Source organism: Loxodonta africana, chromosome 24, assembly GCF_030014295.1.
Source record: "Loxodonta africana isolate mLoxAfr1 chromosome 24, mLoxAfr1.hap2, whole genome shotgun sequence".
In the NCBI taxonomy this organism is placed as follows: Eukaryota; Metazoa; Chordata; class Mammalia; order Proboscidea; family Elephantidae; genus Loxodonta; species Loxodonta africana.
In genome coordinates this window covers 62,383,457-62,525,409 of record NC_087365.1, presented here as the reverse complement: position 1 = coordinate 62,525,409, position 141,953 = coordinate 62,383,457, and the positions used below count along the sequence as shown (strand labels likewise).

Here is a 141,953-nt window from a genome sequence, read left to right as displayed (position 1 = left end):
AACGGTGACTATACACATGGACCTCACCAGATGGAACATGCAGAAATCAAATTGACTACACCTGTGGAAAGAGATGATGGAAAAGCTCAATATCATCAGTCAGAACAAGGCCAGGGGTCGACTGTGGAACAGACCATCAATTGCTCATATGCAAGTTCAGGCTGAAACTGAAGAAAATCAGAGCAAGTCCATGAGAGCCAAAATATGACCTTGAGTATATCCCACCTGAATTTAGAGACCACCTGACGAATAGATTTGATGCACTGAACACTGGTGACCGAAGACCAGAGGAGTTGTGGAATGACATCAAGGACATCATCCATGAAGAACGCAAGAGGTCACTGAAAAGACAGGAAAGAAAGACCAAGATGGATGTCGGAGGCGACGGTGAAACTTGCTCTCGAACGTCGAGCAGCTAAAGCAAAAGGAAGAAATGATGAAGTAAAAGAACTGCACAGAAGACTTCAAAGGGCAGCTCAAGAAGACAAAGTATTACAATGACATGTGCAAAGAGCTGGAGATGGAAAACCAAAAGGGAAGAACATGCTCGGTGTTTCTCAGACTGAAAGAACTGAAGAAAAAATTCAAGCCTCAAGTTGCAATAGTGAAGGATTCAATGGGGAAAATATTAAACGACACAGGAAGCATCAAAAGAAGGTGGAAGGAATACACAGAGTCATTATACCAAAAAGAATTAGTCAATGTTCAACCATTTCAAGAGGTGGCATATGATCAGGAACCAATGGTACTGAAGGAAAAGTCCAATCTGCTCTGAAGGCACTGGTGAAAAACAAGGCTCCAGGAATTGACAGAATATCAATTGACATGTTTCAACAAATGGATGCAGCACTGGAGGTGCTCACTTGTCTATGCCAAGAAATACGGAAGACAGATTTCCTGGCCAACTGACCGGAAGAGATCCATATTTATGCCTATTCCCAAGAAAAGTGATCCAACTGAATGTGGAAATTATAGAACAATATCATTAATATCACAAGCAAGTAAAATTTTACTGAAGATCATTCAAAAACGGCTGCAGCAGCATATTGACATGGAACTGCCAGAAATTCAGGCCGGTTTCAGAAGAGGATGTGGAACCAGGGATATCACTGCTAATGTCAGATGGAATCCTGGCTAAAAGCAGAGCATACCAGAAGGATGTATACCTGTGTTTTACTGATTATGCAAAGGCATTTGACTATGTGGATCATAACAAATTATGGGTAACATTGAGAAAAATGGGAATTCCAGAACACTTAATTGTGCTCATGAGGAAACTTTACATAGATCAAGAGGCAGTTGTTCTGACAGAACAAGGGGATACTGATTGGTTTAAAGTCAGGAAAGGGTGTGCATCAGGGTTGTATTCTTTCACCATACCTACTCAATCTGTATGCTGAGCAAATGATCAGAGAAGCTAGACTATATAAAGAAGAACGGGGCATCAGGATTGGAGGAAGACTCATCAACAACCTGCGTCATGCAGATGACACAACCTTGCTTGCTGAAAGTGAAGAAGACTTGAAGCACTTACTAATGAAGATCAAAGACCACAGCCTTCAGTATGGATTGCACCTCAACATAAAGAAAACAAAAATCCTCACAACTGGGCCAATGAGCAACATCATGATAAACAGAGAAAAGGCTGAAGTTGTCAAGGATTTCATTATACTGGGATCCAAATCAACAGCCATGGAAGCAGCAGTCAAGAAATCAAAAGATGCATTGCATTGGGTAAATCTGCTGCAAAGGACCCCTCTAAAGTGTTGAAGAGCAAAGTTGTCACCTCGAAGACTGAGGTGGGCCTGACCCAAGCCATGGTATTTTCGATCACATCATATGCATGTGAAAGCTTGACAATAAATAAGGAAGACAGAAGAAGAGTTGATGCCTTTGAATTGTGGTGTTGGCGAAGAATATCGAATATACCATGAACTGCCAGAAGAACAGATAAATCTGTCCTGTAAGCAGTACAACCAGAATGCTCCTTAGAAGGACGGCGAGACTGCATCTTACGTACTTTGGACATGTTGTCAGGAGGGATCAGTCTCTGGAGAAGGACATCATGCTTGGCAAAGTACAGGGTCAGTGGAAAAGAGGAAGATCCTCAACAAGGTGGACTGACACAGTGGTTGCAATAATGGGGTCAAGCATAACAACGATTGTAAGGATGGCGCAGGACCGGGGAGTGTTTCGTTCTGTTGTGCATAGGGTCCCTGAGTCAGAAGAACTCAAGGGCACCTAACAACAATAATTATGGTTGTGGTTATAATCCCATTTGGGAATGGGTTGTCTTTGTTATGCTAATGAGGCAAGGCTGAGGTTTATCTTGAGTCAATCTGTTTTGAGATATAAGAGAGATTAAACAAGCCAGCAGAGCAGCGATGATGCCAAGCCACATGGAGATCGCCCAGGAACCAGATGCCGAAGAGACAAGGACCTTCCCCAGAGCCAAGAGAGAGAGAATGCCTTCCCCTAGAGCTGATACCCTGAATTTGGACTTCTAGCCTCCTTAAACTGAGAGAGAATAAATTTCTGTTCATTAAAGCCATCCACTTGAGGCATTTCTGTTATAGCAGCACCAGATGATTAAGACGAACAGTGAGTAACCAAGAGGTAACAACACCGAGTAACGGGGGGTAACGATGTCAAGTAACTAACTCTTCTGGGAGTAACAACGCAAAGTAAGCAGGGATAACAATGTGAAGTAACATGGAGTAATGACATCACATAACGGGGGTTACAAGGAATAACGGGGGGTAGCAATAGTGGGTAAAGGGGGGGGCGGGTAACAACACCAAATAACCAGGGGTAACAGTGCTGAGTAACTGAACTGAGGGTTAACAACTCAGAGTAACCGGGGTAACACCGTCAAGTAACCAGAGATAACAACATCCAGTAATGCAGGAAAGTTCTGATGCTCCGGAGACGAAAACAGAAGTAAAAGTGGAAGTGTGGGCCACCGCTGGCCACCCTTGGTGCTCACACAAGTCACACTGACGGGGCCCCAAAGTCCACCTTCCTAGATGGCAGTGAACTTGGCAGTGTTAGCACTCAGAAAAAACAGTGGGGGTGGGGGCAGACTGGGGGGCCTAAGGGCCTGAGGGGGTGCAGGGGTGCCAGGCTCCCAGGGTTGAGAACAGGGTGCAGGGTGGAAGCAGGGATCAGGGAGAGGCCGATGCGGGAAGTTCAGGGATAGAGGGAGGTGGTGGAGGTGGCTACCGTGGAGGCCTGGGACCCCTTGGGGGGACAGAGAGCCCACAGATCTCCAGCTGGGCTGTGACAGGAGAGTTTTCCCGAAGAGCGCCTCTCACACCGGACACAGCACTGGATCCGGGCCTGAGGTGGCCCTGGATTTCCGGCGGGGCAGTGCGGACCGCCTGGGGCTGAAGGACCAACGGATAGGGGAGCCCAGGGTGGGCGCTGGGAGAACCCAGGACCCAAACATTGGCAGCGCCCCGGCCTATGGGTTCAGGGCTCCCCAGAGCCAAGTACCCGACGCCTGACCTGGGGCAGGGCTCTGTCCATCCCACCCCGCCACACCCAATTCCCAGGCGGCCGGGTGAAGTCCCCCCGCAGGGCGCAGAGAACTCGCAGGTGCCGAGGCCAGGCGGCCCAGGGCTGGAGAAGACAGGTCCGGCGGGGAGTGGGACGCGAGGAAAAGCGGTGGGTGGGAGCGGGGAGCGCCCGGGAGGACTCGGGGGGCCGTGGGGATGGGGGCGCGGGGGAAGGTGCGCGGGGGGATGGGGGCGCGCCGGGGGTCGGGGCGCGCCGGGGGTCGGGGCGCGCCGGGGGTGGGTGCCCCAGGACCGGGCCGCACCTGGAGGGCGCCGGGCCGCGCCGCCCTCGGCTCGTCGTCGTCGTCGTCCCCGTCCGCGTCCCCGTCCGCCTCGGCCCCCGCCCTCTGGCGCCCCGCGTCCCCCTCCGCGTCCTCCGCGTCCTCCTCCCAGGTGGAGTCGCAGTCCGGGTCGTCCATGCTGGCGGCGGCCGACTCTGCGCGCCCTCAGAGGGCGGAAGCGAAAGTGAAAGCGGAGGAAGCGCGGGGGCGGGGCTTCTGGCGGGCGGGGCTTCTGGCGGGCGGGGCGCCGGCCGAGGCAGCACCTCCGTGACAGCCCGTAGCCGGCTGCGGATTCCGTCTGCCGGAGGGCGCCCCCCCAGGATATCACCCGCGCCAGGATGCTCCCCCTGGAGGATGCCTCCTTCGGAGATCCCCCATGATGCATCCCTGCTAGGTGCCCCCCCCAGAATGCTTCCCCTCACAAGTGCCTGACCACCTGGAGGATGCCCCTCGCCCCCCATTCTCCCCCGAAGGATGCCCCTGTCCACACGGGGGTTACTCTCCCTGCAGAGTCTCCCCCCCGAAGATACCCCCTTCCTCAGGGGACGCCCCCATGCCTTCTCCCCACCCCAAGGTAGCAACAAGCAAAGGCCAGGTAAAGTCTCCTTAGGGGCCCCTACAGGGACCGAGAGCTGGCTGCCTGCCCTTTTTACGCAGACTTGAGTCCCTGGGCGCTGGTCTCTGATTCTTGCGGACTGTCAACCCTTATTAACGCTACAGGGGCAGCCCCACCTTTCTGAAAGGACCGTGGTGACTCCCCGAAAGTTGTGGAGCTCTGGGGCTTTCTGCAAACCATTTACAAACAACAGCCAGGGTACGTGTCCCCAGGACCGGGCGTGGCCACTGCGGGCACTGTCATGGGCCTGACCAGCTCCAGTTCAGTCATTTGCAGCTGGCCTGGGAGATCCGGCTGTTGGCACCACGCATGAAGGGCCTCTGATGGAGGCTTTGATGAGCTATGTGAGCACGTGGATGGGGGCTCCATCTCTCCCCCACCCCCGGGAAACAGAAAGACAGCAGAGGGCTCAGCGCTCTGAGCTGGGCCTTCCACAGGCCACCCACACCCAAGCTGCAGGCCACCTTCCCCAAAAGAGTGGTTTTCAAGACCGTCCTTCGAAGGATGGTCTCAGCAAATAGCCCTTTTAGTTCATCTCAGGAGGGGTGGTAATCGGGGAGCCCCAATTCTGATTCATCTCTGCCCTGTGCACGTACCACTGCAGTCGGGGGGGTGCAGTGCCAGGCCGCGTCCCGACGGCTTTGCGGGGTTTTTTTTTTAAGAGGGTGTGGGGGGAGCACGTGCAGTGCCGGCCCTTCCTGAGGGCATTGTGGGGGTGACCATGCAGTGCTGTCCTGGGTCCCTACAGCCCAACGGCTTTGTAGGGGGTAAGGGGTGTGGGGGGTAGCAAGTGCAGTACCATTCTGCCTCCCGACGACTCTGGGGGGTGGCGCTGGCAGTGTTGGCCATTCCTGACCACTGGGGGGGGGCGGTAAGGGGCCAGGCATGCGGGGTCAGCCCGCGTCCCTCCAGCTTTGCTACCCAGACAGGGGAAGAAGGCTGAGTGCCAGCACGGGCACTGGGCTTCCAGCAGGAAGTCCCTGTGCATGGTCCCCAAGCAGGAAGTGGTGTGTGGGGGGGATGGGGGGCGTTGCTGCTCAGCGGCAAGGGGTCTGAGGAAGGTTAGTTTGGCCAAGGAAGGCTCAGGTTCGATTTGAATATTTCTTCTGCCTAAACTGGATGCCCTGGTGTGGTCCAGTCAATTCCAACTCATAGTGACCCCATCGGACAGAGTAGAACTGCCCACCAGAGTAGAACTGCTGGTGGATTTGAACTGGTGACCTTTTGGTTACCACCCAAGCTGTTAACCAGTATGCTACCAGGGCTCCAAAATAGATGCAGCCATGTTATTTGGCTAAGGCTCAGGGCATTGGAGTGAGCCAGACCAGGGACACTGAGACACACCCAGGATTGCTATATCAACTCCCACCCTCAGCTGCAGGCCCCAGAAAACTGGTGGCTGGTCCACTACAGGGACTTTGTTCATCTGGTACCCAAGTGTCCCTGGCCCAGAGAGCCTCTGCTTTCTTCCTAGTCTTCACACCAACAGTGGCTTTTGAACAGTTATATTGACATTGTACCGACAGCAGGCATGGCGTAGATGCTACTTCTCTGTGCTTCAGCCTCACCCCAGCTCCATTTTCCCTTTTAGATCCGGCTTTGGTTCACACAGGCCAGTCTCCCATGCTTTCTCAGCATCACAGCACACCACGGGCACAGGGTGGACACATGCAGGTGCTCAGAGCCACAGCTGGCCTTAGCTGCATGGGGTGCTATCCATGCCTGGGAGCGCTGTTCGGGCCTGCAGCCCAGGAGAGCAGCTGCTCCCCAGGTGAGGTCCAGGTCACAGGCACAGGAGTCTCATTCTGCACTGCGTCTGCCCTGCCGGGAAAGCTGAGGCAGGAATCAGACAAGGCCTGGAACACACCATAGGTGGGTTGGGTGCAGGTTAGCTCCTGACCCAGGTGGCAAGGACTCTGGGCTTTGCCTGTCAGCTGCAATGAATTCTGGCCACGTGGCTGGGCCTGTGTTGGTCATTACCACCAGGTGGACTCCCTGACCCTGAGAAGTGCCAGTGGTGGACGAAGGTGCCCTTGGGTTCCATGGTGGTTTGTCAAGGTAAGGGCCGGGGGCTCGAGGAGGCTGGAGGCAGGGTACATCCCTCTCATCTTATTGGAATGGCTGGACTTTCACCTTTGTGTCTTCTTTTTGCATGGCTGAAGAAGTACTTCTGGAATGTTCAGCCTGAATGGTGTGAGCTAAGCCAGGATACTTGTGCCCAAGCCTGGCATTGTTCACGTGACATCCTCTCCTGACGTTTTCTATTGAAGTGCTTGTCAGTCAACAAAGTAACCACTCTCAGCCTGTTAGTTTTGCACACACATTGTATCAAACGATGTTAAGTCACTTAAGTGTACCTTTGGTTATAGATATTTGAAAAATAAAAAGTTCCTGTGGCAGAAAAAAGTGAACCTACTCTGGTATCAAAGTCACAGGACTACAGGTTGGTTTTTTCGCACTTTAATATCAGAGTCAAACAAAAGTACATCTCAACGGCCCTGGGCCCCCTCAGCTCCAGGCTGCGCCTGCTCCACTCATGCATTTGGTCTGTTTGCAAGTTACTCAGTAATACAAAAATAATTGCTACAAATTCTCCATATCTGGCATATAAAAACTGAGCAAAAAGTATCTCAGTATCTCATTGCCTTAAAAGAAAACATCTCAGGAAAAATACAACACAGGTTTAACGTCTGTGGCTATTTTTTTCATATAAAACACTAGTAAAAATAGTCTTCTTAAAAATTAAATAGTGAAATGCCAACCAAATTATATACATTGTTACAGTACAAGTGAAGGAGGCAAAGTTCTTAGGTGCAAAGGCGGCACCATCAAGGGCGCCGAGGCCATGTCCGAGGCCGCTTCTCCTGATGCTGTTCCCTGTGGAACGAGAGGCTCCGGACGACGGAAAAACAAAGGAGGAGGAGTCAGTCCCCGGGGAAGACTAATGGCTACTTCTGAGGACAGAGAGAAAACGGCATTTTTATTGCTTGCCAGCTCGAACACGTTCTCCTTGTCCGGACCCTGCTCCACAGGGGTCCCTCAGGGGCCCTCTGCAGCAGCCGAGGCAGGAGCTAAGCAGGAGTCCCAGAAAGCAACGTGCGCGCAGGAGAAGACAGCTGAGACCCCTGTGCAGCCCTCAAGATCTGAGGTGAGCTGTCCCTCGTCCTTTGGAGTCCCTCAGGGTCCTACAGAGTCCCCAGAGTCTCAGTGGGCACCATGAAGCCTCTGTCCGCTTCCCTGGCCAGATGGCACGTCCCCCGGTGCTGATGCAGGCAGCACCAGACGGTCGGTGCTGGGGCCCAATGACCCCCGCTGACTGCACTCCCTCCGCCCCCCCAACCTGTAGCCACCTCTCTGCTGCTGCCCAGCGTGGGATGTCTATGTCCGGCGCCGCTTGGCAGCACTGGGGCTGGAAGGGTTGCTGTTTGCCGTCAGGACCTTGTCGGTGACCCGGCTGCGCTTGCGCTTGTCTGCCCCTTCTTTGGATCCTAAATCTGAGGAGTTCTTTTCTTTCTCTTTGCTGGACTTTTCTGCTGCTTTCCCCAAGCTTCCCGAAGATGAAAATACTGATTGAAAAAAAAAAAAAAAAATTCGGCTGTAAGTGCCAGTCACGCTGGAAACAGAAGGTCCAGACTCTCGCTTCGCCTGCCTGCTCAGCTCAAGTGCTCCGCATGCGTGCGCACACATGTGCACACACACACACACACACACACATACACACGCAGCTCTCCAGAGTCTCTACCAAGCTGCGGTCTCTGCCCGAAAGGGGCCTGAGCAAGCCTTCCCACCGTCAGGGCCTCAGGCCTCAAGGACTCTGCCACAGACATGACAGCAGCCTCACCCCTTGCCCCCTCTAACCGCGCTCACACAGCTGCACAGGAAACACCCGTGGGGCTGTCTTGTCTGTGTTCTATGTTGAACAGACCACGTCGCCCCGACCAGTAACTGAGGCTGTGCTGCTGCCCTATTGGCCCCAGATGGCTGTGACAGTGTCACCGCACCTCAGCGTTCCCACCCTGCAGGTCGGAGCCAACGTTTATACTAAGCCAGAGCATTAAAAAGGGATCAGCCAGCAAGCTGACGCTCCTGCTGAGGAAAGCGGTGATGCATATCCACGCTGTGGATGCCTCACAGGGGTGCTGTGCCTGTCCTCTGGGGTGGGGGATGCACACCGCTCACACTCACCATCGTCAGCCCCATTGTGAGGGTCCACGTCTTCCTTCATTTCCTCTTTCATCTCCTCCTCAATGATCACTTTTCCTGTGGAGGGAGACCGACGGCCCTGCTTGGGGGAGGCTCACCTGGTGAGCAGCAGAGCCAGGGCAAGGCCAGCCAACGCTGCAGACGGCACACGGATTCTACCGCACCGCTTTTCAAGGAAAGAACCCTCTCCTATTGTGGAAGTCCCCTGGCCCCCAAGTCCAGGCTGAGCGGGGCCCCAAGTACCCATTCACTCCCCTCCCAGACCCTGGTCCCCCCTGGCACGTGGCCTCACCCAGTGCTGCCGCCCTCAGCCAGCTCCCGCCTTTTACTAGTCTCCAAACCCCACTTCAGTGGCCTGCGTCTTACCTTCTCGGACCTCCTGGATGATTTCCTCTGGAAGGACGAAGTTCCTCTCTGGATTTGGAAAGGGGAGGATCTCGGACTCATGCTGACGTCAGAGAGGGTGTAATGTTTTTTTAAGAAATGAAGAAAATGTGATTTCAGCCATTAAAAGTGTATGCAGGAGCAACGAATGAATGTAGACACCCAGTGTCCTGGGGGTGGGGACAAGTAGCACCCGGAGCGGCCCAGCCTACCCACTAACACACTCCCAGAGCCAGGGCAGAGGCAACGCTGTAGGTGCTGCACAACTGGCTCACAGCTTGCTCACCCAAGAGCTGGCCAGACCACAGCCGACTCAGAGTGCAGGGCAGAGGGCAGGGAGGGGCTGACAGAACACAGTGCTGCCACCTCTGTCCACGTGGGCGACACTCAGGGAAGCTGGGTGAGGCCTCTCAGGGGTAAGGAGGCAAAGCAGCAGAGCACACTCACCAATGGACTCTGATCGGGGCTCTCCTGTCCTCTAGGCCATGGGTCCCAGAAGGGACAGAGACCCTGGAAAGGCAGGACCACCAGACGGGAGGGAAAGATGGGCTGGTGGGACAGTCCTGGCTGACCTGGGAGGTGGGCTGTGTTCCGCCAGGTAGCCTGCGCACACCTGCAGGCTTACATGTGCCAATCAAAACCTGTGCACTCCAAAAACCCCCCAGACTCCGGGCCCTTGAAATCCATCTGCCAGGATGGGTCCTGGTGGTTTGGAGTCAGCCTGTGTGGTCCTTGTTCTAGAACAGATACCATCCCCACGTCTCCCTCCCCCAGTGACGTAAGGAGCCATTACAGGAATAAGGCAGGGAGGGGAGGGGCTGGCACTCCCTATCCCCCTGAGCTCACAGGGGCGGTTTCTACAGCCTGGCTGCCTCGGGCCTGACTTCACATGACTGTGATCCTGAGCCAAGCCCACCTCAGGAGCGGGCCATGGACAGGGACTGTGCTGCATAGGCTTCTCTGAGCCCCAACTTTTACCACTGCTAGCCCAGGGTTGGGGCTTGGTGCCCCCACTACCTTTCACAGGTCACCCTACGGTGTTACAGGGCAGGTGTCGAGAGGGCAGGCCCGGGGCCTTCATAGCCTGGCTGAGTCCGTGCTCTGCTGAGTGGGGAGAATCTGGGCACTGCTGACCCCTCGGCACCCTAGGTCATTTGGAAGTGGCAGGGTGTGGCCTGCCACTGACCCAGAGTGTAGTAACAAGGAATAAGTGACCAGTGCCCAAGCTCAGTCACTTGCAGTAACAGCAACTAAAGCTTCCCCTGTGCCCACGACCGGCTACTCACACCCCTGGCTACAGCAGCCCACAGCAGCATGGCTACCATCTTCCTCCCTTCTTCACAACTAGGAAGAGGGGAACTCGCCCAGGACAACCGGCAGTGAGTGGAAGAGCAGAACCTGAACCCAAAAAGGCCAATATGTTCACGGCCTCGCCGATGTGCTGCCCAGGCCTTGGCCAGGGGCTGGTGCACCCAACTCAGTGCGTGGGGCACAGTGGGTCCCAGCACCAGCAGAGGTGCCCACTCCCCTGGTCACCTGATAACCCCGCCCTGTCCAGTGCAGCTCCGTCCTGGTTCCCTAGTTAACCCACTCGCCCTTTGGCTGCCAGCTATGAGCTCTGCTGGCTCCATGAGAAGCCACAGAGGTCCCCTTCCTGCCTGCAGCACGCCGGGACTTCCCACAGACTAGCGATGCTACTGCCTCTCCCTGAGCTCAGCTAGCAGTCCAGGTAGCTACGCTGCCTGCACTTGAGTGCCTGGTGCTGGAAGACCCACCCCAGGGCCCACCATGGACTGGCTTCCACCAGCAAGCTTGGTTTCCACAAACTGGGTGCCCTATTGGGAGAGAGCCCTTGTTTAATGCCCTGTTGTCCACTGCATGAGGGCCGGTCCTGTCCTGTGGGGGTCCTCAGCTACCCATGCAAGGAAGTCTGAGCTCAGTCTGGGATGAAGAGCTCTGATTCTATACACAGGACGATCAGGGGTCAAAGCTCACCAGTGCCTGCATGTCATACATAGTGCTCAGGTGGTCCCAGATAACCTTGGATGGGACTTGCCGCCCTATGTTCTGGCTGAACTTGTCCCGGATGCAAATCATGTGGAAGTGCCGGTTCACACCTGCCAGAGGCGTTGGGAAGCAGGTAAGGGGGCAGAAGAAAGGGGCACGGGCTGGACAGGAGGAGCCAGCAGGTGTCTGTGGTTGGGACAGCAACGGCTGGTGGGGGGACAGAGATGGGGGGAACAGGAGGGGAAGGGGTCCGTGGGGGGGTACAAGGGGGGATCCACAGTGGCAAAGGGCAGGGATGAGCGGGAGGGGCCGGGTGGAGAGGGCCCGCGCGGTGGAAGGGTCCGCGCGGTTTGGGGGGGTCCGTGCAGTGGGGAGGGGGCTCACGCGGTTTGGAGGGTCCACCTGGTGGAGGAGGGTCCGCGCGATGGGGGGGGTCCGCGCGGTGGGGGGGGGTCCGCGCGGTGGGGGGGGTCCGCGCGGTGGGGGGGGGTCCGCGCGGTGGGGGGGGGGGTCCGCGCGGTGGGGTGGGTCCGCCGCCGCCCCGCCCTCCGGCCCCCGACGGTTACCCTGCCGCCCCGCCCCCACGCGAGTCCGCGGCCTCCGGCGCGCTCACCAACGGGCTTGTGGCCCAGCATGGCGTGGAAGAGGCACACCTCCACTTCGGGACTCCACACCACTGTCTCCTCTGCCGGGCTGGTGGCCGCCTCTCCCGGGCCCTTGTCGCCCGCGGAGCCGCCGCCGCCCACCTCGGCCTCCCCCATGGCCGGCGGCCGAGCTGACCCGGCGGGAGGCGCGGCCTCGCTCCGCGCAGGCGCACACGCAGGCGCGCGCTCGACTGCGGCACGCGCTCGGGCTCGCGCTCTGGCCCTGAGCAGGCGCAGTGTTGCTTGGGCGCGGTGCGCGCCAGCCGCGCCCCCTGGCGACAGCCTGCCGCGGCGCAGCGCCCACGTGTGCGGGGACTGGCGCTGTGACACTTATAATTTGGGGATTTGTTTTTAAAGCACAATTTTAAAAAGAACGCTAAAAAAAAAAAAAAAAGAGGAGCATCAAGTTGGAAAAGGATAGCGAGAATGGCTGCACAACTTGGAGAATGTAATCAATGTTACTAAATTGTACATGTAGAAATGGTTGTGAGGGCGAATGTTTTGTTATGTATTGTTTTCAACACAATAAAATAAAATAAGAACATCATTACCAAAACCCGTGCCGTCGAGTTGATTCCGACTCATAGCGACCTTATAGGACAGAGTAGAACTGCCCCCATAGAGTTTCCAAGGAGCGCCTGGCGAATTTGGACTGCCAACCTTTAGGTTAGCAGCCATAGCACTTAACCACTACACCACCAGGGTTTCCGGAACATCATTAGGAAAGTGAAAACACAACCTACAGAGTGAGAGAAAATATTTGCAAGTTATATCTGATAAGGGACTCATATCCAGAATACATAAAGAATTCTTACAACTCGATAATAAAAAGAAAACCCAATTAAAAAATGGGCAAATGATTTGAATAGACATTTCTCCAAATAGGATAGATAGATGGCTAAAAGGCATCAGGGAAATGCAAATCAAACCACAATGAAATACCACATCACATCCATAGAATGGCTAGAATAAGAAAGCAAACAAACAAAAAATAGCAAAGAAAATCCCAGAAACAAACAAGTGTTGGCAGAGATGTGGAATAATTGGAACCCTAGTACATTGCTGGAGAAATGTAAAATGGTTTAGCTGCTGTGTAAACAGTTTTGGCAGTTCCTCAATGGTTAAACAGAATTACCATTGGAGCCAACAATTCCACTTCTAGGTATCTACCCAAGAGAGAAGAAAAATACATGTCCGCACAAAAACATGTACAAGAATGGTCATAGCGGCATTTTTCATAGTAGCCAAAAGTAGAAACCTCCCAATTGCCCACTAACTGATGAATGGATAAACACAACATGGTCCATCCGTACAATGGAATATTGTTCAGCCATATAAAGGAATCCCCCACGTGTCTGTCAGTTTGTTATACTGTGGGGGCTTGCATGTTGCTGTGATGCTGGAAGCTATGCCACCGGTATTCAGACACCAGCAGGGTCACCCACGGCAGACAGATTTCGGCTGAACTTCCAGGCGAAGACAGACTAGGACGAAGGACCTGGTGGTCTTCTTCTGAAAAGCATTGGCCAGTGAAAACCTTATGAATAGCAGCGGAACATGGTCTGATATAGTGCTGGAAGCTGAGCCCCTCAGGTTGGAAGGCACTCAGAAGACGGCTGGGGAAGAGCTGCCTCCTCGAAGTAGAGTCGACCTTAATGGTGTAAATGGAGTCAAGCTTTGGGGACCTTCATTTGCTGATGCGGCACGACTCAAAATGAGAAGAAATAGCTGCAAACATCCATTCATAATCTAAAGGTGCAGTGTTCGAAGTGTGAATCTAGGAAAATTGGTCAAAAAGGAAACGGCGCTTGTAAACACGGATACCCTGGGCATTAGGAAGCTGAGCCGGACTGACACCGGCCACTCTGAATTGGACGGTCATATGGTCTACTGTCCCAGGAAGGACAAGGTGAAGAGGAATGGTGCTGCATTTATCATCAGAAAGAACATTTCAAGAGCTATGCTGAAGTACAACACTGCCAGTGACGGCGTGATATCTCTCCCAGCCATTCGGCGCTGCTATAACAGAAACACCACAAGGGGATGGTTAAACAAATTTATCCTCTCAGTGTCTAGTAGGCTACAAGTTCAAATTCAAGGCGTCAGCTCTAGTGGAAGGCTTTTTCTCTCTGTTGATTCTAGAGGAAGATCCTTGTCATCAATCTTCCTTTGGTCTGGGAGAATCTCAGCGCAGGAACCTCAGGTCCAAAGGATGCGCTCTGCTCCTGGTGCTGCTTTCTTGGTGGTATGAGGTCCCCCATCTCTTTGCTCACTTCTCTCCTTTATATCTCAAAAGAGATTGGCTTAAAACACTATCTAATCTTGTAGACCCCATCTATGTAACTGCCAATAATCCATCTTATTACATCATAGTGATAAGATTTACAACACCTAGGGAAACCACATCGGAAGATAAAATGGTAGATAATCATACAAGGGAATCATGACCTAGCCAAGATGACAGACATTTTTGGGGGACACAATTCAATCCATGACAATATCCATATGCCTACAAAGAAGACTGGTTAATATGACTATTATTAAAATCTATGCCTCAACCACTGAGGCCAAAGATGAAGAAACGGAAGTTTTTTTTTTACAGACGTCTGTAGTCTGAAATTGATCAAACATGTATTGTTTTGTTATGTTGTACACAGGGTTGCTATGAGTCAGAAGTGACTCAAGGGCACCTAACAACAACAACAACAACCCATTATCAATCACTGCCCATTTCTCCCCAACCTCCCCTGTCCCAATGCTCAGGCAACCACTGCTTTACTTTCTGTCTCCAGAGATTTGCCTTTTTAGAAATTTAATATAAATAGGATTCTACGATAGGTATTCTTTTGTGACTGGCTTTTTTCCCTCAGTTTTCTAGGTTCATCCATGTTGTAGCATGTGTCAGTGCTTCATCCCTTTATATTGTTGTTGTTGTGGTTAGGTGCCGTTGAGTCGATTCTGACTCAGAGTGACCCTATGTACAACAGAGCAAAACACTGCCCGATCCTTAGCCATCCTCACAATCCTTGTTATGCTTGAGCCCATTATTGCAGCCACCGTGTCAATCCATCTTGTTGAGGGTCTTCCTCTTTTTCACTGACCTACTTTACCACTTTACGAAGCATGATATCCTTTTCCAGGGACTCGTCTCTCCTGATAACATGTCCAAAGTATGTGAGACATAGTTTCACCATCCTTGCTTCTAAGGAGCATTCTGGTTGCACTTCTTCCAGGACAGATCTGTTCATTCTTTTGGCAGTCCATGGTATGTTCAATATTCTTTGTCAACACCACAATTCAAAGGTGTCAATTCTTCTTTGATCTTCCTCATTCATTGTCCAGCTTTCACAGGCACATGAGGTGATTGAAAACACCATGGCTTGGGTCAGGCGAACCTTAGTCTTCAAGGTGAAATCTTTGCTTTTCAACACTTTAAAGAGGTCTTTTGCTGCAGATTTGCCTAATACAACGTGTCTTTTGATTTCTTGACTGCTGCTTCCATGGGTGTTGATTGCAGATCCAAGTAAGATGAAATCCTTGACAACTTCAATATTTTCTGTTTATCATGATGTTGCTCATTGGTCCAGTTGTGAGGATTTTGTTTTCTTTATGTTGAGGTGTAATCCATACTGAAGGCTGTGGTCTTTGATCTTCATCAGTAAGTGCTTCAAGTCCTCTTCACTTTCAGCAAGGAAGGTTGTGTCCTCTGTGTAACAAAGGTTGTTAGTAAGTCTTCCTCCAATCCTAATGCCGAGCTCTTTTTTACATAGTCCAGCTTCTTGGATTATTTGCTCAGCATATAGATTGAATAGGTATGGTGAAAGAATACAACTTTGATGCACAACTTTCCTGATTTTAAACCAAACAGTATCTCCTTATTCTGTTCAAATGACTGCCTCTTGGTCTATGTACAGTTTCTCATGAGCACAATTAAGTGTTCTGGAATTCCCATTCTTCACAATGTTATCCATAATTTGTCATGATCCACACAGTCGAACACCTTTGCATAGTCAGTAAAACACAGGTAAACATCTGTTTGTATTCTCCACTTTCAGCCAAGATCCATCTGACATCAGCAACGATATCCCTGGTTCCGCCTTCTCTTCTGAATCCAGCTTGAATTTCTGGCAGCCCCCTGTCAATGTACTGCTGCAACTGCATTTAAATTATTTTCAGCAAAATTTTACTTGTTTATGATATTAATGATATCGTTCAATAATTTCTGCATTTTGTTGCATCATGTTTCTTTGGAATGGGCACAGATGTGGACCTCTTCCAGGCGGTTGGCCAGGTAGCTGCCTTCCAAATCTCTTGGCATAGATGAGTGAGCACCTCCAGTGCTGCATCCGTTTGTTGAAACATATCAATTCAAATTCCATCAATTCCTGGAGACTTGTTTTTTGCCAATGCCTTCAGTGCAGCTTAGACTTCTTCCTTCAGTACCATTGGTTCTTGATCACGATTTAGGAGATTAAAATTGGAGCCATTATTTCCTGTCCTTGAGTATAAAGAATGTGGCCCAGCTGGAGCTGGACTCACAAAGACACATCAGCTGGGCGCTGAGGTATAAAGACAACAGCTGGACAATCTTGGAAAATATCTTTTAGGAAAAGTTTCACATAAATAAATCATAAACAGAGCAAGATGATCTACATATTTCCCACTTTTATCTCTTCTTACTGGCATTTAGTAAATAGTAAGACTCGTTGGACTAATGAAAACCCTCCTGACTCTTGTTACTGAAACCCGTACCAATGATTACTAAGAAAGACAATTGAAAATGCAGAATCGCTGTGAATTAGCAGTTTTCAGCCAATTTGTGAAAAGGCAAAGCCTTCAATGATTTTACTCATTTGTAACAATAATATCTACTGATGATTCTTTTGCTTTCCTTGGGCTGGGGCAGACGTGGCGTGTCCGTTTTCCCACTTTGCCTACTCTGTAATACTCCTCAGACTCAGGCAGACGTGGCTCTGGCAGCAGGTGTGTCCGTTTTCCCACTTTTGCCTACTCTGTAATATTCCTCAGACTCAGGCAGACGTGGCTCTGGCAGCAGGTGTGTCCGTTTCCTGCTTTTGCCTCTTTGAATTTAGGCCGAATAAAACCTTTCTTTTTGCTTTAATATGACCTTGTGGCCATTTTACCCTAGGACAATCATACGCTTCCTCCTGAAATGGTGGAACGTTGACTAATTCTTTTTGGTTCAGGGACTATGTATTCCTTCCATTTTCTTTTGATGCTTCCTGCCTTGTGCAATATAACGGGTACAGGTTTCTATCTGGGGTGATGAAAACATTCTACAATTGACCACGGTTACGGTTGAAGAACCCTGAGTATACCAGACACCATTGAACTGTGCACTTTAAACGGGTGAATGGTATATTATGTGAATTCTATCTCAGTAAAGCCGTCATAAAAATAAAGAGCAGAACAGACGCTATTGCCAGGCCGTGCAGGGTGGGGTGGGCCAGCGCTCACTGGCTTTAATTGTGCCCCTTGGCGCGCACATCCGTCCCGCCCCGGCTACAAACTGCATGGGGGCTCACGCCCCACTCCCCAGTTGAGGTCTTACTGTGCACCGGAAGGGGCGTCTGCGCCCAGCCGGCCTAGATCGCGTGCCTTGGGGGAGAGGTGGTGGGCCCTTGGGGATCCACCGCCGCCCCGCAAGCCGGGGCTAAGGCCAGAGGTGGTGGGGGGTGGGGGCGTGGCCTGACTGGGCCTGGGTGGAGTCTGGGTGGGGCTTGAGGTGGCTCTGGGCGAAGCCCGGGGGAGTCGGGGCGTGGCCTGAGGGGGGTGTGGATCGGGGGGCCCTGGGCGTGGTCTGAGTGGGCTCTGGGCGGGGTCTGGGTGGGCCTTGAGTGGGTTCTGGGCTGGGTTGGGGGAGCGGAGGGTCTGGGCGGAGTTTGGGCTGGGCCGGGACCTGAGGCCGGGCCAGGCCCAGAAGGGGGGCGGGGTGCGGGGCCTGAGGGCAGCCTGTCGGGTACCGCCCATTGACCCCCTATCAAGGCCGCTGGGGCTGCCGGCTCCGCCTTCTCCCCGTCCCGTCCCGCCCTCCCGCCCCCAGGGTCTCTCTGCTCCCCTGGCTTCCAGGCCACGCCCAACAATGGCCTAGCAGAGGCGGCTTAGCAGACTCCGGGGCGAACCTCTCCAGACCTGTTTCTGCCTCCGGAAAAGGGGCCAACAACGCACTCTCCGGAGGGGCGTCCCGCCCTGGCACTCGGTGTTCAGCGGTTGTTAGTTGAGCACCTGCTATCATCGGGCATGGGATACAGAGCTGGAAGGGATACGGTTCCCTGCTCCAGGAGCCACAGCTGAAGAATCAGATCATAACCAGGAAAAGGAGTCGCGGCTTATCAATGAAGGAGGCGCCAAAGAGAAGACGCTTCCTTGGGACGGGGCCCCGGGGAGGCAGGACTTTAGAGGGCACGGGGCACCGGGAGCTGACCAGAGCCTGATGCTCCCAGACACTACGGAGCATCCCCACCCCGGGACCTCACAGGCCTCAAGGAGAACAGGGATTGCCCAAGACCAGAGGGTTCTGGGAGGACCTGTGGGCCACCTAGACCTCCAGCCGCGTGGGTGACCTGGGAGGGCAGGGGTCTCCCATGATCAACAAGATGCGGAGTTCCCACTTCCCCTAGGGTTGAGGGCCCACGGCCAGGTGGAACCTGCACAGAGCAGGTAAAGGAGCGTGCCAAGTGTCAGCACACCACCCACTGCCGGGTGAGGGGGGGTTTGCGTGCGTCCCTAAGGAACACTCAACAGCAGCTGGGGCACACGAGGATCTGGGACTGGGCAGGAGGCAGCAGTGCCTGGGGGGTCCTCATCCTTCAGTGTAAAGTGAGGGAGGGTCTGGCCGGGTGCCCTTTGTGGAGTGAAAAGCATCAGGTGAGGTCGGTGGGGAGATGAAAGGGCTGTCCTTCAAAGGTGAAGATCAACTTAGGTACGAGTGGGTGTGTCTGTGTGTGCAACAAGGAGAAATTCTCAGAGAAGTCATCCCTGGAGAGAGGTAAGAGTCAAAAGATAATGGATAAGGCACAAAAAGTGCTTTGTATTTTAAAAAACCTGAAGAGTGAAGAACTATTTGTCTGTCTGTCTGTCTATTTATAAAGAAACCCCAGATTGGAAAGTAAGAGAAATAATAGTGGCTCCCTGAGGGGGGTGGGAGGTGAGGGGCTGGGCTGGGCTGGGCGGTGGGCAGGGGATGCAGGGAGATTCCTGACTGGGCTCCCTTTCATATGCTTTGGTATCTGAGCCACACGAATGAGTGGCTTATTCAAACAATAAACAAAAAGATCTAGTGGACGATATATTATTTGCAGTCAGGAGAACCAATAATAAAGTTTTGTGAAAAGATGGCACACTCTGTGACCATTAAAAGGCACCTGAAGTGCTGGACCCCCGCTGGGGCCTGCACCCATACCATGCGCAAGCCCAGCTCGTCCCAGCCAAGGTGTCAGCCTGCTCCAGGTGACACCTGAGCAGGTGTACTGAGCCCCAAGGACTCTGTGCAGAATACTTGTCACAAAGTCACTGTTCATTCCAACATCACTCTCTGAGGCAGGTGCTGTCAGAATGCCCACGGTTCACAGTTAAGTTTCAACAGAGAAGCCCAGCTCTGACCCACCTGTGACTCACTACCTTCCCAGCCTGCCCAGCTCTGGCCTCCGCAGATCCTCATCTGGGACTCCCCTTGCAAACTCACTCCAGTCCCCTGGGGCTGCAAAGGCCTCCCCCACAACAGACCCTTTACCTGTCTCTATCCTGCCCTGCCTTCAGTTCTGAGCTCAAATGTCACTGCCTCAGGAGGGTCCCCGTTCTGCCCTCGAAGTCATTTAGTGAGTACACTTTGCATACTTCTCTTTGTGACTCACTGGTGACAGCTTGTTCAGTGTCTGCCTTCCACATGGGCTGTCAGTCGGCCCCCAGAGCCAGAGCTGGGGCTGGTTCTGCACGCCTGTTTCCACCTCCCAGGCGGAGCCCAACACACAGCAGGTGCACAGTGACTGTTGTTGGATGAACCAACTGGCTGACGGACCCAACTCTCACTTGTTTGGACTGCACGAACCACTGACCTGTTTGGACCTGGGTTGCCCATATCTTGTTCAAAGGAGGGATTTGGCCTCTCAAGTCTCTTGATGCCGGGGATGGGTAGCTTGGCCAGGTGGGAGCCACCCAGGCATTGGGAAGGGATCTTCCCCGTGGTCGATGAACCCACAAGCATTCAGGTTTATATTTTAGTCTTGTGTGAGTTTGGCCAGTGTGAGTCAGTCCTCAGCCCAGCCCTGGGTTCTGACCAAATGATGTTTTCTTGTGTGGGGAGCTGATATTTTTGGTCTATGGAAGGAGTGTTTAGAAGACTGGTTAAACTTGCTCTTCTGTGTCACTCACCCTTGGTCACACTGTCCTCCCCTCTTACTCAGTCTCTGGGACAGATGTGAAATGCCACCCCAATGTGGCTGGTGAGGCCTGTGGGACTGGTCTTACCCCACCCGCATCAAGACCCCTGCTCCCTCCCGGGGTCCCTGGATGCCTGACACTGAGCAGACTGCATCACCTGGAATTAGTGCAGGATGGGGCTGGTGTGCCTCTGTCCCCCAGCACACGACAGGGCTGGTGGGCCATCAAGCCCCAGCAGTCTGCAGGGTCAGGCTGGGGGGCCAGGGCAGTCAGGTGAATTGTAACATGTACCCAGAACTGCCCTGGAAGCATACACTGTAGCAAGCCCAGTGGCTGTCCGGCAACCCCGATTCAACCATAGCGACCCTCTTTGGAGCGTCCACAGCCTAGCTCTGTGCCCTTGATGGTGGACTTAGAGACAGTGGGCTGGGACAGAGGAGGGACGGTGGGTATCTGGCCTGCTCTCAATCACGAGTAGCCTGCAAGAGCAGTGCCAATGGACGCTTCCTGTTCCACACCCAGCTGCGTTCTTCCCATATGGGGGAAAATCAGTGCCATTAGGGCTGCATTCTGGTGAGCCCCTTCTCACAAGAAGCCTGCGGTCATATGGAAATGAGAAGTGGAGGCAGGGTGTCCAGGCCTGGAGAGGACGGCTGGGCACTGGGGCAGCAATGGATACGTTCCACCTCTAGGGGGCATGTCCCACCTGTGTTTGGACCTAACCTCAGCTCAGCCCACTGTGTCTCAGCTACCCAGGGCAGGGAAGAAGTGAAGGCACCTCCTGTTTCCTGGGAAACTGGCCCAGCCCCAAGGGAGCTGCTCACAGCGTCAAAGAGAAAGCTCAGATCAGCAGACATCTTCGCGGGATGAATCTAGACGCCCAGAGGGATGCTTCTCCCCTGCTGGGTGCAGTTCTGAGGGTCAGCGACATTAGTCCACCCAGCACTCCCCTTCCCCCACTATTTATTACCTTCCCCATGAAATGGAATTGGGGCTAAGTACTCCAACCAGGGAGCTCACCTGCCCAGCTCACCTGCTGGGAACTCCCAACCCACCCTGGGGGTTATTGGCCCCTTTTGAGGTTGCGGATTTAACAAATAAAAATACAGGCCACCCAGTTAAATTTGAATTCCAGATAAACAATGAACAATTCCTGTAGTATAAGTGTATCCCAAATATTGCATGAGCTATACTTACCACTTTTATACTTACCACTACAAACCTTTTGTTGTTTAGCTGAAGTGCAAATTTAACTGTGCTGCCTGTAGCTTATCTGCTGATCTGCTCCTTTGGCCTGAATTATCTCCTGGTCAGAGGCTCCATTTACCTCCAGGTGCCTCCTACCCGAGCCCACCCCCTCATCCCTGCCCCCAGATCTCTTCTGCCTTCTCCACTGCCTCCCTCAGAATGTGAGCTGCATGAAAGGGTCCTTGATAGGGAGTGTGAGAGATTGAGCAACTTGGGCTGTGGGGCTGAGGGAAGGCCCCAGGCCCTGTCTCCACAGGGGCTGTTTCTGTGGGCCCCCATCTCCTGCCTCAGGTGACAGGTTCCCCTGTTTGTGCTGTGGAAAGCGGTGCTGCCCTGGAATGCGTGGCCTTGTGGGTGGACCCCAAGAAGAGGAGGTGGGTTTACATAGTCATGGGCCAGAGGTTCCCAAAGTGCGGCGCCACCAGTAGCCCCTCATCCCCCGGGACCTTGTTCCCACCCTTCCAGGCCCGACTCTGGGGCAGGCCCAAATGCCCTGTGTTGTGACCAACCTCAGGGTGGTGGGGAGGTTGGACCAGGGACAGAGGGAGGTACCCCTGGTTGCCTCCAATGTTGGTACCAAGTTGCGCATGGCGGGGTCGGAGTGCCGGCTTCTCAGCTTTGTACTCTCCTATCTGCCAACCTCATGGGGGTGACAGCCTCACACTTACTACCTGTCAGGGGTGTGTGGCCCTCCCGGGTCCTGGTCCAGCCTCTTGTCCAGCTGGCAAATAGGTGGCCTTGAGTACTGGGCAGGCTTCCCCTTGGCCTCTCCTTCCCCCAGACCCTGGGCCAGAGACCGGATGGTGAGGCCCAGGCCACTGTGAAGACAGAGACCTCCATGTGCTGAGCATTTGCTTGGTGCCAGCCAAGCCTGGCTCTTCATGTGTGGGTGGGTAAACTGAGGCCCAGGACTGCTGGGTGACTCACCTGCTATGCCAGTGGGGAGCCAAAATTTGAGCCTGTGGTGTGCCCAAGCATCAGTCCACACCCCTTGACTTCCCTGAATGTGAGAGCCCTGTGGGACAGCATACACATTCCCTCCTGGGGCTGGACAGACCTAGCTTCCTTCGCTTCCCTTCTCCTGGCCCTCAGAGCCCGGGCTGGTTTTTCATGGGTATACTTTAAGGAATCTCCTTCTTGGGGAGGGACAGCTCCCAGAGAGCTGAGAGGGTGGGGGATGGGTCCGAGGGGTGGCCTGGGGAGGGAGAGGGCAGAGAGCTCTCAGACTCACCAGCCAGGGAGTGTGCTGCCCTGGCCCTTTTGGGCCCTGGACACAGCACCGGCCCCTTTGATCTCAAGAGGATAGGGTTGGCTTTGAAGATGTTGTCCCCCAGGACAATGAAGCCCCTCCCCACAGAGGCTACCCAAGATGAAGGCTTTCTGCTGTCGAGGCCGCAAGCACCCGCATCACTGGACTGTCACTCTGATCTCACAGAACCAAGGGCAACTGCGACTTCAAAACCATCGCAGGATGATGGGCAATGACAGCCACGGAGATAGCATTTCAATCCAGGCAGCTTCAAGAGGATTAACAAGGGGCTGGATTTACTTTAAATGGTTGGAGGCTACCCCAATGATCAACGGGCTCTGTTGTCCTCATGCTCATTCAACGGAAGGAAATGGCTCTTGGGGTCAACAAGAATGGTGAACGTTCTCTTTGCAACAGGAGTGATTCTTTCTGCAGACGAGAGGGGTCATTCGTTCTAAAATGAAGGACCCTCTGCCTCACACGTGCCCCTCTGCTGGCTGTGCAGATGGAGGCTTCAGAGTGCTTCCTGCCTGCCCTGGGGAGGGACTCTCAGGACTTAGAGAGCCAACCCCAGACTGAGGGTGGGCTCCAGGGGTGGTGGGGACTACGGTACTAATGAGGAGAAAACGGCAGGTGTGGAGGGTTGAGGGGAAGAAATGATTGGCCAAGTTCACTGTGTACCAGCGGGACCAAAGCAAGGAACCATCTCCTGGGGAAATTCCAGAACCTAAAGACGAGGGGGCCCTGGTGGCGAAACGGTTGCTAACTGAAAGGTTGGCAGTTCAAACCTAAAGATTATAGCCTAGAAAAAAAAAAAAAAAACCCTATGGGGCAGTTCTACTCCATCACATGGGGTCGCTATGAGTTGGAATCAGCTCCACAGCTACCACAGCGCCCAAGAACAACAAAGATGAGGGAGAGACTTGGATTTTACCCGAGCCCTTCGTTAAAGAAAACCCCTTGCTCTTCCCTATGTACCGGAGATGGTTTACCTAAACAACCCACCAAACCAGTTCACATGGAATCTATTCTGCAGGGTCGGAATAGCCAATAACCAAGGTAAGCACTGGCTCACTTGTGCTTACTTGCGGATCTGCAGTGAACAACGTCACATGACTTTTACCATGTGTGGTGAGATTGTTCACTACAGATTAGTAGGTAAATGCAGGTGAGCCCACGCCTACCTTGCTCACTGGACGACCCGCCCCTGCTGCTCTGACTCAGGGTGACCCCTGTGTCGGGGGGACTGTGCTCCACAGGGTGCTCACAGCTGAGTTTTCAGGCCTGGGTCGCCAGGTCTTCCTTCTGAGGCGCTTCAGGGCAGACTTGAATCTCTCAGTGAGCCCAGTGTTAACTGTTTTCACCACCCAGGAACTCGGGAGGAACAAAAGGGCACCCTTTAGGAGTCAGGGTCCAGTAACCGCACGCGTGCGTCAGCGACTCAAATGGTTGTGGGCCCAGAGCCCCAGTGCAGCCAATGGCTGAATTAGGTGCCAGCACGAAGTACCTGCAAGGTCTGGAGAGGCCCCTGAGAGGCGTCAGCCTGTCGGAGGAGGCTAAGAGGGGCGTCCACAGCACTGGCAGCCCCTAAGGAGGAGGCCACGCAGGACCCCGGGCCAAGGTGAATAGAAGGGGTGCAGGGGACTGGTGCCTAGTGGGTCCCCAATCACCCGGGGGCTTTGGTGACCTAACTGCATTTCCTGTGCCAGGGTGCAGTCACACCCTTTGGCTTCTCAAAGATAAGATTTATATCATTTGCCTACTTAAATGCTTTATTTAGCATGTGTAGTGTTTATTTCTGGGTTTTTTGGGTTGGGTAGTGTTTATTAGCTTTACCTTTCTAGAATCACCCCATAGACAGACAGGAAGTCTTAAATATAGTTATTGAACAGAAGACAAACTTCCTAGATCTTGACAACACAGCAGCGATGTCATGGGAAAGTGGGGAGGGGAAGGTGAGGGCAAGGCCTGTGACCCCAGCGAATGGCCAGGACAAAGCTATTTAAAGTCATAAAGGTGTCCACTTCTTGTTGTTAGTTGCTGTTGAATTGATTCTGACCCATAAGTGCTTGACCACTAGCTGAATGGTTCTTGGTTTGAACCTACCCAGAGGCACCTTGGAAGAAAGGCCTGGCAATCTGCTTGCTCAAGATCACAGTCTTGAAAACTCTATGGAGCAGTTCTATGCTGAGACACATAGGGTCATCATGAGTCAGAGGTATCCACCAGAAAACCTAAAAATCATACATAACTAAGAAAAGTTGGGGGAGGGAGCTGGGAAGGAGTGTGGACGCCCCACATTTATTATCTTCCGGAGCATGGGCTCAACAAGCTCCCATATACCGTGAAACATCACGTTCTCACAGTAACTGCTGGGAGAACTGGGAGGAAACTCTGAGACAGGGGTCTCCGGGGAGTAGGGTGGGCGTGGGGTGATCAGGGACCCAGGGCGGGAGATTGCAGAAGAGAGTGATGTCACCGATGGAGACTAACGCTGCGCTCTGGGCCCGCCAGACCGTGGCCTGAGCCCGTGACCTCGGCCCATGACTTGTCATGTGACCCACCTCTGAACCTCAGGCTCCTCCTTTGTTAACAGGCATGGCAATGTTGACCAGGCAGCTGGTGGACGAATGTGCAGAGCCAGGGCCCCTGGGCCAGCTGCAAATGTGTCACTTTCTGCTCTATTCTCTCCTGTACTCTTTGGAATGTCCCACCATGTCTATTTTGACTTTTATTTTTAAAAATTAATGAATATATACAAATACGTGAAATGGTCCAGAAAAAAAAGCACGTATAGAGAGAAAGGGCCCAACAGCAAATACGGTGAGATGCTAAAGTCAGTGAGTCTGTGGGAGGGCATGGGAAGAAGCTCTTTGTATGAACCTGGCAGCTTTTCTCCAAGTTTGAAATTATTAAAAAAAAAAGGGGGGGGGCATAAAGATTGGAAGGGAAAAAATTTAGGGGAAAGATACCCACCACAGCTGTGTTTAAACAAGGGATGTGTAGAATTACACACGTGATCGATTCTCAAATCCTGGCTGTTTTTGGCACTACAGATCAAGCATTTCTGATGAACAAATCCCTCAAAACCCTTCGGAAAATGAAATGGCTTCTGCTTCACTGTGAGTCCTGAGGTGAGCACATGCCATGGAAGCTTTCAGAGAGGGGCGACCAGGATGAGGGAGCAAAATACCCCTAGGCTGGATGTTGGAAGGTCTGGGGCGTGCCCTGGCCCTGGTGTTGGGGGCTGGTGGAGGCCAGAAAGGTGTTAGGGTACTTCACTAGTGGCTTCTCCTGGGTCACCACTGACATTCGGGCAGGACAGGAGCTTCTGCACGTACGCTGAGAAAGAAACACCACTCTCCTGAGGTCACACTCGTCTGGTACCCCATCTTGGGCACTATGCGCATGCCAGGATGGCAGCGGGAGGGTGGCCTCTCCTAAGGTGAAGCCCCCGAATGGGGAGGAACCATTTGGAAGCTGCAGGCAGAGAGGCTGAAATCTGATCCCCAGCCTCTGGCACCAGGCCCATTTGGGGCTCCCAGTCATGGGGTTCTTCCCCTCCTCTGGCAGACATCCCCTCCAGACACTGAGGGCAAAGAGCACAAGCTGATAAATAGCGAGACCTGCACGGGGCTTGGGGACTTGGGCTCATTTTCCCACCTCATGTTCTGTGGCTGTCCGTCTCCCACTCGAACCAGCCGATGGAAAGTTATAATTGTGATGTGTGCACCGAAGCACCGAACTCCCTCCAGTTCTACTGAACAGTATAGCTGCTTCCCAGGCACTGTGGCCAAACCCATCAAAATCCTATTTTCCAAATGGAAATTTCTCTGGAAAAACTCACCTCTCGTTGACCTTATTATCAGCTGCTTTTGTGGATCTGGAGTCAGGGTCTGCTCGTGTCACCTCTCTTCAGACAGAGGGACCAGCGTTCAACACTAAAAGCAAGGACACGAGTATGGCACATGTCCTTCCTTCAATATCTGTCTATCCATCCATCCATTCACCCACCCATCCATAATCCATCCCTCCACCTTTCATCCATCCATCCATCCAGCCATCCAGTCCACCCACCCACCCACCCATCCGTCCGTCTGTCCATCCACCTTTCCACCCAACTATTCATTCATCCATCCATCCACCCACCCACCCATACACCCATCTATTTACCCATCCATCCACCTACCCATCCACCATACATACATCCACTCATCTTTCATCTAGCCAACCCATCCACCCATCCACCCGTCCATCCGTCCGTCCGTCCGTCCGTCCGTCCGTCCGTCTGTCCATCCATCCATCCACTCTGACACTGTGTTACATTCATGGGTGGGGTTTTTCTTGTCTGTCACAAGCGCCCTTCTTTCTGCATATCTGTGACCTCTTTCTCTCCTGTAGAGTTGTCCCAGCCCCCTCGCCTGCCATGTCCTGTCAACTGGGCACAACGTTCTTAGTCTGACATTTCCCTGTTTCCCCACCTTTGTGTCCAGTAAGAATCAGCACTTGTTTTATCCTCACAGCCTGCTCATCCCTTTCTCTACCCACTCCTGGGGTGTGGAGGTAAAATTGGAGGCACACACCACTTCCCTCCGAACTGTCCCCATTGTGAGTCTGTGGCAGATCAGTAGGCAGTGGTTGAATTTAGGAAACCCTGATGCAGATCAAAGGGTAGAAGTGGTGGACACACAACCAGGTCCAGGACTTAGGACCAAACCTCTTCCTCCGAGCTTGGGATATGACCTGCTGAGTTCGGGGCTCCTGTGAGGTCCCAGTGTGTCAGCCAGAGTGGTGTCTGTCCTTGAGAAATGGCCAGAAGCACTTGGCTGCAGAGAAAGCCTTTGCTCCTGGGCTTGGGAAGGAAACAGACTGAGGACCTCCAGCTCGTCGAGCCCAGCCTGCTGGCGACCTGTGTCATGGCCAGGTCCTGGGGCTTGTGAAGGGTTTCTTTCCATGATAGCCAAAGGCTCTGTAGGAGCGGTGGCCTGATGGGCGGAAGGAAGGAGCCTGGCCAGAGCACGTGTCTCTGTGTCCCTGCCTCCTCGATCCACTCGCCAACTGGCTATGCTTGCCCAGGTGAGTCTGACCTCCATCACGTTTCTGAAGAGCAGTCCTTGGGGCCCTGCTCAGAGCTGTCTACTCTACATAAAGGGAGTCAAGGTCCCTCTGCCAGCTGATGCGGCCCTGCCCTGCTTCCACAGTGACCCCCAGCTCAGATCCAGACACAGCCCTGCTCAGGATGAGGCAGGTGATGCCACAGATTCAAATGGCACCTGCACAGCTCCGGACGTTCTACCTGCTCTGTGGATGGATGGCACAGCCTCAGCAAAGGTGCTCGATGTGGATGTTTTGCCTCCAAAACTTTTCCCAGACCATCGGGAAGCTCAATGCAGGGCTCAAGGATGGATTTATCCTCCGGTACCTGAGAACACCAGCACACAGACAAGGTGGAAAGGAATGTAGCTTTCCTCCCAGGGGATCTCACCAGACACATTGTAGCAAAGCCATGAAGGGATACTGCTTCAGTATCCTCTTGCTGCTGTAACAAATGACCACATCATAGCCACGTAAAAGACGTGTGTATCAGCTCAGGATTCGGAGGTCAGAAGTCTGGGTGGGCTTGCTGGTTTCTCTGTCTGGGTCTCACAAGACCAAAGTCCATGTGTGGGCATGGCTGTGCTCCTATGTGGAGGCTCCAGGGAAGGGTCTACTTCCAGGCTCACTCAGGCTGCAGCAGGGTCTGGTTCCTCAAGATTGTAGGACTGAGGCCCCATTTCCCTGCTGGCTGTTGGCTGGGCTACTTCCCTGCTCCTAGAGGTTGTCTGCATCCCATGTGATGACAAGACCCCTCCATCTTCAAATCCAGCAATTACGGGTCAAATCCTTTTCTCACTTTGGGTCTCTCTTACCTCCCCTCCTGCCTCATGTTTCCCGCTAAATCACTCTGCTTCTAGCCAGTGAGAGTTCTCTGCTTTTCAGGATTTGTGTGATTAGATTGGGGCTTTGGGAATAAAACAGGGTCATCTTGCTATTTTAATGTCTGTAACTTTAACCACATTTGCAAAGACCCTTTGTCATGTCCTGGAGCATATTCACAGGTACCAAGGATTAGGGTGGAGGTATTTGGCCTCTGGCAGCCTTTGCAGCAGTGCGGCAGGTCTGTGACCCTGGTGTGCAAAGGACTGGAGCTAGGATCATGGAGGGCACTCGATGCAGGGCAGAAAGGGCAGGAGCGGGCTGAGCACAGAAGGACATCCACTTGTATATCTTCCTGGGCTCCTGGCTGATCCTCTAAGAAGACACAAACCCCTGGCATGGGGCTGGGGAGGGGGAGGTGGTGGGGCTGCCCAGGGAGGAGGTGGTGGTGGGAGGGATGTTGATTATCCTTTGTATCAGCTTTTGGAACTGCCTAACGTTATAGCAAGGATTCCTGGTGACACAGTGGTTAAGCATTCAGCTGCTAACTCAAAAGTTAGCAGTTCGAACACACCAGCAGCTCCTCAGGAGGAAGATCTGGTGATCTGCACCTGTAAAGATTACAGCCTAGAAAACTCAATGGGGCAGATCTATTATGTCATATAGGGTCACTATGAGTCAGAACCGACTTGACAGCACACAGCAACAACAATGTCATACCATGTGCGTGAATTGTTAGGTGCCCTTGAGAATAGATGTATAGAAGAATAGACGGATGGATGGATGGATATATAGAAAAATAGGTGGATGGATAGATTGTGGATGGGTGGGCAGATGGATGAATGAATGGATAGATGAACGGTGGGTGGATGGATGGATGGTGGTAGATGGATGAAAAGTGGATGGATGGATGGGTGGGTGAGTAAATGGATGGACAGGTGTTGAAGGAAGGATGTGTGCCATACACTTATCCTTGCTTTTCTTGTTGACTCCTGGTCCTTCTGTCTGAAGAGAGGTGACACGAGCAGGCCCTGACTCCAGATCCACAAAAGAAGCTGATAATGAGGTCAATGAGAGGTGAGCTTTTCCAAAGAAATTTCCATTTGGAAAATAGGATTTTGATGGGTTTGGCCACAGTGCCTGGGAAGCAGCTGTGCTGCCGGGTAGAACTGGAGGGAATTTGGCGCTTGGGTGCACACATCACAATTATAACTTTCCACTGGCTGCTTCGAGTGGAAGATGGACAGCCACGGAGCCACAGAACATGAGGTGGGAAAACGAGCCCAAGTCCCTAAGTCCCACGTAGGCCCCGCTATCTGTCGGCTCGTGCCCTTTGCCTTCAGTGTCTGGAGGGCCAAATGGGCCTGGCTCCAGAGGCTGGAGGTCAGATTTCACCCTCCCCTGCCTGAGGCTTCCAGAAAATTCCTCCCCACTCAGGGGCTTCGCCTTAGGAGGGGTGTCCCTCTTGATGCCATGCTGGTGTGGGACAATGTGCACATAGGGCCCAGGGTGGGGGGGCCAAAGGGGTGTGACCTCAGGAGAATGGTGTTTCTTCCTCAGCGTATGTCCTGCGCCTTGCTCACAGTCGTCATTACTCTTGAGCCCATTGTTGCAGCCACTGTGTCAATCCGTCTTGTTCAGCATCTTCCCCTCTTTTGGTGACCTCTACTAAGCATGATGTCTTTCTCCAGGGACTGATCCTTCCTGACAACATGTCCAAAATATGTTAGACCCAGTCTTGCCATCCTTGCTTCTAAGGAGCATCCTGGTTGTACTTCTCCCAAGATAAGTTTGTTCATCCTTTTGGCAGTCCATGATATAGTCAATATTCTTTGCCAACAACACAATTCAAAGGCATCAATTCTTTGGTCTTCCTTATTCATTGTCCAGCTTTCACATGCATAGGATGAGATTGAAAATACCATGGCTGCAGTCAGGTGCACCTTAGTCTTCAAGGTGACATCTTTGCTTTTCAATACTTTCAAGAGGTCTTTTGAAGCAGATTTGCCCAATGCAATGTGTCTTTTGATTTCCTGACTGCTGCTTCCATAGGGTTGATTATGGACCTAAGTAAAATGAAATCCTTGACAACTGCAATCTTTTCTCCATTTATCATGATGGTGGTCATTGGTCCAGTTGTGAGGATTTTTGTTTTCTTTATGTTGAGGTGTAATCTATACTGAAGGCTATGATTTTTGATCTTCATCAGTAAGTGCTTCAAGTCCTCTTCACTTTCAGCAAGCAAGGTTGTGTCATCTGCATAATGCAGGTTATTAATGAGTCTTCCTCCAATCCTGATGCCCCATTCTTCTTCATATAGTCCAGCTTCTCGGATTATCTGCTCAGCATACAGATTGAATAAGTATGGTGAAAGAACACAACCCTGATGCACACCTTTCCTCACTTTAAGCCATGCAGTATCTCCTTGTTCTGTCTGAACAACTGCCTCTTGATCTATGTACAGGATCCTCATGAGCACAGTTAAGTGTTCCCAAATTCTCACTCTTAGCAATGTTATCCATAATTTGTTATGATCCACACAGTCAAATGCCTTTGCATAGTCAATAAAACACAGGTGAACACCTTTCTGGTATTCTCTGCTTTCAACCAGGATCCATCTGACATCACAATGTTATCACTGGTCCCATATCCTCTTCTGAAACCGGCCTGAATTTCTGGCAGTTCCCTGTCGATGTACTGCTGCAACAGCTTTTGGATGATCTTCAGCAAAATTTTACTTGCCTGTGATATTAATGGTATTGTTTAATAATCTCCATATTCTGCTGGATCACCTTTCTTGGGAATAGGCATAAATATGGATCTCTTTCAGTTGGTTGGTCAGGAAGCTGTCTTCCAAATTTCTTGGCACAGACGAGTGAGCACCTCCAGCGCTGCATCCATTTGCTGAAACATTTCAGTTGATATTCCGTCAATTCCTGGAGTCTTCTGTTTCGCCAGCGCCTTCAGTGCAGCTTGGACTTCTTCCTTCGTACCATCAGTTCCTGATCATGTGCCGCCTCTTAAAATGGTTGAACGTCAACCAATTCTTTTTGGTATAATGACTGTGTATTTCTTCCATCTTGTTTTAATTCTTCCTGCATTGTTTAGTATTTTCCCTGTAGAATCCTTCACTATTGCAACTTGAGGCTTGAATTTTTCCTTCAGTTCTTTCAGCTTGAGAAACACCGAGTGTGTTCTTCCCTTTTGGTTTTCCATCTCCAGCTCTTTGCACATGTCATTATAACACTTTGTCTTCTCGAGGCGTCCCTTGAAATCTTCTGTTCAGTTCTTTTACTTCATCATTTCTTCCTTTTGCTTTAGCTGCTGGACATTCAAGAGCAAGTTTCAGAGTCTCTTCTGACATCTATTTTGGTCTTTTCTTTCTTTCCTATCTTTTTAAAGACCTCTTGCTTTCTTCACGTGTGATGTCCTTGATGTCATTCCACAACTCGTCTAGTCTTCAGTCATTAGCATTCAACGTGTCAAATCTATTCTTGAGGCAGTCTCTAAATTCAGGTGGGAGATACTCAAGGTTGTACTTTGGCTCTCGTGGACTTATTCTAATTTTCTTCAGTTTCAGCTTGAACTTGCATAGAAGCAATGATGAGCAATTGATGGTCTGTTCTGCAGTTGGCTTCTGGCCTTGTCCTGACATATATTACCTACATGAAAATTATGTATTTTAAAGAATTATGTATTTAAAAATTATATGTTTAAAAAATGTAAAGACACAATTTAGAAGCATTTCTGGGCGAGGGCGTGCACTGAGGTGCACAGATTGAGAAGCTCTTTCAGGCTCCCTGGCAAGTCATTAATGGAAAGTCATTTAAAATCACGGTGCTTGCTTTGATGCAGCCCAAGTTCAGCCTTGTGTTTGCAGGCAGCCAGGAGCCCGGCTGTTGTAATTGCTCCTTGAAGTACTTAGGGGTTGAGTTTCTGGTTGGATGGGAAAGCAATTACTCTAGTGCTTCAGTGACCCGCACCCACCTCTACCAGGTGAGGCCGGCAGGGCACTGGGCCGAGGCTGCACTGCAGCATGTATGTGCGTAGAGATGTGGTGTGTGTGTGAGGAGGTGTGGGGTGTGTGAGTGGAGGTGTGGTATGTGTGCTTGGAGGTATGGTGTGTGTGTGTGCATGGAAGTGTGGGATGTGTGTGTGGAGGTGTGGGGTGCGTGTGTGGAGGTGCGGAGTGTGTGTATGCATGGAGGTATGGTGTGTGTGTGTGGAGGCGTGGGGTGCGTGTGTGTGGAGGTGGGGTTTGTGTGCGTGGAGGTGGGCTGTATTGGGGTGTGCATACAGCTGGCACATATGTTCTTGGTGGCAGGTGTGCTGCTGTCTGGCTCCAGCCCTCACTCTAGTGTGCTGGCATCTTGTGGCTCAGTGTGTTCCTTTCTCAGAGGTGGACAGTCTCCTCTGAGAAGACCCAGACTATGGGGTGTGAGGAAGTCAAGAAGAAGACACCTAGCAGCTGGAAGACACAGGAGGCAGTAGGAAGGGAACTCAACGTCAGGCACATGGGGCACTCCCCATGCCTCCTCCTCGTCCATTGGGATCCCAGAATTTGGGGTGACTGGGTGCTAAACCAAAAAGTCAGCAGTTCAAATTCACCAGCCAATCCTTGGAAACCGTATGGGGCAGTTCTACTGTGTCCTATAGGGGTGCTGTGAGTTAGAATCGACTTGACGGCAACAGGTTTTTGGTTGGGGGCTGCCTGGGCTCAGGAAGGAGTATGCTGAGCCCCTCACCTGGCCACTGTGTCCCTGGCCTGGGAAGCCAGCCATGGTGGGGGAGCAGAAAGAGCATGTCATCTCCTGGTGTTCCTGTGGTGCAATCTCCTTGGTGGGTTTAGGCTTATAGAGACCATATCCTGGGACAGGAGGGGCTGACGGCTGCCACAGGATGCAGTGCCCGCTGTACCTGGACCCATGCTGGCATCTACCCCTGGTGGCCCACAGCTCAGTCCCCACAGGACCCCAAGCAAGGCCCCGGGAGGCGACGTGACCTGCTGTAGGTCCCTTGCTGGTCAATGGTGGAGTCAGGACTTGAATCCAAGAGCTCTCCTGTCACCATCGCCATCCCTGCCTCCCCCTGGCTCTTAGGGACCCGTGGACCCAGAGAACCTGGAAAGTCCTGGCGGGTCAAATTCCTTCACCCAGGGCATCTGACCAGACCATCTGTGGCCTCGAGTTTGCGGGCAAATAAGGCAGTCAGGCAGCTCAGAGCGTCAGGTGTGCTTCTTGGCCATTTGGATAAGGCAGAGAGTAGGCACTGACTACGTACAGGTGGGATGGCCATTTCAGTATCTCCTCACATGGGAGAACCCTCTCTGCAGGGGCTGGGGAGGGACAGTGCAGAGACGGTGCTTCAAACATCGGAGTTGCATGCCACCGGCTGAGCACAGGGGTGCGCTCAGGGCCTCCGCTTCTCAAGGCCAAGATGGCAGCAATGGAGGGACGCCCCTCAGCTCACCTTGCTCAATACTGCTATGTCCCAAGATGGGCCTCTTTGGTTTTGGAAGCCTCTAAATGTCAGAAAAGGAGCCCTGGTGACACAACAGCTATATGCTCGGCCGCTAACAGAAAAGCTGGTGATCGAATGCTCCCAGAAGCTCCTCGGGAGAAAGACCTGGCACTCTGCTTCCGTAAAGATTGCGGCCTAGAAAACCCTATGTGGCAGTTTTGCTCTGTCACAAGGGGTCCATGGCAACCAACAACAACAAATGTCAGAAAATGGTTTCAACTCTGGGTGTAAAAAACGCCTTTGGAAACACGCACACAGAGAGGGGTGGCACCACATGAACTGACAGGGCGCGCGGCTGGTGACAGAGCAGTCAGTGCGGCGTGTGTGTGCGGCCGTTCCTGGGGCACTGTGCTCACACAGCAGCTGCCGGCGAGGATCTGGGGGTCAGGGAGATGCCAGTGTCTACGATGTGTGCCTTCGCGTTACTTAAATGCTTCATGAGAACCAGCTGCTTTAATAATTAAATGAAAAAAGACCATCTGTTTTGAAGGTAAATGCACACAGCAAGCTGGGCAGGCCAGGGGCACTACGTGGGACACTGGGTCCAGGGCCCATCTCTGCAGCCCGGGCAAGGCCTCAGGCCTCGCTCTCCTATCTTATCCTGCATGGATGCCCCAGGTCTGATGCTTTCCTGACAAACCTGACAAAGAGGCTAAATTGGAATTCCTTGAAGATGAAAGAGGTCGGTGGGGAAGTACGGGGTCGACAGGTATGAAGAAGCACTTGGCAGAGAAGCTCATTATAAAGCAGTTCAGTCCTCATCGCCTCCCCTGGCAGCTCTGAGAGGCCCGGGGGCCCTGGGCAGGCAGGCTCAGCATCCCCATCACCCCTGGTGTCTCAGTCTCCTGGCCTGCTGTGACAGAGTCACCATGAGTGGGGGCCTTTAAAGAACTGAAATTCATTTTCTCACGGTTCTGGAGTCTAAAAGTTCAAATCAGGGTCTTGGCTTTGTGGATTCCTTCCTTCTGGCAGCCCTGGCATTCCATGGTTCTTGGTGGCCTCACGTGACATCTGTCTTCCCCAGCACCTGCCCGGTCTGCGTCTAATCTGCTCTCTTTATGACTCAGAGGTGATTAGGTTCAGGACACACCATACATTGGTATGGCCTCATTACCATAAAAAAGAAACCTATTCCCAAACGGGGTTACCTCCACAGGCACAGGGGCTAGGGTTCCAACCCATATTTTGGGGGGGCAGTTCAGTCTATAACTTCTGGCCACCCATCCCCTGGGGAACCTCAGGCCTGTCACTCACCTTCCTGGGGAATAGCTTCCAGGAAGCCCCCTTTAGCCTGGACACCTTGGGATGTGGCTTGTGGTTGAATTGTAGAGTCAGCACAGCCGTGTGGACAGGCATGGCCAACAGCTGCCATCAAATAACAAAGGCTCCCAGGGGACCAAGCCCTGCCAGCGATGTCTCCCACAGCCCTGTAGGTGAGTGTTGTCACAGGGTCACACACCGAGGATGTAGTGAGCAGGGATGGCACCCTCAACCCTGTGCTCCATGGTGCCTGTTAGGAAATCCTGCTGCGCTGTGCTGGGGTTTGGAGGAGTAGGGGGTGGAGAGTTGAGGCTGGGAGTTGTTTCAAGTGGAACCAGAAGGAAGGGTTGGCGCTGGCTCCCTTCCATTGGAGCAAAAAGCAATATCCATGTAATCCACAGCCTCCGTTTTTCCAAAGCAATACCACCAAGGTTAACACTCCTGCTTCAAACCTGCTGGGCAGTGACCAGAGGTGCGGGTGCAGAAAGCCACCCTGTTTGCCAGAAGCGCGAGTACCTGTGACAAACTCATCAGGTATGGGGTGTGTGAGGCCAATTCCATCCTACAGATGCTTGTCCTAAAAAGGCTGAGCAAGGTCGACATCTTACTCCAGGCTCTTGGGCGCTAATGCAGCAAAGAGGCTGTCAGGGAATATTCTGCTGGATATTTTTTAGAAGGGCCTAAGGACTTTCATTGCCAGCCATACCGGCTAGTGGGGATGTGCCCTGGTAAGGCTCTGCAGTGGGCGTCTGGCAATAGCTAACACAACTACACACTCACAAACCCAGAGGCCCCTAAATTCTAACTTCCTGGGAAAAGCAAAAGACCGGCTGTCCAACTAGCGTCCTGCATCCCTTCAGGAGAGTGTCTACAGTCATGGGAGGAGGGGATGTAGCTTCCCCTGGCTGACCTGGAAAGGGCTGACGTGGAACTGTCCAAAAAAGCAAGTTGTGGGTTTCTGGTTCCAGCCACAATGGAGTAAGCACATTGCAGCCTCTCTCCCATGGATTACAACCAAAACTCTGGGCAAGATACAAAAAGCAATGACCGTGGACTGTCAAGAGTAAACAATGGCAAGTGGATTCCCACCCCTCCCCGCCCCCCAGTGCAGTGGAGTAGGGAAATCAAAACTCAAAGGCCCTCCAGTACAGTGTCCCTGAGTTTCCTGGGTTATTTTTCCTTACTTTCACTTGGATCCCACCTTGAGGGGCTGCTTCCTAGGGCCAACCTGAGACACGCTTTTCATACAAGTCATTTATGTGAGAGGTAACCACTGGAGACCCCATAGGACACATGCCACAGAGTTGTCTCCGACTACCCAGGCTGGGGAGGGAGCTGGGTATTGATCCACAAACTCCAGAGCTGCTTGATTACAGGTCCAAGAGAGTGTAAATTCCCAGGGGATGTCCCCTTTCCTGACATGGTCATGGCAGGTGGAATCTGGGGACTCCTGCCTGGAGACCTGGCCCTCCATCACAGCCCAGTTCTCTGGAGCCTCCACGTGGCATAGCAGCAACCCCAGAAGGAGCCCTGTATACAGACCTCAGTTTCCCCATCTGTAAAACTTGGACAAGATGAGTGTGGGATCCTTCAGGTTCTGAGTTGAATCTGTACAAGAGATGAACCCCCAGGTCTTTCTCATTCCCCTCCTTATCCCCCAGCCTGTCCCTTTTTAGTGTGCAGGCAGGAGGCACTGCACCTTCAGGCAGGTGGACCTGAATGATGGGCAGGCAGGAGCCCTTCCCTCTAGAACATCCCCTCTGTCCACCTCCTCTAGGCTTCTGTAGGTGTCAGCTTAGGTGACATTTCCTCCCATAGGCATCCCTTCTTCTTTCCCTCCCTTTTTTCTCCCCTCTCCTCCTCCCACACATCCACCCACCCACCCATCTATCCATCCATCCATTCGTTCACCCACCCACCCACCCGTCCACCCGTCCGTCCGTCCGTCCATCCATCTACCCACACCCACCCACCCTCCCACTCCCCCATCCACCCGCCCATCCATCCATCCGTCTATCCACTATCCACGTACCTACCCACCCAACCATCTACTCCCCTACCCCATTCACCCTTCCATCCACCCATCCGTCCATTCATCCTCCCTCCACCCACCCAGTCCCCTGTCGACCCATTCATCCTGCCATCATCCATCCATCCTCCAGCCACCCACCCATTCACTCGTATTTACTGAGGGATTACGATGTGCCAGGCTCCAAGGCGAAGAGGCAGTCTACTTTGGGGGTGCTCACGTCTGGGTCTCCCAACCTTGCACACCCCTGCCCATTCCTATAGCCTAATGCTTTAGACTGATTTTCCCCAGAAGCAGAATCTGAGACCAGGGTTTGTGTGTAAGCCATTTATTTGGGATGTTACCCCATGGGGAGGGAGCAGAGAGGAGACAGGACAGGGAAGGGAGCTGATGAAGGGGTACTAACTGATACCCTGCTGGGGGCAGCTGTCAGTCCTGTGGGATCCCCTGAGCCTCCAGTGACCCTTTCAGGGGCAAGAACACTGGAATTTATGCACCAACTCCTGTCCATCTGTCCCTGGAGGAGGGAGAGGGGCCTGGACATCTAGGCTGCCTGAACCCAGGCCCAGCCCTCTCCTGTGGCAGACAGTCCAGGTGGAGCCACCCACAGTGTCGGCTACCCCAGAGGCTCTGCCATGTCTCCTTCATCCCCAGTGTCTCGTGGCCCTCCTAGCCCAGCAGCTGCACCACGGCCCCTCCACCCCAGCAGCTGCGCCGTGGCCCCTCACCCCAGTGGCCGTGCTGTGGCCCTCCCTGCTGCTCTCCCCACTGCTGTCCTTGAGGCTGAGGAAAGGCGATGGAGAAAGGGGTCCCGTGATTCGGGGACCATGCTGGGGCGTCCTGGGCAAGGAGACTGCACAGGTGCATGGTCCTGGGGGCAGGAGCAGGAAGAGAGCCCTGTGTGGGTGACTACAGGAAGTGGGTGGGAGGCAGGCACTTTTCTGAAGTGTCTCTGGCCCAGCCTTCACACCAGCAGGCTCTAGGCAGGCCACTGTCCCCAGGGGCCTTGGTGTCCAGACAGGCAAGGTCTTGGCCGTTCTCTGTGCTGTAGCCTCCTCTTTTGCTGACAGCTTTGTCCAAGAGGAGCCACTGAGGGTGCTGGGGGTAGAGGGGTGTCTTCTCTCTTCCTGGTGTAGACTGACCTCCTGCTTTGTCTGGAGATGAGCCTGGGCAAGCAGCAGTTTGTTTCAGGCCCTGGCGTTTGGCCGGGCTCTGGGCCCGGCTGAAGGTTTCCATGTGATCTGCAAAGCAGGATGAGGCCCCACATTTCTCTCTGGGCACCAGAAGGGAGGAGAGGAGGAGAGACCAGAGAAGGCCAGTGCAAGGAAGGTGAGGACCATGGTCACCAGTGCTCCCCCGTGGTTCCTGCAACTGCCTCGTAACTGAACCAAGGAATGCGGGCTGCGTGTGTGCACGTGCATGTGAGTACCTTGTGTGGCATATGTGCATGTGGGTGTGTGTGCACTTGTACGTGTGTGTGCACTTGTGTGTACACGTGCACATGTGTGTGTACATATGAATATGTATGCATGGGTGTTGGTCCGTGTGTGAGTGCATGCATGCGTGTGTACGTGTGTGTACACAGGCATGTGTGCATGTGTGTGAGTGCATGTACGTGTGTGCGTGCATGTACATGTGTATGCATGTTTGTGCTTGTGTGGGTGGGGCCCCTCTAACACAGCCTCCCTCCCCAGGCCTCCTGAGTGAGAACGGAGTGTGGCCCTTCCTCTCCCCTTGATTGTTCCTCCGGCTCCTGACCCTGCCTTCCCCTTGCCCTCTTCTCTCTCCCTTGTTCCTTTCATAAATACAGCCTGGACATGGTTTCCATGGTGTTCTGATCAAAACTGAAATTCAAATCATAATTGTATCAGGTGTGGGGAGGCAGTGGGGGGGAGGGAGGAGGCAGGGAGTCGGGGGAGGTTTTCCTGCACAGGAAACTCAGGCTCCAACGGCTGCCAGCCTGGTTTTTTGCCTCCAGACATTTTTTGAAAATGTAAAGAATTCTCTCCCAACCCCACCTTTGTTGCCTACGAACGTGATGGAGCTGGAAGTGCCTCAGTCTTCATGCTGGGGGCCTCCCTCTGTCCCTGCGCTGAACCAAGCCCCCTCCCACTGTCTCAGAAAACCTGCAGGGTGGGGAGGGCTTGGCTTCCTGGGGGGTGACTGCGGGGCTGCCATCGAGGTGTGGCTAGGGTTTCGGCTGCCTGCCCACTGCACCCCAAGTCTCTCTTGGAGGGGGTGTTTCCATTCACAAGAGGATCCAAAGGCATGAAGTTTGCATTCGGAATTTCAGGCCGCTTTCCTGGTGGCGTAGTGGTTAAGTACTACGGCTGCTAACCAAAAGGAGGGTGGCTGGAATCCACCAGGCACTCCTTGGAAACTCTATGGGGCAGTTCTACTCTGTCCAGTAGGGTCACTATGAGTTGGAGTTGACTCGATAGCCACGGGTTTGGTTTATTTTTTTGGTCTCTGAGAGAGACAGCCCTCAGGGAAGTTTCTCCGAGTGACAAACAAGGCTGGGGACCAGGTGCCAGAGGTCAGGGGGCTGGGGAGGGAGTGGTAATAACAATACAGATAAATAACACAGCAGCACCATCCTTGACATTTCCTTACACAGGTGCCGACACAGTGCCCAGTGCTCACACCATCCTGGCGGTGGTGTCTGGATGGTCCCATTTTCCAGATGAAGAACAGGAGGCTCTGGCCATCAGCTGGGGATCCGGAAACCACTCAGCTGGACTCTAGGCACCCGGGACAAAAGACAAAGTGGCCGAACCCAGCCCACTGCCAACACGTGGGCTTGAGACATGGATAAGCTTGCTAATTGTTTAAATGAGTGTTTCCACATAAACCCCAGGGCCTGGCTTCTGGTTGCGGCGGGGGGAGGATGGACGCTCTGACTGCACCTGCCTGGTGGCTGTCGGCCCACCAGGGGGCTCAGCTGGTGACTGGACCCAGCCCCTCCCTGCAGCCCCCCCCCCGATGTTCCTGAGCCAGGAGGGGGCGCAGCACCTACTGCTTTTGCACAAGACTGAGGCCTTGGGCAGACCTACCAAAGCCTGTGCATTTTTGGTTACAGGCCCAGCAGAGGGCTGGCTGCTGCGTCACTGTCTGTTGAATGAATAAGTGAATGAGTGAATGAATGAGTGTGTGCAGGGACACGGCCATAGCAACAAAAGAGTCCAAGTCACAGGGTCCACATGTCTCCCTTATTGGTAGATACCAGGGGTTTGCAGACTCACTGTGGCCACGTTGTGAGCAGCTGTTTGAGATGACGGGGCGGCGGGGGGGGGACTTGTTCAGCCACTAGGGAGCGGTCGCATGGGCTCCGGACCCACAATGGAACGCTTATGACGAGGCACTGGACACTAGAGGCACGACAGGACTGCGTCCAGAGCCAGCAAGACAGTCGGAGTGTGTGAGGGTCAGGGTGCATGAGGGTTGGGGTGTGTGAGGGTTGCGGTGTGTGAAAGTTGGGGTGTGTGAAGGTTGGGATGCGTGAGGGTTGGGGTGTGTCCCTAAAAAGCTGTATGGCAGTCCTAACACCTGTGCAGTAAATATGACCCTGTTTGGAAATTGGGGTTTCTTTTGTTACATTAACGATGCCATGCCAGAGAAGAGCAAAAAGACACACAAACACACATAGGTGAAGACAAATGTCTGTGAAGATACATATACCACTGAGCAAAGCAGAGGCCGTGGACGAGGAGGGGTGCTCTCCTAGAGCTGGCGCCTTGATTCATTCTCCAGACCTGTGAGAGTCTGTTCCTGTCCCTCTTTGTAGAGCAATGCTAGGTAACCAAGACAGGGTGTCACAAAGCAGAGGTGTGCCTGCGGCATGTGGGAGTGGGGGGGTGTGTCCTTACCTACATTAAGTGGTCGCACAACAGAGAAGACCCCGAACTACAACTGCAGAGCCTCCTCCAGCAACCCTGCTGTCCCCATCTCTCCTCTGACATGCTCCTACCTCAGGGTGCTCCCCACCCAGTGCTGGGTCCACTAGGACAGCACACCCCAGCCTGGGAGACGCCAAGAGGGCAGAATGACCAGGTGCAGAAACTGAGGCTCAGGGGAAGCTGTGGCCTGCCCAAGGCCCAGGAAATGCCGGGAGGGGTCTGAAGCTGATGCCTGGTCAAGTCCAAGTCCTTGTTCTGAAAGCCAGCACCCAGCTGAGGGGCCAAAGTTCCTTGTTCAGCTGTAAGGTCCACTCCTGGGTGGGGGCGGGGACTTGTGCCAGCTCCTGGATCTGCCGGGTGGGGGCGCTCCGCGACCCAAAGCAGACGTTGTATGGGAAGCTCTGAAGGGGAGGAAGCCCCTCCACTGGGCCAGCCATATCTCCCTGGGGCCTGGCAGCCAGGGGGCCCTGAGAGACCTACCCAGCCTGGGGAGCGGTGATGCCATTTGGCAGGAAGCTTGGTAAATGGGCCAGCCTCCCCTGGGCCCGTTTTTGGTGGGCTGAGTGAGGTTTGTGCAGCGGCAGAGGAACGATGTGGGGTCCCTGTAACACAGAATCCATAGCAGAGCAGCCAGCTCGAATTGGCTGTGGGCACTGTAGCATCTCCTCCTTGCTTTACAGATGGGGAAACTGACTCCCGAGAGGCAGAGAGCCGGGACTAGGACTCAACATCCCGACTCGCACCTGATCTGGGCTCACAGCAGGTGAAGCGTCCATCACCACCACATCCCTTCTGGGCAGATGGCGTCGCAAGCTGAGTACCAACTACTCACAAAAGGCCTGAGTTTTGTTTTCTGGGCCCTTCTGCCACACGGGCCGCTGGCCCCTGGCTCTCCAGGGCAGCTTGTCCTGGGACCTGCCTTTCCCTGGGACCGACAGCCTCCTGTCCTGGGTGAAGCCTGGCTTCTGGAGACCCTGGAGGCGCCGGTCCTGCTGGGTGCCCTGAGCCGGCTCGGTTACAGTGGCAGAGAGTGATGGATGCATCTGGGGTTCTGCTGGGGCTGCTTGCCAGCTGGGTGCCTGGATGTCGCTGGCAGGACCTCAGCTCAGCAGAGCGGAGGGAGCACCCCTCACCCTCAGGGACCGGCAAGGAAGAGGGGCCAGGCCTCCCATCCTTCCTGGGCAGGGGAGGGCTCACCTGACCCTCTGGTTCCTGGGTGGGCGGTGCTGCCTGAGGGAGGGAGCCCAGGCCTGAGGGACAGCAGGTCCCAGAGGGCAGCCCCTTCTTCGGAACTGCCTCTGTGGGGGTGGGGCTGTGATGGAGGGGACAGGCCTGGGTGTCAGGGCCAAAATCAGGGCCCTCAAGGGACCTGGGGCTGCAGCTGCCCCTGAACTGGATGGGGGATGGTGCCCTCTCCTGGTCTTGTGCAGAGCAGCAGCCAGGAGCCAGCCAGGCAGTGGTGGGCATCACTCAGCGCTCCCCCCCCACCCCCGTGCCATTCCAGGTCACCCTGTCCTCCCAGGCCAGCCTCAGAGGTGCCGTCACTGTGAACGCAACCATTTCCCCTGACCGAGATCCCAGCCCACCTGTCCTTTCATTTCCTTCTCTAAACATCCATTAGCCTGTGAACAAAGAAACCGTGTCCCCAGCACTAATTTCTCCTCATTAAAAGCGCTCTGGAGTCTGGGAAAGGAACACCCTCTCCTGGCTTTCAAAGATGGGAAGAGGGAGACAGGGAGAAGGCAGGGAGGCTGAACAGCAATGGGGACTCCACTGACCAGGCCCCAGCTCGTGGGGGGCAGCTCTGAGTGGTGAGGGCGGAGGCCCCTCCAGCCCTGACGCGTCACCCCCTCACCCCCCCCGTCACCCCTTCGCCCCCCATGGGCCTAGTAGAATGTCTCCCGGGTGACGTTGCTGGAGAAGGTGTGACTGCTGGACACACTGTTGGTTTTCCTCGAGAGCGCCGGCCTCTCCCTCCTGGGCCTCCACAGGGGGCAGATGCAGGCCAGGGTGGACAGGAAGAGCTGGCGGAAGTTGGCGGAGACGAGGTTGTAGAGGATAGGGTTGATGGTGGAGCTGACGTAGAAGAGCACGTTGGTCAGCATGTAGAAGTAGTGGTAGAAGTCATAGAGGAACCTGTGGGAGGGGAAGCTCAGATCCTGGCCCTCAGACCTGCCGGCCCCCAGACCCAGCTGGCCCCCACCACCCAGCCAACCACCCGGACCCAGCGGGCTTCAGGCCCGCCGGCCTCCAGACCCCGGCCCCCAGACCCTGGCCCCCAGACCTGTCGGCCTCCCATACCCCCGATGCTGCCCAGAACCCCCAGACCCCACCCGGCCCCCTAGACCCAGCCAGTCCTCAGACCCACCAGCCCCCCCAGACCCGCTGGCCCTGCAGAGGCCTCAAGGTACGTAGGACAGAGGAGCTGACCCTGGCCTGCTGACACGTGCACTTGAGGCACAACTAAAGCCCTGCTTGTTGATTTTTTAAATGGGGGTGTCTCCTAATAAACTCCAGGCTCTGGCTCCCCGCCTAGTGCCGATCGGCTGAGCAGAGCTGCGGCCACCCCTGTGGCCACCCCTTCTCTCCCCGCAATTCACCGTAACTGCCGGCATCGGAGGCCCGTGGAGACTCCCAGGGTGCATCCCAGGGCCGCAGCACTCCAGCGGCCCCCTCCTCAGGGTAGGAACCCCTCCAGGTATCCCAGGAAGACATGCATCTTGCCCCTGGCTTGTTTGCCTCCACTCACAGACATCTCCCTCCTTCACCAGGCAGCTCATTCTACCACAAGGCAGCCCCAAGCTCTGTAAGTCCTTCATCCTGGACTTTGCTTCCCTGTGACTTCTCCTCCCCCTCTGCCCTGTATATGTCCCCCACTGCCCCTCTTCACTTTGAAGACCCTATTACCCCTTGGAGATGGCAGCCCTGCTATGCTGACAGCCCCAAAACAGGCCTGAGGCAGCCATCCTGGGAAAGGCCTGCGTGCAGGTTGGCCCTTGACTGGCGTCTGGGAACTTGGATTTTGATAGGGCTCCCGCATTCCCTAACTGATAAAGGGGACTCCCTGTGCCTAGACTGTGTACATTCAATGTGGTTCGTGCTGACCCTCCCTTCCTGCTGGGAGGGGGTGTTGGTATGTGCCAGGCAGAGGAGCGGGTGACCAGTCCCCAGTAGGAAGCCTGGGTCTCTAATGACCTTCCCTGTGGACAGCGCTGTACACAAATCATGCTCATTGCTGAGGATTAAGGGTGCTCTGTGTACCTCCACAGGGGCAGGAGCCTGGAAGCTCACATCTGGCCTCCCCACTTGGCCCAGCTCCCTCTCCCTTTGCCAATTGTGCTGTGTGTCCTTTTGACGTAATAAGTTACGGCCACGAGGACAACTCTTTGCTGGGTCCTGTGAGTCCTCCTGGCAAACCATCAAACCTGGGGGTGCTCCTGGGGTGTGGTACTCCTGCCAACACGTGCAGAAGCTCACACCTCCTCACATCCTCTCCTGGGGGTAACCCCTTCCTCTTGGGTTCAGATCGATCTAAATTGTTGGCACTGATTCTCTTAGGGTCGACTTTCCTCTTCTGCTCCAGAAACCTGTCCCATGGTGGGACCAGCACCTTCCCAGGGTGTCTCCTGCTGACAGCACCCTCCCCTCTGTAGCTCCCTTTCTGGGCTCTGTCACACTGCACCCTGCCCAGCAGCCTCCCAGAGGCCTGAGGACCCAGCTGGGAGGGACCTGCACCACCTGCCATGAGCTGGTCGCTCAGCAGTGCCCCCCATAACCTCCCACCTCCCCTGCTGGGGGCCACCGCATACTCACGGGGTCCACTGCTCCTCTGACACGTAGCAGAACAGGAGGCGGCGTACGTGGTAGGGCAGCCAGCACACGACAAAGGCAATGACCACCGCACCTGGGAAATGGAAGGAGGCTTGGTGGGCTGCGGGGCTATCTGGGGGGGCCCAGCAGGGTACAGGGCTCTGCTAGGGAGCTCAGTGGGCTGCAAGACTCTGCTGGGGGGAGGGGCTCAGCGTGGCTGGAGGGGCTCTGCTGAGGGGGCCTTGGGGTGTCTCTAGGCTGGTCCCTCAGGTGACTTAAGAAGGCAGCGTCTCAAACCTCTTGGTCATTTTGGATTTTAATATTGGGCACACTGTCCTGCAATGGTTAAAGACTGCTATGAGTTGAATTGTGTCCCCCCAAAAGATGTTGAAGTCCTAACCCTAGTACCCATGCATGTGACCTTATTTGGGGAAACAGTGTTTTCCTTTTGTTATCAGTTTTAAGGAGGTGGTACCAGAGTAGAGTGAGTCCTAGTCCTGGTCCTTTGAATGGTGTCTTGTCAAAGAGAAGGACAGACAGGGAGACAGCCACACACACATGGGGATCCTTTTACAAACCAAGGAAAGCCAAGAAGTGCCTGGGGCTACAGAAACTGAGGGAGATGAGGAAGCATCTTCCTCTGGAGCCTTCAGCGAGAGCATGGCCCTGCCGACAGCCTGAATTTCGACTCGTCAGCATCCACCACTGTGAGACAATAAACCTCCATGTTTTAAAGCCACCCACTTTGTGGTAACTTGTTACAGCAGACCTAGGAGACCAAGACAAAGCCCAAGCCTCACTTCTGAGCAGGGGTTTGGTCAGGGTCTGGTCTCGGCAAGGCAGTTCCCCTCTCTGAGCCTCAGTTTCTTCATCTCTAAAATGGAGATGTAGCATATTTTGCCCATTCCAAAGAAAGGTGATCCAACATAATGCAGAAATTATCAGACGATATCATTAATATCACACGAGTAAAATTTTGCTGAAGATAACTCAAAAGTGGCTGCAGCAGTACATCGACAGGGAACTGCCGGAAATTCAAGGCAGATTCGGAAGAGGATGTGGAAACAGGAATACCATTGCTGATGTCAGATGGATCATGGCTGAAAGCAGAGAATACCAAAAAGATGTTTACCTGTGTTTTATTGACTATGCAAAGGCATTCTACTGTGTGGATCATAACAAATTATGGTTAATATTGCAAAGAATGAGAATTCTAGAACACTTAATTGTGCTCATGCAAAACCTTTAAAGTGTTAAAAAGTAAAGGTGACACTTTGAGGACTAAAGTGTGTGTTTTCAATAGACCAAGACGCAGTCATTCTAACAGGACAAGGGACACCGTGTGGTTTAAAATCAGGAAAGGTGTGTGTCAGGGTTGTATCCTTTCACCATACCTATTCAATCCGTATGCTGAGCAAATAATCAAAGAAGCTGAACTATATGAAGGAGAATGTGGCATCAGAGTTGGAGGAAGGCTCCTTAACTGCCTTCGATATGCAGGTGACATAACCTTGCTTGCTGAAAGTGCAGAGGACTTGAAGTGCCCACTGACGAAGATGAAAGACCACAGCCTTCAGTATGGATTACGCCTCAACATAAAGAAAACAAAAATCCTCACATTTGGACCAATAAACAACATTATGACAAATGGAGAAAAGACTGAAGTTGTCAAAGATTTCATTTTACTTGGACCCACAACCAAGGTCCATGGAAGCAGTAGTGAAGAAATCAAAAGATGCATTGCATTGAGCAAATCTGCTGCAAAAGACCTCTTTAAAGTGTTAAAAAGTAAAGGTGACACTTTGAGGACTAAAGTGTGTGTTTTCAATTGCCTCATATGCATGCGAAAGCTGGACAATGAATAAGGAGGACTGAAGAAGCATTGATGCTTTTGAATTACGGTGTTAGCGAAGAATATTGAATATACCATGGACTGCCAGAAGAACAAACGTGTCTTGGAAGAAGTACAGCCAGAATGTTCCTTAGAAGTGAGGACGGCAAGACTTCATCTCACATACTTTGGACATGTTGTCAGGAGGGCCCAGTCCCTGGAGAAGGACATCATGCTTGGTAAAGCAGAGGGTCAGCAGAAAAGAGGAAGACCCTCAATGAGATGGATTGTTACAGGGGCTACAACAATGTGCTCAAGCATAGCAACAATTATGAGGATGGAGCAGGACCAGGCAGTGATTCGTTCTGTTGTATGTGGGGTCGCTATGAGTTGGAACTGACTCGACAGCACCTCACAACGATAGCAGCACCCCTTGGAGGCTCGCTGTGCAGGTGCAGAGAGATGGTTCCTAGAACTGCCCTGCTCCAAACCTGACAGGCAGAACCTTCCGGCAGAGGTGAGCAGTGAATGATATCACTCCCACTGGCTTCCAGGCCTTGGTTGGAAATCCGGGGCCACTGCTGTGCTCTGGGTGCCAGTCCACCGTGGAGGGGCCAGTGCCGGGCGGTGATGGGTGCGTGGCCAGGCTGCTGTTGCTCTGGGAGTCTATTTGCCCGGGCGCAGCCCTGGCCTCACTCAGGGTCCATCGTGGTTTACACATGGTGGTGGGGCTGCTGTGCCATCCCCAGGCAGATAATCACCATTCCAGAGACTCTACCTTGGGAGTACGGGGAGGACCAAGGAGAGGCCCTGAGCTTTGGGGCCCCCATGTTTTGGTTTATGCAGGGCCAAGTGGTGACCAAAGAGAGGCCCTGGGTTTTGGGGTCCCCACATTTCAGTTTATATGGGGACACAGCTGGTTGGCTGCATCAGTGGTTTTGGGCCTGCGTTCAGAGACCCCATTTTCCTTGCCCAATGTGCCCTTTGAAGGCACCCTGTTTGCTGTTTCCTTGCTGGCCATCTTCTCCTGGCTAGAAGGGGGACCCTGGGCCATGTGGCCAGCACCCAGCATGCAACAGGGCCTCATGCTCCAGCCGCCCAGCTTCCTGGGAACAGTCGGGACCCTCAGAGCCCATGAGTGCTCCTGAAGACCTGAGCATGTCCCAGGGTGGGCCCCTCCCCAGCTTCTCTAGTGGCTGTTCTGGAAGAATCCCTGGGGCCGGTATTGAGCTAGACCCCGATGAGCAGGCTGGCCAGGTTCAGCAAATAACGATAACGGATGCCCAGCAGACTGAACTTCAGACGAACCAAGTCTGCAGTATTTGGGACCTACCTCTACTAAAAACCATCTGTCGTTTGTCTGAAATTTGGCCCTGTAGCTCATCTGGCCACCTAGAGGCTGAGGCACCGCCTGAGTCAGGGCGAGGAGGCCAGGCTTGACCTTGGGTCTGAGCTGTGTCCCAGCTGATCAGGTGGAGGGAGAAGCTCGCGTGGAGCCCAGTTGGGTCTCCAATGGGTAACTAATCTTTAACTCGGAGTGAAACAGGGCCAGAAGGTCAGCCAGCCCTGGGCCTGCCACCCCCTGGCTCCCCTGCCCACTCTGGTGATGAGGGTGACAAGGGCAGCGATGGCCTCTGTGCTCACAGCTCCGGTGGGAGGAGGCATCTGGGGCTGGTTTCTGCTCCTTCCATGGCCATCCCTGCCACAGGGTTTATGATGATTGTTCTTTCCTTTATAAAACATGAGCACAGATTCTGGGTTACTCTGGCAGTGAACAGCACCACTCTGAGTCAAGTGACTCACCAGCTTCCCTGAGTCAGAGAGCGCTGCCAAGGGCAGCACTGGTGGTGATGGGCCTGCCGGCACTCTTGGCCACGGTGCACTCCAGGCTTTCTGAGTATTTGCTGTCAAGGACATTCTGAGGTACTTCTTGGAAGCTGCAGGTGTCACACTAATAAAACCGGTCCTCATGCCATATCCCCCAAACAGACATTCACCCCACAGTAGGAGGCAAGTGTGAGATCAGAAAGCTTGCAGAAGACGAGGGATTCCTGCAGCGGTGACCTGCAGCTGGGGACTGCTAACCAGGCGGCACAGAGCATGGGGGATGCCTGCCTGCTGGAAACCAAGCAGCTGCACGTGCTGTGATGGCGCAGAGGCGTGAGGACAAAGGGGAGGGAGTCCACTCTTGAGGGGTTTGGTCAGAAAATGGTGCTCTGGATCCCCACCCACCTGTCTGTCCCAGGATTAGCCCATGGCTGGAATGAAAATCCAGCTCACGTTAAATACAAAGTAAAATACATGATTTTCATCATAGTTGATGTTTTTCAGATGCGTTCCTTCACTCAACAGTCAGGGGAGTTGTCCCAGTGCTGACAGTCCGCAGACGAGCTCTCACCCCACCACGCACTGAAATGATAGTTTGGATATACTGCACTAAATAAAACACACCATTATGCTTCTTTCTACTTTTGACAAGTGGTTTCTAGAACATTCCACAATGACCCACGTGTCTCACATTACACTGTACTGGATGGCGCTGTGCTAGACCCAGAACCAGAGGCAAGTAGTCATTCCCGTTGCGCAGGGCTCCAGGCCATCTGCCTGAGGGTGGCGATCAGGAGGGCTGCTGGGGCCAGCAGAAGGCACAGTCCAGTGCTCTGTGGGGTTCCACCTCAGCTGCCATCTTGTGGGGCTGGCTGGCAAGCAGGGTTGCCCTTAGGAGTTGGGGGCAGCAGGGTGTCTAGGGAACGAGCTTCCCTCACCAATGCCCACCTCTCTGAGCATGGCCAGACCCAGGGACACACGGGCCAGAATACCAAAGCCCTCACAAGACATAAGCTCCCCCTTGCTCTCCTGTGACAGGGTGGACTTGGGGCCTTTGGGGGTTCATTCCTCAAGACTCCCTATTAGATTTGCAGAGCCTTGGGGGGGGGGTGGTCACATTCCGGGCCTCATCTGTTGACACCTCACACCTGATTTAGTTGCCAGGGTGGACCTGGCACTCACATAGTCCAAAAGCTCCTCGGGTGAAGGCTGGGAGCATCAAGCCAGCCCCTCTGCAGGGTGATGCACTCGGCCACATGGATCTGGCCAAACCCTGGAAGGAGGCCTGGAATTCAGGTCAGGAGTGGGAAGGAGGAGGCGGAAGGCACCTGAGTCATCCACTGATGAATGAATGAATAAATGGATGGATGAAGGAAGAAAAAACGAATGAATGGATGGATGGATGAAGGGCAAAAAGAATGAATGGATGATTTGATGGATGGATGGAAAAATGAGTGGATGGATGAATAAATGGATGGATGAATGAAAGAAGAAAAACGAATGAATGGGTGGATGGATGAAGGAAGAAACAACAAATAGAAGTGGATGATTTTAATGGATGGATGGATGGAAAAATGAATGGGTGGATGGATGATGGGTTGGTGGTTGAGTGGGTGGGTGGATGGATGGATAAAGCTGAAAAGCAGCACCACGGCCCTGATTGAAGCAAGCACTCCTGAGTCTTGGCATTAATGTGCTTTGTCCCCATGTCTTTGAAGCTCTCCCTCTGGTGACCTTGGGCTGTTGCCCACCCCTAGCAGGACCCAGAAGTTACGTACGTAAGACCCGGGCGCCATGCCTCAGGGCCTGCACCCTGCCAGGCTCGATGGACATGGTGAACGTGGTTTGCTGGCCCCCAATGGTGCAGACCTGGTCCTGCTCGGCTGCCTGGCGCACCATGACAGTCAGCTTGTTGACGATGATGGTGTTCAGAATCGAGATGACCACCATAGGGAACACGAAAGAGACGAAGGTGTTGACCTGTAGGAGAAAGGGTGGCTGTCAGACCTCCTGCTGAGCCAGTCTGGGCTCCTGCAAGGGAGATATCACCCTCTGAATCAGTCCTGGGCACCCAGCATGCTGGCTGGGGCTAAGGGTCTGGGTGCGGGGGTGCTCAATCAATGCGAACATAGGCTGTGGGGAAGAACCAGAGGCTCAAAGCCCCAGGTCTGGCACAGCACACCTGCAAATCCTGCCCTGAGTGCGTGGCTGCTCCCCCTGAGCTCTCTCGAAAAGAAGGGCTGAGCCCAAGACCTTCCATTCTGCATGCCAGGGGTTCAAATGTCGATACTAAAGGCAGAGCCTGCCTCCTGCTGCATGGCAACTGCCTCTCAGAGCACAGAAAGGTGGGAGCTACTCCCCCCACAACACTACCTCTAACCTAATTGCTAACCCAGTCTGTATTGGGGAAACTGAGTCTCAGGGAGGCCAAGGGTTGTGTCCAAAGTCACTTTGCTTGTAAGTGGCTGGACCAGACCTTGAACCCTGGCCTGAGTCTGAGTTTGGCTCCTTGGATGTACCAGGCTGAGAATAGCCTTTGCAGGCACCTGCTTGGCCAGGGGGAGCTGTGGCCTTGTTGGGGAGGGTGGCTGGCTGGCTCCCCACGACAGGAGCGAGACCTCCTCAGTGGGCAGGTGAGCAGTGGGCAGCTCCTGGGCTGAGGGAGAGCTGTCCCCCCAACCCGAGCTGTCCCCACTGGCCTCCGCCCCAGGCAGCGGTGACAGTGGAGGGGCTCACAGCCACCTGGAGCAGCTCCTCTCTTAAACACACTCTCCTGCCTACAATGTTTTGATGTTTCTGGCTTCCAAGCACTTGCAGTGTGCAATCTCAAGATTGGGGATGAAGGCTGCTGCTAAGCTGTTCTTAGGCTCATTTTGAATTCTCAGATGCAAAGAGGCTTTTGGTTGTTTGCAGAAACTGTCTGCCCTGGCTCTGTGGCTTGGTAGCGGTGGCAGTGCATTTACTAGGAGTCTGTGGGGGACCCACAATTGGGGTTCCCTGGGCTGGGCCCCAGCCACCATCCCCTATGTCTCCATACCTGGGTCTGCCCTGGGCTCTCGAGCAGAACTATGGATTCTGTGGGTGAGGTTTCATCTTGGCACGATGGTCACAATTGTCCCAGTGAGGACGACCCAGAGGCAGCCCAGCAGACACAAACAGGTGCTCTCACACGCTGGGTCCTGCGTCTCTCTACTCGTCAGTCTGCAGCCACTCCCTGAAGCAGATAGTAGTGCCCCCTTTTACAGATGGTGAAACTGAGGCATAGGGACTGTGCAACCTGTCCCGAGCCCCGCAGAGGCTCACACACATCATGGCATGGCAGGGGCCCAGAGGATTGGGGATCCCTCGGACAGTGGGCAGTGGCCACAGAGAACCAGGGCAGTGCTGGAGGGCGCTGCGGCCAGAGGTTTCTGGAGCCGTGAGGCAGGTGGGCTCTCTCCCTGGGGTTCCAGGCGTCCGTCTGTCTGTCCGTCTGACCATGCTTGCCTCCTTTCGGGGCACTGGCCGGAGCTGTGCCTCTGAAGGCCCTGCCTGTGGCAACGACAGCTCTGACGAAGGGAAGTCCCAGCCTCAGAATCTGCTCAGGAGAACTCGGTGGCCTTTGGGAGGCGGCTGCAGCCTGTGCTCACCTTCAGGTCCCATTACAGCTTGGCTAAACAGACACTGGGTCGAACACATGGAGAAAGGTTGGTTCCACCCCTGGGGGGACAGCTGGTCCTACATCGGCCTGCCTCAGTGCCAACTGCTCTGTCCAGCCTCCAGGAACCTACCCCGGGGGAGGCTCTGTCCAGGCTCCTGAGTGGCTTGGGACCTGGGGGCCTGCACTTCACCCTCTGTTCATCTTGGCTGCTCTGTGTTTGGGGTCCACCTGCTGCAGGACCACAGGGTGCTGTCATGGCTGAGCCAGGTCAGGAGACCCTCTCCACTCTTGGGAAGGCTTTGGAGTCCTGGGAAGGTCTTGGGGTCCCGGGAAGGCCTTGGGGTCCCAGGAAGGCCTTGGGGTCCTGGGGGCTGACAGGCCCAGCCTCAGGAAACAAAACCATTTCCCATGAGTCACGGCAGACAGTGTAATTTAAACATAGTGAATGTATCCAACACAGATTTAAAATACCACACCTCTCTTCAGCACAGGCAGCAAAAACAGCTACTTCTGGGGGCCTGGCGGGGGTGGCCAGCAGCTATCGAGTCTGGCCTGAGGCCCCCCAGCTGCTCCCCACTGGCCTGGCCTTCTGAGCCCCAGGCTGGGCTCTAGAGGGAGGGGTGCTGGGGCTGGTGGGGCCAGGGCCTAGTGACCTGAGTGGTGGGACCAGGGCCTAGAGACCTGAGGGGCAGGGCCTAGTGACCTAAGGGGTGGGGTCAGGGACTAGTAACCTAAGGGGCAGGGCCAGGGCCTAGTGACCTAAGGGGCAGGGCCAGGGCCTAGTGACCTGAGGGGTGGGGCCAGGGCCTAGTGACCTGAGGGGAAGGGCCAGGGCCTGGTGACCTGAAGGGTGGGGCCAGGGCCTAGTGACCTGAGGGGCAGGACCTAGTGACCTGAGGGGCAGGGTAAGGGCTTAGTGACCTGAAGGGTGGGGCCTAGTGACCTGAGTGGTGGGACCAGGGCCTAGAGACCTGAGGGGTAGGGCCTAGTGACCTAAGGGGTGGGGTCAGGGGCTAGTAACCTAAGGGGCAGGGCCAGGGCCTGGTGACCTGAAGGGTGGGGCCAGGGCCTGGTGACCTGAAGGGTGGGGCCAGGGCCTAGTGACCTGAGGGGCAGGGCCAGGGCCTGGTGACCTGAGGGGTGGGGCCAGGGCATAGTGACCTGAGGGGCGGGGCCAGGGCCTGAACTGTTAGTCTCTGCTGCCCTTGGGCAGGAGCCTGGGAGCCAGCCTTCCTGCCTGCTGACCCTCCCCTGCGTCCCTCTACCTGGCCTGGAGGTCCCGGCTGCCCCCTGGCTCCTGGATCACCACCTCGGCCACGCAGGCCACACGCTGACCTCAGACCTCTGCACCTTTGCCCGGCTGTACCCTTGAAAGGTGCTGCTGTTTCTGCAACACTCCCTCAGGGGGCCCCTCCGCATGTGCTGAGCATCACATCCTGAGAGGTCCCTGGCCACCCTGTCGTTTCTGTCAGAGCACCTACTTTGGCTGGTTCTTTCCGGTGTTTATTTCTTGTTCACTGTTCACCAAGTACTCAGCTGCTGAGGGCAGGTCCATGCCCACCGTGGTGATCTCAGTGTCCTGGGTGTCCAGCACACAGAGTGCTCAGTACACACTGGGGGACCCCCCGATCATGATTGCGAGCTCCCCGAAAGGGCCTGGATCCTTTCTTCCTGCCTGGCTCGAGCTGGGCCTGGGGTGGTGGCAGGGCTGGTCAACCACCTGCCAATGACCTGGGCCCAGTCTGTGTCCAACACGGCCCCCACACCCCTGCACCTGCCGCCTGCGCCCAGAACAGGGCCAGCCGTGCCATCCAGGCCCAGATACCCTGAGGCACGATTCCTCACTGTGGGGGCAGCTCTGAGCCTCACCCACGCCCACCCAGCAGGGTGTCCTAGAAGCCCTTCCTCCTTGAGCCGGGGGCTGGGGTGGGCCCTGTGCTCACCCTCCCAGAATGCTCACTGGCTGCTGGTTGCTGTCGTGTTAATCTTCCATCCACAAACCCCAGAGTCATGAGGACATACTGGGGGGCAGGGTGCTGAGTGAGGGATTGGGGTGCCCCACCCTGGAGCCAGCTAGGTGGCTCTGGGCAGCTGCCCCGGCTGCCGGCTCAGAGGCTGGTCTAACGGTGGGAAGCTGTCACTGATTGAATTGCGTCCCTCAAAAATACATGTATCAACTTGGCTAGGCCATGATTTCCAGGACTGTGTGATTGTCCACCATTTTGTCATCTGATGTGATTTTCTGCAATTTTCCAATGTGTTGTAAATCCTAACACTATGACGTTAATGAGATGGATTAGCAGCAGTTATATTGATGAGATCCACAAGATTAGATAGCGTCTTAAACCAATCTCTTTTGAGATACAAGAGAAGCGAGCAGAGAGACATGGGGACCTCATACCACCAGGAAAGCAGCACCTGGAGCAGAGTGCATCTTTTGGACCCAAGTTGCCTGCACAGAGAAGCTCCTAGACCAAGGGAAGATTGATGACAAGGACCTTCCTCCAGAACAGACACAGAGAGCCTTCCCCTGGAACCATCGCCCTGAATTTGGACTTGTAGCCTACTAGGCTGTGAGAGAATAAATTTCTCGTTGTTAAACCACCCACCTGTGGTATTTCTGTTATAGCCACACTAGATAACCAAGACAGGATTGCAGGATTGTGGGGGGTCTAGGCATCTGAGCTGAGGGCCCTGGCCAAAGATGTGCAGTCCACCAGTCCGGGGAGGCCTCCCCAGGGCATCCCCCGCTCCCCCAGCTTGTTCCTCCACTCTCGGGGAGGACTGTGAACTTGCAGCCCTGCACCTGAGCTAAGAACTCTGCCTACAGGCAGGGCCCCGGGGAGTTTCAGGGCACTCAGGGGTCCCTGCTTGTCCACTTGCTCACCATGTGACCCAGAGCAGGTCCAGATCCACCTCCCAGTCTCAGCTTTCTCATTCCAAGATGAAGATAACATGATGCTTAGCTCAGTGTCTACAGCAAACAGTTTGTGCTTGACTACCAACCTAAAGGTTGGAGGTTCAAACCCAGGCAGTGGCTCCACAGAAGAAAGGCCCGACAATCTGTTCCCATAAAGATTACAGCCTAGAAAACCCTATGGGGCAGCTCTGATGTCACATGGGGTCTCCATGAGTTGTAACTGACTCAATGTCAACTGGTTTTGTTTTGTTTTTTCCTATGTTGCTGTTGTTGTTAGGTGCCGTTGAGTCAGTTCCGACTCATAGTGACCCTATGTACAATGGAACGAAACACTGCCCAGTCCTTCACCATTCTCACAGTCATTGCTATGCTTGAGCCCATTGTTGCAGGCAGTGTGTCAACCCATCTCGTTGAGGGTCTTCCTCCTTTTTGCTGACCCTCCACTTTACTAAGCATGATGTCCTTCTCCAGGGACTGATCCCTCCTGATAACATGTCCAAAGTATGTGAGATGCAGCCTCACCATCCTTGCTTCTAAGGAGCATTCTGGCTACATGTACTTCTTCCAAGACAGATTTGTTCATTCTTTTGGCAGTCCGTGGTGTATTCAATATTCTTCGCCAACACCATAATTCAAAGGCATCAATTCTTCTTCGGTCTTCCTTATTCATGGTCCAGCTTTTGCATGCATGTGAGGCAACTGCAAACACCATGGCTTGGGTCAGGCACACCTTAGTCTTCAAAGGTGACATCTTTGCTTTTTAACACTGTTATTTTCTATAGCAGGGTACATACTCAGCAGTTGCCAGGATTAATTTTGGGGGGCAGTTAAGAGGCAAAGAGAACAGGTTGTGGGGGGCAGGGCTCAGCCTGGGAAGCTGGAGGGGTGGCTCTGGGGCTGTAGCGGGAGATAGGACTGAGATAAGACGGGGCCTGGGCTCTGCTCTCCAGGCACTGGCAATTTGGGGGCAGGAAGGAGGTAGAGTGAGAGATTTTAAACCAATGAAGAAAGGACGAGGCTAGGAGCAGCTGCGTGAAGGGTCTGCCTGGAGGGGGCGCGGAGCTGAGTGATGGAGAGAACTGTTGGGGGCCCCAGGAAGGGGGATTCCCTCCTCACTGGGGGCGTCTCCATCCCTCATGAGGCTGGGGGCTTCCAGCAGGGAAGGGCAGAGGTCGGAGGGAGGCGGGCGGAATGCTGGGAGAGGTCCCAGGAACCTGCTGGCCCCACATGGGAGCGGACAGTCGGCTCTCCACCCCTGAACCTGCAGTCAGCCCCATGAGACTCACCATTACCTTCTCTCCTCATTAAATGCTCAGAGCTCCTGTCCCCCTCCATCCACTTTCTTCTGAAGAACAGCCACTTGTTTTGCAAAAGAAAAAAAAAAAAAAAAAAAGCAAACCCGTTGCTGTGGAGTAGCTTGCGACTTGTAGTGACCCTATAGGACAGTGTAGAACCGCCCTATAGGGTTGTTCCCAAGGCTGTAAATCTTTACAGAGAAGACTGTCACATCTTTCTCCTGTGGAGGAGCTGGTGGGTTCAAACTATGGACCCTTAGGTTTGCAGCTGAGCTCTTTAACCACTGCGCCACCAGGGCCCTGCTTGTTTTGTACCTGCAGCCTTTTTCTCGACAATCCCACTGTGCTTAGATAAACAGACAGCCCCTGGACTTGGACGTCTTCACAGCTCAGCAGCCTAGTTGCCTGAGTGGGAAGGTATGAAATGCTGCTCAGTATGTTTGCAAACCTTGTGTTTCCAATGGCAGCTGGAGAGGCAAGGTGGAGAAAATGTTTCTGCTCCAAGTCCTCTCCAATCCTTCAGAGACCGCCCCCCCCCATGGCCTGGCAGGGGACCACCCCCCAGAGCAGACGACCAGTCCCTCACCAGGCTCAGGCTCAGGGCTGACCTTCTTTTAACTCCCCCTACCAGACGTGGCTGCTAACCAAAAGGTCGGCAGTTCGAATCCAACAGCCACTCCTTGGAAACCCTATGGGGCAGTTCTACTCTGTCCTACAGGTTCACTTGAGTCGGAACGACTTGATGGCACCTAACAACAACAACTGGGAGACAGACGCCAGACAGGACAGAAACTCCTCAATCCCAGTTGATGCTGAAATGGAGCAAACTTGAGGTTTCCCTCAATCCCCTGCCTCCCTTCTCTGTGAGGCCAGGGTTGCAATGCCATTAATTCCATGAGGGCTGTATGTCACTGTGATTCAGTGCAGCCTGGCTTCTGGCTTGGAAAAGTAGGAATTCGGGAAGACTTCAATGACTGCCATCCACCCCACGGGGCACTCAGCCACCCTCATGAGCACAAATCTGGGGGGCCCAAGATGAGGACTGAGCAGCAGAGGAAGGCTGGGTATAGTGCTTGCCATTGGGCCTGATGGTCAGGGGACAGCAGTGCATCCTCACTGGGGGTGTCTCCACCCAGGATAGCACTGGAGAGATACCCAACCAACAGGCCAAGGTGGGTTTGCAGGCGAGAGGGCTGAGTACCTGGGGGAGTCTCAGAGCATGTCCTTTTTTTATTGTAAAAATATTGATAACACAATGTTTTCCACTTCAGTGACAGTCATGAGCAGTGACATCACTCATGTTGTGCAGCCGTTGCCAAACCTCCCTTCTCCACAAACAGAAACTCAAAGCTTCCCAGACAATGGCTTCCCTCCCCCTCTCAGTGTAGGTTCTCTTGAATTTCGAGCCACGAGAAGGAACTGCTGCACAGAAGGCCAAGTTGGACTAACAAGAGCTGCTGGGTTGCTTGTCCAGAGTGTGCCCTTGCCCCTCGTGGGGAGACCCAGACCACAAACACCACCTCACCATCCTGGAGCTGGGGCATTACTCAAGGAGGAAGGGTGCTGGACATTGGGGGTCTGTTCCCCTCATTTCAAAGTGGGGCCCTGGGGCTGTGTCTTCCAGGGCCGACAGCCCCCGGCTCTCAGGCGTGAAGTCATTCAGGGCACCTTGGCCAGCTCCCATCCACTGGGAGGATGTCATGGGGAAGTCGGACTGTGGAAAAGGAGACAGAAATGGCAGCAGCCCAGGGGAGGCCAGCCCCAGAGGACACTTGAGATGTTGGGGTTCTTTTGCAAGTGAGTGTTTGGGAAGACAGGACGGGACTCAGCTGTAAGGAAATCAGCAGGTTGAGCCTGTCCTAGAAGGCTCCAGTGGTGGCCAGCCTCAGGATGCGTACTGTCCTTCTGTCCCCACTCCTTGCCCTTGGCCATCCCTCATCAGGGGTCTCGTGAGCAGGTGGCATGTGCTCTAATCCTGCTGCTGGGGTCAGAAATCAAAGGTGTGGGGGTTGCTACCCTGTAGGGGCAAATGGGATCCACAGCAGACAACAGTCCAGAAAGCAAAGGGATCAAAGTGACAACATGCTGCTGTGTGGGTCAGCACTGACCAGAGGGCTGGCCACATGGCCCGGGCCCTCGCACCTCCCTGATCTGTTAGTGCAGACCAAGCTTCTGAGTGTGTGCTCCTGAGTGTGCTCCTGAGTGTGTGCTGAGTGTGTGCTCCTGGGCGTCTGCTCCATTGAGGAGCCACATGGCCCAGAGCCTTGCACCTCCCTGGGGAACTGTCCTTTTCTGAGCTGCCCCCCATTTTGTGGGGCAGACTGACTCCCAGAGGAAAGGGACCTCGTAAGGACCAGAGGATAGGAAGGGGTATTTAACCAGAAGGGGTATGTAAGCCATCTTTCATGTCTGAAAGGCCAACACAGGGAGGAGAGATTAGATAAGCCATGTGGAGCTTCAGGCTTGGCCACTTCCAGCAACAGCATACTCAACCCTTCACAAAGCAGTCCATCACTAGAGAGCTCTGGTATGTAGATTTCGGCTCAATACAAAAAATAGTATTTTGAATCCCTCCAATTTCCTAGTTGATATGCCTTGTTCCTTAGAAGCAAGGATGGTGAGACTTTGGACACATCATCAGGAAAGACCAGTCACTGGAGAAGGACATCATGGTTGGTAAAGTAGAGGGTCAGTGAGAATGAGGGAAACCCTCAATGAGATGGATTGACACAATGGCCATAACAATGGACTCAAACATACCAAGATCATGAAGATGGTGCAGGACCAAGGAACATTTCCTTCTGTTATACATAAGGTCACCATGAGTCAGAGCTGACTGGACAGCAGCTAACATCAACAGTTGATACTACATTCTATAGCTAACCATTACAGGGTTTTCCGTGAGCTGACACCATGCTCAGTACTTTACATGTATCATCTCATTGAATAATGCCAAATTTATGAGGTAGAAACAATGGTTTCCCTCACTTCATAGATGAGAAAACCAAGTCCAGAAGAGTGAACAGCCCTGAACACAGGCTATCTGCCCTGAGCTCTCACTTCCCTCATCATGGGGCCACCCTAGAGTGGGGAACAGCTCCAGGTGCACAAATGCATATTGAGTGCCGACATGAGCCAGATGGGGGTGTAGGGTCCTGTCCTCATCAGTGAAGCTGTGATGGGCATGTTCCCCGGCCTCAGATCCCTGGGGCAGGGGGGTGGGGGGCGTGTAGTTTTCTGGGAAGATGCAGTTTTGAGTAAACCTTCTAGTTCGAAGGCCATGACTTGCTGGTAATCTCTCAGGTCCTGAACCTCTGCAGCAGCCTCTATCTACTTCGCTCTCCTTTCTGTGACCCCTTCTCCTCCACCCTGGCCCCTGTGATCTTTTTTCAGGTCAGAATTTCTGGGAGAGGCTGGAACAGAGTCAGTGACCAGAGCCTCAGACTCAGGAGAATGCCTGAGCCCAGAGAGCCTGGGCTGTTCAGCACCACAGACAGAGCCCAGGCTTGCTTGGGGGTCGGCGGGGAGGCACTGGTGGGGGCTGGCACTGGCGGCGGCGGGGGAGTTACTGGTTGGAAGCATCAGATGAAGGGGCCCCAAGCCAGCCGGGAGCAGAGACCATGTCAGCGACACTTCCAGCTGCCCTCAAGTCTCCAGAAACCTCCCCACATCTGTCTGTGTGGCCATGTACATGGGAGTTGGGACCTTTTCCCGCCTGGTTTGCAGGAGCCAGAGGCCGCTGTGCGAGCTGAACTTGGTAAACAGAGCCCCTTAGAAGCCACATCCTGTCTGCTCTTGGCCAGGCTGCAGGGCTGGCACCAACCCCGCAGTCTGGAGTCCATTGGCGAAGCCTGGAGGGCCTCAATCGGATTAGGAAATGGCCTTCCCAGCATCCTCCTCCTCCACCTGTGCCTGCGGCAGTGAGATGGCCCAAGGTTGGGGGAGGATGAGACACCCAGACCCCATGCCCTTGGGAAGGGTTCCCTCACGTGCAGCACAACCAGGTGAGTAATTCAGTGGGTACTGGGGGTGGCCTTGGCTGAGAGCCCTCAGCAGCAGCTGCGGGGTCTTGTTAGCTGCTCCGAACGTAGCAGCTGGGGTGGCAAATGGCTTTTCAGTCACGCCAGCTCCTCTCAAAGATGCATCGGAGGGTCTGACACTGCAGTTGGCTAGTAGGGGATGTGGGCTGAGGGCCCGTCTGCTGTATTTTCAAATATCTGTAGGCTAAAAGCCCATTAGAGTTTTCACATCAGTGGGGCATGTGCTAAGGAGCAACTAGGGGGGTCTAAACATCCTTGAAAATGACAGGCGGCAGCGCAGCCGTGAGTGGGGAGGGAATTCTGATCCTGGCCCAGCCCCCACGTCTGCACTATGGTGCGGCTGGTCATGGTGAGGATTTGAGCGGGAAGAAGCTTGGTGGTTAGACAAGGAAAAAGGAAGACAGAAGAAGAATGGACACAATAGAACTGTGGGGCTGGAGAATAATATTGAATATATACTGTGGACTTCCAAAAGAATGAACAAGTCAGTCTTAGAAGAAATATAACCAGAATGCTCCTTAGAAGTGAGGATGGTGAGACTCCATTTCACTTACTTCAGACACGTCATTAGGAAAGACCAATGGCTAGAAAAGGACATGGTGTTTGGTAAAGTAGAGGGTCAATGAAAATGAAGAAAACTTTCGATAAGATTGATTAACACAATAGCCACAACAAAGAACTCAACATACCAATGATCATAAAGATGGCACAGGACCGGGCAATGTCTCCTTCTGTTGTACCATGTGGCAGCCACGAGTCAGAGCTGATTTACCAGCAACTAACAATGACGACAGTGATGACAACACGCTTTATTTCACAGGCAGAGAAACCGAGGCCTGAAGAGAATGTGACCCTCATGGGGAGCCCCCTGTGACAAGTCCGAAGCTCTGAGGTCAAGCCTCCCTTGCCTGGCAGCTTCCCATCTGGTGAGAACTGGCACTGCTTATCTCTCCCACCAAGATGTGAGCCAATCTAACCATCTTTGCAAAGCCTTTTGTTTGCATTTTTCTAAACTTTAGGGCACACATTTGACTTGGAGGAATCCACAATGGTGCCACCTCATTTAGCACCGAGTGTCTGGAGGTTCAGCGTATGCCCTTGGCGGAAGTCAAGTGTCAGAGCTCTCTGCTCCAAGCAGGAAAACTTGAATGTGGTCTTTATTGAGACCCCAAGGCTGTATGGAAGTTGGGAGTGGGATTCCAGAGAGTTTGTGCAAACCCCTCTGTTGTTACCAAGGAGGCGAGATCCTGCAGGGTTGTGCTGTTGGGGTCACGTGGTTACAAGCAGGAATTAGGTTTACGTTTTGGAATGCACAGTTAGGAAGCCTTGTGCCCCACATGCCAGGACTGGTGCCTGGGCTCGAGGTTCCTGGGGATCTGTCCCCCACCCTGCGCACAGCCCACAGCCTGGTTCTCTGCACTCCTCATCACCTGGCAGTTGAATCTCCGGCCCCGCCACTTCCAGTGTATCCTTGCCATGTAATTGCGTGGACAGTTTAGCAAATATCCTGTCCCCTCTCTGTTCCCGATCACCATCCGCCAACAGTCAGCCGCTCTGCCTCCCCAGTAGACAGCTGGCTCTGGGCCCAGCCTCCTACTTGCTTCAGTAGGATTAGCACCTGCCCCTGCTTTAGATAGATCTGATTATGGGGACACAGATGGGCGTGTCCTCCCTGCCCCCCAGAAGAGGCCACAGTGATGGCGGCTGGGACTCACCCCAACTCAGCCAACATGCGGCCAAAATGTTTGTTCCATGGGGACCAGCCCCTGGCTGGACAGGACCTTAACCCCTGATAGTGACCATTTAGGCTCCTCCAACCAGGTCTCCTCTGGGATGGGGAAGCTGTGAGATCCTAAAGGCACTACCTTCTACCCCTGAATGGCTGTGTGGACAACAGTGCGGGTCCTGGGAAGCTGTCACAACCAGATCATACCAATGCAGAATCTGAGCTCCTAAGAATGGAAGCAGCTGCCGTTTCCAGTGGACAAAGGCTAAACAAGGAAATTATGAGGGATGGTGGTGTGTAGGCAGGAGAGCCACAGGGCGTACCGCTCCCCTGCCTGATTATCCCAGCATCAGTTAAAGACCTTTGTCCCCTTTCCACCCTGCAGGGCCTGAAGGACCTTAGCGTGGGCACATGACAACCCCAGGTTCCACATTTGTTTGTCTCCTTTAAAGTGACACAGGACCTTTCTTTAAAATAGTAAACAGGCTTGGCGTGCGTGCTTTACGAATGGCTCAGGCACTGACACAGCTGTTCTCCGGCAGTTCGTGTGGCAACGGCTGTGGGATGGGGCAAGGCCAGGCTTCCTCTTGTTCCTAGATACTGGAGTGAAGAGGAAGCTGGCCGATTCTAATCTTGCCAGGTGGCCTGAGCATGTCCTTTCTCACCTGTTTGCCCCTAGTGGGCTGGGCCGTCCTGAAGAACTTCTGGCTCTAAGGCCTTGACCCTCGGCAAGCCCTGGCCAAGTTGCTGCGGCCATGAGGCTGCACTGCGGTCAGCTCTGCTCTTGGCCTCGCCTCTTGCTCTGCCCCCTGCCCCCACTGGAAACAGGGGGACTTGGTGTAGAAGATGCCCCGAGATATGGCCATGACCAAGGCCAAGACGCCATCTGTGGGATGACTAAGCCAGGAAACACAGGAGGCTGACTGTCCACCAGGCGAGCAACCCCCAGGGCCGCTGCGGTGCAGGTACTGCTGAGAGGGACCCCTGGTGTGTCCATATGCTCATCAGCCAGCTCCTTTTCTTCCCAGAACTCATGGGCAGCTGAGGCAATTTCAGGAATGAGGTTGTGCTGTGGGCACCTGCCCGGTGGCTCCACCCTTAGGTGCTGCACTGGGAGGTTGGCCTGAGGCTGCGGGTTCCTGCCCTGTCAGCAGTCACAGATGCTGAGCAGAGGCAGGCTCGGAGACACCCCTCTTCTTGGAACGTTACTGGCTGCGCCCCACCTTCCACCTATCCCCTCCTGCCCACTTTGTCCACTCATCACGCAGTACCTCCTGGATGTACCACCTGCACTCAGCTCACTTTGCCTGATGGGCACGGCTTCTCCCAAGCCTGTGAGTGTTGGCCCCTGGAGTTGTGCGCAGCAGTGCCACCCATACCACCCCAGAAGGTGAGCTGGTTTAAACAAGTCCTCACCACGACTGACCTCCAGTTAGGGCTCATCGCCCCGGAACCACAAGGGACTCACAGGGTCAAATCCACAGCAGTGGGGGACAGAGTGGGGACAGCTGTCTCACACTTGCAGGTTGGGTGAGACACACAGGTGGCTGAGTCTGCGCAGTTAGACCCCAGGTCCTGTGAGTCCTGAGAGGCCTGCGTCACCACAGAGAGCCCCGACCACGTGGCATTCCTTTAGGGTTGGACTGTCTTGGTCTCCTAGGGCCGCTGTAACAGGTACACAGAGTGGGGTCATTAAGGAACAGACATGCTCTCACAGTTCCAGAGGCTGGGAGTCTGAAGTCAGAGTGCCTGCAAGGCCAAGCTCTCTGTTCTAGGGGGAGATCCCCTTCTTTCTCAGCTTCTGTAGCTCTGGGCATTTCCCGGTGTTCCCAGGCTTGTAGACGACGCTCACATGGCGTCCTCCCGCCACGTGTCTGTTCCTTCCTTTTATGGCACCACTCAGAAGGGCCTGGGATTAGCACCCATCCTACTCTGGTGTGGCCTCATTAGGTGATAAGAACAGGAAAATTCTATTTCCAAACGGGGCCATATTCACAGCTAGAGGAGTCAGGTCTTGAACACATCTTCTTGGGGGACATACTTCCATCCATATCCAGGGCTTTCCTGGGTTCTGACTCTGAGGCACTGGCCGGTGGGATCGGTGACTCTCCATGAACAAGACTAAGGAACATGCTGGTCTTGTGGACGTGGAACGCGTTTTGAAAAGGATGCCGGGCAGCTTCTCTACCCTGTACCACACCGAGCGTGACTCAACCACTCCTCCCATCCAGGTATGAGGTCTATTGTCTCTCCCCCCACCCCAAGTCTGGGCTGGCCTGTGACTGGCTTGGACCCATAGATGTGGTGCGCCTGGTGTATGTCACTATCAAGAGAGTGGTGGGGGTGTCCCGAGCCCACCTGGTCACCTGTGGTGGACAGAGGGCCACAGCGAGGTCCCAATGCAGACTCCGCGTTCGCTCATCTGTCGACAGCTTCAGGACCCTTTGCAAAGTGGAGCTGGGCACTGCCTCCTGCAGGTTACTCTGTGAACACCAGTGAGAGCTGTGAGGATCCAGCAGGGCTTGGTTCTCACAGAGGGACCAGGGGGTGGGGGGCAGGAGAGGGGCACCCCGCTTCCCAGCTCCAGGGCCAAGGGCATCGAGCACAAGCCCGGGCTGCGCTGTCCCCCGAGGAAGCCCATGGCTGGGAGCGCCTTTGGCCACCTGCCTGGAATCCACAGACATCACACCTCCCTCCACGAGGGTCCTGCACCCTCACTGCCATTACACCTCAGAACACACTCTCGGAGGGTAACTCCAGCCTTTCACAATCACCACACACTGGTTTCTTTTGAGGGTGGAAATGAGCAGATTTGGACGATAATTGCTGGGCTCTGAGAAGAACTTTGTAACAAGGGGGGGGGTTGAACAAAAGTGGGTTCAGAGTAGGCCGCTTGGAAGAAAACTTTGCCCCGGAAACAGAATCGGCAGGAAGCCCTGTCCCTGCCCAGCCCTGAGCTCTGCCCTGCTGGGGTGGGTAGGGGGATGCTGGCTCCATCCTATCACCCTGCAGGCTACGACAGAGGAAGCATGGTAAGTTTTCTCCTGATTTAGTTTGTCGGTCACCTCTTTTAGGCCCCACTCCCACCTTATGAGGTAGACTCGGCTCATACCATACAGAGGTAGGGTGAGGCCCCCCCGCCGGGGTCTGCAGTGGAGCTTGGGGCCAGAGCCCCTAAGGGAGGGATTCAGGATCTAGAGCCAGAGCTGAGGTCACCTGTGTGTCAGGAAGGAGGAGGGTGAGGAAAGGGTAGAGGGGGAGAGAAGGAAGAGGGAGAGAAGGAGAAGGGGGAAGGGGGCAGGAGGAGGATGATAGAGTCTCTGGGTCACCACGAAAACAGAATGTGTGAGAATCTGCATAAGGTCAAGGGGGAGGAAGAGAAGGAGGGTGAGGAGGAGAGAGTGGGGGAGAAAGAGGGGAAGAAGGAGGGAGGAGGGGATGGGAGGAGGGGAAGGAGGTGAAGGAGGTGGGAGAAGGGGGAGGAAGGGGAGGGGGAGAGAGAAGGGAGAGGAGAAGGGGCAGGGGGAGGGAGGAAAGGGGGAAGGGGAGGAGGGGAAGGAGGGAGGCGGGTGGCTCTCCTGGGGCAGGCATTCTGGGACCATGTCCCTCTGCTTTGAGCTCCCACCCACAAGAGGAATTTAATCTCCCACCTAATAACGTGGTTGTCAGGCTCAGAGTGGTACAGGCTGCAGCCCTGGGGTTTTTTTTGGAAGAGCAGCAATTTGACCTTGATGCCACCCTCCTTGAGGACAGAAAATGAGGCATTCTCTCCACTGCCAAGGATGCTGTCCAACGCCCGCCTCTTCCGCCTGCACAACCAGCTGATTGCATAGCCGGGAAGAGGGCTGGTTGGGGGCTGGGGACTGTTGGGAGCACCCATGTGGGGACAGGCCCACCATCCCTCTGAGTGCTGTCCGCCTGCTGCAGGACAACAGACCAGGTGGTGGTTTGGGCATCTGAGTCACCGGATGGAGGGGTATCAGCCTGCCATCATGACCTGTCCAGGATTTTGGCCCCAAGCTGGTCAGTGGGTCAACTGGGCTCACCATTTGGGATTTCATTTGCTGCCCACCCTGACCTCCCCACAGTGGGCTCCTGGGGACAGGGCGGTGTTCCTGGCACTCGACACTGGGTCCCCAAAGCTCCCATGGTGCCAGCACTCAACAGTCACCCACATTTATTTCCTGGCATAGAAGGGATGAACTGCCCAACAGGGGCCACCCGCACCGGGGGCCTGAGCAGACTCTGGATCCTGAAAACTTCGCGGGGCTCATGTGGGAGGACTTGCGTGAGGCATATAGGCATACTTTTCCCCTGGCAGAGGGTGGTCTCTGGCAGCTCTGTCTAGTAGACATAGAGTCACCATGCATTTTAAAACTTCCTAGTCACCTCATATGATGCAAAAGCTGGACAATGAGAAAAGACGACAGAAGAATTGATGCATTTGAATTTCATGCTGGCAAAGAATATTGAATTTACCACAGACTGCCAGAAGAACAAACAAATCAGTCTTAGAAGAAATATAACCAGAATGCTCCTTAGAAGCTAGGATGACAAAACCTCATCTTGCTGGCTTTGGATATGTCATCAGGCAAGACCAACTGCTAGAGAAGGACATCATGTTTGGTAAAGCAGAGGGTCAGGAAAGCAAGGGAAAGCCTCCATGAGATGGACGGACACAACGGCCACAGCAATGGACTCCAACCTGCCGGAGATCATGAAGATGGTGCGGGACCGGGATCGGGTAACATTGGTTCTTTATACATGAGATCGCCATCGGTCAGAGGCAACTCAATGGGAAAAAACAACAACAACATAGAGAAGGTTGCACTAAAACAAAGCACCGCACTGAGATCCGTGGGGACACGGCGCTGCCCTGAGAACACGGCACCTTTGTAGGAAGGAGCCCTGGGGGCCTCGCCCACCCAGAAGCAGGTCCATGTTTCTAGCACTGACCACAAAGCACCCTTGGGCACCACAGCGACAGTGAGCAGGGCTGACTATGGAGAAGATCTCCTGGGGCGGGGGACTCACAGTGCACCTCTGAGGGCTCAACAAATCTCCTGGAGCTTCTTGTTCTGGATCTTTCAACCTCCACTCGATCCTGTTAGACCCTGCTCTCTTGCTCCTCACCCAGCAAGTCTCAGACACGAATAGGAGTTTCACCAACGAGCCAAGCCCCAAGGACAGGGAGCTGGGAGGGGACGGGATGGCACAGACTTGGGGGCGGGGGACCCAGGCTCCCACAGCCACCCTGCTGTGCAGCTCAACACTTGGCTTCCCCACTCCAGCCTCAGTCTCCTCACCCACAAAATAGGGGCAGTCAAAAGAACCCCCAGCCCAGAGGGTGGGCCTGAGAGTCAGCTGACATCGTGCATGAAGCACTCAGTACAGAGCTTAGTCAGCACCCAGAATGCCAGTGCCATCAGTGACCAGGCACAGTGAGTGGGTAGCTAGAATAAGTGATGGAGACACACATTCTGACACACTCAGCACACCCGTCACCCCTAATGCAAGGTCGGCTCACTGAGCCAGAGCCCCGCTCCCTTCAATCTGCTGAGGTCCGCAGTCAAGAGTGTGGTGCCTCTCTCTCCCTCCTCTCTGTCTCTCTCATTTTTTCTCCCACTTCTTTGTCTTTCTCTGGTTTTTCGTCCCTCTTTTCCTTAGTCTCTCTCTCTTCCCCCCTTCCTCTCACTCTGTTTCTCTTTGTCTCTGACTCTCTCCCTCGTTCTTCTCCATCTCTCTGTTTGTCTCTCTCTGCTTCCCTCTCCCACCATCCTTGCACACAGGCCCGTCCTGCTGGCCTGAGTTGCCCACCCTGCATCATCATCAAGTGAGATGGTCACTGAGTAAGTCCATGGCAGCACAGCTTTCCAGAACTTTCCTTTCCAACCTGGAAAGCTGGGATGGGATGTAACCCCCGCACTGGAGTTTTCAGCAGTGCCGCCCAAAGAGAAACACACAGTCCCTGCAGAATTGCTCCCCAGGCCCCACAGCAGGGTGCTTGGTGTGTGCACTTTGGGGAACGATGTTATGGGTTGAATTGTGTTCTGTAAAAAAAAAAATGGTGGTGGCAGCGCCAGACTTCATCTAACTTCACAAGGAGGAGGGAGACAGAATGAAGATCATCAGACCAAGGCTGATTCCTAGGAGATGGAGATCAGACAAACTTCCACCCTTCACCCTTTTTACCCATTCTGACACCAGCCCTTCCATGGCACTCTCTGCTTCTCTAATTGGGTCGATAGTTTGTTGCAATGGCCACACAGAACTCGCAGCTTCGGGTTTATTAGGGAAGTAACAAGTTACAATTCAGGATCAGGGACAAGTTAGGATACAGTTCTTCGGTGGGGACAGCTCCTCAGCCATGCCCACAGGCAGTCCTCTCCCTGGCCCTTGGCCCCTCAGCTCTTGGCCTGGCCTCTGCCCTGCTCAGACACGTGTTACAAAGTTATTTAGCTCTGCCAATAAGTGCCCAGAGGCACCCCACTCAGTCAGTCTTGGCCCGAAGGTGCTCAGTTCTCTCGTTCTGGCGGCTGGGAAGCCCACTGCGCCGCCTGGTGCCGGACTCCTGGTTCTGCTGCCATTGTTTCTCAGCCACTGTGTTCTGCTGTGCTTGCCACTGCTTCTTGCTGCTGCCGTGCCATCTGTCGCCATCTTCAGTGTCACAGCTCTCTCTCTCCTGGGTCTAGGAGGTTCTCAGCACAGGGACTCTGGGTCCAAAGGACACACTCCACTCCTGGCTCTTCTTGATGGTAGTGAGGTCCCCTTCTCTCCCCGTCTGGGATTGGCTTCCTTTAAGCCTAGCTGCCAAAACTGGCCAATTCCTTCGTTAGGGTTCCATACACCTTATCTGCATGATTCCACAAGGGTTTCATGCACCTCATGTGCATTATTAGTAGGCTGTCCAATCCCCTTGCTGGGTCACAAACACCTTATTTGCATAGTCCCACCCAATCATTTTACCGGAGTCAAAAAAGGCGCTGACTAGAAGGGCCATATTAAGTAATTCACTGCACTGTAGTCCCCCCACAATTTGTGCTGTAAACCCTAACTCCTATAACCAAACCAAAAAAACCCAAACCCATTGTTGTTGAGTTGATTCAGACTTACAGCCTAACCCCTATACTACTGGTTATAATCTGATTTGGGAATGGGTTTTCTTTGTTATGTTAATGAGACAGTATTAGTGTAGGGCGCGTCTTGAGTCAATGTCTTTTGAGACATAAAAAGAGCAGATTAAGCAAGAAAGAAAAGAAGCTGAGATGGGGGAAGAGAGATGCCAGGCCACGTGAAGACCACCAAGAAACCAAGGAACAAGGACCTTCCCCAGAGCCAACAGAGAGAGAAGGCCTTCCCCTAGAGCCAGCTTCCTGAATTCGGACTTCTAGCCTCCTAACTATGAGATGATAAATTTCTGTTTGTTAAAGGCACCCATTTGGTACTTCTGTTAGAACAGCACTAGAACTAAGACAAACAGCTACACGTTTTTCCCTAATTATGTTAGTTTCCTCCCCATCTGAGGCTGAAGGACGAGGCAGGGGCTCGGGTGCTCCCAGGGCGAGTATGGTAATCCCTGTTGTGACTGGCATTCAGGCTGCATTTTCTCTGACAGGCTTTCCGCAGAACAGACTCCCACTGGCTGTTTGTGCTGCTTAAATGACTTGGAATTTGCAAGTCTGATGCCACATGCATATTCATGGTGCTGGCTGCAGGCTGCCTGGGTTCTCTTCAGGGAGGGTTTATTCTCTGTGTGGGGCTCCGGGGGTGCACCCTCTCCACAGTGAGGGCGAGGCTGCCAGGGTGCCGCTCATCAGAGAAAGCTCCGGAACCTGAGCTGCCGGCCGACAGGGGCCCTTCCACCCTGTGTCAGCACCGTGCACAGGCCCCCAGCACCCCAGGTTGAGGAAGGGCAGGTGGGGGAGCTAAGCTGGGAAGGAAAGAACGTCAGCGGAAGGGGAGAAGAGGGCCTTCTAGTGGATTCCGCTTAGTTTCCTGAAACCCAAGAGGCCTGTTTGGGCACAGCAGTCTCAGAGCTCTTTCAATCCCAGTGGCCCCATGGCAGGGCTCCTGGGCTGTGGGACAAGGGGGGACCCAGGGCACCTCAAAACACCCAAACCACTCAGTCCCTTGATCTTCCGGCAGGGGGCACAGGGAGTGTCTGGGACTCATCCCCAAATGGCCACCAGCACCCACTGGAGGGACAGCCCCATCTGTGTGCTGGACGGTGGCTGCGCATGGGGACGTCCTCGGCACTGGGAACACTCCAATGTGCCAGGGAGGCAGCCTGGGGTTGGCGCTGCCAATGGAGGACCTGGAAGAGATTTCCGCCTGTCTGCGGCGGCTGTGTGACCTGGCCAGCCGTGCTGAAGTGGGCCCATTTCCCCCTCCCATGGGCTCACTCTCTACCTGCGGGTGGGAGGTCGGGTAGAAATGCACATGTCCTCCTGGCATTTCGAAAGCATAGAAATGTGGGAGCAAATGAAAGTATTCTACTTGAACCAAAACGAGAAGGACTTAGATTAGACAGGAGGGCGAACTTCCTGGTTAAGCTGTTGAACCACTAAAGCCCATGGCTGGAATAAGTCTGAGACCTCCATACATGTGGGCTTACTTGTGAAGGCAGAGCCCTATAATCTGTTGCCATTGAGTGGATTCCCACCCATAGCAACCCTACAGGACAGAGTAGAACTGCCCCATAGGGTTTCCAAGGAGCGGATGGTGGATTTGAACTGCTGATCTTTTGGTTAGTAGCTGTATCACTTAACCTCTGAGCCACCAGGGCTCCAGGTCGAGAGCTTTGTGTTGTGGTTGTTAGGTGGTGTCGACTCAGTTCCGACTCATAGCGACCCTGTGCACAACAGAACGAAACACTGCCTGGTCCTGAGCCATCCTTACAATCGTTGTTATGCTTGAGCTCATTGTTGCAGCCACTGTGTCAATCCCCCTCGTTGAAGTCGAGTGCAGCTGACCTTTATTAACAAACTTGGACATTGGCCCTTCTCTCCTTCCACTCGACAGTCATCATCACCCTTCATGCTTATGACAGACCACAGGTGGGGTCAGTGCAGTCCGCCCTCATTACTCACAGAATGCATGTGCGTATTCGCCTGCTTGAAAAAAGGTATTTGTATCCCCCCAATCAAGGAGCCCTGGTGGCAGTGTTTAAGAGCTTGTCTGCTAACCATAAGGTCGGTGGTTTGGACCCGCCAGTTGCTCTGTGGGAGAAAGATGTGGCAGTCTGCTTCGTAAGGATTAAAAAAAAAAAAAAACCCTTGCCATTGAGTTGATTCTGACTCATAGAGACCCTCTAGGACAGGGTAGAACTGCCCCTTGAATTTTCAAGGAGCAGCTGGTGGATTTGAACTGTTGACCTTTTGGTTAGCAGCTGAGCTCTTAAACACTGTGCCACTAGGGCTCCCCAAAAGATTACAGCCTCGGAAACCCCATGGGGCAGTTCTACTCTGTCCTAGAGGGTCGCTATGAGTCGGAATCAGCTCAACGTCAGTAGGTAGCCCCCAGATCGATACTGTGACAGCCACGTGCAGACAGACGCAGGGCCATGAACATACTGCACGTTCCTAGCCACAGGCCAACAAGGTGACGCTCTGCCTTCTGGTTTCAGCTCTCAGCCTGCAAACAGGTGTGCTTTTCACGGTCTACTTAGTGCCATGTGTTCTGTATTTTTGTTGACAATTCCACAGTTTGAGATGATCCCCCAGCGTCTGGTGTTCCTAAGCACAAGACGGCTGTGATGTGCCTTACGGGGAAGATCCACGCGTGAGATGAGCTTGGTTCAGGCCCAAGTTATGGTGCTGGTGGCCGTGAGTTCAATGTCCATGAGTCAACAACACATGTCCAGCAAGTCATCTTAGCAGAGAAACCCACACACACTAAGGACAAGCTCACGGGAATCCACCCTGGACTTGCCCAGGAGCAATGGCTAACGCAGCGTTTGCAGCTACTTTACAAAATACAGCTGCTGCAAATGTTGAGAATCAAGGCTCGACATTACCCCCACTTTACAGACAGGGAAACTGAGGCAAAGAGCGGTCAAACCACGTGCTAGTAGGCATGGAGCTGAGAGGCACGTCCGCTCTGCCTGTGCCCTCTGGCCTCCCGTTTCCCCAACCCCTGGCTTATGAGAGGCCTGGCTTACAGCTGGGCTCTTAGCCCCTCACTTGCACCCACTCTCTGGACATGGTGGTCCTGAAGCATCATGTCCGCTTCCCGAGCATCTGAGGCCCTATGCTGGAGGCCTGGGTGACTTTCCAGGAGTGGAGGGGAGAGGCAGAAACTCCAAAGCCCTTCAAGAAGGTGCTGAGCATGGCTGTTACTGCTCAGACCCCTCCTGGGGGGTCACTCTGGTTTCTCTCATTAGAAGCCTGGGTGAGGCAGGGGAGGAGGGTGGGGATGAGGGTGGGAGGATGGGGGAATGGGGAGGAGGATGGGGGAAGATGGGGGAGGATGAAGGAAGATGGGGGAGGGGGAGGAGGGTGGGGAAGATGGGGAGGAGGGTGGGAGAATGGGGAGAGGATGGAGGAAGATGGGGAGGTGGGAAGATGAGGGGAGGAAGGTGGGGAGGATTGAGGAGGGTGAAGGAAGATGGGGAGGGGGGAGAAGGGTGGGGAAGATGGGGGAGGAGGGTGAGAGAATGGGGAGAGGATGGAGGAAGATGGGGGAGGGTGGGAGGATAGAGAAAGTGTGGGGAGAACGGGGGAAGATGTGAGGATGGGGGAAGGGAGTAGGAGAATGGGGGGAGGAGGGTAGGGAGGAGGGTGGGGAGGGTGGAGCAGGGGGTCCACCCATGCTGTGTGTGATAGCTTCGCACCCAGTGGAGGGGGCAGTCCTCATCAAGGGCTCCCTACTGGGCCTGGGCGATAGGCCTTGAGCTTTAGCACCACAGAAGAGTGACAGCCACACTTGGGGCCCTCTCTAACTCAGCACTTCCAGATCCTTCAGAATAAAATCACTCCAAGAGTCTCCTTGTGCTGGAGGCGCCTCCATCCTGCTGAGAACCATTCCTGGTGATGAGCTGAGGGTGGCCTCGCACCTTAGAGCTATCCTGGGTCCCACCTCCATCTCCCCTGGATTCAGCCAGGACCCAGCCTTTTTTCTTCTTCTTTGAGGAGGACCCACACTCAGAAATGGACTTCGGTGTGTCCCTCACCTCCTTGACAGTGCTTGTCCGCCGAACTTTCTGCCTGGCCCATCTGGTCAGCAGAGACGAGGCCTCTCCCCAGATCCGGGAGAACTCAGCCGCCACATGACATAAAGTAGTGGCTCCTTGGACACTGGAGCACCCAGCTCCTCTCCACAGCTCCTGCCTTAGCCCTCAGGAATATTCCCGAAAGACTAAAGCCTGGCCCCGGGCTGTGGAGACTATGAGGCCACTCATTGTAGAAGTCCCTGCTTTTGGTGCCAGGGCAACATCTCTTCCAGGGCCCACAACCGTCAGGTTAGGTGCACTCTCCGGCCATCGCTGGACATGCAGCTTTTACGGCAAAACCTGTGTGCACCCCACTTGCCAGCCTGGAACCCCCAGGATGCCCAGCTTCCGGTGGGGCCTGTCCTGTAGGCTGCCCACCCCACAGGCCACGTTTCTAAAGCTGGCTCATGGTGGCTGGGCCCTCGGAATGGCTGGGAGTTGCTGAGGTGCTGTCCATGGGAACTCACCCAGCAGCTCGGTCTGAGCTGCCCCTGCAGCTATCCTGCCATGGGGTTGGGTTCTGCACTACTGCCCTGTGTCCACTCGCAGGGGCACCCGTCAGAACGACCTTGCCAAGTACCAACCCTGGCTCCAGATGCCTGCCGGATGGGACCCATCTCTGGGAAAGAAGCCACAGCTCCAGACGCTGACAGTCTCGTTTATTTTCAGCAGTGGAAGCAAGCTGTTCCCTCCTCTCCTCACACGGTACCTGGACCCACCTGTTCCCCAGCAAATACCGCCTGTGCTCGCTGCAATCCCTGCCCCCCTCAGCCTGAGGGAGTTGCTGCAAAGATCTCAGATTGATGGAGAAAAGCAAGGAGCCCAGTGCCAGGGCGTGGCAGGAACTCAGAGTCATCCCTGTAGACACGGGGACTCAGGTGGGCTGTCCCTGGGCCTGCAGACACAGAAGCAGAGGCTGTCTGCGTCAAGGGGACATCCCACTGTGGCCTGGCCTGTCCATCTTTCTCAGAAGGACCAACAGCTGTGTGTGCTGGGCACGCTGGCCACATTCTGCTGTCCTTTGGGGGCCAGTGTCCACCCCCTCCAGATGATCAGGAGCTATGAGGTGACACAGCCCTGGGCTGTTCAGGGTGCAAGGTGGGGAGGCCCTCCTGTCACTCACAGCCAGCCCACTTCCTGGCTGTGCTCTTCCCAGCCCTGGGCTCCACTGTGGCTGAAGGCACAGCCGCCGCTGGCCAGGATTGAGCCCAGGGCTGGTACCCACCACAGTCTGTGGATCCTCTCATACTATGGCCTCAAGGTCTCCCCCGCCCCCAGAGGACTCTGCAGCCCCGTGACGGCAGAAGCACAAAAGGCACATGGTTTCCTGCCCCTGGGCCTCAGTGTCTCTGAGCCGGCCGCCAGCCCTGACACAGCATAGGTGTTTGGTGCACCCGACAGGCTCGTGTTAAACAAGTGGTAGGGAGAACTAATAGCAGGAAGTTAGCCGTGTGTGCCTGTCTGCATGGCCTGCAGTCACCCACGACTATTTTGCGGGTCTTGGTGAACTTGGTGTGGGCTCAGGCGCCTCAGCTCCAGAACAGCTTCCCGACCCCAAGGTCACTGCCCAAGCCTCTGTGGCATTTGCCGTGGCTGGCTGGTGTCTGTCCCCAGCTTCTGAGCCTTGGAGGGTACAGGGGGCCCCGTCCTCGAGGCTCTGATCAGAAGCCAGCACCCTTGCTTGCTCTTCTCCAAGATGCAGTCCAGACCTGAGGCCGAGCAGCTGTCCTCTGGGCAGCAGCTCAGGTCACTGAGGGGACAGTGCACCTCAGCAGAACGGGCCTCGCGCCAGGCCTGTGGAGGACAGCGAGGCCTTTGGTGACAGCTGCTGTGCTTTCCTGCCTCTGACAAGCTGCCAATGCTGCGTGGTCCAGCACTGGCACAAGTGAGGGTGCCAGGGCCTTGGTTGCTTGACTCTTTGCCCCGGGCCCCCCTGCTATACCGCGCAGTCCCCGACCCTACATGTGGTGCCTCCAACCCTGACCCACTGTTATGGGATGACAGGGGAGCCCCGTGGTCCCCACCCCGCATGTGGTGCCTCCGACCCTGACCTGCTGTTACAGGAAGACAGGGGAGCCCCGTCGTCCCTGACCCTGCATGTGGTGCCTCTGACCCTGACCTGCTGTTACAGGAAGACAGGGGACCTCCGGAGCCCTCACTGAGCTGGCGCTCTACAATGGAGGCCAGTTTGGAAGAATCCAGAAGCTCTTCCACGGCATGGCCCTGCCTCCACCAGGCTCATTGCTGGAGTGGGGACACAAAGGTGTGAGGCTAGGGGCCCAAAGAGCTCTGGGCCAGCTGGGCTGCACATGTGTGGAACGAGACCTCACAAGGCTCGTCTGAGACAGGCCAGCACGCTGGAGGGCTAGAGGGGGAGCCTCCATGAGCTGGAGCCTCATTAGCACATGGGGGACCCAGCTGAGACGCCAGAAAGTCCACGCCTTGGGAGCAAGGACCACGCCCAGAGTCAAGCCCACTGCAGGCCCACCCTAACCTGTTGCCCTAGAGTCCATTCTGACTCAGCTACCCTGCAGGACAGAGTAAAGCTGCCCCATAGGGTTTCCTAGGCTGTTATCTTTACAGAAGCTGACTGCCACATCTTTCTCATTGGAGCAACTGATAGGTTCAAACTGCTGACCTTTCAGTTAGCAGCCGAGCACTTAACCACTGCACCACCAGGGCTCCTAGACCCACCCTAAGCCTAAAACCAAAGCAGGCTCAGAGAGGGGCAGGTCCAGGCCACCTGGTCCGAGAGGGTCCCTGGGCTGGAAAGAGCCCTGCCCCACTTGTTGCTTCTGCACTTGAAGGGTGCCTGGGGACAGGAGCAGAGAGAGTGAAGCTGCTGTGAGCCCAGGCCTTGAGAAGCTGCAGGCAGCCCCAGGAACGGGGTCAGCGCAGGTGCAACGGGTTCTCCCTCATCTCTGGGCAATAAATAGCGACCTCAGACAGGCTTCCTACTGTGCACATCCTGTCGGGCCCTGTGCCCGAAGCAGACACATTTACAGGGACAGAGCCTTGATCTTGGGTCCACGCCAGTGTCCTGCAAGGCACAGAGCGCTGCTCCGATGGGCAAGCCCAGACACACTCTCCCCTCCTTCTCGACCCCTGGGACCTGGGGGGCTTCGGGGTCCTGTCAAACAACTGGAAATTATGCTGCAGACAACAGCATCCCCCAGCTTGCTGAGAGCGGTTACAGTTGGATAATCCCCAAACAGGAATTATTCCTAAACAGTCCCGTTACTCTTTGAAGATCTTGGAGAGGCTGGAAGTACTGGGCTCTTTAAAGGAGCCGTTTCTGAGCTACAAGAGCACAAAGCCTTTGGAGAGTGCTCTTAACCTTTAAATATGTCAAAGGAGAGTTACTGGAATTTACAAGAAATCCACCTTTTAACAGACAATGAGCTAAAAATGTTTAAGTCCAAATAGTGTTGCCCTTTCTCACAATCCAGGGTGTAAGGTTGACTCAAACATAGCGGCCAGCCTTAACTCTGTTTCCGGGAGAGCTTGCTCTCTTTGTTACATATTCTTTGCAACGTTGTTTTAATAATTCCTTTGAAGCAAAGTCTTTTATCATAAGCTGCCCCGGATATTTTTTAAAGTGGGCAGTGTTTAAAAATCTACGGACGACATCCACTTGGCAGGAGAAGGGCTGCTGGACTAGCTCTCCCGTTATAAACAACTATAAAAGTGGACACAATGTATCGACAATTGTTTCAGACACTGGACAAGCCCCTGAGTGAGGCTGTGGACTCTGGCAGCAGGGACACTCACAAGGTGACCGCAGAATCGCCCAGTTCTGCCTGGGGACAGTTTTTAGGTTGTGACAGAGAGAGCTAAAGACTAGGCAGAGTACAGCTGTCTGGCTGAGCTGGAGGCAGAGATCAGAGACTGGGTCTGTGGAAGTGGCTTGAATTGGTAGAGCAAAGTACCAGAGAGGGGGACCTGCCTGGTGGGGTCCTCAGAAGCCTGCGAGGGGCTACCCAGTGAGCTCTGGGCCGGCTGGGCTGCACGTGTGCAGAATGAAACCTCAGATGGCTTGTCTGAGAGAGGCTGGCATTCCAAAGGGCTAGAGGGGGAGCCTCCGTGAACTGGAGCCTCGTTAGCACACTGGGCACCCAGCTGAGATGCCAGAAAGTCCACGCCTGAGGAGCAAGGACTATGCCCAGAGTCAGGCCTACTGCAGACCCACCCCAAATGCAAAATCAAACCAAACCAGTTGCCATTAGGTTGACTCCAACTAAAGGCAACCTCCTGTGTGTCGGAGTAGAACTGTGTACGCCCCACAGGGTTTTCAATGGCTGATTTTTTTGAAGCAGATCACCAGGCATTTCTTCTGAGGCACCTCTGGGCAGACTGGAACTGCCAACCTTTCAGTTAACTGCTGAGCTCTTGAACCATGTACAGCACCCCGTGGCACATGACCCACCCTAACTAAGCCTAAAACCAAAGTCTGACAGAATCTGAGAGGAGACTGAGTCTAGATGTTGCGTCCTGCCAGGTTAGAGGGGCGCGGGAAGAAGAGCTTTGGGCTTTCCACAGATCTGCACGAACAAAGCAGAAAACCAAGCCTATACCAGTTCAAGACAACCAGTCAGCTGCTGAACTGTCTACTAACAACAATCAACACCCTCAAAGCAAGATAGCCGTCATGGCTTGAATTGTGTCCTCCAAAAATATGTGTATCAATTTGGCTAGACCACAGTTCCCACTATTGTGTGATTGTCCAACATTTTGTCATACGGTGTGATTTTCCTAAGTGTTGTAAATCCTACCTCTATGATGTTAATGAGGTGGGATAGGCGGCAATCATGTTAATGAGGCAGGACTCAATCTACAGGATTGGACTGTGTCTTGACTCAGTCTCTTTTGAGATCTAAAAGAGAGAAGCGAGCAGAGAGACGGGGGCCTCATACCACCAAGAAAGCAGCGCTGAGAGGAGAGCGCATCCTTTGGACCCCAAGGTTCTTGTGGACCCCAAGGTTCAATGAGGGGAAGATTGATGACAAGGACCTTCCTCCAGAGCCCACACAGAGAGAAAGCCTTCCCAGGGAGCTGACGTCCTGAATTTGGACTTGTAACCTACTAGGCCATAAGAGAATACACTTCTCTTTGTTAAAGCTATCTACTTGTGGTATTTCCATTATAGCAGCACTAGGTGACTAAGAAAATAACACAACTGAAGAGTCTCACAAATGTGTCATCCACAATGTCCACTATACAATACACAATTACTAGATATGCAAAGCATACGAAAACATGAGCCAAAGAAAAGAAAAAAAGCACTCGATAGAAATAGACTTCAAAATGATCCACTGAGAAGTGGGAAGTGTCAGGTATGAATCGGTACAATACGAACTCTTATCAGACTTTGAAACATTAAAGATGCATATTGTTAACCCTAGAGCAATGAATACAATAACAAATAGAGGTTGTTGTTGTTAGGTGTTGTTGAGCTGGTTCTGGCTCATAGTGACTCCATGTACAACAGAATGAAAACACTACGGGGTCCTGTGCCTTCCTCATGATTGTTGTTACGCTTGAGCCCACTGTTGCAGCCACTGTGTCAATCCATCTGGTTGAGGATCTTAGTCCTTTTTGCTTACCCTCTACTTTACTAAGCATGATGTCCTTCTCCAGGGACTGGCCCCTCCTGATAACATGTCTAAAGTATGTGAGACAAAGTCTTGCCATCCTTGATTCTAAGGAGCATTCTGGCAGTACTTCTTCCAAGACAGATTTGTTCGTTCTTCTGGCAGTCCTTGGTATATTCAATATTCTTTGCCAACACCATAATTCAAAGGCATCAATTCTTCTTCAGTCTTCCTCATTCACTGTCCAACCTTCACACGCATATAAGGTGACTGAAAATACCATGGCTTGGGCCAGGTGTACCTTAGCCCTCAAAGTGACATCTTCACTTTCCAACACTTTAAAGACAGCTTTTAGAGCAATTTACCCAATGCAATGTGAAGTTTGACTTCTTGACTACTGCTTCCCTGAGGGTTGACTGTGGATCCAAGTAAAATGAAATCCTTGACAACTTCAATCTTTTCTCAGTTCATCATGATGTTACTCATTGGTCCAGTTGTGAGGATTTTTGTTTTCTTTATGTGGAGGTGTAATCCATACCGAAGGCTGTGGTCTTTGATCTTCATCAGTAAGTGCTTTAAGTCCTCTTCACTTCCAGCAAGCAAGGTTGTGTGGTCTACATATCACAGGTTGTTAATGAGTTTTCCTCCAATCCTGATCCCACGTTCTTCTTCATACAATGTTCTGCTGTTTTCCATAAGATTTTCACTGGCTAGTTTTTTCAGAAGTAGATCATCAGGTCCTTCTCCCTAGTCTGTCTTAGTCTAGAAGCTCAGCTGAAACCTGCCCACCATGGGTGACCCTGCTCGTATTTGAAATACCAGTGGCACAGCATTACAGTAACACGCAAGCCACCACAGTACAACAAACTGACAGAAGGATCTCTGGGAACTGGAGAAAAAAAAAAATTTTTTTTTTTGGAGAGTGTGGGAGAAATCCCAGAGAGGAGAAAGTTGGCAAAGGGGGATCCCCTAGTTCTGTGAATGAATCAACACAAGTCCTGGGATTGCTCCCGAGCTGCACATACATGAAACAGTAAAGGCTCTGAAAACTTAACTATGATATAAACCACCTCCCAGACCCAACGTTAAATCCAAAACGGTGCAGGCATGGGGCAAGTGAACAGCATAGCAAAGGCTTTGAAACTTACTCAACAAGAAATGCATAACCTGGATAATTATCCATATCTGTTAAAAGATTTGAATTTTTTGTTAGAAACCTTCCCACAAAACTCCAAGCCCAAATGGTTTCATCAGTGAAGTCTACCAAACCTTTAAAGAAGAAATAATATCAGTTCTGCACAATCTCTTCCAGAAAACAGAAGAGGAACAAATACTTCCCGACTCATTTTATGAGCCCAGTGGTATTCTGATACCAACACCAGTCAAAGACAGTACAAGAAAATAAAACTACAGACAATATCCCTTATAGACACAGATGCAAAAATTCTCAACAAAAGATTAGTGCATCCAATCTAGCAATATATAAAAAGGATGATACACGACCAACTAGGGTTTATCCCAAGAGCCGGTTTATCCCAGGGCTGGTTCAACACTAAAATATTAGTCATTGTAGTTCGCCATATTAACTGACTAATGAAGAAAAACCACATGACCATCACAATAGATGCAGATACAGCAATGGACAAAATTCAACATCTCTTTATAATAAACACTCTCAGCAAACTAGGAATAGAAGGGAACTTTATTAGCCTGATAAACAGCATCTATTAAAAGACTACAGCTAACACCACACTTAACTGTGAAAGACCGAAATCTTCCTGCTAAGATCAGGAACAAGGCAAAAATGTCTGCTCTCGCCACTCCTATTCAACGTCATCCTGGAAGCTATTATAGCCAAGGCGTTAGTGTTAGAAAAAGAAATAAAAAGTATACATATTAGGGAGGCGGGGCCAAGATGGCGGACTAGGTGGACGCTACCGCGGATCCCTCTTGCAACAAAGACTCGGAAAAACAAGTGAATCGATCACATACATAACAATCTACGAACCCTGAACAACAAACACAGATTTAGAGACAGAGAACGAACAAATACGGGGAGGCAGTGATTGTTTTCAGAGCCTGGAGCCAGTGTACCAGTCAGGTGACCTTCGGCGCCCGATTTGGGGCAGAGCCCAGGGGGGCAGACGGCACAAACAAGGGGCTGAGCCCTGGCCCCCGAACTCATTCCAGGAGGGGGCCCAGCCGGTTCGCGTGGGTGGCGTGGCGGCGCAGCCAGTAGGAGAAGTCCCTGGGAGGCAGTGACTGATCTTGGAGTAGGGAGAGCAGCGTCCCAGCCGGGGAGTCATCCCGCCGGGATTTTGGCGGGACGTGGGCACAGCATAAGCGTGGGGAGCTGCTCCACCCCCCTGAACTAACCCCGGGAGGGGGCCCAGCCGGTTCGCGCGGGCGGCGTGGCGACGCAGCCGGTGGGAGAAGTCCCCGGGAGACAGTGACGGGTCTTGGAGCGGGGAGAGCAGCGTCCCAGCCGGGGAACCGTCCCGCTGGAATTTTGACTGGGCGCAGGCACGGCATAGGTGCGGCGAGCTGCTCCATCCCCCTGAACTAGCCCCGGGGGGGGGGCCCAACCGGTTTGTGCGGGCGGCGTGGCGACGCGGCCGGTGGGGGAGGTCCCCGGGGGGCAGCGACTGGTCTTGGAGCAGGGAGAGCGGCGTCCCAGCCGGGACGCACAGTCGCAGCGCAGGCGCAGGGAGCTGCTCCGTTTGCCTGAGCTGACCCCTGGGGGGGAGCCCAGCCGATTCGCGGGGGCAGTGCCGCGACGCGGCTGGCGGGACGGGGAGTCCCCGGGAGACAGCGACTGATTTTGGAGTCGGGAGTGCACCGTCCAAGTAGGGGAACCTTGACGCTGGAGGTGGGGCTGGCAGCAGAGGATCTGACTGTGACTCCAGCGGGCCAGACCCCCCGGGGGCAATCGCCACACAGCCAGCACACATAGGTGACGCGCCCCGCAGAAATCTCAGATATAATAGTCATTCCAAGCAAGACAAGCAACTCTGGCTATATTCTGAGGTGCTACTCTCCTATCTCTCTGATCCCTCCCCCACCCTCCCCAGGCAGCTTCATTAACATCCGAATAGCCTGAGCCAGAGGGAGAACTCTGACAGGGATCCGACTGCATTTTTTTTTTAGCGGATTTTCTGGAAAAACTAGTTTCTCAGTGATGGCTTGGAGACAGCAGTCCATATCAAACCACATAAAGAAGCAGACCATGACAGCTTCTCCAACCTCCCAAACAAAAGAATCAAAATCTTTCCCAAATGAAGATACAATCCTGGAATTATCAGATACAGAATATAAAAAACTAACTTACAGAATGCTTCAAGACATCACAAACGAAATAAGGCAAACTGCAGAAAAAGCCAAGGAACACACTGATAAAACTGTTGAAGAACTCAAAAAGATTATTCAAGAACATAGTGCAAAAATTAATAACTTGCAAGAATCCATAGAGAGACAGCATGTAGAAATCCAAAAGATTAACAATAAAATTACAGAATTAGACAACACAATAGGAAGTCAGAGGAGCAGACTCGAGCAATTAGAATGCAGACTGGGACATCTGGAGGACCAGGGAATCAACACCAACATAGCTGAAAAAAAATCAGATAAAAGAATTAAAAAAAATGAAGAAACCCTAAGAATCATGTGGGACTCTATCAAGAAGGATAACTTGCGGGTGATTGGAGTCCCAGAACAGGGAGGGGGGGACAGAAAACACAGAGAAAATAGTTGAAGAACTCCTGACGTAAAACTTCCCAGACATCATGAAAGATGAAAGGATATCTAGCCAAGATGCTCATCAAACCCCATTTAAGATTGATCCAAAAAGAAAAACACCAAGACATATTATCATCAAACTCGCCAAAACCAAAGATAAACAGAAAATTTTAAAAGCAGCCAGGGAGAAAAGAAAGGTTTCCTTCAAGGGAGAATCAATAAGAATAAGTTCAGACTACTCAGCAGAAACCCTGCAGGCAAGAAGGGAATGGGACGACATATACAGAGCACTGAAGGAGAAAAACTGCCAGCCAAGGATCATATATCCAGCAAAACTCTCTCTGAAATATGAAGGCGAAATTAAGATATTTACAGATAAACACAAGTTTAGAGAATTTGCAAAAACCAAACCAAAGCTACAAGAAATACTAAAGGATATTGTTTGGTCAGAAAACCAATTATATCAGATACCAGCACAATACAAGGTCACAAAACAGAACGTCCTGATATCAACTCAAATAGGGAAATCACAAAAACAAACAAATTAAGATTAATTAAAAAAATAATAATACACATAACATAACATACATCAATAAAGAGACAGAGAGTCACGGACTGGATAAAGAAACACGATCCGTCTATATGCTGCCTACAAGAGACACACCTTAGACTTAGAGACACAAACAAACTAAAACTCAAAGGATGGAAAAAAATATATCAAGCAAACAATAAGCAAAAAAGAAGAGGAGTAGCAATATTAATTTCTGACAAAATAGACTTTAGACTTAAATCCACCACAAAGGATAAAGAAGGACACTATATAATGATAAAAGGGACAATTGATCAGGAAGACATAACCATATTAAATATTTATGCACCCAATGACAGGGCTGCAAGATACATAAATCAAATTTTAACAGAATTGAAAAGTGAGATAGACACCTCCACAATTATAGTAGGAGACTTCAACACACCACTTTCGGAGAAGGACAGGACATCCAGTAAGAAGCTCAACAGAGACACGGAAGACCTAATTACAACAATCAACCAACTTGACCTCATTGACTTATACAGAACTCTCCACCCAACTGCTGCAAAGTATCCTTTTTTTTCTAGCGCACATGGAACGTTCTCTAGAATAGACCACGTATTAGGTCATAAAACAAACCTTTGCAGAGTCCAAAACATCGAAATATTACAAAGCATCTTCTCAGACCACAAGGCAATAAAACTGGAAATCAATAACAGAAAAACTAGGGAAAAGAAATCGAATACCTGGAAAATGAACAATACCCTCCTGAAAAAAGACTGGGTTATTGAAGACATCAAGGAGGGAATAAGGAAATTCATAGAATGCAACGAGAATGAAAATACTTCCTATCAAAACCTCTGGGACACAGCAAAAGCAGTGCTCAGAGGCCAATTTATATCGATAAATGCACACATACAAAAAGAAGAAAGAGCCAAAAGCAGAGAACTGTCCCGACAACTTGAACAAATAGAAAGTGAGCAACAAAAGAACCCATCAGGCACCAGAAAAAAACAAATAATAAAAACTAGAGCTGAACTAAATGAATTAGAGAACAGAAAAACAATTGAAAGAATTAACAAAGCCAAAAGCTGGTTCTTTGAAAAAATTAACAAAATTGATAAACCATTGGCCAGACTGACTAAAGAAAAACAGGAAAGGAAACAAATAACCCGAATAAGAAACGAGAAGGACCACATCACAACAGAACCAAATGAAATTAAAAGAATCATTTCAGATTACTAAGAAAAATTGTACTCTAACAAATTTGAAAACCTAGAAGAAATGGATGAATTCTTGGAAAAACACTACCTACCTAAACTAACACATTCAGAAGTAGAACAACTAAATAGACCCATAACAAAAAAAGAGATTGAAACGGTAATCAAAAAACTTCCAAAAAAAAAAGCCCTGGCCCGGACGGCTTCACTGCAGAGTTCTATCAAACTTTCAGAGAAGACTTAACACCACTACTACTGAAGGTATTTCAAAGCATAGAAAATGACGGAATACTACCCAACTCATTCTATGAAGCCACCATCTCCCTGATACCAAAACCAGGTAAAGACATTACAAAAAAAGAAAATTATAGACCTATATCCCTCATGAACATAGATGCAAAAATCCTCAACAAAATTCTAGCCAATAGAGTCCAACAACACATCAAAAAAATAATTCACCATGATCAAGTGGGATTTATACCAGGTATGCAAGGCTGTTTTAATGTCAGAAAAACCATTAATGTAATCCATCACATAAATAAAACAAAAGATAAAAACCACATGATCTTATCAATTGATGCAGAAAAGGCATTTGACAAAGTCCAACACCCATTTATGATAAAAATTCTTACCAAAATAGGAATTGAAGGAAAATTCCTCAACATAATAAAGGGCATCTATGCAAAGCCAACAGCCAATATCACTCTAAATGGAGAGAACCTGAAAACATTTCCCTTGAGAACGGGAACTAGACAAGGATGCCCTTTATCGCCGCTATTATTCAACATCGTACTTGAAGTCCTAGCCAGGGCAATTAGGCTAGACAAAGAAATAAAGGGTATCCGGATTGGCAAGGAGGAAGTAAAGTTATCACTATTTGCAGATGACATGATCTTATACACAGAAAACCCTAAGGAATCCTCCAGAAAACTACTGAAACTAATAGAAGAGTTTGGCAGAGTCTCAGGTTATAAAATAAACATACAAAAATCACTTGGATTCCTCTACATCAACAAAAAGAACACCAAAGAGGAAATAACCAAATCAATACCATTCAAGTAGCCCCCAAGAAGATAAAATACTTAGGAATAAATCTTACCAAGGATGTAAAAGACCTATACAAAGAAAACTACAAAGCTCTACTACAAGAAATTCAAAAGGACATACTTAAGTGGAAAATCATACCTTGCTCATGGATAGGAAGACTTAACATAGTAAAAATGTCTATTCTACCAAAAGCCATCTATACATACAACGCACTTCCGATCCAAATTCCAATGTCAAATTTTAAGGGGGTAGAGAAACAAATCACTAATTTCATACGGAAAGGAAAGAAGCCCCGGATAAGCAAAGCGTTACTGAAAAAGAAGAAGAAAGTGGGAGGCCTCACTCTACCTGATTTCAGAACCTATTATACAGCCACAGTAGTCAAAACAGCCTGGTACTGGTACAACAACAGGCACATAGACCAATGGAACAGAATTGAGAACCCAGATATAAATCCATCCACGTATGAGCAGCTGATATTTGACAAAGGACCAGTGTCAGTTAATTGGGGAAAAGATAGTCTTTTAAACAAATGGTGCTGGCATAACTGGATATCCATTTGCAAAAGAATGAAACAGGACCCATACCTCACACCATGCATAAAAACTAACTCCAAGTGGATCAAAGACCTAAACATAAAGACTAAAACGATAAAGATCATGGAAGAAAAAATAGGGACAACCCTAGGAGCCCTAATACAAGGCATAAACAGAATACAAAACATTACCAAAAATGATGAAGAGAAACCCGATAACTGGGAGCTCCTAAAAATCAAACACCTATGCTCATCTAAAGACTTCACCAAAAGAGTAAAAAGACCACCTACAGACTGGGAAAGAATTTTCAGCTATGACATCTCAGACCAGCGCCTGATCTCTAAAATCTACATGATTCTGTCAAAACTCAACCACAAAAAGACAAACAACCCAATCAAGAAGTGGGCAAAGGATATGAACACACACTTCGCTAAAGAAGATATTCAGGCAGCCAACAGATACATGAGAAAATGCTCTCGATCATTAGCCATGAGAGAAATGCAAATTAAAACTACGATGAGATTCCATCTCACACCAGCAAGGCTGGCATTAATCCAAAAAACACAAAATAATAAATGTTGGAGAGGCTGCGGAGAGATTGGAACTCTTATACACTGCTGGTGGGGATGTAAAATGTTACAACCACTTTGGAAATCTATCTGGCGTTATCTTAAACAGTTAGAAATAGAACTACCATACAACCCAGAAATCCCACTCCTCGGAATATACCCTAGAGATACAAGAGCCTTCACACAAACAGATATATGCACACCCATGTTTATTGCAGCTCTGTTTACAACAGCAAAAAGCTGGAAGCAACCAAGGTGTCCATCAACGGATGAATGGGTAAATAAATTGTGGTATATTCACACAATGGAATACTATGCATCGATAAAGAACAGTGACGAATCTGTGAAACATTTCATAACATGGAGGAACCTGGAAGGCATTATGCTGAGCGAAATGAGTCAGAAGCAAAAGGACAAATATTGTATAAGACCACTATTATAAGATCTTGAGAAATAGTAAAAACTGAGAAGAACACATACTTTTGTGGTTACGAAGGGGGGAGGGAGGGAGGGAGGGAGGGAGAGGGTTTTTTTATTGATTAATCAGTAGATAAGAACTGCTTTGGGTGAAGGGAAAGACAACACTCAATACATGGAAGGTCAGCTCAATTGGACTGGACCAAAAGCAAAGAGGTTTCCGGGATAAAATGAATGCTTCAAAGGTCAGCGGAGCAGGGGCGGGGGTCTGGAGAACACGGTTTGAGGGGACTTCTAAGTCAATTGCCAAAATAATTCTATTATGAAAACATTCTGCATCCCACTTTGAAATGTGGCGTCTGGGGTCTTAAATGCTAACAAGTGGCCATCTAAGATGCATCAATTGGTCTCAACCCACCTGGAGCAAAGGAAAATGAAGAACACCAAGGTCACACGACAACTAAGAGCCCAAGAGACAGAAAGGGCCACATGAACCAGAGACCTACATCATCCTGAGACCAGAAGAACTAGTTGGTGCCCGGCCACAACCGATGACTGCCCTGTCAGGGAGCACAACAGAGAACCCCTGAGGGAGCAGGAGATCAGTGGGATGCAGACCCCAAATTCTCATAAGAAGACCATACTTAATGGTCTGACTGAGACTAGAGGAATCCCGGCGGCCATGCTCCCCAGACCTTCTGTTGGCCCAGGACAGGAACCATCCCCGAAGACAACTCATCAGACATGAAAGGGACTGGTCAGTGGGTGGGAGAGAGACACTGATGAAGAATGAGCTAATTATATCAGGTGGACACTTGAGACTGTGTTGGCAACTCTTGTCTGGAGGGAGGATGGGAGGATAGAGAGAGAGGGAAGCTGGCAAAATTGTCACGAAAGGAGAGACTGAAAGGGCTGACTCAATAGGGGAAGAGCAAGTGGGAGTACGGAGAAAGATGTACGTAAACTTATATGTGACAGACTGATTGGATTTGTAAACGTTCACTTGAAGCTTAATAAAAGTTAATAAAAAAAAAGTATACATAATAGAAAGGAGAAATAAAAGCATCTCTATTCACAGACAACGTGATTGTCCATGTAGAAATTCACAAGGAAGCTACAGAAGAACTACTATAGCTAGTAAGAGAGTTCATCATCGTTGCAAGGTACAAGGTCAATATACAAAAAAGTCAATCGCGTTTCTGTATACTAGCCACGAACAATTGGAAAAAAAAAAAAAAGGACCACTTACATTAGCACCCAAACCAGGAAATAATTATATATTAATCTAACAAAATATGTGCAGGACATATATGTTGGAAACTTCTACTGGTGAATGAAATCAAAGACTTAAACAAATGGAGAGAGATGCAGTGTTCATAGGTTGGAAGACTAAGTATCGGTAAGATGCTGAGTCTCCCCAAATTGATCTACTGAGCAACACAATTCCAATCAAATCCCAACCTGCTTTCTGAAGATGTTTAAGTGGATGTTTAGTGCAGTTTCTCGGACTGTTTGCTCAGCATACAGATTGAATAAGTATGATAAAAGATATAACCCTGACAGACACACACCAGGAAAGGTATAAATAACCCATTAACCCATTGCCATGGAGTCGATTCCAACTCAGAACCCATTAGAATGGCTAAATAAAACAAAACAAAACAAAAAACCAGACAATACCAAGGGCTGTCCAAGACACAGATGAACCGGTACTTTCCCCTATTGCTGGTGGACATTGAAAATGGCATAGTTTGCCACTTTCCTCTAAACATCTACTTCCTCTATGATCCAGCATCTGACTTTTAGGTATTCGCCCAACAGAAATGAAAACGTATGTTCACACGAAACACTGTATGTAAGTGTTATGGATTGAATGATGTCTTCCAAAAATACGTGTCGTAAATCTTAACCCCTATGCCCGTGGTTATGTGACCCCAATACTCCCCAGCCTGTTTTCTCCTTTTTCAAAACGGGTGACTGAGAGCTTGACATAACTAATGCCATGATGAACCTAAAAGTTCTTCTCCTTGCTCTGCCTGCCTCCTCCTTCGCATACCTCTGTTAAAGACTTTGTTTTGACCTAATGTTAATGACTTTGTTCTTTGTTTTAAACTGACGCAAATAACTTTGCTTTGTTCTGTCTAACCACCTGTGACTTACAACCCCCACAGGAAAATCAGAGCCTAGGTATCTGATAAGTATTTCTGATAAACAGTCTTTTGTCACTATCTTGTAATGCATAACTCCTCCAGCCATGCCATCTGCCGACTACAAAGACACTTCTAACCCCTGGAAGATTCTATATAAGCTCTAACGTAAAATTGCTCTTTGGGACTCCATAGAGACAGCCTATGTTGCTGCTGGATCCCTGGTGATGTATAACCCGTTGCCTTCGAGTACGTCTCCTTAATAAACTTTCTCACTCTTTCTGACTTGGAGTATGTTTCTTTGGCTTAACTGCTCCAGGGCACGGACCCTAATCAGGTAACTGTTATAATCCCATTTGGGAATGGGTTGTCTTTGTTATGTTAATAAGGCAGGATTAGTGTAGAGTCAGTCTCTTCTGAGATATAAAAGTTTAAACAAGCAAGCAGAGGAGAGATGGGGTAAGATAGATACCAAGAGACAAGATCTTCAAGGAACCAGGAAGCAGAAGCTGAAGAGACAAGGATCTTCCTTCAGAGCTGACACAGAAAGCCTTCCCCTAGAACCTGTGCTCTGAATTTGGACTTCTAGCCTCCTAAACTGTGAGAAAATAAATTTCTGTTTGTTAAAGCCATCCACCTGTAGTATTTCTGTTATAGCAGCACTAGTGAATATCTGCAGCAGCTTTATTCACAATCACCCCAAATTGAAAAGAACCCAAATGTCCTTCAACTAGTGAGTGGAAAACACCTGGTGATGCACCCACAATGGAATCCTACTGCACAAAAAAAGAAAAAAATGAACTCAGCAGCAGGGATGAATCTCAAACGCATTATGCAAGTGAAAGAAGCCAGACCCAAAAGGCTAAGTCCCACATGTTTCCACTTATCCAATGTTCTGAAAAATGCAAAACTCTCAGGAAGGAGAACAGATAGGTGGTTGCGAGTGGCTGGGGCTGGGGGTGCCGCTGACTACTGAGCAACAACAGAAGGTGAGGCTTTGGGGTAAGGGGAGCGTCCTCCACTGTTGGTGATGGTTACAGGATTCTATGCCTTACGCTCAGATGTAAACCAAAACAATGAATCTTACTGTATGTCAATTTGAAGACAGGCTTTAGAAAAAGACAAAACACACATCCAGTATCCAACCCCTTTTCACCCCCTCCTCCATGAACACCCTGGTCTGAATGGCCTTGCTCCCCTGCCTGGATGCTGCAGCCAGTTCCTAACAGTTTCCCCCACCCTCAAAACATTCTCAACACAGCAGCCAGGCGATGCTGGGCAAATGCCTGTCACTTTGCTGCTCCACTCACCATCTCCAGTGCCAACCACTGTTCCTAGAATAAAAGCCACAGCATGGTCACAAGGCCCTACGTGACCGGCCCCCGTTACTTCTTGTCCTGCCCCTCTGCCCATGCCGCTCCGGCCACACTGGTCTCCTCGCTGTTCCTCCAGCACCCAGCACCTGCAGCCCCATGACTTTGCACTGGCCGTTCCCTCTACCAGGAACCTTTGTCCTCAGACACCTGAACGTTTGCTCCTTCAGGGTCAGGACCCAAAGACACTGACATCACCTCCGTGAGACCTTCTCTGACCTGCCTCTTCAAAACAGCATCCCCATCCTCCCTGCCCTCTTTCTCTGTTCAATTTTTCTCCATTGCACTTGTTGCTATCATTTTGACATGTTATTTACTTTGCTTATTTTCTGTATTCAGTTGGGATGTGTGCTCCACAGGGCAGAAATTTTTACCAGTTTTGTTCACCGCTCTACCCACTGTGCTTGGGTGGGTAGGGAGGGAGGGAAAAATGTCATCAGACCATAAAGGGGAGTAGTAGTCATAGCGTCAGAACCTGTCTAACTTCAGGGTGATTAATGTGAACCAAGATCAGCCCAAGGCTGGTTCCCATGAGGTGGAGGTCAGACATACCTCCACCCCCCAACCTTTTTACCAGTTCTGATACCAGCCATCCCTCCCATGGCACTCTCTACTTCTCTTCTGGGTTTGATAACCCGTTGCAATGTCCACACAGAACTCACAGACCATTCTGACAGCTAAGTGGTTTCTTAAGGAACAGAGTACCTCTCAGGATCCGGATCAACAAGCCGTGCAGGCCTCTTTTCAGCCCCCTGAGGACAGGCTCCCCTTGGCTCTGCATTCTATCACCACTGACTCTGCCACAGGGCCCCTTCCAGGCCTGTTGCTGTCTTCAGAGTTCCACCCTTTGACCTGTGTTACAGCTTTTTCAGGAGGCTCCCTGCCTCCTGTCTCTTTCTGCTTCTTCCTGCTGTTTCTCTCCCTGCTTTTTCCTGCCTGAAAAATCTCTGTATGGCTGGCTGCTTATATCTACAAACTCCTTGTGGCACTCCCACCAGGGCCAAAAACTGACCAATCCCCTCCCTGTAGGCCATAGACATTTGTAGAAGAGGCTACAACTCATCTCGTTTGCATAGTCTGTTAACCAATCACAGGGCAGGGTGCAGCCCAGGGCCAGACAAAAAGGAACAAACAAGCTTACCCACAAAATGTCAATCAACTAGGACGAAAGTAACAAACCTTCCTGGGTGGGAAACTAGGGCAACGGTAACTCCTCAGGGTTTAGCGGGGAAATCTCTCAAACTGTTTTTCCAAAGAACCAAGGCAAAAGGCCACATTGTTGTTGTTAGGTACTGTTGAGTCGGTTCCAATTCATAGTGACCCTATGCACAACAGAAGGAAACACTGCCCAGTCCTGCACTATCCTCACAATTGTTGCTGTGCTTAAGCCCATTGTTGCAGTCACTGTGTCAGTCCATCTCATTGAGGGTCTTCCTCTTTTTTGCTGACCCTCTACTTTACCAAGCATGATGTCCTTCTCCAAGGACTGGCCCCTCCTGATAACATGTCCAAAGTAGGTGAGATGAAGTCTCGCCATCCGGGCTTCTAAAGAGCACTCTGCTCGTGCTTCTTCCAAGACAGATTTCTTTGTTCTTTTGGCAATCCATGGTATATTCAATATTCTTCGCCGACACCTCAATTCAAAGGCATCAACTCTTCTTTGGCCACATAAAGGAATGCATTTCACCACAAAGATGCTCAGAAGAGAATTCTTCAAACCTGGGTACCAGAGAGCCTCACTCAAACCCTGACCTTTATTTAGGTGGCCAGCTTCTCAAGGAAATGGACAGACGCTGCCCGGCGCTGAGGGCTCCAGGATGTGATCGATGTGGGAGCACTGCTTGGGCACTGAGTGGTTTTTTCAGGACTCTGCGGTGTGCACTCGAGCCCCCTCCCCCGCCCCATGCCTGGATGGGTGGATGGGGGAGAAGAGCTCTTGTTATCCTAGAACAGCGGAGCAGAGGGCCCCAGCCACTCCTCAAACGCCGCTGTACTGTTGCTGTCAGCATTAATAACTGACTCAGGGTTCCGTTTGCACTAACTCAGAAAATCACCTGGCAGATGAGGAAGCTGAGGCACGGAGCGGTTCAGCTGCTTGCCTGGGCCCGGTGGCTGGTGGTGGCGAGGCTGGGACTTGAGCCTGGGCCTGGGATCTACACTTCCACTGCGAAGAACCCCACACTGCCCCCAGAGGTGTGCTGTGTGCCCCAAGGACTCCCTCTTGCTTGCTGCCTCCCCCCTTCCTCCCCAGCAGCTGTACTGACAAGGCTCACCTCCTCCCCTGCACAGGCGACCTGAGTCCCCAGCACTGATGGGCAGCAGGCAGCAGGGGTGCCATTCCATGGACAGCTGGTCCTGTGGCAGGACCAGCTCACCAAGCAGGTGGTTCCCTCTGGCCGGCACTGGTAGGGGAACTCCAGGCAGGAAAAGCAGGCAGTCTCGTCCCTTTCTGCCCTTGGTTTCCCCACTCAGTGCTGAGAAGCCTAGGCGGTTCTTCTCTAGGGCTGGGTTTTCACGAGGCGCCTTGGGAATATGGGCTGGGCTGACCCATGGCCCCTCAGTGACCGTGCCCTCTCTGGCACCAGTAGGTTGAACGCCAGGCCTGGGAAGAGGGGTGTCCCTGGGGTCTGCGGACCCAATGACTTGGCCCAGCCACACCCTCCTCCCAGTGCTGGGAGACAGAACTTCTGTCTTCTCTGCCTGCCCGGTGTGTCGCCAGCTGGGCGTGGTGAAAAGGGCTCTGTGGCCCCCAAAGGCTCAGCCTGGCAGAACCAGTAGTCTTTGGAGCTCGGGGTCCTTTGGGGCCTGTTATGGATTGAATTGTTGTTAGGTTCTGTCAAGTTGGTTCTGACTCTTAGCGACCCTAAGAGCAATAGCATGAAACACTGTCTCGTCCTGTGCCATCTGGATTGAATTATGTCCCCTAAAATATGTGTTGTCAATCCTAATCTCTATGTCCGTGGTTATAATCCCATTTGGGAATGGGTTGTCTTTGTTATGTTAATGAGGCAGGGTTAGTATAGGGTGTATATTGAGTCAATCTCTTTTGAGATACAAAAAAGATTAAACAAACCAACAGAGCAGAGATGGGGGAAGATAGATGCCAACCCACATGGAGATCTCCAAGGAACCAGGAAGCAGAAGCTGAGGAGACAAGGACCTTCCCCCAGACCCAACAGAGAGAGAAAGACTTCCCCTGGAGCTGGCGCCCTGAATTCAGATTTCCAGCCTCCTAAACTCTGAGAGAATTTATGTCTGTTGGTTAAAGCCACCCACTTGTAGTACTTCTGTTACAGCAATGCTTAGGAACTAAGACAGGGCCATTGAGCGCTTTGTGGCCACTCAGGGTGGGAGGACTGTGAGAAGACACACAAGGGCCGTCCGAGAGATGACCTCGCTGCCCCAGATGGCCTTTGCAGGAGGAAAATGTGGGAGCTCTCCATGTCTGTTATTTCCTAAAGACAGATTCATGGAGAGAGAACTTACACACACCAAAATCCACACTTATCTATGAGCTTCGATCAGTACTTTGTTGTTCAACCACCACCGCAGTCAAGACACAGAACACTTCTTCATCCCAAAAGTTCCCAGGTGCCCCTCTGTCATCACCACACCCCACTCCTACCCCCGCCCTGGCAACCACTGGTCTGCTTTCTGTTTCTAAGCCATTGTCTATTCTAGATGTTCCACATAAGTGGCGGCCATAAAATGTGTCCTTTTGTGTCTGGGTTCTTTCACTCAGTGTAATGACTTAGAGGTTCATCCAAGTCATAGGACTTCATTTCTCTTTACGATGAGCAATGCTCCTTGTATGAATAGACCACATTTTGTTTATCCATTCATCTGTTGATGGGCACTTGGGTTGTTTCCACCTTTACTGATCGTGAACAGTGCTGCCAGGACTATGCCTAGTATGTAAGCGTTTGTTTTAAGTTCCTGCCTTCACTTCTTTGGGGTATACACCCTAGGAGCAGGATTGCTGGGTCATATGGCACGTCTACGTTTCTCTTCGGTCCCTTTGAACATAGAGCAGTTCCTCAGCTGTTCTGTATTTTCACGACCCTGATGTGCTTGGAGTGCAGGCCAGCTGTTTTACAGACAGTCTCTCACTTTAGGGGACAACCTGTGTTCTTCGTAATTGGACTGAGGTTCTGCATCTTGGGCAGGAAGACCCCAGAGGGGGTGCTGTGTTCTCAGCATGTCACATGGGGGTCACGCGACAGTGCCACCTTTGGTGGTGTTGACTTTTATCACGTGCTTCATGTGGTGTCAGTCGTGGTATCCACCGTGAAGCCACTGCTTCCCTTTGCAGTTAATGAGCATCTTGTGGGACTACTTGAGACTCTGGAGCTGTCTGTCCCTCGTCACACTTCCACCCCCCAGGGCTGGCCCCACCGATGCTTCTCGCCTTGCCATTTCCCATAGATGTGGCCCGCAGTGTGCTCGTCATGAACGATGCTTGAGCTGCACCGGATGGGCAGATGGAAGGACATGAGAGTCAATGAATGGGGATGAAGAAATAAATCTGTGAGAGGCCCCAGGGAGCGCCTGGAGCGGGGGCACAGAGGCACTGGGCAGAAACATGAAAAGGCGATCAATGTCTAATCTTGTTGGAACCAATTTTCTTCCCCTTTGTGGCAGCAGGGCTCGGCCGCTGGCCCTTGGTGGAATCCCATCAGCCCTTAATGGTCTGGACGACCACATGGCCACTATGCAATCCATCAGCCGCAGGACTCCGAGCAGGTGGACGAGGATCAAAAACGGCCCTGGCCTCTTGAGCTGCCCCAGAGTGTGAGCGCACCCTGCCCGGGCTGGCCACCCCGTCAGAAGTGGGTGTTCTGACCCCAGCTCCAAGCACTCTGTGAACACTAAGTAGGAGGGGTTCCTGAGGAGATAAACGATGAGGCGGTGGCTGAGCCCCCTGGGAAACAGCTGTGAGCCCGGGAAACAGCAATCATGCCGCCAGGGTGGAGGAGCCTTTGGCCCCGCTGCATCAGCCCCTGGGTTTGCGATCATGGGGGTCCATAGTGGGGCGTTTCTCTAACATGTCTAAAATACTGCAATCACCTCTCTGCCCGCCCCACCTGCACTCACCCCTCTCAACTCCCCAGAATTTCCCTGTTGTGGTTGGGAGAAGCTCCAAGATTCCTCCCCGCCCGGCAGCGCCACGTGTCTGTATGTGTGCCTCTGTGTGCCTATGCATGTGTGTCTGTGTGCATGTTTCTCTGTGTTCATGTGTGTGTGTGTGCATGTGTGTGTCTGTGTGTGCATGTGTCTGTGTGCACATATGGGTGTCCATGTGTGGATGTGTGTCTGTGTGTGCACATATGGGTGTCTGTGTGTGCACATATGTGTGTTTATGCGCATGTGTGTGGACACAGTATCCCAGCCCTCAGAATGCTGGGTCCACTCTCATTTTATGAAGGGGACACTGGTATCCAAGGAGCCGGGGCCCAGGGCAGCTGGACCGACAATCAGTTGCTGGTCGTGGCCCTGGCGCTCAGAGCTGGTGGCCCAGGGCAGGCGGGGAGACATGGCTGGGGTCTGGGATGGGGGCTGCTGGATGAGACATGCTGGACAAGCCCCTGGCCTAGGTCAGACTGAACCAGCCAGTGATTCCCCAGGCTCTGTGCGATCAGCAAGGTATGCTGCCCTCCCCCCCCGCCCCACCCACACTGCTTACTGCCACCATATGCAATCAACACGCATTCACTGCCGGAGCCACCAGCCCTGAAGCCAGATACAACATCTATGACCATAGCCTGCATCCCAAAAAGGTCAGAGCTTTTTGAAGGTGGATTAGGGGTGGCTGCTGCCCTCCATGCTTCTCCCCAGTGCTTCCCTCCCAACCCCGAGCCATGCCCATCAGAGGAAGCTTGACCAACTGTCATTCGATGTTCACTCCACAGGGACACAGCCCAGACTTGTGAAATGGACACCTGAGTGGATGGACCATGGACACAGGGACAAGGCAGTGAGGCTTCAAAAGGTCTCTCAATAGCCAATGACTCAGTCACTCACAGACAGCTGTCCCTACCCCAGGATCTTCGCTGTAAGCACAGTCTGGTTGGGAGGGTTTGACCCTGGTCCCACCTGGCTCAGAGGGACAGGACACCCCAGTGAAGCACAGGGACCCCTTACAAGTGAAGCCATCCCCCTACCCAGCTCTCCTCCATCTCACCTCTGCTCACACTGGGCCGGGTTGGGCCTTGGAGAGGGGTCTGGGTGGGAGCCACCCCACCCCTCACCTGCCCTCAGCTGGCTTCGCCCCGGCCAACCCCACCCCTGGGGCCATGCACTCAGAAAACGCCCAGCTGTATTAAGCAACGATTATCCAAAGTTGCTCAGAAATTTTATCACCAAGCCACCTCACTTCTAGACATGACTCCTGTTTCCAAGTGGCCAGGAGGGATCTCACAGATGTGGGGGGGCTGGTGGGCCTCAGAAGAGGTGCACAGGGCAGGGAGAATGGGAAGCAGCCCTCTGCTTTGGGCAGAGCAGCCATTTTGATTGGCCAATGCCTTGATACCCTCAAACGTGGCTGATGAACAGGGAGACGGTAGACAAGGGTGTCAGCCCCCTTCAGTGAGATAACCCTGTTTAAAACCAGTGGAAGCTTGTCCTGTCTCTATGGCCCAAACCCAAATGCGGACAGCCGTCCTCCCAGAAACACTCCTAAGTGGGTGGTGGTGGCCGAAGGGGCAGGCGGCCAGGGCGGCCCCGTAAGGATGGTCTTCCCAAACACATGGAGCCGGGGTGCCGCGACCCCAACAAGCCTTGTCCAAGCTGTCAGCATCCATGGGGAAGAGCCTGTCCACCCCCGAGCCTGGAAGCACACGGCTGAGTCTTCCAAGAAAAATCAAAGCTGCTTTTCGAGGGTGACAAGGAGGTCAGGGAGGATCTAGTAATAGCTCAGCCACTGCCAGGTGTGTGGGGCACAGCTGTGCCAGGGTGACACTCAACAGATGCTCACTGAATGGACGAATGACAGAGATGCCCCTCAGTCACCCTGGAACCATGGCCTCGAGCCACAAGACTCAGATAGATGATGGAGTCGGGGACCGATTACGTGGGGCAGACAAGGCCGTGACACTAGAAGGGGACTAGGCTGAACCACACGTCCCTCCAACCGGGATGATGGCAGAAGGCCAGCCTCGCCTGCAGAGCTGGTGGGAGCAGGTCTCTTGGTGAAGGCACATTCAGGAGTGCATGATGCCCCCCCACAGTTGCCCCCAATGCGGCAGGGGGTAAGGCCCCTGGGTCAAGCCCGGAGCAGAGGAAGGAAGGCAGTTCCTCACTGAAGAGCCTTCCTGGAGCAGGGCGGGGCCTCACCAGAGTGTGCTGGACTCATTTCTCTGCTGCTGGGGGAAGGGGCTCCTTCTTGCAGGAGACCCCTGTAGCCCCTAAGACCTGGGAGTTTGAGCTGCCCCAAGGCCCCTCTGCGGGGTACTATGGTGTCAACCGCAGCCCAGGCACCCGCATGCAGGCGCCAGCTCCTGTCCAGATGCCACCATCCCCACCACGTCATTCAGTTGCTCTACTGCTCTCTGGTGCCCGGGCAGCAGCAGCAGCTCTTTCTGCTGGAGGCTGCAGTGGTGTGGAGCCCGGCCCCTCCTCCAGCTCAGCAATGTGCAGACCCTGCCCAACCCCTCCCTCTGCCTTCCTTAGCCCACCCTGGGATGGAAGCCCCACGCCTCCACGGCCACCCACGGCCACTCACATCACAGGCCAAGATGCCTCTCAAAGTGTCAGTTCTGCCCTGACTTTCCCTGACTGACGCCCTCCTCCCACCTCGATGCTGGTGTGGCTTCCTGCCTGATAACCCCCCCAGATGTCTGATCCTCCCATGCTGCCTGTCGCAGTGGCCCCAGGGAGGGCTCCCGCCTGGGCTCCTGTGGCATTGTGCTCAGGCCCTCAGAGGGCCCCTCCTCCTTTGGCTCCAGCTTTGGCCCCTCCACCCCTCCACTCCCAATCACTTCTGCTCTTCCCAGCAAACACATCGTCACCATCATCATCATCAACAATAGGACCTTTGGCACCTTCTCCATGCCAGGGGCCATTCCACACTGCCCACGTGCTCTCCCTCTGACCCTGTCCTTTCTGGGGGTGCTGTATGGTTACATCACTTTGCAAGTGGGGACAGTGAGGCTCAGGGAGTGAAGGGGGCGCCCAGGGTGCCACAGGCCTGCCCGAATGGGGGCCAGCTGGGAGGCTCAGCTGCAGGGGAGGGGGCATAACCTTTGGGGGCACAAAGCCTTTGAGAAGCTGATGAAAGGGGCATCAGGGACTTTGGAGACACCTAAGGCTGGTCCAGGGACCACCCCCAGGAATACCCTGATCAGAGGGTCCAGCTCTAGCTATAGAAGGAGGTAAAGATGGGAGGAAGACCCAGCAGCTCTGGAGTGAAAGGTGGGAAGAAGGAGGGAGGCAGGTCCTGGGGGTCGGTGTTCCGCACCCCACCCTACTCCCCTTCCCAGCTGCACAGGAGTAAAATTCCTCAGGACACATCTTCAGCTCCCTGGGCACCCAGGCACCCAGACTGGAAATGACTTGGGGGATGAGGGGAAGGAGAGCCCTGAGCTCCCCAGAAAAGCCCCCAGCCTGGGGCCCCTGGCACCCATCTCCTCACCCCCAGGCTGCTCACCTGGATGACGACCTTGACAGTGGCGGTATCCACCACAGGTGTACACACCAGACCCCCGGGGTGCTGGCCGTCGTCACTGCGGTTCTGCTGGCCCATGGTGAAGAGCATGGGCACAGCCAGCAGCCCCGAGGCTAGCCAGACGGCGCTGATGAGCTTCTTGGTGCGGCTGCGGGACATGAGGGTCTTGGCCTTGAAGGGGTGGCAGATGGCCAGGTAGCGCTCCACGCTCAGGCTGGCCACGTTGAGGGCCGTGGCGTAGGTGCAGGCATCACGCAGGAAGTAGTAGCCGCGGCAGAGGGCGTCACCGAAGGCCCAGGGATGGTGCACCCAGATGAAATTGTATAGCTCCACTGGCATGGCCAGCAGCAGGATGAGCAGGTCGGACAGGGCCAGGCTGCCCAGGTGGTAGTGCACCGTGCTCTGCAGGTTCTGTAGAGGCTTCTTGCGTGCCAGCGTGAACGCTGTCACCGAGTTGCCCACTGTGCCCACCATGAAGAGGGCCAGGTACACGGCCGTCACCAGTACCTTGGAGTAGATGTCTGTGTTCACGTCCAGGTCGCTGCTGGGCGCCGCCAGGACGCGCTCCGTCGCATTGCCGGAGCTGTTGCCAGAGCCTGGGGCCAGGAGCCCCGCCTCCAGCCCCGACGGCATGGGTGAGGAATCCGTCCCTGGCGCGCCAAGGAGTCCTGGCGCCGAGCTGTTGAGGTGCATGGTGGGCGAGCTTGTCGAGGGTGGGCGCGTCTCAAGGCTGGGGAGGAGGAGAGTGAGTAGGGGGTAGGGTTTAGGACGCTGTCCAGCCGGGAAGCGCCCGACCCAGCCCAGGCCACCCCGGGAGCGCTCCGGGCTCCTGGGTCTCTCCGATCTTCAGACTTCAGACTTCGCAGATTCCTCCGAGCTCGCGCTCACCCTGGGCTCCCTCCTACTCTGTACTCCGCGGTTCCTCAGGCTCCCGACAGCCACACTGTACCCGGCGGAGATAGCCCTGCCGGCTCCGGCTGAGGGGGGAGGCTGTGGCGCCCAGCAGACCGCACGCCCAGCTGTCCGGCGCGCACAGCTCCTTCCGCTCGTTCGCTCGTTCCTGGCTCTCCGGCTCCCGCTCCTCCCTCGCGCTCTGCGCGCACACCCGTCCGCGCACACTCGCCTGCGCACACTCGCCTGCGCACACCCCTCCTCACACCCCCGCCCGCGCCCTCGGGACTCAGTCGCCACGCACGGAGCTGGTGGTCCCGTGGCGCTCCCAGCAGAGAGGGGAGACGGCTCCAGCACTGCTCCCCACCGCGTGCCCCCAGGGGCAATCCGAAGTGGATTGGGCGCCCCAGGGAAGCGGGATCCCAGGGGATGCAGTGCGGTTGTGGGGAGAAGATGGGGTATTGGATCTATCCAGTCACCCCCCTCAGCACATCCTCCCCTTCTCTGGTCTCCCCAACCTCTCATGCTCCCTCCTCAGGAAGCTGTCCCCAGGAAGCCTCCAACGCCCTGGGGAGGAGGCTAGAGGGTGATGAAGAGGGCAGATGGGAAGAAGGGAAGCGTCCCCTCCGGGATGTTTGGGTGGCCACACAGCTGGCTGCCTGTGCCCCTCCCTCCTCAGGGCTCCCATTCAATGAAGCCCACAGAGGGTGTCAAACGCTGAGTGCCCAGGGCTCTGCAGGAGGCTCCGGTGGGGGTGGGGTGGGGCACGGATCAGGGAGACAGCTGCACTGTCACTCCACACCTGGCATCCATGCTTGGCACCCTGGCTGGCCTTCTGTCACAAGAGGCCCCTCAGACCACAGTGTCTGCCTGGGCCCTGCTCTGGTTCATGAGTCCCCTAATGTGCCCTTCTCTGGAAGGGACTGCCTAGCCGTTGTTACCTCATGAATTTGGTCAGAAGTCACCTGCAGAGCCCCTGCCAGGGAAGGGCTTGGGAAGGCGTATGTGATGGGGCAGATCTGGGTCCTCTGCACAGGTATACCCCCTCCCAGCATTCTCCAGAGCCCCCAGCCCTGGCCTGAGAGTCCTTTAAGGGCAGGGCCTTGTCCTCCCCTCAGGACTCCGCCCCCCCCCCCAACCGCAGCACTGGCAGGGACTGGGGAAGGCCTGGGTGCAAGCTTGCTGCCTGGTTCCAGGCTGCTCAGACCCTGGGGAGGGGGGCGCTGCAGTTCCTCCTGGGCCTCCCCACTCCTCTCCGTGGCCCTGTCCTCCCAACCACCCACACTAGACCACAGGGGGCTGCTCCTTTGTGTCCCAGGTCAGGAGGATCCCTCAGCTGTCACAGCCCCCAAAAGCACCTAGCAGGCTGTGCATGCTGCGCCTAGGGAACCAGAGGAGTCTGGGGAGCAGGGGTCGCAAGGTCCTGAGGCAACATGCTCGTACCCCTCCAGCCCAGAGCTGCCCAGCAGGGAGAAGTCGAGTCTGACTAAGGTAGCCGAATGGCCGGCTGGCTCCGTGTTTAGTCTTGTGTTCTCAGCCTGCTTTGGGCTCGCTCAGCTGCAACCCAACTCGCTCATCAGGGGGTCTCCACACATGAAAATATGTGCTGAGAAATTTAGCCTTCAAAGAAAACAGAAACGGCCCCTCTGCCAGAAGCCAGCATGGCAGCTCCAAGTCCAATGGATGTGGTTTGAATCCAGCTCTGCTGCTTAATAACTGGGGCAAGTGTTTTAATTTAAAAACAACCAAACCTGTTGTCGTGGTCCATAGTGACCCTATAGGACACAGCAGAACTGCCCCATAGGGTTTCCAAGGAGCGGCTGGTGGATTCAAGCTGCCAACCTTTTGGTTAGCTGCTGATCTTTTAACCATTGTGCTACCAGGGCCTCCATTTAGTTGTCTGTAAAATGGGGATAGGACTGAATGAACGCCCTTGGGGCAGGGTGGGCACATGGAGGCACTTGGTGAGCGTCTGTGGAAGGGGAGTTGTTGGTGGGCTGTGCCAACCTTGGAGGCGTGCGTGAAGGGCGTGCCCACTTACAGGAGGTGCCCCACAAAAAAAAAGGATGGTGTTAAAACCCTGCAGCTTGACGGGGTTTGTTTTCGGGAATACGAGACCCCAGTTGGACAAACACGTCTTGGACTTGGACCCGAATGTCCGTGTGGTAATTAGAAGAGATGGGGAGGGTGGGAAATGTGGCCTGCTGCTGGGGACACGGAATGGCTGTTAAGGGTGATGGCCAAACCGCAAGAGGAGTGTAATTTACGCTGTGAAGACGCACGTGAGGAATGCTGAAATGGCAACTGTTTTGTTACTTATACATTTACAACAATTCTTTTTAAAAAAATTAAAAAAGAAGAAGTGATGATGCTGGTGTGTCTGACTATGGATGCTCTCTGCCTGACCAACCTTGGACCGTGCCCTCTGGTCACCTCTACCTGGAGCCCCTCCCCGGAAGGCGACAGCTGGTGGCCACTGGGGCAGCTGAGCCCCAAAAGAGGCTAAGAGAATCGGCGCTCCGTGCTGCCTCTGTCCCCTGTTTGGTTTTCCAGCCCCTGACCTTTTGGGTAAGCCAGCTTTCTTTCCAAAGACTTCTGTTTGAGCTGCCTAGGAGCTTAGAGAATCATGAAAGGCAACTTACCACAAATATTATAAATGTCACTTGGAAGACATCATTCTACAGAAGGTGGGCCTGGCCCTTGCAAGCTTCCTGGGGTCTGTGGCAGCCTTGCCAGCGGAGTCATGAACTAACTCTGTGGGGAGCCGATTTCCCAGATATGAGACCGTGTAAAGTTTAAAAAAAGAGAGTGGTGGGGATGGTTCCAGCTTTCTGTGACCTCCAGCTTGTCGTTGGCCAGGCAGTGCCCTTCCCAGCAACATGGGGTAAAAATGAAGCTGAAAGAGTCACCCCATGAGAGCTTCCTGGAAGACAGGCCCAAGGACAGGTTCTTGTTTGTTTAGTTTGCTAATTTAGCTAAAAGTCAGCACTCTTGGTTGGTAGGTGGTAGGGGCTCAGCAGATGTTGCTGAGTTGAATGAAGACATGGGATAATGTTCTGCAGAGAGAAGGAGCCCTGATGGCAGTTAGTGCTCAGCAGTTAACAGGAAGGTTGGTGGCTGGAGCCCACCAGCTGCTGCTCGAGACTACTTCTGTGGGCTTACAGCCCAGGCAGTTCTGCCTGTCCTGTAGTGTCCATGAACCCAAAGTGAAAGCAACCCATTCTTTATAGCACAACAGGAATGTGAGATACCAAGGTTTCGTTTTCTCAACAGGTGTCCAAATGCAAGAGCACAGTGTTTAGGAGCCAGACCTTCTGGGCTGACCCATGCCCACCCCACCCTGGCCCCAGCTCCAGCTGCAGGTATGGGAGACATGTGGACGAGGGTGTTTAGTCATCTGAGGAGAATGGCTGGCCAGGGTGAGGGACAAAGGCTGTGAAGAGTTACCTTCTAGCAACAAGAATTCAGTCCTTGGAGTCACAGAGGCCATGGAGTCCATCATCTTTTTTTTTTTTTTTTGCGGCGAAATATATATAATAAAACATTTATTTCTCTCACCATTTTTATGGATACAATTCAGTGAATTGTCTTCGCCATGTTGTGTAACCATTACCACTGTCCGTTGTCAAGGGCTTTCGTCACCCCGAACGGAAGCCCAGCGCCCCTGAAGCAATACTTGCTCATTCCCTCTCCCACCCGCCCCTGGCTACCGCAAATACATTTGGTTCTGTCTGCATTTGCCTCTTCTGGATATTTCACAGAAGTGGGATTATACAGTATTTCTCCTTTTGTGCATCGTGTGGTAGTGCGTATCACTACTTCATTTCTCATTATGGCTGAATAATATTCTATTTGGGGTCTTTGTGTCACAGTGGTTAAGAGCTCGGCAGTTCAAATCAACCAGCCACTCCTTGAAAATCCTATGGGGCAGTTCTACTCCATCCCACAGGGTTGCTGTGAGTAGGAATCAACTCAGTGGCAATGGGTTTCATTTTTTTTTTTTTTTTAGTGTGGATATCTGTCAGTTTTTCGTACTGTAGTAGCTTTTGTGTTGCTGTGATACGGAAAGCTTTGCCACTGGTATTTCAAATATCAGCAGGGTCACCCTTGGTGAACACCTTTCAGCGGAGCTTCCAGACTAAGACAGACTAGGAAGAAGGACCTGGCAGTCTACTTCTGAAGAGACTGCCCAGTGAAACCCTTATGAATAGCAGTGGAACACTATCTGATACAGTGCCGGAAGAGGAGCCCCTCAGGTTGGGAGGAACTCAAAAGATGACTGAGGAAGAGCTGCCTCCTCAAAGTGGAGTTGACCTTAATGACGTGGATGGAGTCAAACTTTCAGGACCTTCATTTGCTGATGGGCATGACGCAAAATGAGAGGAAACAGTTGCAAACATCCATTAATAATAGGAACCTGGAGTGTACGAAGTATGAATCTAGGAAAATTGCAAGTCATCAAAAATGAAAGGAATGTGTAAAGATCAATATCTAGGCATTGTTGTTGTTAGGTGCCGTCAAGTCGATTCCGACTCACAGCGACCCTGTGCACAACAGAACGAAACACTGCCCGGTCCTGCGCCATCCTCACAATCATTGTTACGCTTGAGCTCATTGTTGCAGCCACTGTGTCAATCCACCTCGTTGAGGGTCTTCCTCTTTTCTGCTGACTCTGTACTCTGCCAAGCATGATGTCCTTCTCTAGGGACTGATCCCTCCTGATGACATGTCCAAAGTATGTAAGACTCAGTCTCACTATCCTTGCTTCTAAGGAGCATTCTGGTTGTACTTCTTCCAAGACAGATTTATTCGTTCTTTTGGCAGTCCATGGTATATTCAATATTCTTCACCAACACGACAATTCAAAGGCGTCAATTTTTCTTTGGTCTTCCTTATTCATTGTCCAGGTTTCACATGCATATGAGGCAATTGAAAATACCATGGCTTGGTTCAGGCGCACCTTAGCGTTCAAGGTGACAACTTTGCTCTTCAACACTTTAAAGAGGTCCTTTGCAGCAGATTTACCCAATGCAATGCGTCTTTTGATTTCCTGACTGCTGCTTCCATGGCTGTTGATTGTGGATCCAAGTAAAATGAAATCCTTGACAACTTCAGCCTTTTCTCCGTTTATCATGATGTTGCTCATTGGTCCAGTTGTGAGGATTTTTGTTTTCTTTATGTTGAGGTGCAATCCATACTGAAGGCTGTGGTCTTTGATCTTCATTAGTAAGTGCTTCAAGTCCTCTTCACTTTCAGCAAGCAAGGTTGTGTCATCTGCATAACACAGGTTGTTAATGAGTCTTCCTCCAATCCTGATGCCCCGTTCTTCTTCATATAGTCCAGCTTCTCGGATTATTTTCTCAGCATACAGATTGAATAGGTATGGTGAAAGAATACAACCCTGACACACACCTTTCCTGACTTTAAACCAATCAGTATCCCCTTGTTCTGTCCCAACAACTGCCTCTTGATCTATGTAAAGGTTCCTCATGAGCACAATTGTTCTGGAATTACCATTCTTCACAACGTTATCCATAATTTGTTATGATCCACACAGTCGAATGCCTTTGGATAGTCAATAAAACACAGGTAAACATCCTTCTGGTATTCTCTGCTTTCAGCCAGGATCCATTTGACATCAGCAATGATATCCCTGGTTCCACATCCTCTTCTGAAACGGGCCTGAATTTCTGGCAGTTCCCTGTCAATATACTGCTGTAGCCGTTTTTGAATGATCTTCAGCAAAATTTTGCTTGTGCGTGATATTAATGATATTGTTCTATAATTTCCACATTCGGTTGGCTCACCTTTCTTAGGAATAGGCATAAATATGGATCTCTTCCAGTCAGTTGGCCAGGAAGCTGTCTTCCATATTTCTTGGCATAGAGGAGTGAGCACCTCCAGTGCTGCATCTGTTTGTTGAAACATCTCAATTGATATTCCATCAATTCCTAGAGCCTTGTTTTTTGCCAATGCCTTCAGAGCAGTTTGGACTTCTTCCTTCAGTACCATCGGTTCCTGATCATATGCCACCTCTTGAAATGGTTGAACATCGACTAATTCTTTTGGGTATAATGACTCTGTGTATTCCTTCCATCTTCTTTTGATGCTTCCTGCGTCATTTAATATTTTCCCCATGGAATCCTTCACTATTGCAACTCTAGGCTTGAATTTTTTTTTTTTTTCAGTTCTTTCAGCTTGAGAAACGCTGAGCATGTTCTTCTCTTTTGGTTTTCCATCTCCAGCTCTCTGCACATGTCATTATGATACTTTACTTTGTCTTCTCGAGCCGCCCTTTGAAATCTTCTGTCCAGTTCTTTTACTTCATCAATTCTTCTTTTTGCTTTAGCTGCTCGACGTTTGAGAGCAAGTTTCAGAGTCTCCTCTGACATCCATCTTGATCTTTTCTTTCTTTCCTGTCTTGTCAATGACCTCTTGCTTTCTTCATGGATGATGTCCTTGATGTCATTCCACAACTCATCTGGTCTTCGGTCACTAGTGTTCAATGCGTCACATCTAGTCTTCAGATGGTCTCTAAGTTCAGGTGGGATATACTCAAGGTCATATTTTGGCTCTCATGGACTTGCTCTGATTTTCTTCAGTTTCAGCTTGAACTTGCATATGAGCAATTGATTGTCTGTTCCACAGTCGACCCCTGGCCTTGTCCTGACTGATGATATTGAGCTTTTCCATTGTCTGTTTCCACAGGTGTAGTCGATTTGATTTCTGCATGTTCCATCTGGCAAGGTACATGTGTATAGTCTCTGTTTATGTTGGTGAAAGAAGGTATTTGCAATGAAGAAGTTGTTGGTCTTGCAAAATTCTATCATTCGATCTCCAGCATTGTTTCTATCACCAAGGCCATATTTTCCAACTACTGATCCTTCTTTGTTTCCAACTTTCGCATTCTAATCACCAGTAATTATCAATGCATCTTGATTGCATGTTCAATCAATTTCAGACTGCAGCAGCTGATAAAAATCTTCTATTTCTTCATCTTGAATAATATTCATTTTAACTGGTCTTCCTTGTAGGCGTACGGATATTATCCTATCACTGACAGCATTGTTCTTCAGGATAGATCTTGATATGTTCTTTTTGATGACGAATGCAATACCATTCCTCTTCAAGTTGTCATTCCCAACATAGTAGACTATCTGATTGTCCGATTCAAAATGGCCAATACCAGTCCATTTCAGCTCACTGATGCCTAGGATATCAATGTTTATGCATTCCTTTTTATTTTTGACGATTTCCAATTTTTCTAGATTCATACTTCATACATTCCAGGTTCTGATTATTAATGGATGTTTGCAGCTGTTTCTTCTCATTTTGAATCGTGCCACATCAGCAAATAAAGGTCCCGAAGGCTTTACTCCGTCCACGTCATTAAGGTGGACTCTACTTTGAGGAGGCAGCTCTTTCCCAGTCCTATTTTGAGTGCCTTCCAACCTGAGGGGCTCATCTTCCAGCACTATATCAGACCATGTTCCGCTGCTATTCATAAGGTTTTCACTGGCTAATTCTTTTCAGAAGTAGACCACCGGGTCCTTCTTCCTAGTCTGTCTTAGTCTGGAAGCTCAGCTGAAACCTGTCCTCCGTGGGTGACCCTGCTGGTACCTGAATACTGGTGGCATAGCTTCCAACATCACAGCAACACACGAGCCCCCCACACAGTACGACAAACTGACAGACACGTGGGGGATCTATAGTGAGCTGAAATAGACTGATATTGGCCATTTTGAATCTGACAATCATGTGGTTTACTATGCTGGGAATGAAAAATTGAAGACAAATGGCATTGCGTTCATTGTCAAAAGAACATTTCAAGATCTATCCTGAAGTACAACAGTGTCAGTGAGAAGATAATATCCATGTGCCTAAAAGGAAGACCAGTTAGTAAGGCCAGTTAACCAGTTACTGAAGGATTCTATGGGAAAATATTGAATGACATACATAGGAAGCATCAAAAGCTGATGGAAGGAATTCACAGAGTCAGTGTACCAAAAAGAATTGGTAGACATTCAACCATTTCAGGAGGTAGCATATGATCAGGAACCAATGGTACTGAAGAGAGAAGTCCAAGCTGCACTGACAAGAATAGGGAAAAACAAGGCTCCAGAAATTAATAGAATACCAGTCGAGATGTTTCAACAAACAGATACAGCTCTGGAAGCACTCACTCTTCTATGCCAAGAAATTTGGAAGAGAGCTACTTGGCCAGTCAATTGGAAGAGATCCATATTTGTACCCATTCCAAAGAAAGGTGATCCAACAGAACGCAGAAATTATTGAACAATGCGTAGTGATTAAGTGCTTTTGTTGCTAACCAAGAGATGGGCAGTTCAAATCTGCCAGGCGCTCCTCGGAAACTCTGTGGGGCAGTTCTACTCTGTCCTATAGGGTCGCTATGGGTTGGAATCGACTCGACGGCAGTGGGTTTGTTTTTTTGTTTTTGTTTTTTTTTGTTATCAGTAATACCACACACAAGTAAAATTTTGCTTGAAAATCATACGAAAGCACTAGGAGCAGTACATTGACAGGGAACTGCCAGAAATTCAAGCTGGATTCAGAAGAGGTTGTGGAACCAGGGATATTGTTGCTGATGTCAGATGGATCTTGGCTGAAAGCAGAGAATACAGAAGGATGTTTACCTGTGTTTTATTGGCTATGCAAAGGCATTTGACTGTGTGGATCATGACAAATTATGGATAACATTGTGAAGAATGGGAATTCCAGAACACTTAATTGTGCTCATGAGGAACCTGTACTTAGACCAAACAGAACAGGAGAATACTGCATGGTTTAAAGCCAAGAAAGGTGTGTGTCAGGGTTGTATCCTTCCACCATACCTATTCAGTCTGTATGCTTTACAAATAATCTGAAAAGCTGAACTATATGAAGAAGAACGGGGCATTAGGACTGGAGGAAGACTCATTAACAACCTGAGTTATGCAGATGACACAACCTTGCTTGTTGAAGGTGAAGAGGACTTAAAGCACTTACTGATGAAGATCAAAGACCACAGCCTTCAGTATGGCTCACACCTCAGCATAAGAAAACAAAAATCCTCACAACTAGACCCATGACCAACATCATGATGAACAAAGAAAAGACTGACGTTATCAAGAATTTCATTTTACTTGGATCCACAATCAACGCCCATGGAAGCAACAGCCAAGAAATCAAATGACATGTTATTGCAATGGGCAAATCTGCTGCAAAAGACCTCTTTAAAGTGTTGAAAAGGAACGATGTCACCTTGAAGACTAAGGTGTGCTGACCCAAGCCATGGCATTTTCAGTTGTCTCATATGCTTGCGAAAGCTGGACAGTGAATAAGGAAGACCAAAGACGAATTGATGCACTTGAATTATGGTGTTGGAGAAGAATATCAAATATACCATGGACTGCCAGAAGAAGGAACAAATCTGTCTTAGAAGAAATACAGCCAGAATGCTCTATAGAAGCAAGGATGGCGAAACTTCATCTCATGTACTCTGGACGTGTCATCAGGAGGGACTAGTCTATGGAGAAAGACGTCATGCTTGACAAAGTAGAGGGTCAGCAAAAAAGAGGAAAAACCTCAACGAGATGGGTTGACACAGTGGCTACAACAGTGGGCTCAAACGTAAGGATGGCACAGGACTGGGCAGTATTTTGTTCTGTTGTACATAAGGTCACTATGAGTCAGTACCGACTCAACGGCACCTAACAAAAACAGTCCCGGAGCTGTTTCATTATACAAGTATTCTTATGGTATAGAAAGAGGAACCAAACCATAGGGAGGGCAGTTACAGGAAAATCAACAAATATTGTAATCATCACACTCTGATTGATTACTGATTATTAATAGTCGTAATTAGTGAGTGCAGATAGCTTCACAGGTTGCTTAGATCATGCTCACAAGGTGCTTGCTGAGTTTTCTTTGTCTGTCTTGCAGAAACACCTTGTCGGCAACAGCACCCAGGCAGTGCTCTTCCTGAGTGTGTGCGTTTTGAGGGGTACACATGGTCACTTGGTCAAGACCCCTCAGGCCTATGGTTTCACATCCTGGTTTTGACCACCAAGGAAGAGCGTGTTTTTCTCAAAAAACATAGCGTTACTCTAGAATCCAGATTAGAATTAAGTCTCACGGCCAGCACATTCCACCTCTGCCTCACTGACGGCACTGACAGATGTCTTTTTCTGAGACAGCGGTCTTGCCTCAGAGAGTCCAGCTGAAGTGGATGCTTGTCTTCATCCACCCACACCCATCCCACCTTCCCGACGGCACCAGATTTCTTCTGGGGAAGTGGCCTCTTTCCCCTGGAGGTAGGTCCCCACTGTGGGGGCCCCCAAAAGCCTGGCCAGTCAGACCCCGTTCCCAAACCTCAGTCACGTGAAGGGTGGGCAGGCCCCTGCTGCTGGGTGGGAGGCAGGACCTGCCTGCTCTTCACGTGACTGTCCACTGCCGCCCACCCAGCTCTCAGCCTCCAGTGGGCTCTGGAAGCCCCTGAGAGAACTGCCGCAAAGCCCTGCCATTGCTTGAGTTTCTGAGTTGGTCCCTGTTACTCGTGTCCAAGGCTCAGACACTCTGGCTATTTTCCACCAATCCCCTTCTAGCTTCTTGGTGGAATTTTCTTTTTCAAACTAGAAGGACATATTCAAACATGGTGTTGCCCCTGGGGGAAGGTGTTCATAGGCCTGACGTTCAAAATCCTAGGTCTAGAACATCTCTAACAACCGGCGCAACAGACCCCACTCACGTTTAATGAAGTAGAGCCCATGCAAGGAGCAGACTTCCCTGTGGCAGCCTTTGTCCTGCTGCCACGGCGACAGGGGCATGTCCTGAGCGGCACTGGGATACCCAGAGCACAGGCCAGACCAGAGGAGGGGGCAGGGAAGGAAATGCAGATTTACTCCTGGTGCCATACAAAGGGCATGGAGCTTAGGTGACCCGCATGGAGTGTGCATCCCTTGGGTCCTGTGTGGAGTGTGCGTCCCGTGGGGCCTGCATGCCGCGTTTGTACAGTGCAGCCTGCATGGAGTGTGTGTACGGTGCAGGCTGCGTGGAGCGTGTGCACGGGGCGGCCTTCATGGAGCGTGCGTCCCGTGGGGCCTGCGTGGAGCATGTGTACAGTGCGGCCTGCGTGGAGCGTGTGCCCCATGGGGCCTGTGTGTGTCATGCATCCTGTGGCCTGGAGCTGTGGATCTCCACGCCGTGTGTAAGTTGTGCATCTTTCAGAATGGGCAGCACTCCAAGGGGGCTTTTAAAAATAGAACGACAACAGGCCAGTACTTGGGGTGTGAGTTTATGTGTGCTGAATGGCGTGTGAGCTTGTGCACACCTGTAGCAGACAGCTGGAGCTTCTCCTGCCCTGTCCCCCATCAGCACCCACGTTTTCCTGGTCTGCATGTGCACGTGTGCGTGAGTGTACGCATGAGTGTGGGTGTGGGCACGTGTGTACATATGTGGGGACGTGTGTATGCATGCGCATATGTATGTTGGGCTCAGAAAGTCTCCATCAGCAGAAGGGCCTCCCATCCAATGTCACCAGCCCCTGCCCTGCCCGAGACCCCCACCCAGCTGCTCCCAGTGCAGAGAGCCAGGCAAGCCCCTGGCCCAGCCCCCCACTCTCCGAAGTCTTTCCACTTGGATTCACAGAACTGGTCTCCCTCCAGCTCAGAGTCTGCCCTCCAGCTCTTGGGGAGCTGGTTCTCAGGGGGCCAGGCCGACTTGTAAGAATACTGGTAGTGACACCACAGCAATGAGCTCAGCAGGGCGCCCCCATCTGGGATGTAGAGACCTTAGCACCAGGACATGCAAGCAAAGCCAGCGTTTTAGGAGAAATGCCGAGTCCCGCAGACGTAGCCTATCTCCTAAGAAGAAGTGAAAGCTCACGTCCACACTCGCCCGAGGCAGCGCGACTTCCTAACTGCTCCTCAGGGAGATCTTCTGGGGCTTTCCTTCCAGGCTGACCCGTTGGGGAGGACCAGCAGGCTTCCTCTGGGCCACAAGCCCCCCAAGCCCACGCCCATCCGCCCATCATGCCCATCCCCCGCTCCGTGCTCATGCCCCTCACCTGTGTCTACCTCGCTGACACCCACCTTCTCTCACCCTCTCCCATCCCCCTGCCCATACACACCCGTCCCCTCTCACGCCCACCCCCTCCCTGCCGGCCCCGACACCTGGCCCTCCCTGAGCCCCTCCCCCCAGCCAGGCTGGAGGAACAGCCCGCGGTTACTCTCCCTAGGGGAGAGGCACCCTCTTTTTGCTTTTGAGCCAAAGCCGAAACGCAAACAGCACATGAAACACAGAAGGACAAACGCTTCCATCTGTTCAGTTTGCCGAGAAAAGCAGCTTCTTATCTGCTCTCACCCCAGGAAGCTGAGCATCTATGCCGCTTATAAATTTACCAATTTGCAGTTAAATTTTGCAGGCGTGCTTGTGTGCGCACGAGGCAATTTCAAGTTTAAAGGGTCATATTGGGCTAATTTTAGTCTTTCATTTTGTCAGAGATGGGAAGGACGGCCTCGGATTCTCTAGAAAGCACACTCTCCAATTGCATACTGAGGCCGAGACCCCCAGCACCTGGAGTGGCCCAGCAGGGAGACACCGGGGGGCCGGGGTGGCCAAGAGGTCTCCTCACCACATTGCCCCTTCCCACTCCGTAGTGTCCAGGGCCCTGGCGACCTCCTCGAAGCTTTGCCAGGCTGGCCCCTGGGCAAGTGGAGGCTGCGTCCCTGTCCCTGTCGCTGTACTGAAAACGTCTTCCTCCTTCCGGGGAAGGGCAAGTTTGCATCAACAGGATTTCTGACATCTCTAATCTTCTCCCGAGAGCCAAGATGGGCTGCCTTAGCTGTTCGACTTCTAATCAGGCGTTCTAGTTGCTTAGAAATATTTAAACAGGAAAAAAATGTCACCCGGCTTTTGTAGTGGCTTGGTACAAGTTCCACAAATAAAACCGTAAAGGGATCTTGCCTTTGTCATTCTTCCCTCGGAGCTATGATCTAGCTGCTCTCCTTAACAACCCAAAGCCACGCCAACTGCAAGAAAGTACAGGCTCGAAAGGCACCACAGGGTGACACTCTGGCCTGTGGCATCCACCCACTCTGAGACCCACGGGAACCTCAGAGGGCCTCAGGGGGCCTGGGGTTGTAGGCTGGCCTTGGGTGTGGAGGCACGTGAGGGCCTGGCTGGGGCTGCCAAGACAAATGACCACAGACTTGGGTCTCAGAAGAACAGAAGTGCATTCTCCTGCTTTCCTGGAGGCCAGGGTCCACAATCCCGGTGTCAGCAGGGCAGGCTCCCTCCGAGGCTCTGAGGGAGGGTCTGTTCCTTGCCTCTCCCAGCTTCTGGTGATGGCAGCAGTCCTCGGCTTCCTCGGCTTGTGGCTCCAGTCCACCTCCATTGTCACATGGCCTTCTCCGTGTGTGGCTGAGTATCCTCTGTTCTTATAAGGACATCGGTTGTTGGATTTAGGACCACCCTGCTCCAGTGTGACCTGGCCTTAACTAATGACCTCTGTGATATGGTCTCATTCTGAGGTTCTGGGGACATAGTTTTTGGGGGGCATTCAGTGGTTAAGTGCTACCAACGCTGACCAAAAGGTTGGCAGTTCGAATCCACCAGCTGTTCCTTGGAAACCCTATGCGGCAGTTCTACCCTGTCCTGTAGGGTTGCAGTGAGTTGGAATTGGCTTGACAGCAATGGGTTTTTTTTTGTTTTGTTTTTGGTGTTATTCAGCACAGAGCAGAGGACAAACCAAGGGTCTGTCTGAGGCGCTGTGCCAAAGCCAGCCTGGGGCCCTAGCAGGTGGCAGCTGGGCCGGGTGAGGTGGAGGCCACAGAGGGGCTGTCATTGCTGTCCTCGGTGCTCACAGCCCCTCGGAAAGCAGAGGTGGAGGCCCTGGCACTCTGTGCCCTTCCTCCCCTTTGCCCTCGGTCTCCACTGTGGGTGCAGCACCCGAAGGAGACTCACTGTCTGGCTCCCTGAGAATTGTTGCAGGTGCTTCATCCGGCCCTCCAGGGTTGGCCATGCCCTTAGCCATACCCCCAGGCAGGCCACGCCACCACACTATATCACCAGGGCTAGCCGTGCCTTCTGCTGGCTCCCACTGGCTGACATGTGTCCATGATGTGGGCCTGGGGGGCTGGACAGTCACCTTAGATCACAAGAGAGGTGCCCTAGTCTCAAGATAGAGGAAACCACGTCCTGGTTCTGGACTGCCCGCCTCCTTGGGGACACTCCCTGCCCCCAACCCTGCCTGTCTCATCTCCCAGGGACCCTCTGCCTTCCTGGCGCTACTGCCTCCCTGGATTGCTCTGGGGTAAAATGGAACCCATTGCTCGAGGCCCTAGAGCAACCCGGCTGCACCTCCAGGCTCCTTGGTCCCATGAGCCCTGTATCCCCGCCAACCAGTCTGAGAGGTTTTGCCACATGTCTAGGGTCCTGGCATGGGAAAATGGGGTCCAGTCTGGGAAAACAGGGTCTAGCAGGCAGAAAGCCTGGCTCGGGGTCAGCCCAGTGCCCCACAGAGCAGAACCAGCCATGAGACACACAGTATGGAGCCAGCCACTCAGGGGACCCTTGGGAGTTGGACCTAGAAGGGTCCGTGGCAGCAGCTGTCTCTTCTCCTCAGGGACTATCTGGTCCCCACACCCTTGCCTCCTATGAAGACGCTCAGATGCATCTCCGACAGCAGGGCAGGGGCTAGCGGCCTCCCAGTTGCAGGTTCAGTCACGCTGGCCTGGGCGCTCCCTGGAGGCAGGCTGGGATGGCCTCCCCTGTGCATCCCACTTTCACACCTCAGAGATTCCGTTTAAAGCTAGCCAGCCCAGGCTGAGCTCAGAGGACCGGCTGGGGGGCCAGAACACAGGTTGATTTGTCTAATTGCTTCTCATTCTCTTTTCAGAGGCTGAATCATTTGAGCTGAGCATGGATAAGTAAGTGTCCAAGTTTCCTAACTACACTCACAGGTGTCGGCCTCCCGTGCTGTCCAGATAAAGACAACCACTATGGTGCCTTCGTTGGGTCTAGAAGTGTGCTCCTTGACTTACCGGAGGTGATCTAACTCTCTCTGGCAGTCCTCGTCCCCACAGATGGGTGGAAGGAGGTGCCAGCTTTCCTCTTTAGGACACAAAGTCTGCGAAGTTGGCTTTACCCTCTTGGTGTCTTTCCCTGTAGCCCCCCGCCCCGACTGCCACAGTGCACCCCCATCACCAAGCCCCCCACCAGTCTGCCTGCTGGTTGCCACGTGCGGACACTCAGTGCTGACATAGCATATGTGTTGAGTCGCAGGGTTTGCTAACCAGGTAGGGTCCAGGAACTGAGCTCTGACACTGGCTGTCCCCTCCTTGGGGGCAGGGAGCTGGCCTCTCGGCCCCACTCTGTCAGGTGAGGGGCTCCTGCAAGCCCCTCTGCCAGGTGGACATTGGAGGGTTAATGGGGGGTTCCTGTGGGCCACAGACGTTGGTGGGATGAGCAGGACTTACCTGTTAGGTGAGTAATCTGCAGTTTAACAAACGTGGGAGCTTTGACATGGACGTGAGTGCTTTCCTTCAAGGTGGCCCCTTGGGAGACCAGGTCCTATGTCTCTGCTTTTGCCACGACCCAGGACAACCCAGGATGACTCAGGATGGCCCAGAACAACCCAGGATGACTCAAGACGACTCAGGATTACCCAGGACCCTCAGGGACCACCTTCAGGGCAGAGCAGAGCAGAGAATCGTACCAGCCGCCAGCCTCGCAGGTCCAAGAATCCTTGTGGAACCTCAAGGACTTGGTGCTGCCTGCCTGGGGGGCCTTGGGGCTTGAACCTGGCCTGATGCAGAGCCAGTGTGGCCAGCAGGCTCGGTGAGTGAGGGGCCAGAGGGGGGATGAGCTGCCCACTTGTCATTCTCGTATCTATAGGACTGATGAACCACTGTGAGAGTCTCATGGCTTCCATCTTGCCTGCAGGTTTCCAAGTGAACAGCCCGCTCCTCAGCCTTTTCCAAGGAGGGCGGTGGGCAAGGGCACAGGCCAGGGTCCAGAATCCCTCAGCCTCGTTGAGGCCCACCTGCAGTGTGCAAGGAGTAGGGGGCTGTGACACACTCTTGGGGGGACAGCCGGAGCTTCATGGGGCACCCCGCCACATTCCACCCCCTTGGGCTGTGTCACCCACCCCCAGAGAGCCACCATGACAGATGACCACATGCAGTGGCTGCAAACAGCACACTTAATACCTGGGGACCAGGAGTTGGCTTCTCTGCTCTGGGTCTCACAGGGCGTGTCAGTCACCGAGTGCTGTGTAACAAAAACACTGCAAGAAGCGGGCAGCTTCAAGAACAGGTGTTTATTGTCTCAGAGTCCCGGAGGCTGGGAGTGGCCTTCAGGACCTTGGTGGGGCCTGGCCAGCCTGGGCATGGCGGCGAGCAGTTGGATACCACCCATGCACTTGCAAAACCTGGCGGGGAGCGTGCAGATGGTAGCGTGGAGGGCCTGCTGGCCACTTTCCCTTGGAAACTGTCAGCACGAGCACCACAATGGCTCTGCAATCTGGTTTTTAAAACCATCATCATGGGGAAAAGGAGCATCAACATGTGTAAAGAAAATGCGTTCTAGTATAAGTGAGCAGTTAAAGTAGAATCAAATTACGTGTTCCTTGTAAACCAGCAGGGCTGCCTGAACTGCACAGCTTCTCTCTCACATGCATCTGCCTGTGCGCACCTACGTCCGTGTGATCATAACAGCGGAAATGCGCTCAGTGCTGACTGCATGCCTGCACCGTTCTAAGCAGGTTATAGTAATTATCTCCATCATCATCTCTCTCTGTCTCTCTCCCCTCCCCGTCGGCCTGTCTCTCTCCACACACACACACACACACACACACACACACAGAGTCCTAATTTGCATATTAAATGTATGCCTGTATATAATGGGTGTCATGTCTTAAGAGAGATATAGACCTATTTTATTTTGCTTAAAAATACAGTAGCCAGGAGCTTTGTGCCCGGCTGGGGGAGTGGCCGAGTGAATAATCTTGCTCTCTCCCTCCTTAATGGCCCTCGAATCTCAGAGCCTGGCTTCTGTAATAGTTTTTCAAATGTCACTTTTGTTTAACAAGCATTTCCCTCTAGAGGGGAAATTGGTTTCTCCTTTGTTAGTCGCCACAACAGGCCAAACAGCCTGTTCTGCTCTGGGCAGCTGGCACTCGGACCTCAGCCCAGGGCATCTGTTGGTTGCTTGTCCAGACCCACAGTGCCTGCCCCCAGCCCTGCCCCTTCTGCTGGGTCACAGGTCTCCGTTCCTATGTGGCTGGGGAGGGGCTGGCCGTCTCCTCTCCTTCCCCTTCCCCAGAACCTACCAGTGTGGTCCTGGGTCCCTGGTTGGGCCAATTAGAGGCCACAGAGATAGTCCTGGGGACAGCCACATCATCCAAGCTGGACCATCAGCTCTCTCCCACCCCTAGGACCTTCCACTGTGATTGTTGGGAAGAGGAGGTCCCCTCCCAGGGGTGCTATGCTGGTTCCAAGTGACTGTAGGCAGAGCTGGGAGACAAAAGAGGCACAGAGCCAGATGACATCACTCTAGCCCCTGGATCCTGTGGTACCTGAAGCCTGCCTGATCCACCCCTGCACTGAGTTTCCAAAAGCTGGTTTGCCCGGGCTCCCATCACCTGCAATCAAGAGTTGTGACTGTGGGCACTTGAAGGCAAGTGGATATCATGAGCCCTGATATGTACCACTTCAGACATCACCTTCCATCCTAAATCCTTCATCACATACGTGAAGGCCGGAAGACAGCAGAGAGGGGCTGGGAGCAAGTCTGTGCTGTCATTTTCCTGTAGCCAGCTGGGAAGCGATGGCACAGTCACACGAGTAGGTCCTCGTCTTCTCTGGAAATTTCAGTTTTGATAATAAAGACACTCGTTCCTGGGATGAATCCGTCTGGTGGGGATTTAGGATGATCTGTTCCTTCCTGTGAAAGCTAATTTTTCGCTTCACAGCAGCAAGAGCTTGTTGCTGAGTTGTCTACAGAGCCAACTTACTTAGAAAAATGTCCTTCTGATAAGATGCAATTCTAGGACCTTACTGCTACTTCTCCTGAAACATCCCAAAGCCTCCCACCAGCATGATTCTATTCAGAATATTCCAGAATGGCCTGGAATCCAGTTCCTTCCCTGTTTTGTGATCTGTAGGAATGGCAGTATCTTAGCTATCTAGTGCTGCTATAACAAAACTACCACAAGTGGATGGCTTTAACAAACAGAAGTTTATTCTCTCACGGTCAGGTGCCAGCTTCAGGGAAAGGCTTTCTCTCTGGGTTGGCTCTGGGGGAAGGTCCTTGTCATCAGTCTTCACCTGGTCTAGGAGCTTCTCAGAGCAGGGACCCCCGGGTCCAAAAGACGCACTCTGCTCCTTCTTGTTTGATGGTAATGAGGTCCCTCCTTCTCCGCTTGCTTCTGTCTCCTTTTATCTCTTGTAAGATAAAAGGTGGTGCAGGCCATACCCGAGGGAAACTCCCCTTACATCGGATCAGGGCTGTGACCTGAGTAAGGGTGGGTGTTGCATCCCACCCTAATTCTCTTTAACATGACCTAATCTTCCTCATTAACTGCAGGCAGACATTAGGATTTTCAACACGTGGGAAAATTACATCAACTACAAAATAGAGGACAACCACACAATAGTGGGAATCATGGCCTAGCCAAGCTGACACACATTTTGGGGGACACAATTCAGTCCATAACAGGCAGTTAGTCCACCTGGACCTGGGTTGAGCCATTCTGAAGCTGGAGGGCCATCAGCCCTTCTGAGGGTCTCCTTTAAAACCAGCGGTATGGGAAACTACCTACCACCAATTTTACTTCAAGGAACCCTAGTGGTGCAGTGGTTAAGCGCTCACTGCTAACTGAAAGGTCAGCCACTCAAACCCACCAGCTGCTGCTTGGGAGAGAGATGTGGCAGTCTGCTTCCATAAAGATCACAGCCTAGGAAGCCCTATAGGGCAGTTCTACTCTGTCACATGGATGGGTCGCCCTGAGTCAGAATTTATTTGATGACACCCAACAACAACAACGGCAACAATTTTACTTCATTCTTAACCTGCCCATGGACTGACCAGGGTCTTTTTACTTCATCAAATTAAAAAAAAAAAAAAAAGAGTGTGGGGGAAGAACCCAATTGACAAGTGGGTGAAGTAAGTTTGGCTGTGAGTGGGGAATCGTTGGAGTGGGTAACAGTGTACAGGGGCTGATATGATAGCTCTTTATGGTTTGAAATGGCCCACAGCAAAGCTAGCAAAACCAAGTCTCAGTGATATGAAAATGTGTTTATTGAATCGTGATTATCTGCCCCGAATGGCATGAACTGTCAGGGAGCTTACCGGAAACCAGGAGGGTGTCAATCACGGAATCTGGGTGCAGAATTGCCCCGTAAGGAATCTGGGCGAGCAGCATGAAGATGTTCATTCCTTTCTTGGTGAAGGAAAAGGTAAGGCTGACATGGCAGTGAGAAACAAGGTGCGGGGCCTCTGCTCAGTCCCTACTTCTGTGAGACGGCCCATGGAGAGCAAAGAGCGATCACGTGCTTTCCTTCTGTGATAACTGGGGTCTTGCTGCCCCCTCTGCAGGCAGAAGAAAGGGAGTCAGTGTACAGACTCAGTTGTGTCCCTCGAAATATGTACAGTCCTACCTCTGTGGCTTTAAATAGGCCTGCCCAGGTGTCGAAACGGTTAAGACTCGGCTACTAACCTAAAGGTTGGAGGGTCGAGTCCCCCCAGGGGCCTGGAGAGCGGCTTCCTATGGAGCAGTTCTACCGTGCACACGTGGGGTCACCACGAGTCAGAGTCAACCCCGTCGCAAGTGGTTTGTTTTGTGCTGTGTTTTTTTAACTTGGTACCTGTAAATGAGACGGTTTGGAAATCGGTTTTTCTTTTGTTATGTTAATGATGTCATACTGGAGAAGAGCAGGTCTCAACCTAACCCCTTCTGATTTATAAAAAGAGCAGAATAGACAGACATACACGGGGGCGAAGGGGGTGGAGGAGAAGACACCAAAGACAGCAAATCCATCTCCGAGCCTGGAAACGCCAAGGGTTGCTTGCAGTTACTAGAAGCTGAAAGAGACAAAGGAGGACCTCCCCCTAGAGCGTTCTGAACTCAGACTTCCAGCCTCCAAATTGTTAGACAATAAATATCTGTTCTTGCAGCCCCCACTGGTGGCGTTTCTGGTACGGTAGCTCTGGGTGCCCAGAACTGGCAGCTCACCCAGGTTCACTTCTGGCTCCCTGCCACCCCGTGACTAAGCTAAGTGGAAGGACACAGGCCTGGGGCCCTGCGCTGCTGTGACATGAACCGAAAGTGGACGCTTTGAGGAGGCCCTTGCAAAGGTCAGCTGCTCCAAGCTCGCCTCATCAGTTTCCAGGGATGAAAACTGCCTTCCTTTAACTCCTGGGCACCTAACTACCAGGGGTCTTTGAAGATGACCATGGCCCTCCCAGGCTGTGTCTTTCAGTCCCGACAAGCCCTGGGCTACCGAGACCTGGGCTCGTCTCACTGTTTCTTTGCTCAGAACGTTCTTCTCTCTCCTCCCCTTTTGCCTGGCTGCCCCAACCCCAGGTCTCTGCTCAAAGCTCAGTAGCTCTCTGGCCCCCACCAGCCAAGTTAGAAGCTCTGTGATGGTCCCCCCACCCCATATATGGTGATCCCGGGCTTACACCCTTGTGTGGGGTGCAGATGAGCAGGTCCGGGGTGTGGGTCATGGATGAGCAGGTCTGGGACGCCCTCACAGAGCAGCCTCCTGGGCTCTGGCTTTGCCCTTGGCCATGGCACAGACAGCTTCCGGAAGATGCTCAACACATGTTTGTTGACTGACCAAGTGCACAGAGGCACACTTGTGTCTCAAGTGGCTGTATGGCCTAGGTCATCATCACAGGCCCTTGGAGCACTGTGAGACTGAGCCAGAGGCTGGGCCAACTTAGGGAGCCAATGACATTTGTCCTCAGAGGTTCCCGGCTCCCGTTTTGGGATCTCTTCCTGCAAATGATGCCTTTACCTACCTTTTCTCTCTGGCTCTATGAACTCTGACACCCCCTTCTCTGCCCACATACCACCCAAATCCACCCTCGATGACATAGCTGATATACTAATTCAGACTAAAGAGTAAATGACTGCTAAGGCTTATTGTGTTAAAAAACAAAGATGTCAACTTGAAGAGTTAAGGCTTATTGTGTTAAAAAGCAAAGATGTCAACATGAAGACTAAGGTGCGCCAGACCCAAGTGATGGTGTTTTCAATCGCCTCATATGCATTCAGAAATGGACAATAAGTAAGGAAGACAGAAGAAGAATTGACACCTTTGAATTGTAGTGTTGGTAAAGAATATTGAGTATATACCATGGACTGCCAAAAGAAAGAACAAATCTCTCTTGGAAGGAGTATAACCAGAATTCACCTTAGAAGCAAGGATGGTGAGACTTCATCTCGCATACTTTGGACATGTTATCAGGAGGGATCAGTCCCTAGAGAAGGACATCATGCTTGGTAAAGTAGAGGGTCAGCGAAAAAGAGAAAAACCCTCGATGAGATGGACTGACACAGTGGATACGACAATGGGCTCAAGCATAACAACCATAGTGAGGATGGTGCAAGACCGGGCAGTGTTTTGTTCTGTTGCCGCTATGAGTCGGAGCCAAGTGGATGGCACCTCACAACGACAAAGCTTACTGTACCCTCTTCCTTTTTACCTTGTAATAAAGGATTAAAAAAAGAAGACAACAGAAGACCGACTCCCAAATGGTGGGCCAGCTGGCAGGCAAGGTCTGCCGGGGTCAGAGGACCCCTGGAAGGCTCAGAAAAGGTGCTCTTGGGGCCGGCAGGGGCCTGCCCCTCCCCACCCCTACAGCTGGTGAGGTGGCACCAGTGTCTTCTGTCTCCCTCCCGCCTCCGCCCCTGGGTGGAGAGGCCTGTCTTCACTGTGGTGGTTTGGAACAGGGCATTCACGCACTGCCAGAACACTGAAGAGGTGATGAACCCCGGCTCTGCGGCCGCTGCTGCCTTGACCTCATGGATAGTGGGATGCGGCTGCTGCGTCTCAGCTGCCGGCAGAGGGGAGGCTCATTCAAATAGGCTGGAGCCGATTTCCTCGGGAATAGCTATTCAGACTTCACCTGTCAACCGCTCCCAGGAAGCTCCCACGGGGCTGTGCTCATCTCCCTGGAGAAGCAGCTCAGATGGGGCCCCACACCTAAGAACCGCGCCTGTGCCTGGCCGAGATAACCGGGAATACGACCCCTCGGGGCTTCTTGGAGCAGGCACCTGCCCTGGAGGGCCCCTCCTCCACTCATTTCCCATCTCTGCTGTGGCTCTGGGGGAGCTGTTGGCAGAGATGGGGTGACATGGAAGGACTTATCAGCCACTAACTTATGGATCATAATGGTCCTATCCTGTTGTGCACGGGATCGCCCTGAGTCAGGGGCTGACTCCAGACTGCTCACAAGCAACAGCCACAAAACAGAGAGGGGGTGGCCTTGGCCCTCGCCCTCCCTCACCAGGTTTTCATCCCTCACATCAAATCGCCAGGGCTTCTGTGAGGCTGTTGTTGTTGTTAGTTGCTGTCGAGTCAGTTCTAACTCAAGGCAACCCCGTGTGTGCAGAGTAGAACTGCTCCATTGAGTTTTCAAGGCGGTGACCTTTTGGAAGCAGATCTCCAGGCCTTTCTTCCAAAAGACCTCTGGGTGGGTTTGAACCACCAACCTTTCAGCTAGTAGTAGAGCGTTTAACCATTTGCAGCATCCAGGGACTCCTTCTAGGAGGCTAAGCTCTCTCACATCTTTATAACCGACAGGCCTCTTTGCACGTTTAATGTAAAACCTTAATTTTAAACCAAAGGCACCCTGCTGGTGTGTCTGTGATAAAGAACCCCACCCCCTCATTTCCTTCCCTCCTTATCTTGTGCGCTTGGTCTGGGGCACTGGAGACAAATGCATTTTTCTAGAGGAGACACAGGCAGACTTCCCCAAGAAAAGCCGCGTTCTGGAACACGCAATAGGAGAGCTGGCCGGACATCCATCACCACTGCAGTGGAAATCCAGTTAAGAAAACCTATTTGTGAGGCCAAACTGTTTTCTACAGCTTTCTGAATCCATTCTCTTCTTCCTTAAGAGTAGAGCAACAAGGCAAAGCCGGAAAACAACCCACTTTGTTAGGGCCATGGCAGAGACAAAGCTAGGCGGATGCAGCTACCCTGTGACCCGAACAGTGGAATGAGTCTGGCTGGGGATAGGGTGTGGGAGACAGCCTGTCACCCCACCCACCCCATTCCCACTCCACCTCTGCCCTACCCACCCTGTCCTCACCCCGCCCCACCCCCTTTATCCTCGCCCCCATCCTCCCAATGCCCCCTCCCTCCCCACAGCCACATCTCTGGCTCTGGCCCCGACCAATCTTTTTCTGTGTCTTATGATCTTATGATCAATGATGAGATACAAGAGGGGTGAGCATACCCCCAGCCCCCACCCTCCGTGCCTGGGTCTGACCCACTAACTCTGCCACCGGCTCCAGTCTTTTCTGGGAAGGGTACAGAACTTGTGACCACTGTTGTTTGTCGAAGTCAGGCTGTCATTAGCTGCAAACCAAAGCACTCCGGGGCCGTGAGAACGGAAGTGGAGGCCAGGGGTCCGATTAGCTCCTGATTAGCAGCCTCCAGGTACAGTGATTGCTGGCCAGCAGTGGCCGTAATTAATGGTGATGGCCTATGAGTCGCTGTCGTGGAGATCTGTACGCCCAGGGAGGTGCTGGCAGCAGCAGGGCTGGGAAGTCAGGGGTGGTCAGAGCAAGACTGGAAGCCAGTGGTCCAGACATAGGTGACAACCTGGTTGCCTGGGTTCATGTCAAAGGCAGCTTCGACGACCCTCCCCTCAGACTCCAATCGGGATCTGAGGTGGGCCGGGGCTCTGGGCGATGCTGGGGGACATATTGGTGTACCAAACCCCGAGACACTGTACAGCATGCCTTCTGGGGAGACCCAAGGCTCTGAGAGTGGGCATGGCCCAACAGGGTCACCTAGCATCCACATCCTAGGCCAGCATCCTCACCCTAGCTCTGCTTCCCTGGCGAGCTGATTGGCTCTGGATTGTTATTCAGTGCTCTGTGCCTCAGTTTCCCCACTGGTTGCATGAGGGTCTAGGCCACCACAGACTGGGGGCCTTACACCTACAGAAATGTATTCTTTCAAAGCTCTAGAGGCAGAAGGCTGAATTCAGGGTGTCAGTAAGGCCGTGCTCCCTCCAAAGACTCTGGGGAAGGTCCTTCCTGGTCTCCAGTTTCTGGTGGCTCCAGGCATCCCTGGGCTTGTGGCTGCACCACGCCTGTCTCTGCTCCATCTTCCGTGGCCTCCTTATGTGTGTCTGTGTCTTCTCCTCTGCCATTTCTTATGAGGACACAGTCATTGGGTTTGGGGCCCACCTAGAGGATCCAGGGTGATCTCACGTGCAGTTTTTTCACTTGGTAAGTCCACAAAGATCCTTTTTCCAGATGAGGTCACATCCTCAGTTTCCAGGGTTTAGGGCGTGGACACATCTTTTGGGGGCCACTGTCTGCTCCCTGCATAGGTCGAACGGGCTGATGGTGGTGTCAGTGGATTAATAAACACGTATGCTGCACGTACTGCCCACAAGCCCAGCAAAGGTGTATGGCTGGTGTCGTCCCCGCTGCAGACGAGAGGGGTCTTAGGCTGTGGTCTCTAGAGAAGCAGAACCAGCGAAGCATGTATAGATAGATAGACAGACAGACAGACAGGTAAAAGAGAGAGAGATGTATAGCAAGGAAATGGCTCACACAGTTGTAGAAGCTGGAAATTCCCAAGCCTGCGGGTCAGGCTGGAGTCTTCTCCTGACTCAGGCAGCTGCAGAGCCTGATGAATCCCAAGATTGCAGGTCAGACAGCAGGCTTCTGGCTCACAGGCTGTGGAGGCTGATGAGTCCCAAGATCAGCAGGTAAGCTGCTATCTCAAGTCCCAAGAACCGGAGGTCAGATGAGGGTCCAGAGAGAGTAAACCCAGTGACCTTTGACAGAAAGTCCACATATATTGGATGCAGACCATACCCCCAAGGAAACTCCCTTTCAACTGATTGACTGCTCACAGCAGATCTCATCATGGAGATGATGACATTATATCAAATCTCCTTATGGAGGCGATTGCATCATTATGTAACTGCCAAACCACCGAGAATCATGGCCCAGCCAAGTTGACACACAACACTAGCCATCTCAGGAGGAAACCAAAGAGGGAAAGGTTAAATGAAATGCCCAGACCACACAGATCCGGACCCATGAGTCTGGCCCAGAGCCTGTTAAACTCACGCTGAGCAGCTGGCCCCTATCTGGCAGGCATGTTGGGGAGTCACACATGTCCTCTTGTGTTGTCCATGGCTGTCATCATAGTCATCACAGTCCCTGCCTTGGAGCCTCCTCTGCTGGGAGGTAGGAAGGGAGGGCATCAACCTGGATGGGAACCCAGGCCCCCACGACAGTGAATGCAGAAGAGGGGCCCCAGCTTCCCCACACTGTCCACTCTCCGGAGCCCACGCTGGGAGATGCTCTCGGCCGGGCAGCCCAGGCCCACCACGCCTGGAAATAAACGATCAAGCTATGAATTAACACAACAGAAATGTAATTACTGCGGGAGCCGGCTGTGAATAAAATGGATAATCCATTCAACAGTCATTAAACGGTTATCACATGTGCCCTTCTAACGTGCTGCTTATTAAAATAAACCCAAGCTCAGACTATCACTCAGCACCACGGCTCCCCACAGTCTCCTGGTGCCCCAACAGGAGCAGGCCCGGGAAGCACCTGAGCCGGGGACCCCCTTCCACATCCCCCAGCCTGCACAACCCAGGTCAGGACTAGAGGGAACACGGTGGCCCCCTGAAACGATGAGGACTGTGGTGACAGGGCACTTCCTGGGCCAGGGCTATCCTCAGAGCCTCTGCAGAGCAATGGAGGAATCTTCACCACAACTGTGATGCCAGCCTGCAGGTGGAAACACTTAGGCATAGGGACTCAAATCCCAGCTCCAGAATTGGGTTTGCCAGGATAGAGCTTTACTAGTGTGCATGTGTATGTGTATGTGTGTGTCTGTGCGTGTGTACACACATGTGCATGTGTCTGGGCGTGTGTACACATGTGTGTGTGTGGGTGTGTGTACACACATGTGCATGTGTCTGGGGGTGTGTACACACATGTGCATGTGTCTGGACATGTGTACCCGTGTGTGTGTCTGGGTGTGTGTATACGTGTGTGTGTGTGCCTGGGCATGTGTACACATGCGCGTGTGTCTGGGTGTGTGTACACATGTGAGTGTGTCTGGTCGTATATACACACACGTGTGTGTCTGGACATGTGTACACACAGTGCATGCACATGCATTTATTTCGAAGGAGGCCCACGATTTCGGCAGACGTCCTGGAGCATCACAGACTCACGAGGTGTCTCCCCAACCAGCAGAGTGGAGCCCTACCCGGCCTCCCTCCTGGGGAAGGGAATGGTATCCCCAAATTGGAAGCAAGGCATGACGGGAAGGATGGACGTGGTCCTGGTTCCCAGGTTCCAGGATCCCTGTCCCCAGCCCAGGAGGGAAAAGTCGCCTGCAAGGGCCCCTGTTCTCAAAGTCTTGCCAATGTAGCCAAATCCAGGGGCACCTAGAGAGGCCTGCAATGTAAATATCCCCCACCCCCATTATAAAAGCAGAGACACATCAAGATGGGAGTGAGGCCCTGGTGCCGCCCAGCCAAGCTTCCAGGCATGTTTCTGCCACCTGAGAACATACCTGCTGTCTCACTCACAGCATACCGTGGACTACACCCAGGTCAATTCACACAGGTATACCTGTGGTCTTCAATTGTAAAGGTTCCCATGGTGGGGATGACAGTCGTTGTGTGCCGTGCAGTCCACTTCCGACTCATGGCGACCCCACGTGACAGCGTAGAACTGCCCCATGGGGTTTTCTATGCTGTTGCTTTACCTGGTGGTGCAGTGGTTAAAGTGCTTGGCTGCTAACTGAAAAGTTGGCAGTTGGAGCCTACCAGCAGCGCTGAGAGAGAAAAATGTGGCAGCCTGCTTCCATAAAGATTAAACCCAGCAAAAACCACGTACCATCAAGTTGATTCCGACTCATAGCGACCCTATAGGATAGAGTAGAACTGCCCTATAGAGTTTCCAAGGAGCTCCTGGCGGATTCGAACTGCCAATCCTTTGGCTAACCACTACTCCCAGCCTTCGAAACCTTATGGGGGAGTTCTACTCCGTCCTGTAGGGTAGCTATGGGTCGAGATCAACTCGAGGACAACAGGTTTTTGGTTTTGGTCATCTTTACTGGAGCAGATTGCCTGGTCTTTTCTCCTGAGGAGCAACTAGTGGATTTGAACTTCCCACATTTTGGTTAGCAGCGAGCACTTAACCATTTCTCCACCAGGGCTGCTATGGGGATATTTACACCACACTTACTTCCTGATTGCCGACTGTCCCTGCCTCTCCATACTGTCACCATCGCGGACTTGAGCCCCGGGCCTGTGTCCAGTCCACTCAGCACACTCCCCCTTATGCTGTGACCAGAGTGAGCACCTGGTGCAGGCTCCAGCCGCCCCTAGGAGAGCTGCCTGGCACACTCCCCCTGTGGTGGTGGCCGGAGTGGGCACCTGGTGCAGGCTCCGGCCGCCCTCAGGAGAGCTGCCTGGCTATCTCCTGTTGCAGGCATGACTCAGGGATGAAGTAGTTCTTCCAGCTTGGCTGGGTCAGGGATGCTCCTGCCTCATCAGAGAGCTGCTGGGTCCTTGGGCCAGCTCTGGATGATGGACAGGTGGGGCACTGGCCATGACACCCTCTGGTCTGAAAGGCTTTTCCTCTGTCAGAGGTGTGTGGGTGTCACCTGTGACCTTTCACAGCCCCCGGGGAGTGGCAGCAAGAAGTAGAGACACAGTAAGAGCCACTGCCACCCCTTGGAGGACGTTCCAGGTGAGGTGAGGAACGGCGGTGGCCCTGGCCAGCCAGGTGCAGGCGGGTGGGGTGTAGTCAGCCCCCCTCTGTCCACTGCACCTGGTTGTGCTCATTCATCCACTACACGCACACTGAGCACAGGCTGCATGCCAGCCGCTGCTGTCGGAGAACAAGACCATCCACGACCTCAACCCCAGGACAATTGTGGGCCTCATGGAGGAGGTGACATTTGATCAAAGGCTGAGGGTGGAGCTGCGGGTGGGAGCTGGGGAAGTGATTGGGGAAGAGCATTCCAGGCAGAGGGAGCTGTCCACGCAAAGGCCCTGGGGCTGAAGCAGGTCTGGCTGTGTGGGGGCCATGAGGGGCAATGGGGGCAGTGAGGAGCAATGGGGGCCATGAAGGGCAATGGGAGCTGTGAGGGACAATGGGGGCCGTGAGGGGCAATGGCAGCAGTGAGGGGCAATAGGGGCCGGGAGGGGCAATGGGAGCCAGGAATGGCAATGGGGGCCGGGAGGGGCTGGGCGTGCTGACAGGCAAGGGACAGGTGGGTCAGAGGTACGAGGTCTCAGCAGGAGAAGAAACATGCCCAAAGGTGTCTGGAATGTCCCCTGGCTGCTGGTCCTCAGTCCCGCATCAAGGTGGTGGGATATTATAGATCCTTGTCTGCCCCAAACCCGGCTGGTCCCTCCTTATTCGGCATCCTCCCTCTCAGCTCCAGCCCTCTGCCCAAGGGACGTGGACTTCAAGGCCACCCAGCTGGACGTCCTGAACAGTGACCAGACTGGAGGCCAGGGGAGAGGTATCCCCGAAGTGTGTCCCCACCTCCCTTCATGGAGGGGCCAGCATGCCGATGTCCTAATGACCCTCCGTTGGGGCTACCACCAGACCAGAGGCTGGTACCACATCTGCTTGGGGCTCCCCACAGCTGAGCCCCCCCAGCTTTACCCTCCTAACTTCACTCCCCCAACTCCCCCCCAACTTCACTCCCCCAGCTTTCCCCCTAACCTCACCCCCAGCTTTACCCCCCCAGCTTCCCTCCTAACTTCACTCCTGCAGATTCCCCCCTAAATTCATTCCCCAGCTTTCCCTTCCCAGCTTCACCCCCCCACCCCGTATGCCCCCCACCTGTCCTACCAGATGGGCTTGAAGTCCTGATGTGCAACAGCTTGATTGCGCCTGGACTCGGTGAGGCTCCAGAGCATGTTTGATCTGTTTGAAGTTCTCCTGGCTTCTTTTGATGTCTTGATGCCTTTAACATCTGACGGGGATTCTTGGAATTTTGCTGCCCATCATTTCAAATTCTGTTTGTTTGTGTCGCTTACACACGGGTGCCCTCTGCTAACAAAGAGACTCTCTTGTCCTCTCTCCAGAGCACCCTCTTTTCTGAGTTGGCTTCAGGTCTCAACTTCACCCAGAAATTAGGACTTTTCTTCAGCCCTCTGTATTTTCGTAAACAGATGGACTCATTTTTGCAGGAAGGGATTTGGTGAGTCTGAAGTCCGTATCCAGTAGCCCTGGTGGCACAATGGTTAAGCACTCAGCTGCTAACCGAAAGGTTGGAGATTCAACGCCCCCCCCGCCCCCCCGCCACAGTGATTCCACGGGAGAAAGACCTGACAATCTGTTTCCATAAAGATTACAGCCTAGAAAACCCTCTGGGGCAATTCTGTATTGTTACATAGGGTTGCTATGAGCCGATGGCACCTGACAACAACAGGTCCCTATCACTGGACATGCCCAGGCCACACGAAGGTTCTTTGACTGATGGGGGCTTGGGGACAAAGCTGGGGTCTCTGCTGTCCACCCCAGCTGTGCTTGACGTGGGTGCAGGCTCTACTGGGGTCCTGTCAATCACAGCAGTACTCTGGTTCCTGTTGCTGAGTAACAGTCACCCGACAGAGTGCCCTTATAACAGTCACCCGACAGAGTGCCCTTATAACAGTCACCCGACAGAGTGCCCTTATAACAGTCACCCGACAGTGTGCCCTTATAACAGTCACCCGACAGAGTGCCCTTATAACAGTCACCTGACAGAGTGCCCATAACAGTCACCCGACAGAGTGCCCTTATTGCACTCATGAGTCTGCAGGCCGGGTGGGTGACTGGCTTGTCTCAGTGCCACATGCTGTCAGCAGGGCCTCAGCTGAGGCCTGGAAGATCCACTTTTAAGACAGGTCACCCCGCAGCAGGCAGGCTGGGGTGGCTATCGCCTGGGAGCTCAACAGGGGCTAAGGCCCAAATGCCTCGGTTCCTTTCCACAGCAAATAGAATCCAGAGGTATGTAAAAAGAATACCACAACATGGCCAGATAGGTTTTATCCCGTCAATGGAAGCCTGGTTTAATATTCAGAGAGTAATCAATGTAACCCACTGAATCAACAGACTAAAAAACCATGTGATCATGTCAACAGACACAGAAAAAAACACTCAACAAAATTAAACATCCATCCGTAATTCAAAAAACAACTCAGCAAACTAAGAATAGAAATAAATGTGCTTACCTTGTGTCATGGACTGGATTATGTTCTCCAAAAGTATCTGTCAACTTGGCTAGGTCACGACTCCCAGTATTGTATGATTGTCTGCCATTTCGTTATGTGATGCGATTTCTCTATGTGTTGTAAATCCTATCACTATGATGTAAAGAGATGGATTAGTGGCAGTTATATTGATGAGGTCTACAAGATTAGATAGTGTCTTAAGCCAAACTCTTTTTGAGATATAAAAGAGAGAAGCAAACAGAGAGACATGCGGGCCTGAAACCACCAAGAATGAAGAGCAGGAGTGAGGGTCCTTTGGACCTGGGGTCCCTGTGCTGAGAAGCTCCTCAACCAGGTGAAGATTGATGACAAGGACATTCCTCCGGAGCCGAGAAGAAAAAGCATTCCCCTGGAAGCAATGCCTTGGATTTGGACTTGTAGCCTACCAGATTGTGAGATAATAAATTTCTCTTTGTTGAAGCCTTCCACTTGTGGTATTTCTGTTATAGCAGCCTTAGATGACTGAGACTCCTTGATAAAGGGCTTCTATAAAAAGTAGCTACAGCTAACATCATCCTTAAGGGTGAAAGACTGAATGTCATCCTTCTGAGACCATGAACAAGGCAAGAATATCCTCTCTTGCCACCTCTTTACAATGTTGTACTGGAGGTTCTAGCTGGTGCAATAAAGCAAGAAAAAGAAAAAAAAGAGAGAGAGAGAGAGAGGGGTAGATACATTGGAAAGGAAGAAATAAAACGGCCCCTATTCAGAGATGACATGCCTGTCTAGGTAAAAAATCCCATGGAATCTGCACAAAAGATTCTAGAACAAATAAGTGAGTTTAGCAGCTTGTGGGATACAAGGTCAACACACCAAAACCAATTGTATCTCTGTATATGAGCAAAGAATACTTAAAACCAAAGTAGAAATACAATAACAGTAACTGGAAAAGTAAAATACATTGCTATGAAAAAAACAGTGTGGGTCCTATGAATCTTATTTGGGTTCCCTCCATTAGCCAAAGGCTGTGTCCTCGTATCTTGTCAAGACAAGCCTTTCTCTCTTTTGGGCTTTCTGCCATGTTGCTGGGCAGCAACACCTTTAAGATTCTTAGGGGACTTGTGAGCTACACCCTTAGGGTGCTTTGAGGGCCCTGTGTCTGTTTTAAAGGGTCTACAAGCCACCACCTTGCATTTATCTGACATTTTAACAAAGGGCTCTATAGCCAGGCTTCATCTCCTCCTGACAGCACCCTAGATTTGGTCTTTGGCCTGAATCCCTCTCTTAATTTGAGAATCCTTTGCCATCTGGAGAAACTTGGAATAAGAAATGAATTTATTTTATTTTTTTAAACAACCATGCAGTAAAATTGACTTCTTTTTTTAGTGTAAAATTCTATGAATTTTAACATGAATAAATTTGCGTAACCACAACCACAATCAGGACAGCTCCATCACCCTCAAAAACTCCCTCATGCAACCCCTTTAAAGTCACAGCCCCCAACTCTGACCTCTGGCGACAACTGATCTATCTTCGTCTCAGTTTGCCCCTTTGAGAAGGTCACAAGAGGAAATCCTACCGTCCATAACCTCCTGAGACTGGCTTCTTCTTCACAGCATGATGTCTTCGAGATTCTTCAATGTTGTATGTACCAAGAGTTCATTCTTTTTTATTGCTGACTAATACTCCATTGAGGAATCTCTGGGTGGCTCAAATGTCTAAGCGCTTGACTATTAGCCAAAAGGTTGGAGGTCCAAGACTGCCCAGAGATGCCTCAGAAGACAGGTCTAGTGATCTGCTTCTGAAAGCTCACAGCCTCGAAAACTCCAGCTCTACTCTGCACATACGGGGTCACTGTGAGTCAGAACTGACTTAATGGCAACTAGCAATGGCAGTACCCCACTGCAGGAGTTGTCACAGTTTGTTCACCCATTCACCCATCCAGCTAGCAATGGCAGTACCCCACTGCAGGAGTTGTCACAGTTTGTTCACCCATTCACCCATCCAACTAGCAATGGCAGTACCCCACTGCAGGAGTTGTCACAGTTTGTTCACCCATTCACCCATCCATGGATATCTAGGCTGTTTCCTTTTTTATGATTATGACTAGAGCTGCTGTCAACATTTATGTCCAAGTTTTGTATGAACATCGCTTTGTTCTGGGATGAATACCTAGGTGTGGGATTGCTTAAACATGTATAATAAGTACGCGTTTAACTTTTTTATAAACTGTCAAACTGCTTTCCAGAGTGCTTGTATTTTTTTTCATTTCTGCCAGCAACGTAGGAGAGCTGCTGTTGCTCCATATCCTTGTCAACACTTGGGATTGTCAACACAGTTTTCTTTATAATCCTATTAAGACCTGGCTTCTTTATACCCCCTCTAAATTCTGCTTCAAAAAAACCTTTTTTTTTTTTTTAAACTCGTCTCCCAATCTCCAGCCCATTTGCTACATTTTCTACTTTTCATGTTACAGCAGACTGCAGTGTTGCTTAGCTTTCTGCCATTACCTAACAAGAGTCCCATTTCTGCCAGGTTCCAATAACATCTGCCTCCCTGTCCTTTGAGCCTTCACTGACAGCTGAGATCATCAGGCTTAAGACAGCAATAATTATTTATTTTGGTTACAAGTCTGCAGTCAGGTGATGGCGGCTCAACCCAGGCTGAGGATCTGCTTTCCAGATGGTGCACTCACATGGCTACTTGTCAGCTCAACTCGGATGAGAGCTGGATGCACGGGCTCGGGCTTCTTCCTACATGGTGGCTGGGTTCCAAGGGCGAGTGTCCCAGGAGGGCGAGAGCCAGCTGGAAGCTGTATTGCCTTTTAGGACTGAGTACAGCAGCTGCCTCTATTAGTGGAGGCAATTGCAAGTGCCCGCCCAGGTTCAAAGAGAGGGGTCATGGACTCCACCTCTTTATGGAAAAGTGACAAGTCTCTGGGAGAACATGTGGAATGGGTATATTCTTGTGATTGCTGTTGGGAAACCCAATCTATGGTCACTTTATGTTTAAAATTTTATGGAACTGCCAGACTGTTTTCTACAGCACCATTTTACATTCCCACCATTAATGTGTGAAGGCTCCATTTTTACCACATCCTTGTCAACACTTATTATTGTCTGTCTTTTTTATTCTAGCCATCCTAGTGGATGTGAAGTGGTATCTCATTGTGGTTTTAATTTCCCTGATGACTAATGATGTCGGGCACCTTTTCATGTGCCTGTTGGCCGTTCGTATAGCTTCTTTGAACACATTTCTATTCAAATCCTTTGCCCATTTTTTAAAAATTGGGTTGTCTTTTTGTTGACTTGAAAGAATTCTTTGTATATTGTGGATTCAAGAACATATTTGAAAATGAGCATCAGAATCAAAGAAGCACAGTCCAGCAACACCAGGAAACTACCTAGAGATATTTCAAATCCTGACCAGCATCTGGCTCTTAGAAAAGAGCATTCAACTTCCGGCTCTAAGGAACGTTCTTGCTCTCCATATTTCTCAGCCCTAAGATTCCCCAAAGCTGCCTCTCGACAGAAAACCAAGAGCCCCTCTGGACCCTGCCTGTCCTCTCCCTTCCTGGACTCGGGCCTCCCTTCTCCTCAGTCAGCCTTGGTCTTTCTGCCGCTCCATCCTGCCTAAGCCCGGCTGCTTACTCTCGGTCTCCACGTCACTGCCTGAGCCTCCCGCAGTTTGTGTGTGTTGGAGAAGGGACATTTGAGGGCTGACCCAGAGCTCCTGGAAGGCACGGGTCTGCCACAGGAGGAAGACGGGGCTGTGGTCCCAGTGGCCCCAGGATGCTGTCAGCGCTGAGCAGGGCCATTTTAGCATCCCTGATGGTCTCTGGCCTCAGAGGCAGGGCCCGGAGCCCAGCACTCTGTTCCACGTGAGTCAATACAACTGCTGCGTCTCCAGCACCCAGGGGCCCGAGACAGAGTTGGCTGCTGCCACCAGATTTCTCTTTCCCGGCATCCAAAGCCACCTCTGCAGACTGTCTGCTCCTGCTCTCCCCAGACCTGAATCCGGAGCTCAGCAGGACAGGCTGTCAGCGGGAAGGCAGGGCTGACCTAGAGAGGTCAGGCAGGGGCAGAGGCCACCGGAGCACTGTGGGTCTCTAAGGCGGCCTAGGACCAGGTGCTAGAGGCAGAGCAGTGCAGGATCAGGGAGAGGTGCCCAGGGACTGTGCGAAGCGTGTGGGCCGACGGCTCGTCAGTGTCAGTCACGCACAGAGAGCTCTCTGTCCACGGGAGGGAGGTCTAATCAGTCATGCATGGACAGTGCCCTGTCCACAGTAGGGAGGCCTCTCATGTTTATGAGTGGAGCAGTCCCCACCCTGCGCCCCCACGTCCTCTGATCTGGACCAATCCTGTGTGTCTCTTTTCGCAACCTGTCTGCGAGTATGGTGTCCTCACAGAGTGTGGCCATCCTGGGGCACTCTAGTGCCAAGTCTGGGGCTCACACTGGTGGCCCTCCTTTCCCCTCCCTCATCCTCTCTGCAGCCTGCAGTCTTACTCTCCCTCCGGCATTCAGAGGTGGGGGGTGGGGTGCACTGGACAGCTGGGCTAGCACTCCAGGTCAGGGTCCTACTTCTGCTGTTTACTACCCCTGGGACCTGGGCGGGGGGGCGGCATCACTGGGCCTCTCTGACTCTCAGTTTCTTCTACAAAGGGGGATGACTGATAGGAATCATCCGCCTGGGCGTGCAGCAGGGCCTCCATAGGTGCTCGCTCCATCCATTCCCTCTCCCTTTCCTCCTCAGTCCTCTGAGGGTGCAGCTTTGCCCCCCAAAATCACGGGTTTCCTGGACCCCAGCTTTGGCCCCTCACTCTACAGGATGTTCCTGGATGACCGTGTGAGCCCCGAGGCTGCTTTGCCCACCTGCTCCTACCATCTGCCTGAAGTCTGCTCTGCCCCAGGCCTTACCTCCCTCGGGATGGTCCCCACTGGCCTCCTATTTCTCCCCTCCCCTCCTTTGAGCTGTGCTTTTTCTGCTGTTGCCCGATGTGCTGGTCGGTTACTGCTGTGTAACAAATCACCCCAAGCTTAGCGGCTGACACAGCACACACTAATCGTTGCACAGTATCAGTGGATCAAGAGCCAGGTGCAGCTGAACTGGGCCCTCTGCTCAGGGTCCTGGGAGCTGCACTCACGTGTAGGATGGAGGTGGGGTCACCCCAGTTTCAAATGGGGCAGGGTCCACTTCAAAGCTCACTCACATATTGTTGGCCGCATTCAGGTCCTCGAAGGCTGTCAGAATGACTGAGGGCCTGTTTCCTGCTGGCTGTTGGCTGGAGGCACCCTCAGCTCCTGGCCAAGTGGGCCCCTCCATCAGGGTAGTTGAAAAGAGCCAGAGAGGGAGAGCTGCCAGACAGAAGTGACTCCTGTTATTTCTGTCACCTCTAGCCATTAGAAGCAAGTCACCACCCACCCCCACCTCCCTTGCCCAGCCCCCACGCACCTACCCCACCCCTGCACACACACTCTTCCCCCATTCACCTGCCCAGCCCCTCTCCCTGCCTCAGCCTCACTTACCAGCCCTACCCCACTCCAGGGAGCAGGGACCCTGGAGGCAGAGCCTCATTCTGAGAGCCCACCAGACCTGGCTCCCCTGTTTCCCTGCCTTTGTGCTCCCTCTGGCCTGGCTTGACTGTGCCAGATGTGATCATGGGTCTGCCACCTCCTCCTGCCTTGGCTCACCTCCCTTCCAAGTCCAAGGTCCTGTCCCAAGTGACTGGCGACTCACCATTCCTGGTCTGGGGTCTTGTGCATATGACCCTCCCACCCCCTTCCAGATGCTTCGAAGACACCACCTCCCCCAGGGAAGCTTTCCCAGCCCCTTCCCCCCCAATCACCTCCTCCGTTCTCTGTGCCTGGGGATCCCTCCCTGCCTGGCACAAGGTGAACCAGGCTCCCCTGAGGCTCCCAGCTGCTGGTGCAGGCAGTGCCGGGGCCCTCCTGTAATTGCTGATTGTGTTTTTTACCTCCTTATAGGGCAAATCAAAAACCTGTCAGCCTTTACCTCACTCAGCCTGATTTGGGGGTCCTGCTGGGCCCATGGGGGTTTTGTGGGCTCCTAGTAGGCCCTGGCCAGTGGCTTCCTCAGCAGGCATGGTGGCCCCTGAGGGCGAGGGCAGCCTCTGTCAGTCCTCAACATATCCGCTGGATTCTCTTCTCACCCCGTCAAAGCCAAATCCTTAAGAGATTTCCAGGACCTCATGCCCAGCTCCTCCTTTCCGTCCCCTTGCGCTGGCCCTGGCCACTGTCTACCTGGATGTGCCCTTAGTGCTCCCAAGGCTGTCTGCTCAGTGCCACTGTAGGATGCCTCATCCCCATCTGCCCTGGCACCCCCCAACAGCACTGTGCTCTCCGCCCCTCACACAGCACAGTCACTGTCCTTAGTGATTGTCACTGGGCCAGCACACGGTGACCGGTGGTGGACATCTGCTGGCTGAACTGTCCCAGGCTGCCTCCCTTGCTGTGGCCCAGAGCTGTTTCCACAGTCTTCAGAGGGAGACCCCAGGGATGCAGGGTGAGTCGGCGGGACGCCCCTGTTTCTGGGTGGTGGAGCAGCACACCAGTTCCTGAGGCCTGAGACCCCTGAGGAGGGGGCTGATCTGCCCACAGACCTTGGGCCTTGAGGTGGTGACAGTTTGCCCTTACCTGCCAGCTGCTGGGCGGTGGAGAGTGACTGAGTCTCAGGGGCTGAGTGGCATCTGAGTCACCCCCCCTTGTACTCCCTAGAGGAACGGGGGGGTCAGAGCACCTGGGAGGGAGCCAAGGGCGACGTGGCTGAGCAAGCTGAGAGCAGCCAGGCATCCTAGGGTCTCAGGGAGGGGCAAGGGTGGGCAGCGCCTCCCTGCCTGGGTTTGTGGGCTCCCCGCCCCCTGGTGGCTACAGAGGGAAGCACTCCCCGGCTGGGGTCTCAGGCCGGCTTTCCCTTGAACTTCCCCAACCCTCAGGTAAAAAGGATTCAGCAAATATAACTCCAGGATGCCCAGCTAAATCTGAATTTCAGACAATAAGGAAATGAATTTTTAGTGGAGTCAGTCCCACAGGCTGAGACAACTTAGAGCCGGTGCCCATTGTCTTAGAGTGGGATTTCCGGGATGTGGCAGGTTTTTTTTTTTTTTGGCAGGTACATCCCTCCCCCGTGTGGGGACTACCAAGCACTAATCTCCTACCCCGGCAGCATCCAGAAGCTGACAAGGCCAGGATGCTTGATGATGGAGTATTTAGCCTGAGAATGGCTGGGAGAAGCCAGGGAACCTTTTCCTTCTTTAAAATAATGTGATAAATAAAATACAGCCTATCCATTCCATGGGGGCGTTACCCAGCCATAAAGAGAAACGAGGTCCTGATGCTTGCCACGACATGGATGAGCCTCGAAAACGTCACGCTGAGTGAAGTAAGTCAGGGATGACCAGAAACACCAGGACAGGCAGAACACAGAGCCCACAGCTCATTAGTGGTTCCCAGGCAGGGCGACGAGCTTGGGGGTGTTAGTTAGGGGGCTTCTTTCTGGGGAGTTGAAAATGTTCAAATTCACTGTGGTGACAAACCATTGAATTTTACATTTTAATTGGGTGAATTGTATGGTGTGTGAATTATGTCTCAGTAAAGCGGCTTAAAAGAGATGTGAACTTTAAAAAAGTGCTTGCCTCAGCTTAGACACTGGCTTGGACCGTTTTCAAAGAAAAGAGGGGAGCAAAGGAAGCCGAGAAAGTGGAGGGCAGACAGCCTCAGTGGCCACTCAGGGGCAGCTTGTGCCAAAGGCGGCCAGGGAGGCCCTGGTCAGGGCTGTGAGGACAAGTCCAGCTCACACTTACAGGGACCCCTCGTGGAACGGGGGAGGGGGGAGGGGAGAGGCCCCTTGCAGGCTGGCATTGGGGGAGGATGCCCGCCTGGGACGTGGGGATCCTGGAGCCCACTCCCAGGGTGGTCTGTGCTGCCCCCTGGTGCTGACGGGCTGCAAGTGTGGGTCCCACTCCAGGCCTGGACCCTGTTCAGCCAGGGGCCAGAGTCCAAGAACAAGATGCCCAAGTGAGGGCACGGGCCCCACGTCCTGGGACACCATCCCTGTGTGCTGGCTCCTCAGCCTCTGCAGACGGCCCAAGAGCCCAAAGAGGGACAAGTGTCCTCACACGTGTATTCTGGTGGCGGCCAGGGATGGGCCAACACAGCACGGGGGAGGGACAGATGGGGTGCCCTCCCTGGCCTGTAAGAAGGCCACCACCTTGAGCACCCCATCTGCAGTGCTGAGTGAGGGTCAGTTTGTTTCAAGAAGTACTTGCTGAGCATTGAAGTGCTGAGTCTGCCCCCAGGGGATGAGTTAGACTCCGGCAGGGGGTGGGACCTGGCAGAGCAGAACACCCTCGGGCCATGTGAGGCTGACCAGGGGAGGATGGAGCTGTCCCCAGAGGGAGGCTGGGAGGGGAAACAGGGATGTCCAGGAAGGGGTAGGCCCGCACCCTGGCATCGGTGGGGCATGGAGTGGGGGTCTGGTGCTGGGGCACATTGAGGTGAGATTGGCAAGTACCCCAGCCCTGGGGCACAGGGGTGGGGGTGGGGGTGGGGGTGGGTGAGTGGGGCACCGGCCTTGCATCTACTGTGTCTGCAGATAGACTCAAGGGGGAGGCACGGGTGGAGCAAAGTTTTGGGGTGACTCTGGTGGAAACTGGGGACCCGGAGGACATGGCATGTCACACCAGGAGCAGGTCTCAGTTTTGGGGTGGCTCTGGTGGGAAATGGGGACCCCAAGGATGCAGCGGTGTCGTATCACTTCGAGGAGCAGAGCAGTTAGGGGGGTAGTGGAGAGACAAAATCCCACTGAGGCGAGAGGTGTCCCCTTTGCCTCTAAGGCCCCTGTTCAGAGTGCGGGTGGGTTGAGGGCAGCCACAGATGACCCAGGCCTGGGGAGAGGCAGGGGGGTTACTGGGCAGTTCAACCCTGGCATGTGGTGAGGTCGTGAGGGAACATGAGACGCCATGAGGTGAGGCTGGAATGGAGCCCTGGGGACCCCTACATTCAGGGGTGGCCAGGTGCCAAGCCCTCTTTGCTCTCATGTCCACTCAGAGCTGATCCTGACTGGGCCGAGCCGAAAGCGCACCCAGGCCCTGCCCTACCCAGCCCAGCCCCAGGGCTATGTGGGGTTGTGTGCAAGCTGGAGTCCCCACGAGAGCCAGGACTGACTGGGTTACACAAAAATGAAAATTCGTGTGAACAGAACAGATCAAAAGTTTAAGGATAACCAGTAGCAACATATTGAATAGCGAACGGTTCATCCCGATAAAAACACAGGCCTCTCCTGGAAGAGAAATAACCTCTCTGTAACTAAACCCGTTGCCGCAGAGCAGAACTGCCCCGTGGGGTGTCCAAGGCTGTCATCTTTACGGAAGCAGACTGCCACATCTTTCTCCTGTGGAGTGGCTGGTGGGTTCAAACCGCTGATTTTTCTGCGAGCAGCGGAATGCTTAACCAGTGTGCCGCCGGGTCTCAATTACTGGTAACTAAAAAAAAAAAAAACACATTTCTATCGAGTCGATTTTGACTCATAGCGGCCCTATAGGACAGAGCAGAACTACCCCATAGGGTTTCCAAGGAGCAGCTAGTAGATTTGAATTGCAGATGGGCTGTGTTTCACCCCTGAATCACCCCAAGGAAAAGCAGGGTTGGTGCTGATGGAGGAACAGGAAGGGTGCTTTGGGATGGGAGGCATGGAGGAACCCGGGCCATGGCCTGCCTGGCAATGAACTGGGCAAATGCTAAAAAGGACGGAATCGCCCTGCCTGCCCTGGAGGGCTCTGTGCAGGTAGGAGCTGAGGCCACCTTTGCCTCAAGGAGTGTGTTGTTCCTGCCCCCAGGTCTGTTGTCCAAAATATTCACCCCAGGCCCAAGCATAGCCAGCCCCTCCTCCAGTTGTAAATGCCCCTTGGTCCCAGCTGGTGAACCCTATGTATACCCTGGACCCCATCCCAACATGGATGAAGGCTGTCTGTCCACTCTGTGGTTCCTGGCTTCTCCAGAGATGCTAGACCCTGGTGCTGGGGGCTGATGCCCTTGCTGGTGGGGGTGTCAAGGAGCCTTCCTGGGAGTGGCAGAATCCACTCCTGCGGCTGAGCTCTGTCCGAGGGCTCTTGAACGATTAGATAGGAAGCTTAAGGGCCAGTACGTTCATGTTAATGGGGGAGGAACAACTCTGAAAAGGAAGGTGAGGATGGATGGCTACATGACTCAAGGAATGTGATCAACGTCACTGAACTGTACATGTGGGAACTGTTGAGTTGGTGTGTGTTCTGCTGTGTGTATTCTCAACAATAATAACAAAAATGGACAGCATCAGACACTTGGCACGTCTGATCACAGCCCAGCCTGGCTGCCGTGGTGGGCTTGGAGGTGGAGGGGACGAACAAGGGCTTGGCTCCTTTGGTTTCCTTTTCTCTGGAAGACACACTGTCCCTGGATCACATACAGGATCCAAGCGACAGGATCCATCTCCTGATATGATGACTCCCTCGTTGCTCCACTGCTCCCAACCAAGGGGCCACATGTCAGCCTCAGATTGTTATTTCCTTGGTGCCCAAACCTCCACTTTGTCACCTGGGAATGTGCAGTCATTGGGACAAAGCCAGGACCCGTGACTCCCTGGTTCCTGGGGTTTCTAGGAATGGCCACTCAGCCTCTGGGCTTTGCAGAGACATCCCTCCAGGAGCCTTGCCTGCAGGTCTCGGGGTCCTGCAGAGCACCTCACCACCCAAGAGTCCCGTTACACAAGATAGCCCATGCTGGTCTCCTTCAGTTGGTTACACCCATATGCACACCTTATGCATGCACACACAGCATACTCACAGTGCACGTATGTACACAGGTACTCACAGTGCTCAGATGCATGCACACAGCACACTCACAGTGCACATATGTACACAGGTACTCACAGTGCTCATATGTACACATGTACTCACAGTGCTCAGACACATGCACGCACACACAGCACACTCACAGTGCACATATGTACACATGTACTCAGAGTGCTCAGACACATGCACACATGCACAGCAGTCAGTGCAAATATGTACACACTCACAGTGCTCAGGCACATGCACGCACACATAGCACACAGTGCACATAGGTACACACGTACTCACAGTGCTCAGACACATGCATACATATCCACATGCACACACAGAAAATATATGCACACATATAGCACACTCACACTGCATATGTGCACACACATGTTCACACGTGCTCACATGCACACACACTCCTTTGTGCTAACACGCAGTGTCTGGCCACC

At 52.6% G+C, this 141,953-nt stretch overlaps 3 protein-coding genes across 6 annotated transcripts in view; all 3 read right to left on the bottom strand.

Annotated features, from left to right (window-relative positions):
• The window catches only part of OGFR (opioid growth factor receptor), an 11,081-nt gene extending 7,093 nt beyond the window's left edge, over positions 1-3,988 (bottom strand). Inside the window, exon 1 of one of the 2 annotated variants that reach the window (XM_003421794.4) lies at positions 3,821-3,988. In XM_003421794.4, the coding sequence (XP_003421842.1) occupies positions 3,821-3,976 (156 nt within the window). In that variant the 5' untranslated portion in view covers positions 3,977-3,988. Of the gene's footprint in view, positions 1-3,222; positions 3,636-3,820 lie in introns of those variants that run through there. The other variant, XM_064276321.1, reaches the window with a different exon arrangement.
• A 2,910-nt stretch (positions 3,989-6,898) lies between these two features.
• MRGBP (MRG domain binding protein) lies at positions 6,899-11,830 on the bottom strand. Of its 3 annotated transcripts, none has more exons than XM_003421768.4 (5): positions 11,662-11,830; positions 11,037-11,158; positions 9,024-9,105; positions 8,640-8,714; positions 6,899-8,020 (listed from the first exon to the last, which is right to left on the bottom strand). In XM_003421768.4, exons 1-5 carry the CDS (start codon positions 11,807-11,809, stop codon positions 7,833-7,835), a joined length of 615 nt encoding a protein of 204 aa, XP_003421816.1. In that variant the 5' UTR covers positions 11,810-11,830; the 3' UTR covers positions 6,899-7,832. The 3 variants fall into 3 exon arrangements, with proteins under 3 accessions (XP_003421816.1, XP_010599453.1, XP_023396629.1); XM_010601151.3 differs by lacking the exon at positions 11,662-11,830 and adding an exon at positions 9,489-9,654 and having other exon boundaries at positions 11,037-11,149; XM_023540861.2 differs by lacking the exon at positions 6,899-8,020 and adding an exon at positions 9,489-9,661 and having other exon boundaries at positions 8,684-8,714.
• Positions 11,831-43,096: 31,266 nt separating this feature from the next.
• NTSR1 (neurotensin receptor 1) lies at positions 43,097-100,027 on the bottom strand. The gene is made up of 4 exons (XM_010601152.2): positions 99,317-100,027; positions 50,457-50,658; positions 45,024-45,114; positions 43,097-43,346 (listed from the first exon to the last, which is right to left on the bottom strand). The coding sequence occupies exons 1-4, from the start codon at positions 100,025-100,027 to the stop codon at positions 43,097-43,099; spliced, it is 1,254 nt and encodes a 417-aa protein (XP_010599454.1).
• Positions 100,028-141,953: the final 41,926 nt, after the last annotated feature.

Bases quoted from the DNA above. Each gene is read 5' to 3' on its own strand.
- MRGBP (XM_003421768.4), bottom strand. From the start codon at position 11,809: ATGGGGGAGGCCGAGGTGGGCGGCGGCGGCTCCGCGGGCGACAAGGGC. The intron at 8,715-9,023 runs GTAAGACGCAGG...CTCCCTCCACAG, and splicing joins CATCCAGGAGGTCCGAGAAG to GAAAAGTGATCATTGAGGAG. The intron at 8,021-8,639 runs GTGAGTGTGAGC...TTTTTCAATCAG, and splicing joins TCACAATGGGGCTGACGATG to TATTTTCATCTTCGGGAAGC.
- NTSR1 (XM_010601152.2), bottom strand. From the start codon at position 100,027: ATGCACCTCAACAGCTCGGCGCCAGGACTCCTTGGCGCGCCAGGGACG. The intron at 50,659-99,316 runs GTGAGCAGCCTG...TTTCTCCTACAG, and splicing joins CTGTCAAGGTCGTCATCCAG to GTCAACACCTTCGTCTCTTT. The intron at 45,115-50,456 runs GTACGTAACTTC...TCCATTTCCCAG, and splicing joins GCATGGCGCCCGGGTCTTAC to GTGCGGTGGTCATTGCCTTT.